This window comes from Aphelocoma coerulescens, chromosome 12 (assembly GCF_041296385.1).
Source record: "Aphelocoma coerulescens isolate FSJ_1873_10779 chromosome 12, UR_Acoe_1.0, whole genome shotgun sequence".
NCBI classification, from domain to species: Eukaryota; Metazoa; Chordata; class Aves; order Passeriformes; family Corvidae; genus Aphelocoma; species Aphelocoma coerulescens.
The window spans coordinates 5,585,262-5,704,901 of NC_091026.1; the positions used below are offsets into that span (position 1 = coordinate 5,585,262).

The 119,640-nt window shown below is 42.3% G+C and overlaps 3 long non-coding RNA genes across 5 annotated transcripts; all 3 read left to right on the forward strand.

Moving 5' to 3' along the window:
- Nucleotides 1-20,699: 20,699 nt before the first annotated feature.
- LOC138117724 (uncharacterized) lies at nucleotides 20,700-61,957 on the forward strand. 2 transcript variants are annotated; one of them, XR_011154828.1, is made up of 4 exons: nucleotides 20,700-20,859; nucleotides 21,090-28,396; nucleotides 58,979-59,204; nucleotides 60,989-61,957. It is a non-coding gene; the product is annotated as an uncharacterized lncRNA (long non-coding RNA). The 2 variants fall into 2 exon arrangements; XR_011154829.1 differs by having other exon boundaries at nucleotides 21,125-28,396.
- An 8,843-nt stretch (nucleotides 61,958-70,800) lies between these two features.
- LOC138117725 (uncharacterized) lies at nucleotides 70,801-79,607 on the forward strand. Its single transcript, XR_011154830.1, has 4 exons — nucleotides 70,801-70,921; nucleotides 77,102-77,244; nucleotides 78,313-78,496; nucleotides 79,473-79,607. It is a non-coding gene; the product is annotated as an uncharacterized lncRNA (long non-coding RNA).
- Nucleotides 79,608-83,892: 4,285 nt separating this feature from the next.
- Nucleotides 83,893-104,941, forward strand: LOC138117570 (uncharacterized). 2 transcript variants are annotated; one of them, XR_011154720.1, is made up of 9 exons: nucleotides 83,893-83,992; nucleotides 84,296-84,371; nucleotides 89,460-89,550; nucleotides 91,810-92,011; nucleotides 92,097-92,272; nucleotides 92,685-92,873; nucleotides 97,289-97,343; nucleotides 100,969-101,131; nucleotides 104,731-104,941. It is a non-coding gene; the product is annotated as an uncharacterized lncRNA (long non-coding RNA). The 2 variants fall into 2 exon arrangements; XR_011154721.1 differs by lacking the exons at nucleotides 97,289-97,343; nucleotides 100,969-101,131; nucleotides 104,731-104,941 and adding an exon at nucleotides 93,293-93,945.
- Nucleotides 104,942-119,640: the final 14,699 nt, after the last annotated feature.

The following is a 119,640-nucleotide window of genomic DNA, read 5'->3' on the forward strand; positions in this document are numbered from 1 at the left end:
TTATTTTATTTAAATATTAAAACATTCTGTCCATACTTCTGTGGCCTCCAGCACAGGTTAAAGGGAGAATTTTGTGCATTTTGTTTGATGTGAGTGCTCACTTTCAACACTTAAATTTTTTTTTCCATAGGTTTTTGGACAAGAGAGCTACAATTTTCCCCAGGGTTTGTTTATTTAGGAATTGAAAGGAGTTGAAGATTTTGTCATGCCAAACATATATTTCCTCTGTTGTACACATTTTAGGCTGGTTGATTTTCTGTTTTGTTTGTTGTTTTTGTTTGGGTTTTGTTTGGTTTCATTGTCATTGTGGGGGTTTGTTTATTGTTTGTTGGTTTTGGGTTTTTTTAGATGTTCAATTGTGATTTTAGAAAAGAGTTAATAAATAATTCTTTAGACTGAGGCAGGTGGCTTGCTCTGTGTTCTTCCAGTAGGTTAGTACTGCTCATTACATTGCAGCATTGGTAAATCCTTTTATAGTACTTGTCATTCTGTAAAAGATTAATTTAAAGACATGACTATAACCTCAGATCCAGCAATATATGCAGTTCAGATTTCTGCAGAATGTTTCTTATGCATTCAGGATGTATTTCAGCCACAATATGCCCAACGTGAGGCTGACAGCAGATTAACCTTGGTGGTTTAGATTGTGTAAGGCAGGGATTACAGCTACATATGTTTGCTGCTCAGGTAGCTGATAGAAAGAGGTTGATGTTCTGAAGCCACAGGATTATGTCTGGTTAATGTTTGATCCTACAGTAAAATGCTTTCCCAGACCCCCCATTCTTCTTGGCTTAAAAATGTCAATATTATTTTCGTGCTGTTAAAGAGCATGAGGAAAAGGTAGTGGAAAGAATTCTGCCTGTTGGGGCTTTCAGCTAAGCTGGTGTTTAGCAATTGCTCACATACAAATGTATATGGTGAGGGTGGAGTGAGTGTTGTGAGCTTCTCCTGGCTCTGCTTTGCTTTGTGGCTTCAGCTTTCTTTTGTGGAGAAAAGGTGGGGAAAATAGGATACTGGGGATATAGTAGAAAATGCAACTGCTATGGAGTAGATTTGTGCCAGAGAGAGTAGTGGAAGCTGCAATTCTTTTGATTTCAGCAGCAGGGCTCGGTTCTGTGGATGCTCAGGAAGGAGCACAGGGATGGCTCCCCTTGGTTACTGTTTCCTTGTGGGCACTTCCAGGCACTCTGTAAATAATTTGCTGGTTCCAGCTGTAGGTGATTTGGAGCAGCTCCTGGTTAACAGTGTCTGGGAGCTTTAGGTGACACCTTGCCTGGGAGGGGATGAGGGGAAGGCGTGCCAAGGGGAAGAGCAGCTTTGCTTAACCAGAAAAATATGACAGAGGAGCTGTACCACCACCAGGTGTCCAAAAGGCCACCTTCAGGAGCTCCTGAACAACACTAGCCTGGTTTGGTTTTGATCCTCTGGGAACTGATAACTAGCCTTGATGTCTGTCAGCCATCCCTCTGTCTGTGTATATACAATTTTGTACTTAGCCAGCAGAGGTAGTTTTGTTTTCATGTTCCTAAAGATTTGCGGCTAAGCAAAAAAGCCAAGCAAGAGAACCTGAACCCTCCCACGTGTAAAGATAACCAGGGGTTCTGATATGTGCCAAGTAACACCAACACATGGATTTCAGGTGGGAGGTTCTGTCAAAAAGTGTTTTTTTGAAAAAGCAGAGCCCCTAGTCAGCATTTCATATGGCCTTGCTATTGCTATGATGTGTGCCAAGAAGGTTACCTGAGACAGTTTGGAAGTTGTAATCTGCCTTTTACTATCAAGTAAATAGAACATGCTCTGAAGTATCAGAAGCTACCTGAGACTCTCTGAATGAGTCCTAGGCAGGCTTAGGGATTCACTAAGCCATGGGGATGCTTCAGGAACTTCTGAATGAGATTTGGGTTTTAACCAGCCCCATGTCCTGTAGGGAGATCTTGAATTTCTACTTTTTCAGGAAGCAAAGCTGAAAATTTTGTGAAATGAAAGAGGAGACATTTAAAGTGAAGTTCAGGAATATACTAGTTGAACAAAAGCTGTAGTTCATGGAATCCTAATGTCAGTAAAGCCATGTGAGGTGCAGCCTGAGATAATTTGCTCTGTGGTGTTTTTCTGTTGCATGGGTGTGACTTTAAATCCTGGTGTGCCTGTAACTCCATGAGATTGTTTGTTGCTATGAATTACTAAATGTATAAGGGTGCTTGAACAGCATCTGTATGTGGGAGTGAAAATGAGCTATTAAAAACATTGAAAATATGAATGTCTGAAATTAGAATTAGTCACACTCTTTTTGGTTAGATTTGCAAGTCTCCCACTCAGAGAACTGTTAAATACTTCTAATTCTTTAGTCGTCCTTTAAATTATGTCTGTTTCAATGTAATTTTTCTAAGCCTTTATTATTCATTAATAATTTTGTTAGGGATTAACATATTTTAGGTATTGGAGTGTTTGAATTGATTTAATACTTTTTTCCTTTACAGCTGTTGGTTCAGGTGACTGGCAACTCTGCAGGTTTGTTTGTTTTGGCTTCTCAGCTCAGCAGTTTCAGTGATGTGAAGATGATGTGTACTCAGCAATTTGAAGATGAGTTCCACTTTTAGTGTCCTCATTTGGATGGCCAGAAATCCCAGTAACTTTATAAATGTAGGCTCAAATGTCTTTGGGTGGTATTTGCCTTATTTAAATTTAGAGGGATTAACACTATGCAAGTTTTTCAGAAGCTTATTCTAGGAAGCCCAAGGAAGTCTCATCTGTTAATATAGGCATATTCTGAGGTTTTTGCCTATTTTTTTCTTTATACCTTTTAAGAGTGTGAGCGGTAAAAGCTTAAAACCCCAATATTCACCCCTCTGCAGCAGATCCAATGGAATGGGATTCTGCAGGGAGGTGCCATGGTAACTGAAGTCACTGAGACAGTTGGTGTCGAGCTGTTTATTGGAGAGTGCTATATTTAGGCTTTGGTTTATACCACTATGAACAGCAAATGGAAAGTTTGTTTGGTGGTCTCATTTCCTACCCTTTAGAACGCAGAAATTTGAGGTGACACAGAACACAGTAGCCTTTGCTACTCTCCACATGGAGAATTGGCCCCTGGAAACCAGGGTTGTCCTTTGGAGCACTTTCCCCGTCTTATCAGAGCCTCTGGCATCCCTGCAGCAGCTGCACTGTCTGTGCTGTCCAGTTAATGATACCCTGCCTGTCTGCAGGAAATTTAGCACCTGGCACAAGTAGAGGAGCCTGTGCTTTGTGACCTTCCAGCTGGGAAAATACCAGGAAGGTCTTTTCCATGGGAATCTCCATGACTGGAATCTGTAAGAAAAGTGGAAGTGGACTGTAGTGGGAAGACATCCAGCCTTTTCTCAGTCATGGTAAACAGAGCCATCATGCAGGCTGTGAAGTCTGGGCAGGACAATAGATCCTGTTAGCAGATTGTCACAAAAACTGGTGGGCTTCTCTTTCTACCTCTGCAAGAACTTTTTAAATGCTGGATTAGGCAGTGAAGTCTCATTACCAAGGTTTCATTTTGTGTGCTTTAATGCAGCTCGTTTATGTGTACACTGATGTATGACCATACATTAAAATGCAGTCCTTGCTCAAATGTGCAGAGGGGCACTGCAAGGCAGTACTTGTTACTTTGCTCGTTTAAAATTCAGCCACTACTGGTCAGACTTCATTGTTAAGACAAGATAGTGCTGCTTTCAGAAGGAAATAATCACTCTTGGAGCACGGTTTGAAACGCTTTATGAATTAAATGAGCAAAGCAGGGCCCATCAGAGCCGTTTTAAACTGCTGGGAAACTTGTGAAGTCACTAAACCAGCACAACTTGGGTAAGAACAGCTCAGGTGTGAGCTAAGCTCAGAGCAGGTGACTGCCATTCTCTCCTGCAGTTAGGGAGACATAAAGAAGCACAGTGAGGAGAACCAGATAAATTGGAAGGAAAGATTAAATCAATAATAGGGGAAAACTTTAGCAAAGTGATTATCTAGATAAAAAGCTGGTCTCAAAAGCCCCAAGGCTTGACACATAAAAAATTAATGGGAGAAAGCAGTAGCAAATAGTTTTCTACGAGTGATCTTGTATTGGAGAGAGGATGGATAAGATATTTACCAAGCATTTAATTAGGTTATGTCCAACAGGATTATGAAGTAGGTGAATGTGTAGATTGATTCATCTGGTTTTGGATTTTGTAAATAAAGAAGAACAAATTCAGCTGAAACAAAGCAGAGTGATTACATAGGAAGATTTCATAACCTGTAAAAAATTATTCTGGACCAGATTATTGGTACTAAATGCACACTTTCTACACTGATATTTATACTTTCCAGTCAAAGTAAAAAAATACTTAAGTTTGCAGTGCAATGCCTTGTCAAAAGAACCCAAAGTCTATTTAATCTCAGAGAAATGGGAAGCTGTATGTAATAGCTGCTTTATTTTCTTCTATTTGGTTTTTTTTTGTGCAAGTTAACATAAACCAGAGTTGTTTATCTGATTATATCTATGGCCTTGAATTTGTTTCTGTGGTGTACTGTATATCTCTGCTTTACAGGTTCCGTTGAACTTTCAGTGGTTTACAGCCTCTTGTCAGTTCTCCAGTCGTCAGAAAATGATGAAAACTTTGTCATAATGGTTTCACGTTGAACTTGCAGACCTTAATAATAAATATTTTGGGTTAATATTGCCTGAAACTACCAGTTAGATCATACCAGTAGTCAGCTGGTTTCCGTGCAGTGGAACTGTAGGATTAAAGCTCACTGAATTTAAAGCTGCAAGGAGCTGGTGAGTGTTTGTACCACTGCAACCTGTAGTTTTCACTTCAGAGCAAGTGTGTTAATTGCTTTACGTGGTGTAAGGAATAAAATGTTTCTCAGATGCAGCTCAGCTGCCGAAGAAAGTATAAAAAGGGACTGCTAATGTTCATACTTTTAGAGGAACAAAGCAGATCAATCCCTCCTGGGATTGACAGGCTACTTTATATAGTGGCACCTGCTACATCAGGAATTGAGGCTGTGGGAGTGAATTAAGCAATAAACAAGTCCATGCATGTGACATTTCATTTTTGGTTTGCTGTGGAAAATAATGTAGAAGCTGCTCAAAAGTGCATTGATTCTGCTTGCTGGCTTGTGGAGTGACCTAGTTCATAGCATCACCAGTAGATAAAGTTTCTGGAACTCATCCTGCATAGCACAGGAAGCAAAACACATGTTTTTTTCCTCTTAATTACTCTAGAAGAAAGTAGATCCCTTTAGCTGGTATGCTGGGTTAAATCTCAGTTGGTTTAGATAATATGTGTAGGTCATTGAGCTTGTGTGTAATACCTGAATGTACAGAACAAACACATTCTCCTTTGCTCTTGCAATAATTGACATTTGTAGCCTTGGGTCTGTGTCTGCCATCCTCCAAGGTGCTTGACATCTTGAATTTAGTTGCTGGTTATTGCTATGTTTTGCTCCCCCTGTGCTGCCCGCCTTAGTCACCTGTGAAGGCTGACATCTGTCCTAGAGACAAAATTCTAGCCAGAGCTGGACAAAATGAAAACGAAGTGGAGAAGAATCTTGAGTCACAAGTGTAAGTTCACGTCAGTAAACAACTGAGCAACCAACATAAAACCATTTTCTTATACAAGTGCACATGCCTGCATTTTTGGCTGTGCCAAGAATCGCTGCTGGGTCTTGGTCCTAATTCCTTGCTGGGACTCTGAGTTTTGGATGTGTGTGGGCTTTGCCAATGTGCTGTTAACAGCTGCTTGAGAACCACAGGATCAACAGGCTTCAGGGTGCTGCAGTGCTCCTGCCTCTGCTTTCATCAGGACCTCTCGTTAGGAGCTGTGTCTGTGCTGGGTCGTTGCTCTGCTTCCAAGTTTGAGAGAGATCCCTGTTTTCTATGGTGCAAGGCTACAGAGGGAAGGGTGCAGAGTTTTTGTGCTTTGAAATGCCACTGGAATTTTGGACCCCAGATGAAAGCTTTTAATATCTCCCAAGATACAAAGATCCTGTTCATGCTATTGAAAAGCCTTCTGCTAACAGCAGCTGTTAGTAATGGGCATCACTTCTCTGCAGTACCTCAAGGCATGTTAGCAAGTAATTAGAAAAATTGTTGCAGTACTCAAGAAAAAAAAGGCTACTGGTACAGTAGTCGGAGATGTGTCACAATAGGAACTCTTTGTGCAACTGCTCAAGTGTGACAGGCAAATGTATTTTAAATAATATGTACTGTGGCAGCACTGGATGTCAAAGTGTTTAAAAACACATTAATGGTCTCTTGGATGTGGCATATTTATCAGGAAATAATAATAATAATAATAATAATAATAATAATAATAATAAAAAAAACTTGGATTTTATTTTTAGACATCATATAAGGTGGCTGAATCAAGCAAGAAAACTCCTTAGGAGATAAGAAGATAAGCTTTCTTTCACTTTTGAATGAGCTTTTTTCCTTTGTTCTCCAGTTTTACCTTTTGTTATCCATTATTGCTGCCTTCTTGAACATATGAGGAGCAGTGAAATCTATCAGGAGTATCAGAAGAGAGGCACAATGCAGCTATCACCAGCCACCACATACATCACCATTTGTCTTCAGTGTTGTGACTGAAGGAAATTCATCCTGTCTCTCTCCAGTACTGGTAAAAATTTTAATACTATTTTACCTTGTAGCTGACTGATCAGTGTCCCATATCTCATTGAGTAATGCAGGCATTCTGTACAATTAAACTGCAGTAGTATTTTGTACTGTGTGGAAAATCCTTATGAATATTCTTTGGTATTTATAACATTAGTCATGGGTTGATTAGATACTAGAAGAAATTTAGCATATGATGCTCAGCTGTGGCAGAAACCACATCTGTATGTGTTAAAATGTGATGTGTATACAGCTACAAAAGCATTTTGTTTCAGGAGGTTCACACACAGAAATGCAGAGTTCTAGCTGCAGTGGACAACATAAATTAACTTCTTGTGACTCGCAGCCCTCGTAGAAGGGGAGCTCTGGCAGTGAAATATTTAATAGGTTTCAGCAGTAGTGGGTCAGAATATTCACAGAGAATACAATCAGAGAATTAATCATGTTAATCTAATCTGTTCTTACACCTCAGCTCCCTGTGGATGCTGGTACTCCAGCAGCTTCTATTGCTGCCTATCCTTGGTAGAGAGAGCACATCCACTTGGAAGAAAGTCTGCTGTGGTTTCATTTTAATTTCTTTACCTTGCCTTGGACATTATTGCCATCTCTCTTCACTAGGTGGATCAATTGAGTGTATCCTTGGGTGCTGTTGCTTGGTTTATGCTTCCTTTGCAGGTGCTTGTGTGGACAATCACAGCTGGATGTGGGCTGGAGTTTTAAACTTGTTGCACATCCTTTGCAGCTCCCTGCAAGCTTACCTGTGTGACTGAATTCACTCTGACCTGGCAGATGGCAATATCTGTCATATACTCAATTACAGGAATAGGTTTGAGGGAAAATAATAGGCTGCTGGTGTAAATTTCCAGGAGACTAAATCTTCAAGGAAGCACTCCAGGAGTGGATATGCAGCACTTACTGCATTGAAAAAAAAAAGAAAAAGGCAAACTCCCAAACTTGATATTTATAAACTTATTTATCTAAGTCTATATTTCACTAGGAAATAGTTCTAGGAGGTAAAAATAACTTTGGCCTATTAGATTGAAGGGCAACATTCCTGTAAGTAAGTTTTCTCTGGAGCAGAAGCTTGCTGGTGTTCATGGCTTTGGGTTGGGCAAGAAGCACAAGTAGACGAGAGCCCCTCCTCAATAGTCAGGGTCATGAGGGGAGTTGTAACACTACAACACATGAGAGAATGATGTCCTTGGAGCTCAGAGGAAGGCTGAAAATGGATTTGAGGGGGAAATTCAAGGCATCCCACCCTGCCCCGTGGACAACCTGCCTGCCCTGAGTGGGTGGATCTGGTAGAGTGCATCTCATTCCCTATGGAGTCAGCATTGGAGGAGGGAATGCACTGCTGGAGATGGGCCAAGGTCTGACTCCAAATGTTTATGCATCTTCTCAGCTTTCATTGTTTCTCTGGTGATTGCTTCTGTATATACAAAATCTGACAAATAATTGCAGTTTGAAGGGCATGCTTAATGGAGGGCCATAAAAGTGATTCACAGGCAACTGTAAACTGAACTATTACACTAAAGGATAAAAAGCTTCCTTAATGAGCTGTACAAGACAGTTATCGATGTATTTATGAAAACATTTCCAAGTACATGTAACCAGGGGAATTAAAAGATAAATATTTAAAGATCGGCTGACAGTTTTCACATGTAGCAAAACTCCAGTTACTCTATTAGGCAGCAAATTTATAAAAAGTATATATTTACATAATTTGTAACAAAAAAGAAACAAAACTTGCATTAAACCCTGATGTTTTTCTCTGTAATTGTGTTTTTCTATTCAGATGAAGAGATGAAGCATGAAGAAAATGGGCAGATGAGATTCAGAATATTAATAAGGTAGACCAACAATTTTTCCATCCAAATAATTTATTAGCATCATGTCATAGAACTGTATTTAAGAGGATGAAACCTAACAACAGTTCAGAGTTTGATTAAGTTTCTTTTCATCCTATCATTGCTGTACACAATTAGGTTATTCAAGTGTGATCCTTAAATGTTCACAATATGATTCATAGCCTTGTTCTTCACACCCCAGAGAGAGAAAAATTGGTCTGTGGCTATGAATCTGATTAATATATGGATCAGTGCATGCCCTTTTAATGTTTATTATACACATGTACTTTTAGTTTGGATAAATGATTATCTCATTGTGTTACTTGCTCTTTTTAGACATGTTGTGTTACTGTCTGAGCAAAACTTTAGAAGCATTTTAAGCATTCAGGGCTGACACTGGATTTGGCATTACCGTGACAGTTGAGATTACTTTTATTCTTGAATGGATTAGTAATTGATAGGTGTTAAACAATATGATTTTCCTTCGGGTTACAGCTGCTGTGTTGTGCAGCTCCTCCTGACATAAAGTATTTTTAGATGTACCAATTTCTTTGGTTTATTACACCACAGGGTTTATGGATGGAGGCCATCCCAGTGGCTGTGACTCCTCGAAAAGAAGGGGTGAATGAGGAAAACAGATGACAAGGTAGCCAGTCTATGCAAAACACTGACACCAGCCTTGATCCTGCTCATGGGGAAAGCTATTGGCTGTGCTAAACTATAGTAACAGAAGAGTTTCAGTCATGGGGCTCTCTTCTACGACATCAAGAAAGTTGTGGTGAAGCTGAATTTAACCCCAGGTGATGATGCTCGCCACATTATCAAGTATAAAAACACTGAGTTCATAATTTGGCTAAAAGCATTAATTAACTTCACAGATGTCAAGGAATCATTTAGTAGCCTCCACTAGGACTTGTGAGTCTTTCAAAGTACAGTACACGTAATCGATTTTAAACTTTTTCCAATTTTCTGATGGGACACTAGGATTTGTTTTCTTCTTTTTTTCTCCTTGACATTATTTGATTTCTTTAAATTTTGCTTTTGTAAGTGACTCCTCTATTCCACTTGATCTATTAAGATGCAGTTGTTCCAGTCCCTGAGAGTCATCGGCCCTAGGATGAAAGGTGATTTGTGTATTAGGGATTCTGTGGACAACTAGTAATGACTGGTTTGTTTCTACATGAGAATGGGAAGGAAGGAGAGTAGAGTCAGAATTCTAAACAATGTGATAGTGCTGGAAGCACAGGAACATGCTCGAGCCTTGGGAAAATTTTCAGTCTGGCTCTGCCCACCACGTGTCTGACTCTTGGGATGGAACAGCCTGTGTTAATTATGTCTTTAATCTCTCTTGCACCAAATTGTCAGTGGCTGAGAGAAAGAAACCCATTGATCAAAGGCAGAGTTTTCAAGCATAATAATAATTTGTAAACCCAGTGTTTCTACACCAAGAGTTGCATTATCTCCATTGCAAGCAGATTGTTGTGCATTTCAGAGCACATGTAAGGCTTCATTTCAGTGGCTATTGTGAAAACACACATTTGATTTCTTGGTACATATACACAATTAAAACTCGAAGATTTTGATTTAAATACAGTTTATGGATGATACACTTCAACCTGGGCAGTGTTTCCTCATGCCCCTCTTTTGATGACACGTCTACTCTGCACTAGGAAACTTCTGCTGCAGCTCTTTGCTCAGCTGAGGTGCCTTTGCTTCCATCTGGGGAACTGAGGCATTTTACATGCAGGAAGTCTCACAGCAAGAAGTTTGCAGGTAAGAAGGGAAGAATTCCTGAATGATTCCCTGAGGCTGCCAAACTGTGTTACGTCCCTGGTATTCACTGCTTTGCCTGGCACCTTTGGCACATTGTTACTGTCAGAGCATGGAGCGCCCTGTGCTTCAGATACCCTGATAGTATTAGACCTTCTTCTGTATTGATTTCAGGAAATATAGTGTGTGCATTTTTTAGCAGTTTCAGGCGCATCCTGACTCAAAATCTGCCCCGTGGGTAGGAGTTTGTTGTCCTACAGCTACTCAAAATGCTGTAGACAACTTTATTTGCCCCACCAATGTCATCCTTGTTTCCTTCCTGCTGGCTGGAGCAATGTGCTGCTCACAGGGACAGAGCTTACATGATGCTGACACTCCAGTTTCTCAAACCTGCACCTTTCCCTGAGCAGCCCTCAGCCAGGTAAGCCTTAGCTGAGGATGCAAACCCATGGAGATGCACTCAGATTTATGCGGTGCCCAAATTACCCAGGGCAACTGTTCTGTTTGCCGAGAGCGCACACAGATCGTTGGCAGACTCCATCTTCCCTCTGGCGGAGTAGTTACCGTGGCAACTATCATTTGGCACGAGATTTTCCTTGCTAGGAACTAACACAGGAGCTAAATCTGACATGTGGTACATCATACTCGGTGAATTCCTTAGATGAGAGCACGTGGTGGCAGGAGAACTGACACCATTTGCAGTGTGAGGGGGTGAGTTCATGCCAACAGCAGTGCCGTGCTCAGAGTTTCGGTTCATTAGTGTTGTAAAACTGGTCTGTGAGGTATTTAATGCATAACCAGCATTTTTCCTGGAGGAGTTCCATGAGGGTGAACATAAATAAAATCCTCTTGCCTACACCCCTTTAGTCAAAGATGCCTTATTGACCTTTATTGGTAGAATAATAAGGCTTTACAGTTCCTGGAGAATCCTCTTAAAACTTGGATGGTGGGGGTTGGATTTGCTCAAGCTGCTGACTTTTTTTAAGACCTCAGATGAATAAAAGAGCATGTGCACATTGTGAGTTTTCAAAACACTCTAAATAGGGTGCAGTAATACCTTGCACTTTTCCCCCCCTCCTTCTCCTCTCCTGTCTGGGGCAGCTGTAACTCCCAGGAGCATGAATAGTGGTTTGAGGTAAGGAAGGACTTGATTGGTGCTGACAGATGGCACAACCACAGCTCCCGGGAGCTGACCTGCTCTGCAAGTGCTTTGTTGGGTGTGCCTGGTCCTTACCACTGCCTCTCAGGCTCCACAGCATAACAAATTCCCCCTCCTGAAGATCTCAGGATTCACAATTCTATTGCTTGGGTGGTGATTTTACAGAACATCAGTAGGGCTTGTTAACAGGTGATCAGTGAGACCTGGGTAGGAGAATCATTAAAAAGATCAATTCTGCAATTAATCTGAAAGGCTTTTTTCTGATGTAGGTATTTTTTAAGCAGCAAAAAGCTCAAAGAATGAATATTTACCAGTACCAGGGGTGTTAAGTCATTCCTCAAGTGCAAGGGTTTGGATGCAGGTGTTCCCATGAGTTCTGGGTGTTCCATGGTCCTTAGAGCTATTAATGACTGTAACTACCTGATACAGATTTCAGAGACCCATGGACATGGCAAAGCTTTTTCTTTCTTTATAGCTTTCATCCTTTTAATATTCTAACCACCTTATTTGTCTTCCTAGCACCTGAATTAATGTCATCCTAATTATTCTGCCTGGATTTCTACCACATTTGACGTTTGTTGTTAGTATGGGTCATTCCATTGTTTTCAGCTGCTCCTGGAGCAGATGGAGAGCTCACCTAGAAATGGCTGCAGAGAGAAGTCAGTGTCTAACAGAGTCAAATTCAGACTTAGGTTTATACCAGTAAGATCAGGAAAGCTGGGCAGTGATGGAGTTTTACCAAGAAATTTGGAAGGTTGAGGCTAAAATCAGAGATGCTCAAAATAGAAAAAGCTCTACATCTTCCATGGGAAGGTAGAGCTAGGAGAGGGATTCTTGGCTGACTTTCTTTGCTGAAGATCTCAGGAGTAGGGTTGCCCATATAAGGAATGCTGATGAGAATAGGACAAGGAATGCTGATGTTGGGTGGTTCTTAGTTGTTTTCTTTTAATAGAAGTTTGAGAAAGGTTCCCTAAAGAAAAAGATTTTAAAGGTATTTATTTTGCCTTGTAGTTATTTTTTATTTAATATATTTATCTTGGAGGTGAGTCTAACTCAGCAAAAGAAAACCCAAGTGATTTTGCATTTTTTGTTTAATGAGCACATCTTCTCATGTGCTTTTAAAGTGGTGTTGGCTTTGTTCTCATTAGGAATCACATCTAGAACCAACAGGGAGATGTGGTCACCTGCTGATGTGAAGTTGTCATATTGTTTGTCTTGTCCTGGCACAAGCTACCCTATCCCAGCTTGGTTAACCCCTGATGAAGAATTCTCATGCTGCTGCTAGAATGGGAGAGGGAAGCTGTCAGGTTGGGTGGATGTTTCTGAAGCTGTGACATCGCTGCCTAGCTAATATGCTGATTTCATTACAAAGCACTGATGATAAGGTCAGAAAGTACCTTTTGCATTGCTGCCTGTGCTTTTACAGCCTGGAGTCTCAAGGAAACCACTGAGGCCAGTCTATAGGCAAAGGAAAGGCAGTGAGGGAAGGCTTCTCATTGTGTAAATTGATAGTTATTAAACAAGGGAAACATGTCAGATGCTTTGCAGAGTATCCCTGGATGTGGATGGGGTGGCTCAAATGCAGCACATGATCACGACTGTTGCTTCCTGCTGTAATGAGCAGACTGAAAACTTCAAAAGGAGATTTTCTGGCTGTGTTGTGCTGTGTGTGCTCACAAGGCCTGTCAGTCTGTCGTTCCCATTTGATTTAGAATGATGAAAGCAGAAGCAAAATCAAACTCAGTGAAGTGAGTGTGGTTTGATGGGTTATAACTCCCAGTGCTCTGGGGAAGGAGTGATGGTGCCTATGGCAAGTGTGATACACCAGAGACAGATCTCACATGGCAATGGATGGGGCCTCAGCACTGCCTGTAAATATGGGCAAGAGCATTGCAACTGCAGCCCAACTTGGAGCTTGCTGCCTTTGGAGCTGTGCAGTTCTTGGATTTTTGGTTTGGTCCACCACAGAGTTGATGTTGAACATGTACACTGCTGCTTTCCCAAAGGTTAGGGTATCTGCAACTCTGGTTTTAGCACTGTGGATGGTTTTAGCTTTCCTCACAGGTTCAGCTCAATCTTTGGGTAAGCAGGTTTTATCCTATGTGTGTTTCTGAGTTTTGTGGAGTTTAAGACTCTCCAGCCTCACACCATGAAATAATTATTGAAAAGAGAAACATTTTCCCATCTTCCAACACCAGAGTATTACAACTTAACAGTAATTTACTCTGTTCTGCCCAGGGCTGTGAGGAACTGCGTGAAGTTGCTAGCATGAGCATGTTAAAATGAAATATATGTTACTTTTTAAAAACCTAATCCTTTATTCTTAGTAAAGTACAGACTGCATCCCAGAAACCTCATTCAGTTTTTCAGCTGGTGGTGGAAGGACCGTTGCACCACAAGGTTTTTTTCCCAGCTATAATGGTTTTATTAGACATGTTTCCTTCTTTGAATGCTTCTCTTATTCCTAAAATGCCAGGCTAAAAGTGCTCCTGCTCCATCACGTTGCACACAGGCACCTGAGTCTGTTTGTGCTGTCATACTGAAGAGAACAATATCCTCTGCTGTGAATCTGTGAAAATGCTGTGAATGCCTTGTGGTGGATAACACACAGAGCATCTTCCACAATTCCTACAACGAGAACAGACCTGACAAGCAGAAATACAGGCAGAAAATAGCACAAAGCATTTGCTCAGTAGGGTGGGATTTTAGTCCTGAGCGCTGAAGAACAATGACAAACAACATGCTTGCTGCTGTATTAATAGCTTTTATTTCAGTACAACTCTTACATCACATTTTTCAGCTTGTCATCCTTTTTCTGTACTAACCCCTGCTGTAAGGTTTTGCTCACATCTTCCCCATGCTCTGTCCTGTCTGACAAATCTCCCAGGAAATGAAACAGGATAGAAATGCTGGGGTGGCACTAACAAGAAAATACAGACTCTTTCAGTGAGGAAAAATTATGTTGTGATTCTTGTCTTATTTGATGCCTAGATGTTGAAATCCTACCAACCACTCTGTAAGAAGTATGTAAAATTTGAAGGTGTTGCATGAAATTTATTAAGGTGTTTTCTGTATTTTAGTCTGAATTTGTGTGTTGTTTGTATTCTATATGCTTCTATGATCTTTATTTTTAACACTTAGTTCATATTTAACTAGCATTTGAAAACTAACCAGACTCAGCTCTACAGATGAGTGTGAACCCTACTACATAGGCACAATCTTTCTTCCTTTAATTTAACCTCATTTTCCCAGTACTTCAAATTATTAACTCTGCTCTCAGTGCCTTTACATGGACAGTTCTGGAAATGTGTGACAGAGTCCAGTTTTCTCTGCAAGGCTGAATGAAGTTAAGTCATTTTAACTTACAGCATTTGATGATCTAAGATTGGTATTAAGGAGGGGAGCCTGAGCAAAGTTTCTTAACTTTGTAGCCCTCTCCTGTATGTAGTTTTCTCCACCAAAATCAGAATATGTCACCAACTTCCTCTACAGGCAGATCTCCAGCAGCACATACACTGTTGATGCTGCAATGCCTGGCTGCTTTAATTTCTACACACAAACAGAAATCTGGTAAGAGAAACTGCGTTTGTTAGATCATCTGATATTCAAATGGAGGCTGATTGAAGCAAAACACTGCGGAAATGTAGCTCAGGAAAACTTTTGTTTCTCCCAGAGCAATGCTTTTTGTCTTTGCATTAGATTATAAAACAGCTGGCTTTTAGGATAGCTTGCTTTCTAAATAATGACACAGCTACCAGGAACATCTTTTCATTTTAAAAAGCTGCAATTATTTACTTATTCTTAATATGTATTAGTTATTTTGGTGGCTTTCTCAGCCTGTTCTGTATTGTAAGTATTTAGTCATGGTTCAATTTTGTGGAAATAAAAAAGATTTCTCTGCCATAAAAACACAGCATTACCTCAGACAACTGGGTTAATTTTCACTTTGGCACAAGCATAATTCCTGAACAGGCACTTAATAAATTCAAAAATACCTGAACATGAAGGCTTAATATTTGGTTTTCAAACAGGTGCTTGAATGCTGAAGCATTCAAATAAAAAGTGAACACAGAACTTTAATAATAGTGCCTGGTCATTAATGTGTTGGCTTTTTTTTTTTTTTTTTTCACTTTACCATAGTTATAACTGGCAGTGATTTCCAATTTCACACTTTTGCTTTAAGAATGACTTTTAAAACAGAAAGTGTCTGTTCCATGGGGACCTTTTCCCTCTGTTTATTCTTGCCCCTTAAATGTATAAAATGGTCTGATGTAAATGACAGCTTTTCAGACTTTGCCCCAAATAACCAGCAGGATAAGCTATTTTAGTTTTCTTCCTGCACTTACCATACGAGCTATAACTCCATATTTTCTTCACACTAGATTCCTTGGACTTCACTTTTTGGTCAAGCAGTATTTCTGTGTTTTTCTGTGGAAGAACAGGTTGTTTTCGTCAAATCATCACTGGGGTTTTTTTGTGTAAGAATGAAAAAATTATTAAAAACTAATTTTAATGAATTGTGGCCAAAGATCTACAAATTACTTGGAAAAATGGCATATTAAGGAGTTACTGTAATTAACTGAGGCCTTGATCCTGTAGGAATTATTGTGTGGGTACTTTGCTTTAAGGAGATACCATTTACATCAATGAAACTCTTCTGGTTGTGTGAACTGAAGCACACGGACTTTTGGAGACTCCACATCAACGTTTTTTAGGTACTGCACGTATCTAAGTTAATCCATTAAACACATTAATGTTTGTGGAGAAGATTTTATATCCATATCCTTAATCCTGGACTGGGCGTGCTGTCGGGGTGTACACATGTCATCCCCGCGGGATTTTGGGATGCTCAGGAGCCGCGATCCCAGTCAGGGTCTGCGGGTTCCGCATCCCTCCCCGGAGCCACGGAGCTCGGCGCTCGTCTCACAGAGCGTGGGGACTCCTGATCAATGCTTGAACACTCATCTGCTCTACAGCTCTCCACTCGACAGAGATAACATCAGTGACTTGAAATTCGGCTGCGTCTACAACAAAATTGATCACGCACTCGTAGGGGAAGCTGGTCCCCAATGGCAGCAGCGCAGGAGCTGCTGACTAATGCATGACCCGGCTGCTCGGAGGCTGCTCTCATTTACGGGGGCCGGCGATGGCTCAGAACAGCACATGTTCCACATTAGTGCCCAGAGGCAATTGCTGTTTACATGATGACAGTGTCAATTATCACCTACAACGCTCCTGCAAGGAGTAAAACGGCACTGACAAAGATGCAATTACTTGGTCATTTGCTTCCCGGTTCTCTGATAGTGCCGGTGTCCGACTGCTTCTCTAGTGATGTTTTGAAGTCTGTGATGTCTTGCAACTGCAATGTGTTGAAAGCTACAGCTTCTCCCACTGCCTGTGGATGTGTTGGCACGGGGAAATGTACTGGTTAAAGAAAAGCTCCCACCACTCTCTCCCCTTTAACTTCAAGCATCCTTGTGATTCTGCCGTGTGGGGTAAATAGATCACAGCCATGCAGTAGCTAAATCAGGGTCTGAGGGAAAGGGTGAACGCACAGGGGAGGGAGTTTGAGCACCTGTAGCTAGCTCACTTTTGCAGTGTTATATTTCAATATTAGATAAATCGATAACAGGCTGTGGCTGCCCGTTTCAACACGGCTGCAGAGTCTGCAGGTAGTGGCTGCTCTGTGGCTCTAGGCCAGCCATGGCCCAGTGTCCTGGGGAGAGGAGGGAGAAGTGTTGGGGTGACTCGGTGTGGTGTCAGCTGGGACACGCCCAGGGGCTGTTTGCCCTCCAGGGAGCAGTGGAGAACAGAGGTGACAATCCTGAGTTCGGTCCCTGGGTCTCTGGGACAGCTGCACTGTCAGGGGCTGGGGAGAGAAGAGTAAATGGACTGACACACTGTGCCACTGGCTCTCCGGGCTGTGGCTCTGCTTCATGGACAAATGCTCTTTCCTCTCAAGCTGACCTTTACATCAGCTCTGCTCCTCAGAGTGTCCCTCTCAATTTCCACAGCTGCTGCTAATTGGTGCCACTTAATCACCTCCTGGAGCAGTGGGCACAGCCACCTCTGCCTGCTGCTGGTTGTGCTGCCCAGCCAGACCTTCCCTCCAGGAGGACAGATATCTGGCACAGCTTTACAACTTTATTTATTTTAGGGAGACAAAAAGAAAGAAGAAAGAAAGAAAAAAAAACTGACAGCTTTATTTCTTGATTAGTTTCCTGTTTAGAGCATGTACTAATGATGTATTTAACAGAAAATATGGAGCAGAACGAGTTCATTGATTAGTTGTTTCCTTACCACTGGTGAGGATTGTTTTCCCCAAGTGCAGCCCATCTTGCCTCTAGGGAGAGCTAGTATAACTTTTTCTGTGATTTTCCACTTGGAAAACCTCTGTTGTGGAAGCATAACCTTTCTTCATGAATCTCTCCCTTTCAGTAGTAGACTGCTAATTTAAGAAAACCTGAAAGAATCTGATGATGAAGCTGAAACATTTTGTTTGATCATTTTCAGGATACCAGATTTGGGGAATTTATTCCAAGAAAAATTTATTCCCTACACTTACACTGTTACACGGTCAAAGAGAGTGGAAATCAGAATGAATTCCCCTGAAGAGCTTTTTAATGTCATTGGACATGTTTTTATTCTTTTGAATTGTAGCAAATTTACAAGATGTAAAACTTGCAGTCTCCTGGAAAATTGCAGGGGTTTCTTATAGCTCCTACCAGTAACAGGGAAGAATGTTACCAAGATGTTTCTTTGTTCCCACAATTAAAATACTGGTTTGGGCTTCTTTGTTTGACCTCTTGGCTTCCCTTTCCAGCAAAGGCAGGTGTAAAGTGAATGTAAGGGATGAATGGGCTAATCTTAACCAGGAATTTTCTTCTGGACTCTGCAGGATAAGCTATCTGTCAACAGGCCATGATCAGCAAAATTGTGCTGCTGGTTGGAAAAGTCAATGCTTATGAAATGCTCTTCAGGACAGAATTCACTCAACTCCATATATATGGAATTCTGAGTCACAAAAAGAAGCAGCCCAGTGTCAATCACATGAATTACTTATTCAACAAAATGTTTGTTGATACTGGCATTTATAAACTACAAGCAAAGTTTTTATCCTTCCCAGTGATTAGGGCCGAAAACCTAATTACAACATGTTCTAACATCAGCTGATGCATTCCTGCAGCTCTTGCTCCCTTTGAGCACAAGTAATTGGCTGCAGAAGCAATCAGAGTTCTTGTTGTAATAGAAAATAGTAACATGCTCTGAGAGCCCCGGTGAAAGAAACCTGAGAGAGCAGCAAACCCCCTTAGTGACCTCAGGGAAGTTTCAGGGGCTGAGGTAATGCAGAACCCACTTTCAGCCATTGTGGTAGAAGAATCTGACATTATTATTTTTGTTTTAAAGCCAAATCTAACAGTGAGACCTGCAATTTACTCCTGGCCATCAGCACACACAGTGAGGTTGTGCTCCCTTTCATCTTGGAGTAACCTAGAACTCGGCTCACTTTGTTGTCTGATGAACCTACCCAGACAATTTACATTAAACAGTGGTAAAACCTGGTCTGTAAGGAAGTCTGTAAGGTGTTCAGGAATGGTTATTGCTGGCATAAGGAGACAAACCCTGAGTTCAGTAACTATGGAGTGTTTGTTGTTAGTGCTAGAGGAGGAGCCCTAGTAAAGAATACAGGGTTACTCTTTTAAGAGAAAGCAGCTCACCTATTTCATTCACATGTTTTAGTGTGTCAGCCAGAGCACAGGTGTTTAATGGAGCAGAAAGGACTTGTTAATTAAATTGTACAGGAACACTTCCTCTAGCCTTGTTCTTCAAAACACTGCCAGGTGGTAATCAGAGGGATGGACTCTACACAGTCGCTGGAGTGATGGGTTGCTCATGTGCCATGGAAGCACAAAGGAAATATTCTGAATGTGTTAGACATTTGTGAAAAATGTTATTTAGTTTTATTGGTGCTCTGCAGGATCTTGGAGATGCCTTCTGAAGGATGTTCAGTTTCCTGAAAGGAATTAGGGCAGAGACACTCTGACATTAGTAAGTAAGAGGGAGTAAATAATAAGTGTTATTTGCACAGGGGAAAATTATCTGAGTATAACATAATAAGATAATAAGGAGAAATTAAGTAGTAAAAAGATTTTGGTTTAACAGCAAAAACTGCATGCTGAAAATTTGCCTATTAATCTAATTTCACTGCAAGTTCCCCGTGGAACTTTTAGTCTCAGGGGGTCATTTGTCAAATCTTCCGTTAATGTTTCATTAAAAGTAATTTAAACTTGTGGAGAACGTAAGTAAAATTTGCAAGTGCACATTATCTCCCCTCAGCTTCAGGCTGTCCTGACCCTTCTGGCTAACTTTGGCTGCTGCTCATCAAATATTGAGCAGCTCTTAATGTAATTGCACTCACTCCACAGCCCCATGAAAGAAAATCAAGTCTGGATGGGCCAGGCAGACCAAGCAAAAAAGAGGAGCTAAAGAAATAAAACACCAATAAACAAAAAAAGAAAGAGAAAATGCAGAAAAAAGTTGTTGCCAACCTATTGCATCCTGAGCTGGGATTAATGAAGGTAACCCTCACTTTTCCCTGTCAGGTGTCACATCCCTCATCCCTGCTGTTCAAAAGGTCACATGGAGGGTGAAAGTTCAGTACCAGCTTTGGAGGTTTTGATGCTGCTACTCCTATTTATCAAGAGGAAAATATTAATTAGAGCATTTAAAAAACTAAGTATAAGCCTAGTTCTTAAAAATATTTAATAATATTTAACTGGAGAGTGGGTCAGAATGAGAGAGACAATGGTGATGATGTTGAGCAGACCCCCAGGTCTATTTGGAGGGCACAGCTGGGAGAAGTGTGCAAGTACAAGGCTGGTCCTCTATTGTGTTTGATGTTAATGAACATTTAAGAGGAAAAAAATGATTTTTAACACACTATTTCTAAGTACTTAGGCTCATATTTTCTAAGACTTAGGTGTAGGTATAACTTTAATTTTAAAGAGCACTGTGCACCAATTGAAATGAAGATCTTTAGTTTTCTGATTAGGTAGGTGAATTATAATCTCTTTCAAGAAGGAAAGACCCTGTCTAAGGTCACCAATGGTCTTTAATGCTATTGCACATAACTTGCAGTTTATATTTATCCCATTACAGATGAGCTTTCCTGGCATACTTGAAAACCATTGTACATGAATTCGGTGGTAATGCATTAGCTTAATTGTAATTAGCCTGATTAACACCAGCTGAACTTAATTTATTAAATCTGTGATTAGGACTGAGATGTGGTGTTGTGTCTGTTTCTTCACCAGTGTGCCTGGGAAGAGTCCAGTCTGGGTTAGGCTGGTGTGTGGCAGAGTTTGCAGGAAAACTGTCGTGCCCACTTAGTGTCCATGAACAGGAAATCCATTCCAGCAGATCAGGGGAAGGAGCTTGCAGGAGTGCTGTGACAATTTCAATTAAAGGTCTGAGAATGGTAATTATGTTTACATACCAGCAGTCTGATTAAGTGTAAACTAATTATGTGACAAGCTTAAACTGTGACCTGAATTACTCTTGTAGCATCGCAGTTGAATTTCAGCAGAGTTTTAGGATAATATATTAGCATTATACAAGCTTTCTTTTTTGTAGATGTGAAATATTATGAATATTACTGGAATAATCTGACCTTCTTTTCCTTACTTTTTCCATCCAGCTTCAAGCATAACCTGTAGCTATTATTTATTTCAGCTGTTCAAACCCCTACTCATAAAGCAAGAGGTATTCACAGAATAGTTCAGGCTGGAAGGATCTCTGGAGATCATCCAGTCCAACCCCCTGCCAAGGCAGGGTCACACAGAGCAGGAACACATCCAGGTGGGTTTGGATGTCTCCAGAGAGGGAGACTCCACCAGCTCCCTGGGCAACTGTTTCAGGGCTCTGTCACCCTCAGTGTAAAGAAGTTACATTGAGAAGAAGAAAATCCTTGTCAAGTAATTCCTCTTTTGAAGCAAATACGAGTTCAGAAGAATTTGCTGACCTGGCTTCAGAGAGTCTCAGGCAGGTGGGATGAGGCCAGTGTCTGTGCCCAGCTCTCTTTGCTGAAGCCTCCTAGTGCTCTCAGGAGGAGGGTGATCCCTGTGGGCTGTTGTGCAAGTTGGTCAGCTGAGGAACAGAGTTTGTGACCCTCTCAGAACCCATGAAGGCAACAGTTGAAAGAAACTGAGGTATTTTAAGGACCAAGTGCACAGCTGGGTACTGTAACCACGGAGGGGTTTTAATCTACTTAACATCATCTACAGCCTACCCTGTACTGGAGCTCAACCAGCAATCTAGAACTAAAACCTTGCAGTGTGTGTGGGTGTGTCATGATCTGACAACAATATGAACTGCAATTCCAAACCACTAATGCACAGCAAAATGGCAGAATTGAAGAACAGGTCAGGCTGGAAGGACCTTGGGTGATGCCAATGCCTGGTCACCTTCTCTGTGCAAAGCAGGGCTGAATTCAATGTTAGGTTAGGTTGCTCAGAATCTGGAAGTCCTGCAAACTATATCCTTTCAGTACTCTGTTGTAGTTCTGGTGTTTCCACATGGGGACAAAGTCCACTGGATTGGAATGGAAAAATCTCTGCATCAAAGTGTTGTCTGGTTCCCAAATCCTTTTGATACAATATAAATCAGTCTCAGAGCCTGATCCACAAGCCTGAATGTAGCGTCCTGTGATCCTTTCAAGGGATTTCAGTATCAAGACCAAAATACATAAAAAACTGAGATGTTTGTCTAACACTGACCATCATCCCAAAACTTCAGATTTGCAAATTCTGTGTCTTTTTAAAATACTCATAAAAATGTGAACTAATGTGGCAACAAAGAAACAAATTCAACTAGAACTGACTAATTTTATGGTATTGTGAGAAGATCATATCAACTGCAATTAGGGATTGCTCTTTTGGTTAAAGGATGACAACACCTCCAGCTCTAAAAATGTATCATTTTAAATTGATCTGTGAATAGGTCTCAGAATAAGTCTGAGTTTTTTGTTCATAGTCCAAAAGGAGCAGAGCCTTCATTACCGGCAGTGGTTTTGCTTCTCTTCTCCAAAAGCTGCTCCAACTGGTTGCTTGCTTCTATGTGCTGTAGATTACAGACAATTCCCATAGCAGAACAGAATCACAGCAAATGATCTTATTTTCTCTTTTCTTCTTTCTTCAGGAATTTATTTCTGGCTTTATTCATTGCCTATATGGAAGATAAGACTGGCAGAAACATTCAGCAGAGATTAAATATAACCACATCTCAGTTTCTTTCCATAGCTTGTTCCCAATATTGTGAGTGTTTAAACATTGGTTTAAATACCTCTGTGTCTTTTCAGGGGTTTTATTCATTCTTTAAAATCAAACTTTTGGAATTAGTTATTTGGTCTCTACATTTTGCATCAGAATTACTGGGATTTTCTGGACTGTTGGAACAGCAATTTATTGTGAGCAGGGGGGGCCCAGAAAAAAGGAGTATGTACTTGGTGTTTTAATATTTAAAGGGATAGCTGGGTTTTACAGAAACATAAGTAAATATTTGCTTCTAAAGTAAACTGACCTTAATACTCTTGAAACAAGTTTATATCAATATTGGGAATGTGGATTATGGCAGCGATATTTATGGGGCCTAATCCTTTAATTATAGGAATCCATGGACTTTAAAGCCATTTGGTAGCAAAGTGCTCAATTTCTAGCATTACTGGCAAACAGCTTCTTCTGTTGCATGGGAGAATGTCTGTTTGTTTTTATGTACTCACTGCTTTTTCGTGAGGGATAATTTAACGCTGCTGGAGATAATTGAGCTTCAGGAATAGCATATGTAGAATTTTGGTCATGCAGAGCATCTTGTGGCTTCTGCTGTGCTAAAGAACTGGCACACACATATACTCTTTCCAGCCTGAGCTAATTTGATGCTCACACCGAGGCCTTGCAAACCTCATGTTTAACCTTGCACAACCAAAACCTGCGTTACTTTATTTTCCCCCCTGTAGCCAAGCAACAATCAGCCCAGGGAGCCTCTCACGGCATCTCTGCTGGCTGTGCTTAGAAAAATTGGGGTGCAGAAGTAGCCCTTCTTTTCCAGTAAGTACTGCTGCCTTTGTCACCAGGCATTTCACACTTTCAGAAATCACAAATAACATCTTTGTAAGATCCTAGAGATCAATGACAATTGCTACATTTCTTCTTGCACATCTCTTCACTGTTCAGGCAAATAACTACAAGGTGCTTCAGTGTTTCAGTTGGAGATGAAAAAATGCCATTTCATTCTTAAAATTCAGAACAGCTCTGGTTTTCTCTGCATCTTAATTAAGTTTTCTCCATATATTTTTTCTGATGCAATTACTTTTTAGCCTTTATAGTTCAGATTTCAGCCCTAGAAATTTAACTGTTGTGCTGACTTTTAGTGTCTCCAGGATTAGGAGTAATCTGTACCCTACAGCTTTGATTTTCTGAAGATTTGATTGATTTGATTAAACAGGTGTTTAACTAGGTACTGTTCATGGGGAATTGGACAAACTCCAACTTTTAAAATTAGTAAGGATTTTGCAACCTTTTAAATTCAAGTTTGTTTTAAAAGCTGAGGAGATTAATCTAAGCAGCAGTACCCTCTTGTACAATTTTTATAACTCTACACTAAAAAGAAAATAGACTGATTTTTTAAAACTGATAGACTAGATTATAATTATTGGGCCTTGGGAAACTTTTTCCTTCCACTTAGTATCAGTGTGATAAATATGTGCATATCACACAACAGATTTAGGCCTTGTCGTCAATCTTTAATGAATCAGAACTTTGTTTTGTGTTGCCAAATATTATGGTCTCCTTTTCACTCATGCTTATCAGAAGATTGCTTTGGTGTGTAATCAGTACTGACAATCTTAGAAACAGTCTTTTTAATTATTTATTGCTTTAGTATCCCTCCCTCTATTAGACTGCAACCTGACTGAAAGGATTGGAGACTTGAGGCGAAGGAAATACTCATTTTTTTAAGAAAAGTAGCAAAAAAAATAAAAAAGGATTAATTCTTGTTGACACTGCAGAGATCAGCAAATCACATCACTTCACTGACTTACTACTTTGGCCCCATCAGTCCAAACCCGGGTTTCTTTCATCCTTTCATTGCTTTTGTGCTGGTTTCTTCTACTTCACCTTAGTGAAGAATTTGACTTTTCCCTGCTGGTAGGGCTTGGGGAGCACTCTTGTGCCTGTCCCTGTTTTAGCCATGGAGCTGTTGAAGTCACAAGCAGGGAGGTTTTATTGTAGCAGTGGTATTTTTATTAGGAATGGGACTAAAAATGTCCTGGTCTTGGCATTTCCTCCTTTGGCTCAAGCTCTCAGGTTAGTTCCTGTGGCTGATACCCAGATGTGATGAAGCACCTGAGCCCTCCCTGAGCACTGCCAGAGGGTGCCTTGTGCTGCTGCACAGCCCTGTGTCCATCCAGGCTGAATCCTGAGGAACAACCCATGGGCTGCTCCAGGAAAATGTGCATAGTATGACTTAGATTGTCCAGCTGCTGCTGCTTCCACCTCTGGCTGGGCTCTGGCTGAGGCAGGTGGCTGGGCTGCCTGCTCTTCTGCCCTTGCACTGCTCTTCCCAGTGGGACTCGCTCTGACCCAGTGGAGCAGGAATCAGAATCTCTTCTTAAAGTATTATGTTGCTGTCAGATTTATCTGAACCATGCTGAGGCAAATTTAACACACTAACTCTTAACACAAGGCTTTAAATTATTTTTCTACTTACAGAGTTTAGCCTGGGAGACAGCAGCGTGTTCTGAAGTTCCCAGATCCATTAAGAGACCTTCTTTTATTTGACTTCAAGTGAAAGCAGTTTTGCTTTAGTTCAATGTTTGAAATGGTGTGACAGCATATGCAACACTAAGCTTTGAAAAGTCTCAGAGCTGGATGTCATCAACCTAGAAATGACAAATCACATCATGCTGATAAACAGCATCACCTGGAGGAAGGGTAGTGTAGTGACGTGACACTGCACTAGACCTGATCAAGAACCCTAAGGGATCCTATAAATAATGTCTGTAGGGGGCTGGAGACGGGTCTCTGATGCAGACAGGCATTGGTTTGTTGTACTAAGGCTTTGGTCCAGGCAAAGCAGTGCCAGTCTGGCCTGTGGAACACTGCAAAGGGCACATGAGGATATCAGACCCTACAGTCAACACTATTAACTGCAGCCCTCTGATAACCACTGCTAAAACGCCACCAGATTGCCTACATTACTAAATCATTAAAAAGCTCTGATGAGCTGTTTGTGTGCTACAACAGCACTGATATCTCACAAGATTTCCCAGTAGGGATGACTCGTCACTACAGAACAGTCTGAATAAGCCTCTGTTCTATCTTTAGTTGCCAACACACAGAGCAAGGATTTAATGACCTGCTCTAATAATGTGGATGGTATAAATATGTATTTAAATATGTTTATTAGGTCCTCTTAGGCTGGTTTTGCATCTTTCTAACGTTTAGTTCCAGGGGAGTGCATTTCCTGAGAGCTATGTAATCACAGCAGGAAATACTAAGGAATTGCTGGGAATACTGACAGGGTTAATGTAAAGCATATCACCTTGAGATCTGGACTGAGGACCCTCTTACAAAGCAGCCTGAGATGATTTGAAATGGCCATAATGAGAAAATAAATTTTAAAAAGGGGGGGGGGAAAGAAAGGAAAAAAGAAATATTAAAAAAGAAAAACTACAAATGAATCAAATATTTCCTCTCGGTGCTCATTTGGTTCTGACAGATGAAATTACCTGTGTTATCATCTCCAATACTTGCATGACTGGCCAGGTAATATATAGAGGAAATAGCAAATGTGGGAGAATTAGTGAGAAGTGGTTGAAGAGTCATCTCAGCAACTAAACGAGGAAGAATTATGCTGAAGGTGTTCAGCATTTTCAGACAGAGGGATGTGTATGTTTAATGAACTTGTTGCTCTGGTATTATTTACAGCTATCTGAGTGCTACCAAATGTTTACATTTATTTGAAATTCTTTCTGCATCCAATAAAGGTGCAGATCTAACATTTTTATGAGCTCTCTCTGGGGCTGACCAATACAACAGAGCAGACAAGGAATAATTATTGTAGACATACTCCAAACAGTGCACTGAGCAGGTTATTACTATGAGATGCCTAAAAATAGAATCCCAGAACTTGCCTGAAGAGCTCTTGTCTATGCTGAAGAAGAATGGATGTGCCACTTAGAGCCTATTATTTAATGAGAAAGGCAATGTTGACACAAACTGAATTGCTTTAAAGTAAGGTCAGTCATTTTTCATAAAGAGAAAGCCTCGTGTTTCTACCAGTCAACAGTTCCCACTGGTGACCTGATTAGGCTGACATAGATACAGGGATGGAAGAAATTATTCCACTATATTTAAACACAGATATGCTTCTGGTTTTCAGTTGAGCTGAGCTGAACAAATATTAGCTTGGAATGATCTGAAACTGAAACATTTCAATAAATTGAATATTTTTTTTTTGGGTTGAATGAAGAAATATATCCAACCATGAGTAAATTGAAATTTCAACTGCTCTTAATAAAAGCAAGAGGCTGTACTCATAAAATGGAAAACGCTGAAGTCAAGCTCTAATTTGGAAGGCAGTTCTGCTTGAAACTATTTTTCTTTTATTTATTATGAATAAACCTTTCATAAGGAAAAATCCTTCAGACCTATATTTCAAAAATAAGTGCATGTATTTTGGGTGGAAAAGCGGAGTCTATGTTGCTCATTCAGTTCTTCCCAGTTGCAAAATGCTGTTCTTGGTGGAGGTGACAGTGAGCTCTTTCTGAACAAGTTTCATTTTGGAGCAGAATGTCTCCTCATGTAACAAATCACCTGCTCCCTTGTTATTTAATCTTTCAGAATTTGTCAAGACTAGAGTCTTGAAGTTGAGAAATAAATTATAAAGTTGAGTGGAGGTGATGTTACTGCTCCTTTCTCATCCTCGCTGCTTGTGGGGCTGTTCCTCATTCTTTTCCTCACCCTCAGCGTCAGGCACCACTTTCCCCTTTCTTAAGTATAGTTTTGGAGGAACAACGTGAAGGGAAAAGTAGTTTGTTACCTGAGCCATGAGAAGGTATTTCCAATGGCTGCCTGGAAGAACAGAAACAGAATCATGGGGGGAGAGAGAAGCAGAGCCTTCTCTACATTGTCAGCGTCAATGGAGAGCCTGTTCTGAATCAGAACTGAGCAGTGTGACCCAAAAAGCTGTTGTTGGAGACTGGAGAGGAGAGCTGTGACAGGACATAACCAGTCTGGTTCAGGAATGAGGAGATGCAGGAAGGAAGATGTGAGGACTGAGGAGATGTTCAAAATGATAAGTGTGTGGTACCTTGGGCTCCCCTGACGAGCCCCCTCAGGTGCACTGCGCCGTGGCCAGGGGTGCACAGCGGGGACAGCACTGGGAAGGAATGAGAATTGTGTGCACCTAGAAAAAATGGAGTTTTGGGAGGATCATTTGAGTCTCCGTCACAACCTACTCAGGTGTCTCTTCTCTGTGGCATCATTACTTCTCATGAGCCTTGGTCTTTCATCGTTTCCTTTTGTTTTGGCAGACTATCAGTTTATGAAGGAAATCTGGCAAATACAATGTGATCCAATGCTGACTGACCTGTGCTCTTTCATCAGATCTGAGAGATGGTGCCAACTTCACCTCCTGTGTGTGCCAAAGCCCTGTGACATCTCTTTATCTGCCCCTGTTACAAACTTACATCTGCAGACTTTTCCAGCAGAAGTCAGGCTATCTGGGGATAATGGACAGAGCACTCACAGTAATTGCCTCTTCTCACTATTCATGGGGGCACAAGAAATCACAGAGCAGCTTTTCAAAAGGGTTTGGACCCTGACATCATCACCTTGGGGCCACATCACTGAAGGATTTTCCTGAAGTAGCCAGAAATATTTCCTGGGGAGCCTGTGGTTTGAAAATTTCCAGTCTGATGAAGTAGAAGAAATTGGAGAACTAGTCATGGTAAGAAAAATTAGTTCCTGCACTTATATTGTTGTTGCCTTAAATTGTTTACATGTATTATATTATTTTTCTATTGCTGGCTACATTGAATATCAACTCTTCTACATTTTTTGGCAAGTCTCTTAATCTGTGGCAAACAATAACTTTTCCATTTTCTCCTTATCTGTAACAATTATCATTGGAAAGTCCTTTTCACTGAGGAAGTAAGAGAGAATTTCATGTTTTCCATATTCTAATTAATAGCTTGATGAATTATCCCAGAGAAGAAATAGTTGCTGTAATTGGTCTAGAACTAATGAAAGAGGAGCTCTGATGAAACATATTGATATTTACCATAGTCTGCCTACAGAAGCAATTTTTTTCCTTCTTTTTTTTTCTTTAAATTCAAATTAATCTGTGGTAGTAAATACTAAATGCTCACCACTTAGAGAGAAGGGGATTTGTCACAGAGCAGTGACATTGTGGCATTTGTAGGGACTTTTCCATCACTAAGGGATAATGGGTTTAATGATGGCGTGAACAGATTGCTAAGTGCTGTGGTGAGCTTTCTGGGCTGGAGGGAGGAAGTTGGAGTCTGGCAATGTCAGCAGGTACCTGGCAAGAAAACACCATTGGTTTCTATACCAAATGTCACGACTTTTTTGTTTTGTCTTCATTTTTCTTGTGGGCTCTTGTTCTGAGCAGCAGTTTTATTGCACAGTGCTGTTGTATCACGCTGGAGCTGTTCATTGTGGCCTGAAAGGCTCTCTGCCCACTCAGGGCTGCAACACAGGGTGGTGTCAGTGCTTTCACACAGCTAAAGTGCACACCACAGCCTCTTAGCTGCTTTATTTTGTGTCTCCTGCTAGATGTGGTGTATCTGTGGATGGCAAAGTGGGCACATTTTATTTTCAAGTCTCCTGTGTATGAATCTAGTGCAATTAAAATTGTTGAACATAATTAACAATTCTGTAGTATCGTTGTCTGATGCTGTGAAACAAACAGCTGGTCCCATTTTTGACCACAAGCTTCAATAAGCCTCAGATAAATAACTCCTTGGCTGACCTGTGAAATGGGAAAGTGTCCAGATCCCCTTACTCTGCCACCTTCTGAGGTGAAGACAGAGACCCAAAATCCAACAAAAGTCCCCAGACAGCTTGTCAGCACTGCAGGAGTTAGGGTGCTTGTGAAATGCAGGTTTTCACAGTACCAGAGATTACTTATACCAAATTTCCACTCGTTTAAAACGCGTGATGGATGAGATTCTGAATTAAAAAACATTTCTGTGAAGTTGTGGCTATTTAGTGGAGCCCTCAGACAATGTCTGTGGCAGAGGGTTTAAAGAGGTCCAAGCACTTCACTAGGACACGATGAGGCACCATCAGGAGAACTGGAAGGCTGATGGGGATTTAACTGAATGCACTTCCTTTTCTTTTAAATTTATGGTATGTAAGACACTTATTAGAATATGCAATTAACCTTGAGTTTCTAAAATTGTGATGTATTTCTTTCCTTGGAATACAATTCCAAATGAACTGCTGGCATAACTTCAGAAATGTCCTTGAGATATTTAATACATATTAATTTAACAGGTGATTTTATATACAGGTGGAGTGCCATATAAATACCCATTCTTGGTTATAAATATTAGATTTAATCTTGGTAAGGACACTTAAAATAAAAGTGAAATATAGGTAGGCGTCAATTCCCAGGTCACCTAATTAAGTGGCATCCTTGCTTTGTAATTTTTATTGTGCTAAACAAGGAATGTGTGTACTAATTAAGATGACTAATAGTTATGTTCAATCTAATTATAGCACTGCCAGGAGGCACTATAAAAATTAAGGGTCTGTCAATGTTTTTACTACAAAATCTTGGCATTAGCGGTGTACAGCTGAGCTATACTGTACTTGCTGCCTTAGGATGTGGTAGAAGATTTCACACTGCATGTGCTGTCTTGATTTGAATTACATTTGTTTACTTGAAAGGCATCTTTTTCTTGGTGTTTGAGATAGAAGGTTCAAAGTAAATATAGTGTTTATTGGTTTTGAAGCACACACAAGCAAACTTCAAAAGTTTACGTCACCACTTGTTCTATTTGCATAAATATCAATATTTGGTTGTTTATTTGAGTGGAATCTCCTGTGTTAGCCAAACTGAACAGGAAATCCAGCAGGAGTAAGATCTGAGCAGAGCTTTGGGTTCAGTATTTTTATCTGAGATGGCTCAGACTGGCATAAGTGGGAGGATGTGCTCTTCATTTTATACGTACAGGAGGCAATGCCCTTGTCTTTCCTGGGGCAGAAATGGGAACAAGGATGTAAAACATACCTGGCGCTCCCCTGGGCCCTGCTGCTCCACTGGGTATAGGTGTAAGGCACAGGATGGGATGTTTTGAAATGGAATTCCTCCAAATCAGTATTTATTGTCATGTTCTATCCTGAATGGAGAAGCTTGTTGTTAGGATTAACTATTTCCCATTAACTTTTTTGGTTGTGGTCTACTGAGGGCTCTAAAAATTGACAGAGATGAAATAGATTTGGTGAAGGATGGTAAATATGGATACAGAGCAATGTATTTAAAAGATAATAGCCTTTTCTTTATTGAGACAGTGATATATCTCATGAGAAATCTGTTTAAAACTATTATTACACATGCTGAAAAAATTATTTTGGTTCTGGCTGCTGTACAACTGGGGAACAGCAGAAATGTACCAAGTCTTCTCAAAAATGAATGTGAGAGAGATGAGTTTCTTTTGGTTGGTTTGTGTCAATTTTGATATGGTGAAAGGCGGGACAGGTTGGACAAATCTCACTTTCAAATAACCTAAACCAATGTTCCTTGGTACACCTGTGGCAGAGCTGTGTTCTCTCTCTAACAAGAATGACATTTTTCACCTGAATTTCCAGTGTAGTCATTGTACAAATGGGTAACAGAAACAATGATTGTCAGGTATGCCCTGGTGTGCATCAGTCCTGCTTATGCTGGAAAAATTATCCACGAGGTAACACTGCTCCAAATGAACAGTGTCTGTAAATACCAGGGGACTCATTAGCAGCCATGTCTGGGCAATCAGCAGTTTAAATCGTGGCAGTGGTGAGGGGTGACGTTTCACAGGATGAAACATCCACAGGATATTTCATGAGCTGCCAGAGCAAGGGAGAGACAGTGGGGTTGAGGCACGAGTGTTCTCCTCTGGGCTGAGACTCTCAGCTCAGCACAGTCACAAGATCAGTAGTAGGGGTTGCTTTTTCTCACTGAAATGCTCACCTGGAGCATTGCCAGTGCCAGAATCAGTGGAGGGGCCAGGTTGGTTTGTTTTGTGCTTCTGGCCTCGCTGGCTGAGGCCGAGCACCTTCACTCAACCTGCAGTGCTCAGAGCGCTCCCTGAGGGGCCTGTCTGCCTCCTGCCCCTTCTCCCAGAGCTCCTCCCAGAGGCCCAGGTTCAGATCTGAGTCCACAGACTCCCCACACAACTCATCCCATCCAGTGAGCATCTCTGGCTGCTGCTCACTTGAAGGAATTGTTTTAAATCATGCTCTCTTTTATAGCTTCCTCCTTCTCCAGATTGAAGCCCCCCTCAAAGAAAGCAAAAGCAGCTCATCAGCCTCAGCTGCTTCCCTGTTCCAGGTGTGGTGGTACCTGGTTATTGGCTGAGCAAATATTCCTGATGCCCAGTGTTTACTTTGCATCATCATACAAACAGACCCTTTTCCTCCACCCTCTCAGAGGTCAAAAAAAAGTTGATAGTTGGTGTTTAATATTATCTTTTGTACGCTGCTTGCTCGCTGGAAGATTTGTCACCCCTGCGAGTGTCAGGTGTTTCATTCAAGAGACCACTGAGACAGTCAATGAAGAGGGAAATAATGCAATATAAGCAAAAGCCTCTTAAAATGAGCTTGGAAATTCACTAACAGTCTGTGTTGCCTTTTGGAGTGTCTGGTGCTGCACAAAGGAAAAACATGCAGTCTTAAGAAAAGGTCTGCTTAAACATGAACTCTGTAACACATTCTGAATGTGGTTTTTTTAATGTAAGAGCGAGAAATTGGAGGGTTTTTTTTACAATACTATCTAAATAAGCAAATGGAATAAAGTCTTCCAGCTCTTCATGGTCAATATTTCACTTCTCAGGTATAGGACTGGATGCATCTCCTAAGTCTTCACTAACTTTGATTTTCTCATATCAGCTGTGTACATTTGCAACCTGATAGACTCATAGATTATGGAATTTTTTTGCGTAAGGGGTTCAAATTCGACTTGAACTTTGTCATACTCACAGGTTTATTTGGTACTGGCAGTGTACCAAAACCACAGCAAAGGAGAGTGGCCAAGTAGCTGAGGGACTGCGCAAGAAGGCTGAGCAGCAGGTGAGGAGCCTTGCTCTGATGTGGCTCCAAAGAAAAATTCAGTCATTGGACATCCTGCTTGGATCTTTCAAAGAGATTATTCTGACGGTTTCTAATGGGAGGCTCAGGAGTTTGAGCAGTAGGAGTTTTCACAGCCTGTCTTGGTGATGATCACTCCTGAATTTCATTTGACATGTCTCACAATTAAGTATAACACAGCTGTGAGAATGTAGGTCAGCGGTCTCTTTATTCTAAGTATGATTTGTTTTCAAGGGGAAGAAAGCCCAAACAACTTTAAAGGAACTGAGAGAGAACAAAGAGCAGAAAAATTACTTCAAAACAAACTTTTAATGAAGCCTTCTGCTACACACTTAAAGAAGAGGGATTGTGTTTCCTGGAGCACTATTTACATAGCTGAATTACCTTTATGTGCTGCCACTTTATCCTGAGCCTCCCCTGGTTATTGTGACTTTGCTATGTGCCACAGCCTCTTAAGAATCTGCTGAGAAAATAGGTCCCCAGGCTGTGAATTAGAGACCACAGGGCTGCAGATTTGGTCTTTTTTAAAGTAGGGGTCTCTGCAGAATTAATAGTCCAGATTTTATAGTAACTCCAGCTGCCAGCCCATCTGCACCACCCATCTTTGATGCCCCTGTAAAATCCTCGTGCCCTGGCACAGCCCTCCCTGGATTCTGTTCTGGGATAGAGCAGGAAGGGTTCTTCTCTACCTGGGGGAGTGTGAGGCTGTGAGAGCAGTGCTGGATTCCCCAGGGCAGCTGCTCATCACACACACACCTGAGTCAGCAGAAATGGCCTGGCTTAGGAGGTGTTGAATTTAAATTTCAGTTTCTTCCTTCTGCTAAGGCAGAATTACCCTGGAGGCACACAGCTGATTGTTTTTCCCTTACAGCAGCACAAGCCAACACAAAATGACCATAATGGAAGACATGAAAATGTTAAACATTAATATTTAGCATGTAGCAGCCTGAATTAAGGACCCTTTATGTAAAACAAGACACAGAACAAAAGCACATTCCTGTGAAAACTCCTGTACTGATGGTGGGAGAAACAAAAGATGGCTGAGGCAGCAGTAAGACAAGGGTTACTCCAATAACCAGCAGCCACAGCTCACCAGCTGCCCAGAATCATAGCAGAAACATTTTTGGGTGGTTTGAGAGCAACTTCCAGCCGTTTGCTTCCCCAAAAAGCCACGTGTTTGCATCTTAATCATTACTTGGTCTGTTCTTTCATTCAAAGGATATCAAGGTATTGAGTGTAGGAATTAACCTGAGTGTGCATTTCCCTGGTGCCTGGCTTGATACCAGAAAGAGATTAGAGATGAATAAGCATGTTGTGAGGGAGAAAAACTAGTGTGAAATTGAATTTCTGTCTTTTGTGGGGTTTACAACACCTCTTCCCCCAAATAAACCATGCTTGTTTTAAAACAAGGTGAGGAATATATGTGTAACTGATAGAAAATAGCATTCAGACAGCTAATTACTTGATTGATTGCAACTGAGATGGATTGGCACTGAGATGGATTAATTGATTTTCCTGCATTTGGCAGGAGCCAGGTCTGTCGGAACAATTCTGACCACTTCACAAACGTTTGCCCTCTTGCTGTCAGGTATAATTTTCCTTCCTATACAGATGGGGAAAACCCAGCAGTCAAGGATGAGTTATTTGCCCCAAGTGAAACATCCTGCCAAAAGCAGAGGTGGGTTATTGCTGCATCTCAGCACAGGAATGCCACAAGGAGCCCTGTGCCTCAGTGGCCTGAGTTTTGATTTCATAGCTTTGTTTTGGGGATGTAGAGCCAGGTTACACTGAGGTGTTTGCAGAGCACAGGGTATAGTTCTAAAAATGCTGTCTTCATAGGAGTGAAGCTTACAGCCATTTTCCTAATTCACAGCAGTCACTGATAAAGTATCATGAATCCCAAAACACAATGAGATGTAGCTAGCCTTTTCAACTTTGAACAAATATGTAACTGGTTTAGAAACCAGAGGTTTCTCCCACCTCTATTTATCATCTTTCATGTCCTCTCCTAACTCTGACAAAAAGATTAAAATAGATGGCCTTATAAAAGCCTTACAACACTAAAGACCTATTGTCCTGGCCAGTAGGGTTTACCTTATTCATCAGACGGGGCCAATGTGAATTATCAGCAACATCAAATACAAATACATCCACTAAGAGTCTCATCTCTGCCTTTCTTTACTCTCCTTCTTCCATTTTGGGCTGAGGTATTAATACAAAAATGACAAGTGGGAAATCAATGCCAGATATAAAAAGTGTTTATTATCCATGAGAAACCGAGTACTGCATTTCCTGCAGTGTCAGCGGTGATTGATGAGGCTGACACAGAGGAACATCATCTTGTTTTGACAAGTTTGATAGAGCCTTTGACTTGATATTTTTTCCTGATGGATATAAAGGAAACAGGTGTGGCAGGCTCAGTGTGTATAGGGGTTTTTTTTGTACGTTTACTGTATGCTGAGAAATCCTGATCTTTGCAAAGAAAAGCCTTTGAGTAGCAAGCTTCTCTCCAGCTTCCCCTGCAATAGCTTTACACAGATTCCCTTCTGCAGCATCATTTCCTATCCTTCCATGCCAATGACACTCTCCCTTCTCTCAGCCAGTACACAGTGGTAAAATCAATTGTTGTTTTACTACTTTTACAATCCCTGATTTTTTTACAAATTTTAATTGAGGACAGCCCCTCATTCATTTATGCTCCATCACATTACCTTCTCTTATAGCCTGTCTCTCCAAGTAAAGTTGTAGGCTGGTCTGCTGGATTCAGGGTTATTAGTGTCAGTAAAAATTAAACAGTGAGCACTTGGTTTCACACACTCCAGCTGTTCCTGGACATCTCTATGTTCTAAGTACTTCTGCATGGTACAAGGAAAAGAAAAACAGTCCAGTTAAATCAGGCTTTGTTTAAAGCAAGGGATAAAATGAGACAGGATTACAGAATTACCTTTTAAATTGAACACTTACCTCTTTTTTTAAAAGCTAGATTTAAATATTAGAAGCACAAGGCCAAGTCCTGCTAAAGCCTGACAACACACAGTGCTTAGGGTGGGGTTGTAAGGGTCTGTGTTTATTAAATGTTTGATGTGCTGCCAGGTTGGTGGGATTAATTCACCCCCAGATGAAAAGACAGTTTACAAACCTGAAAGTTAACATGGTCATTGAAATGCTGAGAGAAAGAGCAGCCATGTCTGGAGACAGGGACAGAGCTACTTCCCATGACTATGCTGTGTTTTAAATGTTAGAAAAGCCAAACCTCTGTGAAGGTTTCTTATGTGTTCTGTGGTTGTGGAAAGGTGTCTGCCTTGAGCTCTGAGTCACTTCTTTTTATGGAATGATCCAGCCAGAGGAAGCCAGGAATTGCCACTTGGAGGCAGCTGTCTTGTCACCAGGACTTTGGGCTACTGGGTCAATGTCTTTGGGATTTTGCTGCAAACCTGTTATAGAGGCGTCCAGCTGCATAATTGGAAAGGGAAATCACCCTTCCCTAACCCAAGACAAGGTGCTTTGGAGCAAGGGCTCCCACAAGAGTTAATGGCACAAAGCACACTGGTGTTCAACAGTGTCTTTAGAAAGCATCTGTATTTCTGAAATGTCACGTTGGCAGCATTAATGTAACAGTTTGAAGGTTCTCTGGATTTCTTTGGTGGTCAAATGACCACAGCCTACTCCATAGGCAGTGCACTGCAGGCTTGTATTCAGGCTTGCTCTGCCTGTCTTTGGAGCTGGGTGATTTCAGAGTTTGTGGTGAGTGCTGTACAGTTCTGAGGAATGGAAGAACTGGGAAGTTGAACCAACCTGGTTCAAAGTAGCATAATGAATTAGAGATTTCTACAAAGATCTGAAACTCCACAATTTAAATTCCTGTCTGGTTTGGTCTGAACAGCTATAAATAAAACTAATTCAGAAGAAGTGTCTTTACTGATTTAAAAAAAACCAAAATAACAATGTAACATCAGATGTATCATTAACTTTTGTCATTTTCTTCTGAAGAAAATAACACATTTTTCCCTGCGATAAATCAATTATTTTATCATGTGTGAACTCTGCCAGAGATAGAGTATCTGTCATATATGTGAATTCATGAAGCACCTCTAGATTTTGTTTGCCAATAACAATGCCTCTGGGCTCTACAAATATCTATTCTTCAAGTCTCTGCAGCTCAGCATGTGTGGCTGTAGCTCCCTGCTACTACTGCATCCAGAATCCAGAAATCTCAGTGCTGACATAGTGATCATTGATACTCTTATCTTTAAAAAAAGGAATACGCAGTGCAAATGAAACAGGAAGGGTGAGTGAGATAATACCGTGTCTCTGTTGTTTCACAATGGGCAAGACAGAGATGTCTGCTCTGTGAGCTCGGGTCAGCAGCTGAAACTTGTTCACAGAATTCAAATGGAAATGTTTGAATTTCTAGGAAGTCAAAAAGTTAAATGGTACAGCTTGGCTTTCAGACTGGGGAGGCAGCTCCAGGCGATGAGGCATAACATCTTTCTTTTTTAATTTAAGAAATGAGTATACTTCATGTTAGCAACTTGTGGTTTTCTCAAGAGTTAATTTTTCTCCCCTCATTTTCCCTTGAGTTTATTCCAAGTTATCTTAATCACAGGCTATAAAGTAATTAAAAAATACAGATCTTTAGATCCATCCCTCAGAATGGCTCAGAAGGGACTATGTGGGTCAGGGGAATGTTGGCACTGGAGCCTCATCAGACTGTGACAAAATAAATTATTCCACCATTTGCGAGAGCAGAATATGAGGTTTGACATCGTGAAAACTGAAGCTCCTTCTGTGCCTGAGATGTTACATATAACAGTGGTTGTGAAACATCCCCCGGAGGTGTTTGTGCAGCTGTTTTATACCACGAGTTTTCTTTATAGACACTTTAACAGGCATGCAGGAGCAGCTGATATAGCTGTGCCACGAGGAAGGTGTCAGGGAGGGAAAACCATGTTTTTGTCCTGCAAATGTTCAGGGACTAAAAGAAAAAAAAAACAAAACAAAAAAAAGACCTATGTGATCTGGAGCCCCTTGGCTGAGGGAGAGGATTTGAGCTAACAGCCTGGCTGAGTGTTTGAGGGTGGAGGCTCTGAGCAGAACCATTGCTCTGCACCAGAAGGGTCTTTTCAAGGTGATCTGTCCAAACTGGTAAATTGGGACAAAACGTGGCAGGTGAGCAATACCCTGTGTGTGTAACAGAAGTCCAGAATGTGGCTTAAAACATTTCAGTTCACTGCTGAGAAGTGCTGGTTAGCAAGAGGAGCACTAATGTGTGTAAGAGGGCAGGGCATTTCAGGATCTCTTAGTTCTGCCTGTTTTGTCATCCACAGATTTGGCTTCTGCTAGTGGGAAATACCTTTTTCTCTGAAAACAGAGCAGATGCTCACCTGTAGCTAGAAGAACACAACAAAACCATGTATGAGTGTATAGACATTGACTCCAGGCTGGCTCAGCAGAGCTGCAGCTCCAAAAGGAGCCCAGCCAGCAGCCAGGTTCCCCCTGGAGAGGGTTATCCTTTGAGCTCTGGATCCCCCATGGCTGTGCACCCATGAGCTGGAGACACAGAAACATCCCCTTCCACCACACTGCTCCCCCTGCCACAGCCCAGCCACTTGTTGAAAATACTCCTTTCTACCATTCTTTCCTCCTGTGACATCACCCTGAGCTGTGAAGACAGGCCAACACAGATTATACATTCAGACTTGGTGCTTATGGATCAGATATCCCAGAAGTGCCCCAGTGTGGCCTGAGGATGTGGCATTTCTGGGGAGATGGTGCCTTCCCATTGTCTTTGGAGAGAGACTTGTGTGGGAGCAACAGCCTTTTATTAGGAACAAAACCCAGATCTGTCTGCCCAGTCCAGCCCAGGAGAAGATGTGTTTGGGAGATACAGTCACTGTGTGGTGGATGGGTTTTCTCCCTCCCCAAGGCAGAATGTCACACTTGCAAGAGCTGCAGTTGTCCCAGAGCCCTGGTAGCTGTGGATTTTGCTGGGCTATGCCAGGAGGCAAGGGTGGCTCCTTGAATCATAGTAAATGTCCCACATGCAAAGCTGCATTACTTGGACTGTACTAGCAGTGGGAAAGATTGTGAAGTTGATGCCCACGAGGATTTTTGAAAGGATAAAGTGAAGCCCATTATAATACCAGTAATATGGATAATGTTTTCCTGTTCTGCAGTTCTGAGCATGATTTAATTTTCCATCGTGGTGGCAATATGACCCAGGGGTTCTGAGATCTTCAGGGATCCTGCACTGGGTATTCTTTGGCAGATGTGGCAGTGGGGGTTCCTGGGACCCCACATTGCCAGCTGCTGGGAGCTGTCTGTGAATCAAAGAGCACAATGCCCGTGTCTCTGGTGTTCTCCTGCAGTCACCTTGTGCCAGTCTTGGCTCCTCCGAGGGTGCAGGGATGGGGCAGAGGGAGAGGCCTCAGCTGTAACCCACCTGGCTCCAAATACTTGCACTCCTCTGCCACCCCCACACAGCAACTGAAGGGTTTTTCAGGATTCCTGACTAAATAACACCCAGGCTCAACTGTAGCTTGTCTAGAAACGACCCCCAAATCATCCTTCCTGTGCAACAGGAAGACAGATCTCAGCACTGCTCTCCTTATTCCATTCTCCATGACCATTTAACTGAGGTAATCTCTAAACACCTGCTCAATGCTTACAGGAAGAGTCATTTAAGTGCTGTCTTTACTTTAAAAAGAAGTTATTTTCTCTCTGCAACCCAGGAATCCTGTGAGGGAATGGTCTGAGCTGGGAAGCTACTGATTCTATTACTGTTCTATTCCTCTACTTTTCCCAGTGACATCTACATAAAAAGTCTCAAGAAATAACATGTACACAGCGCTTTGAATTTGCCTCCTTGGAAAACTCCTTTCAATCATCTATCAAATGAGTAATAATATTTCTACATCTTCAGCAGTTCAGAGGTGTTAATTCAGATTATGATACAGCTGCAGGGCTCTGGATTAGCAGCTTCCCCGGGCAGTGGATTTGCAATTGGACTGTAAAGCTGTATCACGGCTTAACTGGAGAAGGCTGGTCAGACAGCTGACTTAGAGCACTTCCAAAAAAATAAAACAGCTGGGGGAGTGTGGGGGGAGAAAGTTCATCCAGGTGGTGTTGCTGACTCTGTGCTGCAGATCTATAGTTCCCTGGGAAGCAGCAGTATAGTTGGTCAAACTGTAATTACAGCTAGAATGAGGTGTTTTGTTCAAATAAACTAAATGCTTCAGAATAAAACGCCCAAAACCTCTTTCAATTCTCCTGTGCAGATACTCTTTTTTCAAAATGGAGTTTTAGTTCATTAGCACTTTTTTTCAGTGAGCCAAGCTTTCTTACTAGGTGAGATGCTGAACAAGTTACTGGCCTCCAAGGAGCACAGGCTGATAATTATGCTATCTGATCCGAGATATTTCACGTTAAGGCTGTTTCAAATTACTGTTTTCCATATAAACCAAGTGGAAGCTGTCCCTCTTCCTGAGTGACTGGCCTGTGTTGTGACATTGTTTTGTCCTATGGCAGGAAAGAATTCTGTTGGTTGACTATTGGGTAAATGCACAGCACAGTAAAGTGACTTGAGCAACAAAGGTGACAAAAGATAACTGAAATGACACAATGAATAATAAAAACAGATGCTCTCCATGGCTGATGGCCTCAGTGACATAGCTGCCTGCTTTCTCCATGGCATTAAATGATTAATTCTAATTCTAATAGTTTGTAAGTGCCAAAACGAATTAAAGAAGAAAAAGTCCAATTAAAATCCCAAATAAAATAACTGGAATTTTTTTAATTACTGGGATGTTTGTCACAGCCTTCTGACTAGGACTCTGTTCTAGCTGCCCCCAAATTAGCAGGCAGAGAAACTGTTTGGGTTTGGAGCTGGTAACATGCAGAAGGTCTGGCTACCGAGAGGGTGAGGACAGCTCCAGAACAAGTTGTACCTGGGAAGAGAGACAGCTATGACAGTGGGCTCCAGGAAGCCTGGGACTGGGTGAAAATGATCTTTTAGAGTTTTTGTTGTTAAATATAACTGTGAGTAACACAACAATTGCCTTCATAATTTTTCCTGCAGAAATGAGGCATGTTGAACTGCTTCCAGGTAGCAGATGGTAAAGGATCCCACTCTCATGTTGGCTAGATTTGCAACTGGCTGGAAAGCAGCTTTTCTTCTGTGTTGTGGGATCTGTCATGGGAATTCTCAGACAGAAAATAAAAGGTACTGAAATTAAAAGACTGGTAAATATTTTCCATTATTCTTGGATGGGGAGGTGGATCCTGCCTCAGCAAACTGCTGCAGCCCACTGCTGCTCAGAAAAACACTCACTATTTACCTCCACATTTGCTGATTGGAGCTGTGAATTCAAATATCCTTTTCATAACTTTCTGGGTTTTTTTTTTAAATTTGGCTGTTGACAAGAAGTCTTTCTTTACAGGCAGAGTTCAAAGTAAGATAGGAATATATCAGTATTTCCTGTCTGTTATCAAGGGGATCACTTCCAGCTGATGGTCCTTCCACTATTTATCAGTGATTGATCTCAGTGACCCATCTTCTTGAGTCAGCCAAGCTAGAGCCAATGGGAGAGATAAAAATAGTAGCTCCCAGTGTTTCTGCTTGTCTCTATGAAGTGTTTGAAGTCATAATTTGAGCTGTGGCAAAGTAAATGCTGCTGACTGTACTGTGCTTTGTATACTTGATTTTCACTGTCCATGGCCAGTGAGAGCATTTCCCAGTAAAAAATGTGACTGATCCTGCTTTCCTTGGCAGTCAGTTTGTCTAAGAGGTGTTTCAGTTTGGGGTTTGCAGTTCTCTTAACTGCACCTCAGCCGTGGTGCTGGCAACCCTGTGGTGTTGACTGGTACTGGTGATACAGCAAAGGTAACAGCCAAGGCAGTTGGCAGGGTTTTGGGGGTGATGGCAAAGCGCTTATGATTTTAAATGGCAAAATGTGTAAAGTGCCTATGACTCCATAAAGATGCTGAAAGAATAAATAAAATAAATTGGACCATCTGGCACTCACAACTTTCTATGCAGCCTTAGCCAGCAGTTTGTAGGAAATTAAAACATGGTAATATTGTCTCTCTCTCAATGGTTGTTAGGAGTGATCATTGTGAAACACGTGTAAACATTGAACTGGAATTTTTGGAAACAGCAGTGTATGCAGAATTGGCAGAAAATCACAGTGCTCTGGGGATCAGAATAACTGGAAGGAGAGCACCAGCAAGCCTGGAAAGCCTCTTGGATCTGCAGGACGAGTAATGGCTCTTGTGGAATTGCTGGCTGCCCGTGCCAAGACGCTGACAGGCTGAAGGGCTGCTGGAGATATGGCACTGCTCAAAGCCATCTCATTCCTTACAGTCTGTGGGCTCTGATAGGGCTGAGTGACACAAAACTCCGTTTCCAGCTCGCTGGTTGCCATCCTGCCCTCATCCTTCAGAAGGGCCGGTTGTCAGAGGCTTGTAGAGGCTGCTGTGAGGAACAGGCTCTGCTGAGTGTGTTCACAAATTCTTATTGTTTCCTAAGTGCTAATGAGTAAATCATGGAGAGAGCTTGTAGGAACAGGCATCTTATTTAGCAATTTATAACCTATTGACCGCTGGGTTTAGTTGATTTGAAATTACAATGTGCCTCTCCTCCGAGTCTCATATTTTAAATTCTTGGCTTATGTACAATGGATCTCAAATATTTTCTTCTATTTGAACCTTTTAATAACTTTTTTTTTTTTTAATCATAAATGTCAGTTTTAAGATTGAAGAGGAAAACATAGTAATTGGAGATCTTTATTAAGCTCTAGTGCTTGATGTATTCATCTCCTTGTTCAAGTACATGGAACTTAGGAAAAGTGGAAAAGAAAGCTAAAAGAATGCTGTGCTGAATACTTGTAATTTTTTTGTCATCTTCTTCGGGAGTTAATGACACTAAACATACATTGGGGATGAAATGGACAACCCTGAGCTTCTAGTCTGGCTGTGTGTAGCAGATTGTGATAAAAAGCAAACTAAATAATTTTTTAATCTGAACATCAACTTGTGATACAATGCCGACCTCAAAATAGATCAGCTTATTGATGCTGGATTTACCTTTAGCTGAGACTATTTGACTGGGAATATAAAACAAAAGATCCAGCTCTCATTTTAAAGTGGACAGCCATAAGGAGCTCAAGTCACAGGATCAGAGGAAGAGGCTGAGAGACAGAGTAGCTTGAACCCCTGTGGTAGAAATTAGAGGCAAAATTCACTTTGTGCCTATGCATACCAATGGAATGGATTGGTTTTGCTCCCTTGCACTGGAGTTGTGGCACATGCTTGCACATTAGTGGCACGTATAGAGAGAAAGGTTTTGTTTGCTTCCTTTCTTTTATCTTTTTAAAGGTGACAGTTGTGACTGAGACTTGTAAAAGGGCCATATCCCTACCCCGGACCCCTTCTGCACTTTGTGACATGGTGGAAACCTTTCCTCCTCCCAGGCCCTAACAGTGCAGGATCCAGAAATGCTTCTCAGTGCTAATAAACTGTTACTGAATTTCATGTATTCAAGTGTTTCATGTTGCAGTTCTAAAGAAAACCCTTTAAAGTATGATGAAAGTAACACAAGTCAAGCTGATACTGGCAGCTGGAATCCCTGACATCGGGCCATGAGCACAGGCAGAACAGAGGAGAGCCAAGCTTTCATCCTGCAGTTCCTTATCTTGGGAGAAGAAGTGGTCGATATCCAGTGGTTTTAATAAATTAATCTTCAGGTAGGACTAATTTCATCTAGCTACTACTGCCTGGGAGTGAGGTATGTGGTATTAGCCACATTCAGTAGCCACCTGAGAGAGGCAGGGATCTCCAGAGACCCCTTGGTTCCACCTTGTTACACACCTGTTGTTAAGTGAGCTGAGAGGAGTCAATTCATCATCCTGTGTTCTGAAGACTTAAACTGTTGATATCACAAGATTTGACTTAATAAGGCTTGTTTGTAGGCAGAGTTTGAATGAAAACATTTCATTTAACTTGATATAAGTAGATGAACATTATTTTTGGGAGGACTTAAAACTGTAGTTTTTGCACACAAAGTTAATTGAAATACTCATTTTGCTACTCCAAATGAAAATAAAGCCTTGAATGTTTCTCATATGGCAGGTTCTGCTGAAGCTGGATGTGAGAAATTCCTACCTTCAGAAATTGAAGAACCTTTTGAATTTTCAAGTTAATCGTGCTTGATGGTTTCCGTTCCTTTCTCTTTTTGTTTGTTTTTACATTCAGTCTGGTGAGAATTACTGATGGGCAATGTGCTATTGAAAAGCAGTCAGAGCCAAGGGATGTGAGAGCGAGATGTTTTATTCAGTGTCAGCCTCCTGCCTGCTTGGTTGTGTGCAACACAGGACTGTTGACAGTAGTCAAACAAAAGATTGCACTTTGGCCTTAAAATGTAGAGTGCAACTCTTCAGGAAAAAGATCCTGAATCCTTATTTTTGTAGGCACAACCAGCGGAGGTTTTTTTTTCCAAAGCTAGCAAAGTGGCTAAATTTAGGTTGATTTTTGTGGAGATGGTGGGAAGTGGTGTTATTGTGCCAGTAGCTGCCAAAGCTTTGAGTTGTGTTCCCAACTGCAGGGTGGGCAGAGCCAAGTGCGGTGAAGGTTGAAAGCTTTTTATTGTGGGCAAAGCAGCACACTGCCTCCTTCATTTTGATTCAGAAACAGCTGTATTGTTTTAGTTGAAAATTAAAAAAAAGAAGCTGCTCGAGGCATGTGCCCAACGTGTAAACTTTCACCCTAGAGCTTGGCAACAGCATAAATAACTGACAAAGGGCCTTATAATGGAAAGAGCTGTGCAACTTCAGTAATGATGACTCTCATCCTTCAGATACATTTAAATGGAAACATCCAATGTCCATTGTTTTACTGGGTTTCTTGCTTGCAGCTGGCATTGTTTCTTTAATATAGAAAGAAATACTGGAGCATTTTGTTGGGCAGAAAAAAGAAATTTCTCTACACTGAGAATTGTGCAACTTGGCAAATGTTGGCAGAAAAGCAAGAGCAACTGTAAAGTAGCCTTTTAAGTTAACTCTGGTTTCTGCATCTCAAGCACTATTTATTTATTATTGTATATTGAGCCATTCTGGACTTATTTTTGTTTTAACTGCCACATTGCTCCCGTAACTTTCATAGGACATAGATCCTTTACAGCTCCCAGGAAGGGGCCCAGCTTTAGTGGCTGTGTCAGATCTTTCTTTCAGTGAACCAAAACCCAAGTGCTAAAACTGGACCTTCAGTTTCAGCAGCAAAAATGGATCACTGCACATCACCAGAGACACCTTCCCAGAGCAGATCCTTTTCTTCCTGTTCCTCAGTAAGAGTGAGATTGATTGAGGGAGGGTTATCTGTTATATCTGAGAGGAAAGGAAAACAAAGAAGAGCTTGTACATCATTGGCCTGGGTGTGATGGTAACTGCATTTCATGAACAACTTGTTGCTGATATTTTTAATAAGCGTTTTTAAAAAATGCTGGTATGCTATTGAAAACTAGAGCTATTTCTAATTATTAAGATTGCAAGATCAGGTTTCTCATATTTAGCTCTACCTTCTTGCTCTTTCCTGCTTCATTTACAAAAATAAGCTGTACACAGCAAAATTAGAGAGCAAAACACTAATTAATTGTTTGTTTGGGCAAGGCAGGGTTAAAAACCCAGCTCTCTACATGAACAAAGGCAACTGGATTTTTGATTTAGCAATGTCTGATGCAGGGGATGTTCTTACTCCAAATTCAGTCACCATGGAAACAAAACTTCTCTTTAAGCATGCTGTATCTTTGAAGGAGCAAGAGGTTCTTTTTGGCAGACATTTTTCCATCTTCTTTGTGGATGATGAATACTTCTGGAATGAGCCACTTTCTTCTGTCTTCTCTGAAATGCATTGAGTTTCTACTGTGCAGTAGACAGTGTTGCCCTTGAAACAAAGGCACCACTTCTCAACATGTTTCTGAAATCTCAGGAGGTTTAAGATCTCTTTTTTCCTCCAAAAATATAAAAAAACCCAGAAGATTCACATGGTGTGTTGGTAAGAATTTCTATTAAAAGTTGCTTTGACTCTCAGAGGTAGCACAAGCATCAAGTAATGTGAAAATTGCTATGGTAACTACTTTTATTGTACTCTTAAGTAAAAAGTCGCATAAAACCTGTGCAGACACTAGTGAACAAGTGAAAACCTAGGGCAGAGCTCACAAAAATACTCTCCACGTTGTCTATATTATTCCTGGAGTAGGACCTGTGGGTGTCTGGTGCTGTGCACAGAGGATGATGACCCAAATGCTCTTGAGTGGCTCTTGATGCTCCTGCTGAAAGGGCTGACCATGAACCACAAACAGAATAATTGGCACAAAGAAAGCAAATGCCTAATGCTAAAAACTGTGTGGCTGGTAATGTAGGACCTGGAATTTAGCACACCTGCCTTTCCCTCTCCACAGTTCAAACCACTCAGCTGATGTGAAGAGAATATCTTAATTTTTTTCATCTGAAGAGCCACTGATAAACAGAGCCATGTCCTTCCAGCTGTGGTGCTCTAAGGGTAACGTGGAAATGGGGACAGACAGGAATGGGCTGATCCATCTAGACAAGGATTCTCAAAACTTGGCATCAACTTTGAATGTGGAGAAGAGCTTAAAAAGCCCAAAAGAAAAATCCTGAGAAGTGCCTGCCTAAAGGTATTCTTTCATTTCATGAGGCTCACTCAGATGGTTTTTGTTCAACTCATTATCACTGCTCTGTGGAGAGGAACATCTCTGACATTCAAGATATCAAAAGATGTTTGTCTTTTCTAGGATTTGTGTTGCTATTCCTGAGATTTGTTAATGCTCACAGGCAGACTCATGAGGACTTTAGAGCTGATTGTAGTAAATCAGTAGCAAAAAGACTGAATGAAGTCATGGCAGGATTTTAATTGCTTTATGGCAATTGGTAGAATCAGCATTCTTGAACCTCATTATACTAACTACTCTGTGAAAGTTAAAAGGAAAAGATTCAGTTCTTGCTCCAAAGCTTTATAATCCAAACACAGGTTATGCATTCTGGAGTGCAGGGAGGGGGATTGGCTGCTGCAACGTGCATTTGGATTCTCTGATGGTTTTGTGCTGGTGGTAACACAGAAAAGAGAACTGGTAAATTCCAGTGGGCCCTTTATAGCAGGGTCTGGCACAGACGTGCCAGCTTTCAAGTGTCACTTGTGTTTGAAGGATCCAGTCAGGAATTTTTCATATATGGTTGCGACACTGTTTAAAAATAGGAAAAGGCTCTCTTTGAACATACTTGTAAGCCACCACATGTTTGCATGTCTTACCTTGTCCAGAAAATTGTTCATGTCTGTTACCTGCTTAAAGCTCTGTGAACAACCTCTGTTAACAACCTCTGTTAACAAGCTACAGCTGCACACTTTTAATGTGTGACATTTTGGCTTTTTGTACCAGACTTTTTCTTCAGACAATTCTGAAAGCTGCAGAGGACTGGATGTTTCATAAAGGATTATAGATTTTGGTTCACTGACCCCCTCACTGGCTGCACACAGTTTCATCAAACTTATAGCAAGCTGCTTCAGGACTTCAGGTTTAGGCCAGGGGGTCGGTGTCTGCTATGGTTCAGGATAATAACAGTTGTGACAGCGTCTTGCTCTGAACAAGACTCTCCAGGGCTGCCTTAGCAGAGGCCATTAGAAAGAAGCAGATGTGTCTCAGTGCTGCTTGGATTGCTGCAGGTATAAATCCTATTACACAGCCAGAAAGACACCTCCGTGCCTATTTCTGGCATAGTCACATAATGAAGCATTTCAGAAATTTTGTTTATAGAGAGCTCTTCTTTTGTGTCTCTGAATTTACAACACCTAAATCTTTGTCATCTTGCTGCTGCATTATTGATACAAATCATGAACTTATTGTACTCATTGTATTGTATTGTCCCCTGTGTTCCCCAAGGGGGAAATTACTCATTGTCAGCTCAAGTCTTATGTTCCTATTGGAACTTCTTACTACTCATGTTTTGCTCTGTGGAAGACTTTTGCCTACTAGCAGTAAACAATACAAAGAAACTTCAAGGTTGGATGATGTCAGCAAGAGGTCTGTGCCACATTGCTGTTTGGCTTTGTCAAAAAATTTATTTGCTAAAAGAAGCTATGTATGTCATAAAGAATTTGGGGATAATGTTTCAGGTATTGCTGTGTTGGGTGGATTGACTAATTCAGAACAGCCTGTTATTCCTGATAGATACAAAGATGCTACAGTCTTGAAGAAAATACATCAGGGAGTGTGGGAACAGTCAGTAGATGAATGGATATAATTGCCAGTCTGGCAGAATTAAGGAAATGGGCTCAAAAGTATCTGGTTTACAGAACAGACCCTACCTGGAAATACAGGTGATGTAAGCACAAATGAGCAGCTGTGCTTGGGGATATCACTGCAGGAATTGGAGAGGCTTTCAGAAGCTGAAATGTGTCAGGTAAGGAAGAAAAAGGGGCTGTACACATCGCTTTTGTGTGTTCATTTGGATGTATTACTCTTTCCTATAACTAACTAAAAACCTGGTGCTCAGTGAGCTGGGTGGTCCCCAAACACCCCTGGAAGAAGCTGCAGCTGCTGCAGGGATGCCACAGGAAGAATGTCCAGGAAGAATGAGCAGGTAGCTGGAATCCAGATATTTGAGTTTATTCAAGAGCCTAAAGCACAGTAATTCCAGGGTCTAAAACCTTCCACTGAAGGGGTTCATCTGAAAGCAATTTATGTGCAGTTTTACATCTCCTTGTGCTGCCTTGGCTCAGGGTGGCTGCTCAGTGCCTTCTGTGTGCTCCCTGCAAACTGCTGGTGCTAGTCCTGTGGCATTTTAGGAAACTGAGTGAAAATGGGAGGCCAAAGACTAGAAATCCTGCATTTTTTCTTTCAGCTCACCACACAAGTGGTGTTTGGGGATACTACTGGTAGCAGCAGGTTTGGAGGGTATTTCTCTCCCTGGAACTGAACAACTTGAACTTGCAGCATTAAATCCAAAGTACAAACTGTTGTGTTTGCCAGCTTGCAGACACTGAAACGTGTAGGGTAATGGTGAGAGGCGTCAGAGCACATAATGCTGTCACCTTGAGAGTGGAAAGGCTCATGGCACTGAAAATTCATAGAAAGCATCACCCAGAGAGGTGATGCTGCAGTGGAAAAATCATGATATTTCTTTATTTGACCAAGTCATCTATGAAAGGCCATAATGGCATAGCTCAGTGTCATTGACCTCTGCTTTTACAGAGTGTTTTAATCTAGTTATTTCACATGGCCAGAGATGGCTTTAAGATGTTTGACTTGATTTTTTTGAACAATGGGTCTGTCTGAATGTCTGTCCCTTGTTACAGTAAATAATCTAATGTGTAAAGATGCTAAAATCAAATTAGAGGCAGACAGACTTCAGCTCAGCCTTTCTGTCTGCAGGCAGGAGGAACTGTGCTGTATGCCTTAAATCTGAAAGCCAAAGGGGCTTCCAAGAAAGTTACTAGTAGAATAATGTAAAAAAACAGCCTGTGCTCAGCAGCCTCATTGTTTGTGTGTTGAGAATCCCATTCAACATTTAATCCAGCTTTTTGTGCTTGTAGTAGTAAGAAATACTCATTGGGGAATGTTACAGTGGAAACATTTGTAGGACAAATATTTTGTAAGGACAAAAACAAGCTGCAGAGGACAGATGCCAAAGCATTGTGGCTTTTCAAAATTACTGTGCAAACGTAGCAAATGAAGTGATTTTTTAATTTGCATGATACCTTCTGATCAGTATTCCATGCACTGACCCCCAGAACTAGCAGGGTGGCCATCCTGGGCCACATTTTGTCCTCTCCACTGAGAGGGGGTGTCATGATGGGCGTCCCACTCCTGCTGATCTGCCAGAGGGCTGCGTAGTTTGGATGCAGCTCTTTGCTTTTATTCCTCAGTTGCTGTGGGGACTGTTTCTTCACACCCCTCAGCCATCAGCCTCGTGTTTCATGGGCCAAGGGTTACACATGAAATAGGGTCTGAGTGTGTTTTGATGCTCGCAGCAGAGACTCAGAGTTTGCAATGCACTTTCACAATGCTGCGTTTGGCAATAGGAGTAACACAGTGCCACATGGAATTAATTTCCTGAAACAGTGGAAGCACCTACTTTCTCAAGTATTTTTGCCACTATTGAAACATTAAACCACTTGTACAACAGTTGCTGTTTGCTGTAGCTGGTGATTCCCTACTCCAGAGGCGCATAGGCAGCAGCAGCCTGGTACCAAGGGTGTGCTCAGATCTTCAGCCACAGGCTTTGGCATCAGAAAAGATAAAGCAACATTTAGGAGCTGCCTGAATCAGCTGGGCAGTGCTGCCTGGTGTTTTATACAGGGCACAGAAAACCAGGAAGGCAGGAAGGAATCTCACAGGCTGAGGTTGTCATCTTTCCTTTCAATCCAAACCCCCCTTCCTCTCGAGAGTTTAGAGCCTATGGTGACCATAAGCAGGCTTCAATGGGCTCCTTCAGGCACTTCCACACTGAGGAAGAATATAAATTTCCCCCTGATTTCCAGAGGGAATTCAGAGTCTCTGCTGGCCTGAAGTGTTGCTAGAGGCTGTTGACCACGTGCTGTCTGTTATTTGAACTTGGACACTTGGGATTTATGTGCAAATGGTACAACTTGTCACTGGGGTGAGGTCTGGATTTCAAAAATGGATGGGGTGGCTGGTCCTGTGCTAGCTGGTGTTCAGAACATGTCTGTGGCTGGTTGCTGAGGTCCTCTCCAGCCTCTTGGCAGGAAGAACTTCCTCTTGGACAAGTAAATGTGCATGTGGGAGTTCAGTAAATTCAGGCACTCTTTGGAGGTCTCAACTTGTGTGGGTGAGGCCACAGCTGAGAATGATGAAGCTGTGGTCCATCAGATCCTCTCACTGCATCCCCTGCTGAAGGCCAATCAGCCCCAGCAAGGAAGGGAAGGGAAGGACACACTGTTGGGAAGTTTGGCCCAAAGTTTTTTTAATGTCTCCAGCTTTTCTCTAATCCCCAAGCCAAGAAGCTAACTGAACTTTCAGCCTCTTAATATGAGTGGAGAGCATCCTGAAAATAATTGCTGCAAACAAAATTAATCTGGCCCTGCCTGCAGAACACCCCTGAAGGATTGCCTCCAAAGTGCTTGGAGTTAGATAAGAAGTAAGCTCTCTTTAGTGATGCGTGTGCTTTCTAAATAAACTCCTTTTAAACAGACTTGCTGTTTAAATCTGTTTATTTACTGTGGCACATTGTGCAGATTATGTTTTAAGGAGCTCAGCAACCAACATCAGAGCTTTTACATAAGTGAGATCTGAGGAAAAATGGGAGTGAGATTTCAAATATCCCATTAATCTTTTCACTTTAGGTCTGAGCCAGCTTCAAATTGCACCAAGCTGCTGCCAAGCGTGAGTGAGTTTCCATCCAAATAAAGGAGACTTGGCAGGTCTGAGCTGAGTCTTTGTTTTCAGGAGTGTTTCAAGGAGAGGGGGATGGAGTGGTGGTGGTGGAGGCTCTGCCGAAGCAGCACAGGGCTCTGTGACTGCCGTGTGCCAGGCAGCCCCAGCTGCACACGCTGAAGACACTCCTGGTTCTTACATTTCTTTGCCTATGTTTTCAATCTGTGTTTGCAGAGGTGGCTGTTAAATGTTTGTACATGGGAGCCTGGAGTTTGATGTGACTTAATCCTACACATGTGCAATTCAGCATCTGCCAGTCGCTGGGATTTAGGCCTTCACGCCAAGGCTTTACCTCAATGGCAACTGCAGAGTCTTGCAGCTTTTGGATCAAGTTCTGCTCCTGTCCACTTACAGTGGACCTGAGTTCATTATATTGGTCCCATGTAATGTGAAGGCAGAGGGGTTAGAAGGGAATAACTGGAAACACGTGTTGTGAGCAGGGTGCTGGCAGCGCTGCGGCCATCAGTGCCCTGTGAGGAGCCGAGGGGAGGCCTCTGGGCAAGGGGACGGGTGCAGCTGCAATCTCACAGCCTACCCAAAAAACAGAATGGCCTCTCTGGTTTTGCCTTTTATTTCTGGGGTTGTGGATGGAGTCAAGCCTCCCCGCTTCACGGAGGGCAAGCAAGAGCTGTCTGGAGGGACAAGCTCTTGAGATTCTGCTGAGGAAGAGGGAGCTCCCTCCATCCAGCGTGTTACCAGCTCAGGATTTGTGCATGCAATAACCCCGAAAACCCCTCCTGCAGTCTGCCTGCTTTGTGTTCTCCACAATCAGCCGTTTGCAAAGTCTTCCCAAACACTCTTTCCTTGAATTTTCCTTGAAAGAGGGACTTTATGACAGGAGAAGTGAGGAGGCCATGGCTTTTCTTGTCTCCCGCAGACATAAATCAGGGTATCCGCTGCACAGTGTGAGCATTGGCCAGCCTTGCCAGGATTCCAGGTATTAGTCTGGAAGTATTTGGCTGTGATCTGAGTGATGACATCCACCTAAGACCTCATTTGCTGAAAAGCACTTACTGCTTCTGGGGGCTTTGGAGTATTTGTATCACTTCTTGCAGAACCTAAGGATTAAAAACGAAAACTTTTGGAGTTTTACCTGTCCTCATTCTTCCTCCCCTGTCATGCCCTTCCCACTCCAATGAATGTTTTCACTGTGGGTATAGCGAGTGTGGGCAAAGAAAATAATTGAAGAATTCCCTAGAAAAGACTGGTATTTTTGGCAGACACAAATTTTGTTGACATCTTGGAGGCTCTACTGCCTGGAAAGCAGGTCTCAGTGCCTCTGCTTTGTGTTCACACCATGACTGCTGCCCTCAGCCTGACTGCTGACTTTGCTAAGCTAAAGCATTAAAATAAGCTAAATCGTTTGGTGCCCACAGGCTCTTTTCTCTCAATAGCATCTGCTTGATTTTAAGATGGTCCAAACTTCTTCAAAACACAGTAAAATTATGTAGCTGGATAAAACCTTTTCCAGGACAGTTTTTGTGTACTTTTCCAGCCCAGTGACTCACACCTCTTTGTGGGGTTGTGGCACTAGGTACCTGCTGCTTTTACTTCTCTGCCTGGTAATGCTCTTGGATGTCTGTGGACACAGTTTTCTCCCCTTTTTTCCCTCTAATACTTGGCGGAGAAGAGCTGCTGTACTTGGATTTCCCTTCATCCTCAGCATGCATAGAGCAAATGCAACAACAGATTGTGGTACATTCTCCCACCCAGAGCTTTTCCACTTTTTATGGATCTCTGGGGTGCCTAAGGCCTATTTCTGGCATTCCCTCTTTTCCCTTTCTGCTGACCTTAACTCTCCTCACACACACTCAGCTATCCCCTGAAGTCAAGCAGCACATCATCTCTGGTGCCTGTGGTACACACAGGAAGCTGAAGTGCACAGCTTTTCCACACCTACAGAATTAGGTGTTAGCCCCTTTGTATGCCTGTGAAAAGCCAACACTGGAAGGAGGATGGAGACTTCACAGTGTTATCACCTGTCTGGCCACTTAGCTAAAATCCAGTCCAAGTTTTGCTGAGGCAGAAACTTGGCCACTGAAGCAGCAGATGCTGCTGAATTTCTGAATAAAATGTCACTGTGTGTTGGCACAGAGAAAGGCGTGTAGCGTCTTGCAGAGCAGCCAGCAAGGACAATATTCCTGTCTGGGAACTGAGTGAATCAGGAGCAAGCCCATGTTTTCTGCTCCTGGTACCTGGGTCGCCTGTCTGCCTCCTCTGAAGCCGATCTGTCGCTCTGGCAGAGCTGCTTCTGAGGTTAATCTGCTCTCAGAGAAATTGGAAGCCAAGCAGCAACTTAAACAGGCAGCCCAGGGAGGGCTTTTTCCACAAGATTGTCTTCCATTGATGCTACACACTGACACCTGCTGAGGCTTGTGGTCCTTGTGCCACCTTCTCCATAATTAACATGACAGAAAGGACACATTTTATCATCTGAGCGTTTTTTTGGGGAGCTGTACCTTCTTTAGGAACAGCTCAAACAGGTCCTCCTGTGCTAGATAAGAGGCTGCTTCCCAGAACATTCCTTTTGGGAAGAGGATTTGTATGGAGAGGAATTTCATCTTGGGTGGAATGAGGAGCAAACCTCAGGTGTCTCTTTTATCGCTCAGCTCGCTCTTGCAATCAAAGTTTCTTTCTAGTAAATGCTGGTTTGTTCTCAGAGAAACCTTGGATATGATAGATTTTTTTAAAAAAATGATTTTGGGACTTTGGAGAAGTGCAAAGTTTTCTCTACTGCACACCTCTTAATCCCTGGAAATTGAGCTGCCTGTGCAGCAGCACAATGCAGGTGGATCAGGAGGGCTGGTGTCTCTCTGGCTCTTAAAGCTGTGCCAGTGTCACTCATAGCAGCTGCCCTTCCCTTCCCTGGCCATCTCCAGCCCTCCAGGATGGCAGTCAGCCCCTGTGAGAGTGTGTGTGCAACTCATTGCTGTATCAGATCCTGAAAAGAACCCCAGAAGTAGAGTGTAATGTTGCTGGGAGGAGTGAAAATTGCATCAATTTTCAGGGCAAAAGAATGTCAACAACCCCTTCTTGAGCAGAGTGTCTGATGAGGGCCAGACTGGCCCTCTGATTCTTTCTCTCTCTGTCTTGTTCAAATGTGTATTGATAAGCTTTGTTTCTTCCCTCACCTTGGATAAAACCCACCAATCTCTACTGAATGCCTGTTGGGCTGTTGTCCCTTAGCAGTCCCTCACTCAGGAAAAGGTTCTTCCCCCAGGAATGGTGGGGGGCTGAACAGGCTCCCCAGGGAATGGACACGGCCCCAAGCCTTACAAAGCTCAAGAAGTGTTTGGGCAAAGCTCTCAGGCACGTGGGGGGATTTTGGGGTGTCCTGCACAGGGACAGGAGTTGGACTTTGGTGATCCTTGTGAGTCCCTTCCAGCTCAGGATATTTTATGACTTAATTACTTGTATTTTTGGGTGGTCACATGCACTCCTATCCTCTCTGGCTGATGCCCTTGTTGGAGGTGTCATTGCTTCTGTGGAAGGTGGGATTCAGCCAAGTGAAAAGTGCTGCAGCCAGTGAGAAGCACTACAGGAAGTCATCATCTGTACGTTGATTTCTTTATTTTTTCTCACAGCACAACTTGTCTGCTGCTTTTCTGCTGCTTCCTAAAGAAGACAGGTGTATTTGTTTCTTTTTTGAAGTAGGAAATTTTAGGAAATGTGTTTTTGTTTTGCTTGGAGGTACCTAAAAATTGTTACATTAATTTTAAGTCCAGTGTTGAATAATAACTGCCTGGAGGTTTGTTACTTGTGTAGCAGGTTGGTGCCTGATGTGATTTTAAAAATGACCAAGACCCAAGAGCAAGAATTTATAGAGAAGAGATAAGAAGATTTTTATTAAGAGAATGTGCTTGTCTTTCAATTTATTTTTTTTTCCCTCCTTAATATTATCTGGGGCCAAAACCATCCCAGAATTTGGATTGTCCTGAATATTGTCATTCTTGACAGCACTTTCAAGGGCAAATACCTCCTGAAGTGCTGAATAACAGGTCTTGTATCCGTTCTTCAGAGGAAATCCTGTGCAGTGCTCTGAAATTCTTGCTCGTTCCACCATCCCCTAACCTGGAATGTAATTTTCCAAATGAAGTGTCACTGATTCTTCACCCAGCACACAAAAGACTGCAAAATGTGCATCCCTCAGGGTGGGGTTTGGACCCTTTTCTTTGGCTGGGGCTCATTTGGTTGTCCAGGTGCACCTTGGTCCTTGTTGGTACCTCAGGTGATGAGAGTGCCAAAAACAGTCTCCTGACCAAGCCTGTATGAAATTGTGCCCTGTTATGCTTCAAGCTCAAAAGCCTTTTCTATGGCAGCTTCGATGTTTCTGTAGTGTTAACTATTTTAAAATGATTTCTCTGGATGATGTGTGAAGCTGAAGTTTGGAAAGAAATATAAAGGTAGCTGCTAGGAAGTTTGAAGATTAGAATAGTGTAACAGTAGATAAAAAAAACTTTTTTGTTTTAATCTTAGTTGTTCTAAAGTGGATCTGATCTTATGAGATAAGGGAGACTTGCTTTTGAAGCAGAAAGGGAAACAAATATGCAAATAACTAATGATTGAGGAAGCACACACTTAAAAACCACACCACTCCAGCAGTGTGTTCAGGAGATCAACATGCATATCCCTCTGTTAAAGCTCATGGTTTGTTCTGGGGGAAACACAAATCAGCTCAAATGCCATCAGACAAGGACCTCAAATAGTTGCTGTATTTTGAAATCCAGGCCTGCAACTCTTCTGGTTATTGATAAATGTGTATCCTGTACATACTGGGATGTAATGGGAAGACTCTCTGCTGAGCAAGGTGTTCTCTCTGCTTCATCCCTGCAGCCCTTGTTAGCTGGGCTCCTGGGATTCTGCAAACGTTCTGCAATTGTTCCCAATTAAGGGGCATGATATTTGCTTTGGTGTCTTTGATTCTTTAAAAAACACCACCAGCAATTTAGATGTTTATGGCACATTTAATACACTTGAACTGCTGTGCTACTGCTATATCATGTCTGCAAATCCCATGCACTGTATTGTAAACAGCAAATTGTGGTATTGGCATTTCATTTTAACTCTTGTGATAGTCTCTTGCAGTTCTAACAGTAATGGTATCCTGGCTACTTACAATAAATGTTGTAAGTTTAACTAAGAGTCTTTCCAAATAGAACTTGGGGGAATGTGTAGTAAGAGCATGAGAAGCAGAAACAAGCACCATACCTTGGGGGTAGCACAATCTATGCTCTCTGTGAGCAAAAGGATCCTTGCAGCTGTGGTAGATCCAATGAAATGGGATTTGGCTTTTTCAGGATTGGGGGAGAGAATTGTTGCTTGTTTACTGCTGTGATGCTGCTGTTGGTACCCAAAGAAGGTGATGTCTGTACATTGTTCAGAGAGGACTGCACAAGGGCACCTGCAAATGTGGGCATTTTTTGGGATATCAGCAGCAGAGGTGACTCCCCTGCACCCCCTGCAGCGCTGCTTTGGCTGCTCAGGCGGTGCTCATGAGCCCTCCCACAGTTGTTTACAGCAAGTCCTTCTTGAGGGGGTGGTTGCCAAGGGTTTTACAGCTTTGGGGATGTGGCATCTCACCAGCGACTTGCTCTCCAAGGCATTCCTAGTGTTAGATGAGAACATCCAAAAGAAGTTGAAGTAAAGGATAGGGATGTGGGGTATAGGTGACTTCTGTCCTTCAGCCCAAATGAATGCAGTGCCTTGGACTGCTGCCTTGCTCTGCTGCCAAATGTAACTTGGATAAGAATTAGAACCAGGTTCTTGATGGTTTGTAATCACATAAGATCTCATGATGCTTTTGAAAATGTGTAGCTGCTAACCCCAGCATCCTGGCCACTTTCCAGCTCACAGAATTACCGTCTGTCTTTCCTGCTCCCTTCCCTCTACACCCCTGTAGTTTCAGTTAGATAAGTCATTCCTTACTTCTCTCCAGAAAAATGCACAAGCCTGTGTTCTCCCCACAGAGAAAACCTCCAACATCCATGGTATTTTTTTTTTTTTTTATCTAGACATCATTTGCTTTACATTGTTGTTTTGTTATCTAATTAGTATTATCCTGTCAGTGCACCTGATGCGAACTGTCTAGTTCTGGGGCCTGAAGGTTTGCAGGGAGTGCAGCACACACTTAATTTATTAATCTTCTAAACTCTACATGCAGTCAATTATTTAGACTGGGTGTACCAGGCTTCTCAGTGGTGATTTTTGTCCAGAGGATGTTGGTTTACTCATCTGTACAGGGTGATACAAACATCAGAAGTTGGAGTCCTTCATGACTCATTTCTGGCTGCCACGTGGTTTTTGCACAGTGTTTTGAGGAGCACTGTGGGGATGCTGAAACAGGGTTTTCTTACCCTGCTGGCGAGCAAAAGCACATGGCATGGGCTGACCCAGTGTTCTGGAGGTGGTTTGGGATGTGGGGAGTGTTTCAGAGTGGCTGCAGCAGTGCCTGGCACGGTGACACGACACTAAAGGAGCTGACCTTTGTTAGGCTCCAGCCGTGCGTGTGGCAGCCTCAGCCTGGGCTCCAGAGTGGGAGATTTTGAAGTCCTTAAATGGCTGATTTTTCCTGATATGCTGTGACAGTGCCCCTGTAAAACAGTCTGAGCTTCGTGGCTCACTGCATGTGATAGCAGAGGCATTTCTAGTGCTTTTCAAACTCAAACGACTTTTTACACTTCAGCAAAGAAAGCAAGTCCTTTACCCTGGGATGTGAGCTGTGAACAGATGGACAATGATTTTTCACCAGCCATTCTGTTGTCAGAGCAGTGATTCTCATTGACAGAGAAGTTAATAAACATTAGGAGGATATTCCACAATTGACATCTCCAGTCCACTGCCTTAATACTGGTTGTAATTCAACTCAGGACCTTACAGAATCTTGTGTTTCCCAAGCTGTCATTTGAATGTGTTGGATGGAATTAAATCCAGTCTGGTTCAGATGTGGAAAAATTGATCTTTACTTTCTGTACTCAGGCAAGATTTGGCTGGGACTGTAAATTTTTGGAAAGAGCCTGTGCAGCTACAGTATACTAATGGTTTGGTACTTAGGTTTGCTTATGGAATACACAAAAGGTGTGATATAAATAAGAAAAGACTACATACAATAATGGAAGAAAATCAACTGGGAATAAAAAACTGTTCTCAGAATCTCTTAAAAAAACACTGTTTGACTAAGGAGGAGAGTTTAATTAAACTCCAGGGTGAAATGCATCCCTGGGGAGGGGGCTAGCACATGGCTTATGAATCAGTTGCACATTAACCTGTTTCTTCTAGTTTAGAAACAGACGTATGGGGTAAGTGTTTGCTTCTCTGGTTGATTGCACTGAACGAATCAGTGCCCCTTGATGTGTGCAGGGGGATGGTGTTCTTTAGGACTTGGGGTGGTTTCCTTCCTTTTACCCCTCTGTTCTGTTTCTCTTCAGCAAACCCCAGATCAGCTCATTACAAGAGCATGGAGGGACAGGACAAGGGGGAATGACCACATGGAAGAGAGTAGGTTTAGAGTAGATATTAAAGAAAAATCCTTTACTGGGCAGGTGATGAGGCACTTGCCCAGAGAAGCTGTGGCCACCCCATCCTTGGAGGTATTCAAGGCCAGGTTGGATGGCTCTTGGAGCAACCTGGGATGGTGGAAGGTGTGCCTGCCTATGGCAGGGGATTGGAAGGAGATGGTCTTTGAGTTTCTTTCCATCCCAAACCATTCTATGAGTGTTTCTATGATTTCCCACTTGATGTTGATTATATTTATCCTTTCAGCTGATCAGGAGAGCTGTTGACCTCCACTGCTGGCTTGTGGAAGTCTGTGTGTGCCAACAGCCCCGAGGGAGACCCTGAGCAACCTCTGCTTGGAAGGAGGAGGTGCAGAGGCAACACCCAGAAGTGTCTGAGCTCTGCAGAGGATTGGAGAAGGTGACTTGCGTGTCCCAAAACAGCTTTACAGAGGATGTGCCAGTCTGGGGATCAATCTCGGCCTCAGAGGAAGGTAGGAGAAATCATGGTATTTACCCTGTAGAGAGGAGCACCTGCTCAGTGTTGCAGAGTACTCTTTGTTCTGATGAGAGCCCATGGAAACACTGGAATAAAACCATTAGGATGTCGTGGCTGCTTCCTGCCTTACTTTCTTCACAGTCTGTTGCAGGTGTAATGAAAGCAAATGTGGCCCATTGGGCAGCTTTCTACTCAGGGGGATACTGTGAAGGCTGTGATACCTATTAATTTGATAAAAATAAGTATGGGGCAAATCTTGATCTGTTCCAAAGCCACAGGTAGAAAAATGATACATTCTGAGTCAGATCTGCTTTCTGTGGTTTTTTAGAGAAGTGTCTTACCAGGCCTGATGAACACAATTCTTTTACGTCTAGTATCGATGAAAGGACATTATTCTGCTTCAGAATTATGGTTAAGTAAGTGAAGTTGTTAGGAAAAGTCAGTCCTTTACTAGCCCTAAGTAGTCTTGCTGGTAAGACAGACAGTAGCAGGGAACTAGTAAACAGTACAAGCAGAAGTGTGTTGGCAAAAAAATCACACTTTGAGATTGAAGTAATATCAGTGAAAACTTTGAGTATGGAGAGAACAGGCATGTGCCAGAGAACAAAATCTTTCTGGCTAGAAATTGCCTAAGTGAAAAGACAAAAACCAGACCTTGGAATGCTACTGATCAGCCACTGTGTTAGGTAAATAAGCTTGGTAAGGTATTAAAGCAGCTTGAAAGAGCCCTAAAAGTGAGTGATAAGTTTTTTGTGGCAACTGAGTGTTTTCCTGACTCCTATTAACCTGGACTTTTGCAGGAAAAGTGGCTTTATGGAAGTTCAAATAAATCTGTGTGTGTGAGAGCAAAGTGGTTGTACAGTGCAGGTCTGGGAACACCAGGATCACTGATTCCTGTGTGTCCTGTATGGACAGCCTCTGCAGGTGAAGGGAGAGCTCTGGAGCCCTGGGCAGACAAACTGATCAATGACCACATGGAGCCCAACATTCCTAAGACAGATCTGAACAAGTTTATTAAACCTATGCTAATAATATAAATAAGTGATTTTCTGAGCTGAAAAATCACTGCATTCTACAAATCCACATTTAGTTCTCTCTGGGTAAAATTGCATGGTAAACATAAGCAAAAATCCATGTCTATTACTTAGAGCTGATTTAATTTTTCATACAAAATGTTTCAGTAAAAAGGAAATAAATTGGGCAGGACGTTTTCTATGCATGGGGGCTTTGAAGTGCAGCATGTTTGTAAATAAGTGCAGAGTTTGGCATTTCACAGGATCAATAAGGCACATTATAGAAACTCGGAGCCAGGAGTGTTTCCCATCCTTTGTGTGCTGGGAAGTCTGGGAACAGATCAATGAGTTTCTATCAGCATTCAACAATGCCACAACATCTCTCTGAAGTAATTGGGCAATTCACAGAATGAAAGATGCCATCCAAAAGCTCTAATACTCGTTTCTGTAGAAGGAACATTTATCTGGTATTGAGGTGTTCTGGGAGATCAGGCAGTCATCCTTCTTTTTCTTCTTCTTTTTTTTTTTTTTCTTTTGAGGTAATTCACTTCCTTTTAAGGTTACAAGTAAACAGACTTCAAAATGACAGCAGAAAGGAAAATGTCTTCTCATGGCTTCACCACTGATGCACAGAACAGCCTTAGGTTGGGTCACTTCTTTTTGCCCAAGGACTTTGAAAGCAGGTCTGAAGCTTTCATATTGCAGTGCTTGTAATACAGATGGACCAGAGAATGTCTTTATGCTTGTTATTATTTATGTCTTTCAGTGCCTGGAAGTGAGATGTGCTTGGTTACAAGTGTCTCCTGTTTCCCTCCTTTGCTGCTGAACTGTGAACAGCTGTGCTCATAGGGGAAGGAGACAGAACAGGAGGTGTTTGTGCTCAGGACTTCCTCACAGGCAGCACACAAATCCCATCCCTGTGTCTTAGTGAAAATGCTGAGAGCTGCACCTCTGTGGTAATGTGGGGAGCAGAGCATCCCCCAGTGACCGAGGGCTGTTGGGAATGCCCAGCTGCTGGGTTAAGCCCAGCTTGTGATGAGAGGAGGGTCTGCATTATGTTCCTGCTCCGTTAGAAAGTGTCAGGGCTGCTTTGGGCTGAGAATTGCCATCAATGTCAGGAAGGAAGAGTGAGGAATACCAAGCATGAAGGCTCCTGAGACTTGTCACTATCATACCCTGGTCAGAGACCTCAGGAGTTTTGTGGCGTGGCCAGCTGAGAATTGGAAAACTTATGTGCAACATCCCCTTGTTCCTTCAGTTGTACTCCATACTACAGCAGCAGGAGGAACCTCAGGACAACTGTGGGCATCTCTGTGGAATTCAATGACTCTTCCTGGTGCTGTCACCCTCTCTAAACTGAATGTGAAGTTTTGGCCTGAGAAAAATTGTGCCAAATATTGGAGGTTCAGGCTGTGCTCCAGCCCAGTGGCCTCTGGACCTGCTCAGAGCAAGAGCAAATGGAAATGGCTCTTTCAGCCTGAATTCTTGTCTGGGAGGGGTATTAGAATATGTCACACTGGGGACACACTTGAATTCTTAAACACAAATCACATTTGAAGCCACACAGATCTGAAATTATCAGGTAGGTTTAAGATCTAGAAATTGTGTGTGTAAAAATGAAGTGCAAGCAGCAGTGAGTTCATGCAATGGCTTTTGCTAAATGTTGTCTGTTTCTGGAGAAGGGATACCCAGAGGGTGGGTAAAGGGTGTTTGTGGTGCTATGTGAAAATTAAAATCAGAAACTGAATTAATCTCTGGAATAAATTCCTGTTGTGGAATTGTTTCAGGAGCAGCACTGGTTTGGTGTGTAGAACCCCCTCTAGTCTAGTGGTCTTTTCCTTCCTCACCAGTCAGAAACTGCTGGTTTAGTCCTTTTTTCCATTATTTCCACTTGCAAAGGAGCATGTGCCCACCATTGCTTTTCTAGTATGCTCAGGCATCACTTTTAGGAAGTATACAGCACAGAAGGGGAATTACCTTCTCCACCCTTCCTCCCCCAACCCTTGGACCATCCTTTCTCCCCTTTATCTCGATCCATGCCCTGTATCAAATGGCATTTCCTAGCTCAGTGCTCCTATGGCCACGTCTGGGAGGTGCAATGGCAGCGTGGTGGCATCCTTGGTTCCTCTGAACTCAACCTGTGCTAAATGCAATCTGTGCAGAATGTCTGCAATGTGAGCATGTCAAGCACAATCATTATCAGTGGAAACACAGACCTGGAAGAATATTATTCATTGCAACATTGGGGAGATTGGATCAAACCCTGTTTTATTTGTTGAGGTAGGAGGTTTATTCTCATGGTGCCAGCAAATTCTTTATTTGCCTCAGTAAGGTATTCTTCCTAGTGCTAAATTCTGAATGGCTTCAAAATAAAACTCATTTTAACTGTGCCAAATACTTTCTGTCATTTCTTCCTTCTCTTTCAAAAGTGAATCCCTTTATTTTTCTCATAACTTAGTTCTAACTCTTGCAGTTCATAAATTGAAGGGGGGGATTGCTGGATTGCTGCTTTGTTATAACATGAAATTTACTTAGTATGTAAGTGTTTGTTTTGATATCTGCTTCAAAAAGTCAGTCCTGAGCTCAGGAGAATGAACCATTATTTCTTTCAAGCTGATTTAGTCCAAGTGGAAGAAATTGCCTCTCTACTGCTACATGCACTGCAGAACCAAAGAGCTCTTGGATAATTTTGCTGAGGTTGCAACAGGGTCTTGCTTATAGTGCAGAGCTGATATTTATTGTTCAGCATTTTCCAGAGAGCTTAATACATGGTTGCATATTAAAATAGAGATAGGAAAGGATAGTCTGTGACATGCAAGGTAGATTTGACAGGAAAATCCCTTAAATTGCCCAGAGCTAAAGCAGCAGTGATGGAAATGATGCAAACCTGGCTGATGTGCCTCAGCCCCAGGTGACAGAGGGATGATGTGCCAGGCAGTGTCTGCCCATGTTTCATAGAGGTGGCACCATGGGAACCTCCAGCTGGACAGTGATAACAGCAATGCACAGTAGGGCAGGATGTGATGCAGCCTCTCCCAAGACTGCCCTGGCCTTTGCATTTCAGCTCAGGGTAAAACCAGTCTGTGGTTTGCTTTTCTGTCTAATCATTCATCTTCAGGCACAGGTGCAAAAGAGCAGACCACAGAGAGAAGGCATCATTTAACAGTTACATTTTCATAGTTCTTTATTATTATTAACAGTATTTTTATTTCATGTTATTCAGCTAAAATTAGTATTCTGTCTCCTTGATTGCCATTCTCCCACTCCCTGTCTATTTGGCAGTTAGGGTTGGGGGTTTGTTGTTGGTTTTTTACCTTCCTCACTAACTGGGACATCAGTTGTTTGAGCAAGAAGGAATTAGAGTAGGACAGATGGCACCACCTGCTGCTAATGATTTGCTCCTTGAAAGGTTTCCTGTCCACTGAGTCTGTTTTGGGCAAGATGAGGAGGAGACAGTCAGGTTTATCAACTTTCCTTAAATCCAGAGAGTAGTTATTGTTCTGGTTCTCCTTCTCTCTCTCTCTCTCCTGTGAGCAGCACTGCATCCCATCTGCTGGTGGCAGGCAGGATAAGATCCCGTTTTCTTTGAGGCTTTAAGGTCTTCTGGTTCTTCTGCCATTTCTGCTTCTGATTTCCAGCTTCTGCTGCCAGCTCTCTGCCTTTTTGAGAGTCCAGTCCTCCTTGAGAGTCCAGTTCTGGACTGTACTGGCCAGTTAAGGGAGGATGCCAGCTGGGGAGGAGAAGGAGGAAAGAGAAGATGAAAGGAAAAGGTCAGGAATTGCTGTGGTCCCTCCATCCTGTGTGACCTATGTCTGGCAAAGCTGCTGGTCCTGGCAAGATCAGTCTCTCCATGTGATGTTCACTGGGCTCCTTCCCACAGCTTACAGGGAGTTCTTGAGAAAAATGATACCCACAAACTAAACATGAAGAGTTCAGCCTACTCATATCTTTCCAAACCCGTTCCAAGCCCATTTGTCTAGAGTCTTTACTGAACCTGATTATGAGCAAACCACAATAAAAAACCCCTGATTTCTCTTCATAGAAATTAATTCCAATGAAATCAAACAAAAATGGGAAATTTCTACTGGAGATCCTCAGCAATTTTCTTAGCTGAATTGTGCCCAACAGAGTGACTTTGGCTTGAATCTAAGTGAGGATCTAGCTCTTGTATCCAGTTATATGCAAAACACTCACTAATTATGTGTGTCTCTCATCAGGTGCCCTGTCAAAAATCCCAAGCAGACTGGAAGTCAGGAGGCAGCTATGATTAGTCAGGCAATGAATGGCACTATGTCCAAATATACATGGGAGCAATAAGCAGTCAGAGACAAATGAATTTTTAATAATTGCAAGTGATAGCTGACATTTTTTCCCCCCTCACTTGAAAATGGCATCTGCAGCTTCTGAAATGTAGAGAGGCATCTGTTGTTGGGGGAAACATGCTCTGAAGTCTGGTGCTTTCTTTGCAAGGGGCCAGAGCAATGGGTCTTCACAGAGCAGCACTATGTTCCTTGCTTACGGGGCATTGAAGAAAAGGGTGATTTTTCAGAATTATTATGTTAAGAGAACAACACCAGTGCTTTGAGGCAAGGGCTTACTCAAATAAATAACCATGTAAAGAAATACTAATTCTAATGGATTTCCTGTACATGCCATATGGATGCAGGAATATTCAGGAAGTGACTCACCTGATTGTCCTCATCCCAAGTGCCTGCAGAAGAAGAAGTTATTAGAGAAAAGTAACTTTCTTTTAAAACCAAACAAGAAATCCCCATAAGAAACAAAACCATCAGAGGCTATAGTAGGCAATTTAAATACTTTTTTTAATCTTAAAAGCATATACCCATCTTATTCCTGGTGGGCTTTGCTTTAGATGTTTTTCCTAGAACTCTTCCTAATTAGCATACTGGCTGCCATTTCCCACTCTTTAAATTGCAGAAATCATCCACCTTGTGATTTCTGTCGACAACTTAGTAGGGAAATGTTTCTGGAAATCCCAGCTTTTTATCACTACTTTAAAAACATCACATATGTATATTCAGGAAAAAAAAATGCAAACCCATATTTTTTTATGCTGCAGCCTTTTTGAGCTAACTCCTCACTTTTGTCTATGCTAGTGTATCCCAAAAGGGGAGCAGGGACCTGGAAGGGCTGGCTGATGCTGCTAAAGTTGTATTACGATATTACCACTAATCTGTCCCCCAGCTCCAAGTTCTCTGCTTCAAGTCTGGTGTAATAAGAACATGTAGCAATGAAAACTCTTTCTGCTTTCAACGAGATCAGGGTTTTGCTGTGTTTTGGGTTACAGCTGCAGGCTGATTTCCTTCCCTTCATCACTCACAGATCAGGAATCCTTTTTCTTTTTCGTAAATTAACAGGAGATTTAGGAAAATCCTAAGTGCAAACACACTTCTGCCATGAACAGCACCAGGTACCTGTTCAGGTTGTGTTTTTTCAGTCCCAGTAAAGTCCTCTGTAAGCTCTTCTTCTGACAAAGCATTCACTTAATCTTTGCCCTATTAATTTAACCTAACAATCCATGTAGCTTCCTATCTGGAAAACATGTTAAGAAATTGATGCAAAATGACCTCTTTCTGAAGCCTGTGGAAGAAATGCTGCTGACGCTGAATCCTAATCCCATAGTACAATTGTAGTGGAACCGTAAATGGGAAAGCCGGGCAGTCCATCTGGAGGAGGCTGCCCGATGCATTAATTTCCCATTCCACCAGCTTTCCCCACCTGCTAATGATGTGTTTGGCTGTGGGAGGCTGCCCTGCTGCCTCCACTGCTCCCAGGAGAGGGCAGCTCCGCTCCTTGGGATTGTGAGAATTCCTGCGGGAATTGCCAGCGAGTTTCGGGGTCGTTATGACCAAGCCAGGAAGCAAATCCTGAGTTTGCATCCCCATGGCTGTTTGGAAGTGAAGGGTAGTCAGCAAGGGGCTGCAGCTTTGGAGGGAAAGAAGGTATGTTCCCAACTGGAACGTGGATTTTTAATTCCTGGCAGGTTGGTTTGTGGTGATCTGTGCTGTGGCTGAGCTACCTGCCTCCCGACTTGCCTCTGTCTTTAAAAAGGAGATCTCAGTCTCTGTCTTAATCCTTCTCTGTGATGAGGGAACTGCTCATTGCTCTAAAGCCCTTCCTTGTGGCAGGATAAGGGGAATGGCTTCAAACTGAAGGAGAGCAGGTTTAGACTGGATAGTGGGAAGAAATTTTTTACTGTGAGGGTGGGGAGGCCCTGGCACAGGTTGCCCAGAGAAGCTGTGGCTGCCCCATCCCTGGGAGTGTCCCAGGCCAGGTTGGACAGGGCTTGGAGAAGCCTGGGATAGTGGAAGGTGTCCCTGCCCGTGGCAGGGGCTTGGAACTGGATGGTCATTAAGGCCCCTTCCAGGCCAAACCATTCTACAATTCAGAAATACATCTAAATTCTAGATATATACAATAGGCTCATGATTTCTGGGAGAAGGTGGAAGCCACTGGAGGCAGCTGTTGGGGTGGATGGGATTGTTGTAGCTGCTGCAGAGATCACAGGGAAAAGATGCTACCTGTGATTTTTTTTTCCCACATTCATAATACTTTCCAAAAAATGAAAACTGGGGCCTTGGTAATATCAGGACTCAATCTTTCAATACACGCCTGTCTTGAATTTTCAGATGAATAGAGGAACCACTAGTAAGGGCCAATAGAAAATGCTGAATGCTGGAGTAGCCCAGAACAGAGAAATGTATGGCAAAATCTTGATGCAGATCTTGAAAACTCTTCCTTTTCCCACTTGGTCTTTCATTGAATGCAAACTGGAATTTTCTTTAGATTAGAACTGTGATATAACACGTGGTTCTGAGGAACAGATACTTTGTTATAGAAAAAAACCAGGGGGTTTCAATCTGTGAGCTGTCAAAAGAGTGATGATAGTATCTTATGAAGTGTGGTTTGTGCTTCATCTCATGTTTGACTACAGAAAATTGTTGGAGCACTGACAAATGGTGTTAAGGGCAGCATGATCTACAGCATTTGAGTCATGGTTGTGTTCTGCTGTGGGCTTCAGTGTGAGTTACTGGAGAGTGCATCAGTTTCACTCTCTGAGACAAAACATGAATAACACTGAGATCGAAAAGTAGTTTTAAACTGTAAATATTGTTACTGTTATTAAAGCATTTTTCTTTTTCTCCTTTTTGTCTGTAGTCTCAGGAAGTCTGAATTACTGTCATGTGAATCTTTTCCATAGCTGGAAAGAAAAAGTCCATTTTGACTGGATTTTATAAAATACTTCCTTTCATTAAGATTAAAAAAACCCAAATTAATTTGGATCAAATCCTTGATGTAGTCTGGAAAGAAGTCATTCCCATCTTTAAACATATCTTGAACATCAGAGTAGCAAAGGAGTTAAAGAGCTGGATTTATACAGAAGTGTGAGGGTGAGAGATGGGAAGCAGTGAAGGTACTCCTCAGACTGTGCACTTCGGGGTGATGGCCTTTGCTGAGGATTGGACAAAATCCTACCCCAAAGGATCTCAGCAGCCAATGTTCAAGCCACCGTGGGCAGAGGCTGCAGGGGTGTTCTCAGCCTTTCATTAGTGCCCTTTCATTTTGTCTAAAGAACTTGAATATTCATGAAGGAGAACCGACCCCTCGGTGTCCTGCCTGTTAAGTAGATGCTCTAATCAGGCCAAGGAGACTTTCCTTCCTCTGCCAGCTCAGCCACTGTTGGTCTGTGTTACAAACTAGATGAGCTCCAGGCAGAGAGGCTTGGAAGAGAGGCCCTGGAGTTTGCTTTCCTGCTTCCCTAGGCTGCAGAGTGGTGAAGAAGTCACTTTTTGGGGCTTCTCTAGAGGCATTTCATGCTCACCAAGAGGATGTGCTTGGTGGCTTGCACAGCCTCGGGACACACTCCTGTTCCATGGGAAAGCACTTCCTGGAAAAGGGAAGACTTATTTTAAATCCCTGCTGTGAAATAGAGAATAGATGGATTTTCCATATTCTATGTAAATGTCCTCGTTGTGTTGGGTACAAGGCTGGGAGTCTAGCCTGAAAATAAAATCATTTAGCTGCAAACCATGGGAGAACTCAGGCCCCTTTTAAAATATCACCACATAACCTCCTTCCCTGGATGCCTCTTCTCAGCATTAGGAAGAAATGTCAGTCCCTGGCTAGGCTAGCTGATATTTCGGGTAAGAGTTGAGTCATTATGTTCCCAAGCTTCTGTTTCTGCCTTTCCTATTTCTAGATAACCCTCTGAAGCCGTGTTAGCAGGACTGAACTTTGAGCTGTTTTGTGCATTGCCTTCAAATATCAGTGTTTTATCCTGGGCTAACTTGCCAACTGGTTGTCTTTCAGTAATTTGCATCTCTCATGTTATTTTTTTCCCTAAATATTAATTTAGCTCAGAAAATAGAACACATTGTGGGTAATCTCAGAGAGCTGAGCTCTTCTAGAAGCTGATATGAGATAAGCTGGTTCTCATTCTGTTGCAGAGGGAGAGCAGAGGACCACACACGTTCATTTGACATCAGGAGCAATAATCTGGGTTGCACACTAAGAATTAACAAAGTTGAAGGCATCTGAGCACAGCAGGGATTTTTGCTTTCCATTTGAGATTTTGAAAAAGCAATGATATACTGTTTAAGGTGATGAACTTAGATACTAATTTAGGTATCGCTTCAACAAGCCCTTAGCTTGGGTATTATAGTAAAGTGTGTTCAAATGGAAGTAGTCTCATATCCTAACAAAACAATAAAATTAGGAAACCACTTCTTGATCATTTGGATAATAATAGCTTCTGATCTGTCCAGACCTTATCTATTGGAGAAGTCAGGTAGAAATCCAGTTGCATACATTTCCTCTTGCACCTAGAATTATGTGGGAACAGAAGGAAACACAGAAAAGTGAGGAGCTTAGATCTTGGGTAAAGTTTTTAGTGAGGCTTTTTTGGGAGGGGGAGGGGGTTGTTAAAAAAACTTTTTTTTTGAGAAAGCCATGCTGTTGTTCATGTGCTGCTTGTGCAGTGGGACATGTAGGTGGCAGCAGGCCATTGTAAGAGCTCCTGCTTGTTGTAACAAGTCTCAGATTACAAGGGGAAACTGAGGAACCTGTTGGAATATTTCTGTCTGGCACTCTTCATGCAGCCATTTGAAGACCTGAGTTCTCACCTCAATAGTGGAGTGCAAGCATCGTGATCCCAAAGATGACCCTCATTAGAGCTGCCAACAAAACCCTGGCAGCCTGGCACAGTGTTGTGCTATGGGTATCAAGTGACAGATGAAGTGGGCAATAAACTTTATTCAGAGATTTAAACTGTCACAGTCCCATCCAGGTAAGACCCCAGAAATTTATGATGATAATTATGTTCTTAAAGTAGTAAACTTCATCAAATGCTGAAACATCTCCAGCAACTAAGACTCCAGACTCTTCCCCAAGGCCATGTAACTCTTAGTTACTTGACACTTGACTTAAATTACTCCAGTTAATATATCTTTGTCCTCTAACCTTTGCCAGAAAGGTCAAAATCATTTGCTAGCAAATGATAAACTCATTTCCTGCCCAAGGACTCTCAGGAGTATAATGATTTCTTCAACTTACAAATATATTTCTGACCAGTGTGGGCAAACCTGGTAAAGGATTTTACTTTCTACCACCTGCTGTGCCCCATGTACTAATCCACTTCTACAGGGGCTGCTCATGAGCTGAAGAGAGTAAGTCCTGTCACTATTTAAAAATAAATAAGTAAATAAATTCAGTACAGTTAGATGCATTTCCATCTCCTTCCCTTTAGATGTGCTACGTGCCCTGTCAAATTACACCATGTGAAAGGCCAAGATAAGCAGGTTTCAGTCCTGCACCAGTGACAGGTTTTCCATGCATAAACCCCACAGCTTTGAAGTCCATTATCTTGCTGTTCTGGGTTAGAAACTTCTTTTCTCTTGGAGAGGGGACTCCCTGCATTCCACATCAGCTGGGCGTTCTCTCTCAGCCACAGGAAGGCTCCTCGGCACCAAAGCCAACTCAGTTTCAGGTCATTTGTGAGGGTACAATGTGTTTTATGAGTCAGGCTCAGGATCACTAAAGGATGTGGCTTCACTTATGAAAAGTCATGCAGGAGCAATGACAGAGCAGAGCAGCAGTGCTGGAGTGAGCAGCAGGCTGAGGGGGAGAGGTGGGAATCCTCCCCTGGCGCTGGCCCCGTGGATGCTGCAGAGGTTGTTCCCCTTGTGGACTCTCCTCTTGTAACCCACAGAGGAGCCTGCCTGTGATTTCAGAGGTCAAGGTTAGGATCTTGCACACTTGGCTCACATCTGGGTATCAGACTGGCAGCTTCCCAGGGCAGGTGTTCTGTGCAAGGAGGAGGTTCAGCACCTGCCAGCAGTCTGGACTTTGAGGTGCCAACTTGGCTGGTTTTTGTTGGCAATCCTGCTTGTGTGTGGAAATACTGTTGTGCCCTGAGGTGTGAGCAGTGCATGGCTCTGGCTATAGCTCTGCTGGAGTCATGCACTCTCGTATATTGAATGTGTAATGTATTGATACACTCAGACGTGTCCTATGCAGGACACATTTATTTTGTTTTATTTGTTTTTCAGCTCTTGCCTCAGTAACTTTCTGAAGACATGCACATTCTCCACATAAAGGAAAGAAGAAAATATATTTAATTTGGTTTCCTCTAGAAGCTACACCCTTTTGGCACAGCTTTCATTTACAACTGCAGTGATAAGTAAGTAATTCATCTTTCAGTGCAAATCAATAGGAGAATCTTGTTTCATCTCCGTTTCCTTTCATTTTGTTTTTCTTTGCTACACTGCTTTTCTCCTGCCTGTCTAATCCCTCTGATGGGAAGTTCAGCCCTGCCAAGAGCTGCCTTTGGGTAATTGAGTCACTCACTCTTTCTCCTGCAATCTCTGTCCAGCTTGAGAAGGGTTGGAGCACTCAACTGCTGTTAATGTGTGCTTAAATTTAGCTGAGTGTAGTTGTGTGTACGAACAGTTATGTGAAAAGCTGCGTCTTATTTCCTAAACAGCACCGAGCTGGCACATGGAGATCATCCTCTGGTAGCCCTGTTCTACAATCTCTGCTGTTTCCTCCATGGGATCTCTGCTCCTTTGCTGCATGTGTCAGATGAATTGGGGAAATAAATCCTGGTTGGTCTCCATGAGATCTCTGCCTCCACTTTAGAGCCTCTGTGTATATGTGAGGATGAATGAGAGGGATTTTTTTCTATGTTCTAATTTACAGCAGAACACGCAGTAACTTTCAGGGGGTTTGTGGTAGATACTGGTGATTTGAAATCTTCTGGTCAAAAAGTGTCCTTTCCTGCATGTTTCAGTGGGATTTCATTGGGGTTTTTTTCTTCTGTTTTCATCAAAAACTTGCAAACTTTTTATTTGGATATACTGGCAAAGCAGAAGAGAACATCCTGAGACATCAGTGGGGAGTCTCTCTGTCTTCAGTTTCTTGCCTGAGCAAGTGTCCCTGCCCAAACTGTGCATCCTGTGGTAAACTGTTATATGGAGCTCGCTAAATACTCTGCAGTGGCCAACAGAGGGGAACTATTACCTGTTTTACTACCTAAAATACACAGCTTGGTCATAAAGGAGAATAGTGACATGAAGTCCAGAACTGCAAAGCCACCAGGATGGCAGCATGAGCCAGAAGAGTTGTGAACAAAATTTCAAGTGATCTGTTCAAGATGTTCTGCTTCTGGTTGAAATTTTCTTAGTCTAAAATATTCATGTCAGTCTTTTCCTAATGGAATCCCATCGTGGAACCAGCTATAAACAGGGTTTGCTTTGCATTTCCTTGTGTTAGTGTTCTCCTGTGCATCATTCAAATGAACTTTTGAACTGATGAGCAGAGCTGCTGCTTCTTCTCTTGTGTGGGAAGCACTTCTGGTGGGCAGCCAAAAGAATGGATTCTCCTTTCAGCTTAAATTAACAGCTGTTTTAATGAAGTAACTGAGCCGCAGTCAAACCTGCCACTTGTTAGCCTCATGTCATTTCAGTTGCTGCTGACATGTAGCACAGGTATAAATTTTATTAGTGTGCTTCCAGATGTAGAAACTGTCCCGTGCAGAGAACATCTCCATATCAGTCACATCAGCACTGATAATTGTTTATTAATTGTTTATTTATTAATCGTTTAGCTCTTCACTCAGTGGAGGCAATGCTGTAAGTATCTATTGAGCCTTTTATCTGTGGGTTTGGGGTGTGCTGTACTGAGAGAAGGGCCACCTATGTAGTAAAATATGGGTGTGTTTTAGTAGTTTGTTTGCAATAAAAGGAAAAAAAAAAACCCAAATCATTCAATATTAGTCATAGTCCAGCACAGAACAGGGTGTAGATTTGGCCTATCACTGCATGGGATTCAAATGTTCCGTGTGTGCAGTTTTTGCCAGGGAAGATGGATGCATTGTTTGCTATTTTTAACTCATGGATGTGTGTCAGATTGTTAAGAAAACAATCAAACCCCACTCTGAACCAAAGAGCATAACCAAGAGGGGATGAACAACCTCTCACTTTTGAAGTTTCATGTTGCTGGGACTAGCAAAAATCTAAAGATACTATGCTGCTTCTACTGATTGCTGTTTCAGCTTGTCCAGCCTCTGGGTAAGGTCCCCACAGGTACCTTTTGAGGGGCACCTGAGCTTGCTTTATGGACATCTAGGCAAGCCCACTAACCTTTAAACACTTCTAAAACAATGTGTGTGAGAAAAGGGAGGTGGCACTGAATGTGATGCACAGCAAGGAGCTGGTGGGGCCTTTAAAGTCGTCTTATGGGCTTCGAGCACTGGCAATGCAGTTTTTATTCTGTGTTGCACTTCAGAGCTTTCCCCCACAACTCTGAGCCTTAATAATAGTTTTAAAACACTCTCCTGATGATTCTTATATAAATGCAGGGCCTCTAGAAAAAAAATCCAGGCATGAAACTTGAGATAAATTGTTGACAATGGGCACTGCTGTTCTTTGTGGGAATACCTGTCACCCGGTGTGGAGGTCTTACATTGTCACTTTTCCCTGTTTGAGACCAATTACTGCTGGGCAGGGAAGAAAGAATATGCAAGAAATCTGTCTAATAACCACTTTTGAGGTGCTTTTATAGTAACTTTTTGTAGCTAGCAGTCTGCTAAACTGTTTACCTCCTATAGAGCATTGCTGATGAAAGGCCTAATGTAGCTTTAGCTATAGCTTTTTGCAAATTCCCCTCAAAAAGACCCTTCTCTTCTCATTGTCACCCCTTTTGTTACCTCTTTCTTGCTCATTTTAATGGAGATAACCTGAATTTTTACTGGAGCAACTGAGGTCAAATTCAGCCTTACCATCTCTGCTGTGATTTGGGAACTGCTTTTGTGTTCAGGGAGCCATTGTTCTCCAGCCTCAGCTTGGAGAGTTCTCACAAGGATAACACTATCTCATACAATTAAAATCCATGCAGTCAATTACTGGGGTTTTTTTGGTTAGTAATTAACTATTTTGACTGACATTCTGTCCAGGTTTTTGGAGAAGGATTTTGCTCTAAGGAAATCAGTCTACACATTTAATAGTTTGGCACTGAGAAAACCTTGAAATATTAAGAGGATTTTTTAATATAGGCTGTAGCATGGCTCGAGGCATCAGAAGTTTTAAAAAAAGTTTAATGTTTGGTTTTGTGGTCAGAAACTGAGATGTAGTCAGCCCATATAGATGGAGCTCTTCCAAAATCTGTTTACAATTAGGAATACCAGCTCTTTTGCAATCTGACCTTCAGTCTTTTGGTTTAGACTTCAATATCATTTTCCTTAGGCTGAAAGGGCCACTACAGAAATCTCTTTTGCTGTCAAACACATCCTTTGCTGGACTTGGTTGCCAGCAGCAGTGACAGGAACTCTTGTTCACCCTCTGTCTCTGTACAGTAAAGCACATCCTTGTAAAAAATCTTATAAAACCTGGGATTTTTCTAACATGCCAGGTCCCCCATAACTGAGGCTATATTGGATTAAAGTAAATACCAGGTCCAGACTGCAAGGCCTCTCAGGTGGCTGTCCTGGCAGCCTGACCCCAGTGCCCATCCTCCCTTGGTTTTGTGTAAGGAAAAGGCACCAGGAGTGGGTTACTGTGACTGCACTGGAATTTTCTGCTGTTTCCTGACAGTGGCCATTTCCTCTTAACAAGCTGCAGCTACAGAGTGGTACTGAGCACATCACATTTGAGAAATGCAAATGGGGGTGATGCAATACTCCCACAGTCACAAGCACAAAATTCAGGCTAATATAGAACACCCTCTTCTTAAAAATTCCTAAAGGTTTGTACCAGGGAAATTCACCTCATTTTTTAAATTCTAACCAAGTGCTTTTTAAGTGCTAAGTGATTCCAGAACCATAACCCAAAAAACCCCAAGCCATTAAGGGAAATTTTTAGACATTCATCCATATTTGTCAAGAAGCAACCTAAAATTTTGACAGTGGTGGCAGAGAGAAATGTTGGAAAGTGCTGTTGTGGGGTCAGGTCATTGTTTAATGAAGATATGTTTTGTAGTCAACTTCCATTAAGATGCTCTCCAGATCTGACCTTAACCATTGCCTCTAATCACACTTACTATGATTAGAAAGCAGTTACATTCACTGCCCAGCCATACCTGAGCTGGTTTTTCTTTCACTGTTTTGAAGAGGATGTGTAGGAGTTACCACTGGGTTGTGACAAGTGCCCTTTAGGGAGCAGAGAGTGCTCAGAACTCACCTAAAGTAGGTATTACAAGAAAAAGATCAGTTTGCTTATTTCCTTGAGGAAGATTTCTGAATGCTACAGAAGATTTAGTAAATGGAATATAAAGGAGTTAATAATCTGAAACTGACTCAGTGTTTATCCTGAGAAAATGCAGCTTTTCAAGGTGTGTCAAGGTGAGCAGTGGGAGTGGAATCCCCTGCTCCTTCTTTAAAGTGTTTAGAGTTGTTGATGTTGTTTTATTTTATTTTATTTGGTTTTTTTTTAAAGACAGCTTGTGATGTTTGTGCGTTCACAGTGGTGGATGGTTGAACTCAGCAGCCAATGAGTCTGGTCTTCAGATGCCCATAGTCTTTGTCTTGTATAAAGAGTAAGGACATCTTTAAACATTCAGTGAGTGGCTGGGCTGGGATTGCTGGAGTGTAAAAAGAAAGACCCTTTCAAAAGCTTTATTTAGGTACAAGGCTCAAGGAAGGAACATCAGTCTCTAACAGAAAACTCATCATCCAAAGCCGGGGTGTGGTGCTTTAACGTATCAGACCAACTTCACAATGCAGAGAACAGTCAGCCCTAACAATCAAAGCATCAGTGCTTTACACATTCCCAGTTTTCTGCAAAGAATTGAGATGTCAAATCAAACAAATACACAATGTTCAGTCTATGAATGCTGATTTTCTTTTAAGATGCAATTACCTGCAGATGGCTTTCATTGCCTTCTCATTTGCCAGCTTGAGTCTCAGCAAAAATACATGCCTTGAGCTGGATAGGTGCTTTAGCTGGGCAAGGAAAGCACATCTTTTCTGCTAGGGAATTTTAGAGATATGAAGGGTAAAGTGGGCATCACCTTACTGGAACTTGGGCAAGCAACTGAGTGCAGACTTCTGATGGGTGCTCAAGGGTCCATGGTGACTGCATGTGGTCACTGAAGATTTTGCCTCTATATTTATAAAAGGCATAAAAATTGGGTACATGTAATATAAATATATACAAGGTACTTGTTTGCAATATACAGTATATGTATAAAAGACAGCACACTGTCATTCTCCAAGGGGAAGTGATTTCCTTAAACAATGAAGAAATATTTTTGATTATTTTTAAACAAAAGAAAGAAAGTTTTCCTGAGTAATTCCAGCATGCCAAACCCACAGCAAGTGTACACTTAGTGCTGAGAAAGGTGTATGTTGAAAAGGCTGAATGACTGAGTGTCAGCATCAAGGGAAAACAGTGGCTGACAGTGAGTGAGTGGGAGATTGGGCTGTCACATCAAGGGGGAAATCAATGCATGGAAACAAAAATGAAGTAACATTTTACCAGCTAGTTGGATAACTTATAATGATGTTCAGCTTTTGGACACAATGCCTTAGGCAGAGTGCTGATGTGTGAGGAGCCCCAGCAAAGATCTGCCAAGTCATATGTATTTTTAGGTGTTCACACAGATTTCAGTAGGTGCAGGGAGAAAGAAAAGGTGGAAAAAAGAGGTTACAGTAAAAAGTGCTAGTGCTCTGACACTGTGATCTCTGGGAAATTATGCCCCTTAGAGGGGAACAGGACCCAGGAAATACAGATGGTTCCTTGACAGGACAACCACAATTGCATCTGTACTCAGTCACTGCTCTTGTATAAAATGATTGCTGGCAAAAAGTGAGTGGCTTAAAACAAAATCTGAATTCTAGCGATTTTCATCCTCTTATTAGTTTGCTTCCCAAGGACCCAATTATCTGGCTCACAAAAACAGATGCTTATACATTCCCCACCATCAATTGGTGTCTTTGTAGGTGCTAAGCCCCCTTCTCCTGCCATGACTTTCACCTGCTGGAAAGGCGAGTGCTTTGTGACCTCTCCAAAGGACAGCTCTGCCAGCCTGGTGCTCTTATTTGCTTTATTTAACAGCTACATGTGTACCTGCAGGAAAGTCAGCTCATGACTTATTAGCAGAACAGAGGAGTGCTTCCTCTCTGTGCCCCAACATTGCTGCAGTCTGGTCATTCCTTTTAATTGTGGAGGACTGGGGCAGGGGCAGCCTGGGCAGCACCTTCCCTTACAGCATTTCAGTTGTATAAAATAATAGAATGCCTTAGGTTGGGCTCTAAAATAGATGTGGGTCCAGTGTGAAACAGAGGTTTGGGTTTAGGTTTAATTAATTTCCTGAATTTCTGAAGAGTTCACATAATTATGGCTGGTTGTTTCTCTTATTCTTCCAGGCTTTGGAGGGAGGTGAAAGCCCTGCAGCTCACTGGTGCTGCTTTTGCTGCTTGGGCACCTCCCTGTGCCTTCAGGCTGGGCAGGAGCTGGCAGCCCCAGTTTCCTCCATCCATCCAAGGAACACGGGTTGTCTGTTGGGAAGGTTCGCTGCAAAATTTGTAAACTTTTAAAACAAACTGCTCTCATTAAAATTCCTAATTTAAAATACCTTTGTGCTCCATGTGGGTCATAAGTGGAAATAAAACACCATGTGGGCTTGCTTGCCCTCACCCTCACAATATTTGGGGAGGTTTCTGTATGGATTTTTTGGTATTTTTTTTCCCTTGTGTGTTTTTTTCCAAATTTTAAAAACTGTCATTGTGTCCAAAAGCCTTATCTCTGACATGAGTTCAGGTTTGTAGGCTAACAGGTTACTGTAGTCAGTGATGCCTACACGAGTGTGATGTTAATTAAAGAAAATATTTTGAAGTTATGGTGAAATGATTCAAGCAATAATGTTACCCACCTGAGATTTTTGTGCCTCAAAGGTATCACTACAGACAGAAAGAAAAGTGTAAAGCAGCTGCTTAGGCTGATGTTTTCATACTGTTGTCCTTGGATGTTCGAAGTAAATGCATGTGAGCACTGAGCTGTATAAAATTGAGCTATATTTTATCATTTGAGTCCATATTTCATTTCCAATTAGTTTTCTCTGTGTGCTTATTTTGATTGACCTCTTCTCATTTGCATTAAAAGCTCATGAGTAATTTCCATTTCTGAGGACCTTTGCTCATGTGCCTCTTGCTGTGGTCTCACCAGGGTGAGTGCACTAACCAGGCTCCAGGCAGAAGGAGTGCCTTGGTCAGGAGCTTCCAAATGAAACACAGGAGCTGCTGATGAAATAATGAAGTTGCTCAGCAGACAATACTCATTTGCCTCAGTGCTGACTGAAGTGGAAGTTGCATTTGGTATTAAAGATCACCATCCTGATGATAGATGAAATAGGGGAGGGATAAGAAGTGTTGTGTCTTCTAATCTTGCCCTTCAAAATATCTGCATGCATAAAAATGATCACTTTGGAAAAATGCATGTTTGAAAGCCAGAATGTACTAATGTGGTGCTTTTCAAACCAAATGACTTGGTTTGCTTTTACAAAACATTGATGAAGTGTCTCTGACATGAGGGAGAATGCAATGGTTCTAAAAGAGTCTGTTTCCTTTTTATCCTACAGAAATATTCTGCATTGATTCCCTGCTGTTGGCTCCTTGTGAAGTAGCAGTTCAGGCTGAGAGGACCTTTATTCCCATGGTGCTGGAGCCTTTAGTCAGTGCAGGTGGGAAATGATTGTCCAAAAAAGCTCCTTCAGCTTGTTTGGTGTCCTCCTGCACATGCCCTCAGCTCTCAAACGTGGCCAGGTCAGTGTGGCTTGTGAAACCCCTCTGCTTCCTCTGGTGTCAGGCTGCAGCTCTCTGCAGCTTCTCGTTGTTTTTATAAACAGACCCGTGAAACAACAGACTTTGGTGTCACATTTAGAAAGTTTGAATCATTTCCACAAAAGCACTTTAAGAGCCTGTGAAGTAAAATTAATATGTATGTGTTCTGGACAAAAAAGAAAGGGATATACTGAACAAAAAAGGGGGGAGTTGGCCAGTGGGATGGCTGGGCATTGGCCAGCGGGTGGTGAGCAATTGCATTGGGCACCACTTGTTTGGTATATTCTTTTATCACTATTATTGGTATTCCTTCCTTTTCTGACCTATTAAACTAGAAAACTATTTCACCTTTTTCCCAATTCTCTCCCCATCCTGTGGTGGGGAGCAAAGGACTCTGTGGTGTTTGGCTGCTGCCAGGTTAAACCACAACACTAATTAGTGCTGTTGGTGAAAAGGCTCCTTCTTAACAACCCTAAAAGTGGTGTGGGACAAAATGCAGAACAGAAAGTTTCTTTTGGAGAAAAGATCAAAAAGTGAATTTTTCTTATGAAACTCATTATTTTTTCTTCTGTTTTTTTCATTTTTTATATGATTTCACAGCCTGCTAATACCAGCAGAGTGGGCTGTTACATGTCAAATCACGCCAGCATTCCCAATCATCTCCCATGGTGTAATCCCAATAGAGTCGTTCATTTTTATTTACTTTAAACCTTGTAGGCAGATGAACATTACTTTTTGTTTTCAGCTCAGAAGAACTGTTATACATTACCAAGAAATATTTTTATTCTGTGATTAATGCTGTTATTAGAAAGCAATGCTGTTCCTGCTGTGTCATCCAGTCAGGTCAAATAAGAAACATAAACAATTATATAAAAAACTGTTTCAAATTACCTCAATATTAATCTAGGGGGATTTTTTTTTTTTTACCATTTTATTTCAATGTCTTCTCCTTTACAAGGAATTTTGAAAATGAACTGGGTTTTAATTCCAACCAGCAAGACACACTTTGGACTGAAATCAAATCTGGAAAACCCGTCAGGAAAAGCCGAAACCTCAGGCTCTGTGTGAGATCATAAAACTTTTTGCTGCAGCTTCTAATCAGGTGAGACTCCAACTAAAATTGATAGAAATTCTGCCTGTGGAGTTTTGGCCTTGAGAGTGAGCTGTGAACCAAAAAAGAAAGAAAAAAAAAAAATCAGGGAATCAACGCCAGGAAATCAATGCCAGGAAAATATTAATGATGGAGTACAACTCATGTCTTAAAAGAGGTAATACAATATTGAATGAAATAAAAGCTTAAATAGCATACTTTTACACAAGTAGATGTTGAAATTCTGATGTTTAAGGGTGTTAAGAAAGAGTAACACTGTGGCAACTAAGAGTCCAACCTGCAAGTATCTTTCAAGGATACTTTCAAGGACCAGTTGTTGAGTTTCTGCATTCTGGGATCTTTTTAGAAAGAACTGCATGATCAGGTGGATGGAAGTGTTTTGGGAACTGATGCTAGCGAAGCTGTATTGCAGCATAAATTACAATCAGTGGTAATTACATGCTTAGGATATTTATCTAATATTACATCCTGCAACCTGATATTCTCCTCTGTGCAAAAATACCCACTGTTCATTGATCAAGGAGCTCTTTGTGTCTTTTGAATGTTCCAAGGAGAGTTGTCTCTGGAACATTTTGAAATCTATCCATCATGTAGAGATGAGCTTCATGTCCAACCACTTGTTTCAACTACAGCTATCAAAAAAGAGTTAAAACCCCCTTCCCTGCTCTGGGACAGTAATGCTCTTCTAGCGTAGTTAATTCAATCAAGTGTCAACAGACAAATGACCTCATGAATCAAAGGAACCTATGGAGACATCAGTGTGGAAATTGCAAGAAGATTTATCAGTGATAAAAGTCTTCTTAGTGTGCAAGTCAGTGTTCCCTCTGGGAGTCTGGGAGGAGTTTAGAACGTGTGGAGTTAAACCCTCTGCTCTTCTCTTGCCCCTATGACTCACACCAAGGTTCTCTCTCTATGATAGGGCTGCCCTAAAACACCACAAGGTGACTTGGGATAAAAGGAGTCCAGTGAACTCCATTTTCAAAGCCACTGGAGGAAATTGGTCAATGCAAGCTGTGTCCCAAATGACTGTTTGTCTAATTTATGTCTGAATTAAGAAAATTTTAAGTAAACGTAAGTTATTAAAAAACAAGGAGGATAAAGCAAAAAGCAAAATATGCATCTGCAAAAGCTATTCCACTTGTGTGTATAAATCAGGAGACTGTGTGCTCTAGTGGAGAATTAGGCTGAGTTGCCTGCTGTTATGCATTTAAATTAAGCAGGAGTCTAATAGTTTTTTTTAAATCTGGCCCTAAGTGTGTTTAGGGTTTTTTTTGTCTCAGGGAAGAGATCACCTAATCAAAATAGTGCTTTGGAAGGAAGAACAATTCAATACCGAACACAAGCGAAGAGCTCTAAGTACTGATAAAAACTGCACTGCTCAGGGAAGATTTGTTGCTGTTGGTAAAAGCCTGAAGAGGCTCTTTGCAGCCAAGCTGCTGGTGGAGCTGGGAGCGGAGAGGAACGATTCCACAGTGCTAATGGAATGAGTGGTGTCTCTGTCCTTGGGGCAGGTGCTGATGGAAGAGCTGCTTTAAGTTTACGTGCTCTCTCTGCCTTCCCTTCTGCTGCTGCAGAGCTGTGCCGAGGTTTTGTTCCAGGTAAGCCCCTGGCTGTCAGCTCAGCACTGCTCAGGCACAGGATTTCTTCCCGTTAATGCCTCACTTCCACACGAGGTTGCACACGGGTTTCTATAGAATTCCTCTCCTTTGATCTTTTGAACTGCCTTCTGAAACAGGCAGCAGAAATTTCCTAGAAAGTTTTGACCTAATTTCTTGTCCTATGAAAAGAAAGGCTGGTGTTCCAATCAGCTGCTTCGAGGCAGGGCAAGGAAAGCAAGCTTTCCCCCATCGCTGGTGCAGGGAGGTCGTGCTCCAAGCACAGCACCGCGGCTCTGGGGGCTCAGCTCTCTCATCTCCCCGGGTTTCCAGCAGTGTTTCTCTACCTGCAACAGATCATTCTGGCTCTTTATCAAAACATCTTTCTCTAAACATAGGATTTCTGTGTGAGCTGGACACGACAGCGCATGGGCAAAGTATTTCTGGTACAAAGCACCCGAGCCTTTCACCTGCTATTGTTGTACCCTACAAATACCTGAAAATCAGAGGGAAATACTGCACTTGTCCTGCAGAGATCAGTTGCTAGTGGGGACTTTAAAAGTGAGTTCAGTCTAATTGCTGCATTTTTGAGCTTTACAGAATAGCTAATTTCACTTGACTATCGGGAGGTGAGGTTAGGGTTTTTAGGTCTGCAATTAGGAGACCTGAAGGTGCCTGCACTGTCTCTGGGAAGGATGAGGCTAAAAAGCAAGTCCAAAATTCCAACTGTATTCCCTTTGCCTGGCCCTGGTCCTAGCTTTTACTGCCTGTGTCTGCTGCAGCTGGAGATGCCCTGGCAGCTGGAGAGGCAGAGGATAAAGGGGAGTCAGAGGTGCTGAGCCCCTGCTGTCTGCATGTTTCTGTGTGCACTTGGAGAAAAGCAGGAATCGAAAAGGAAGAGCTGGCCTGGACGCTTTGGGTGGTGACTGAAGTGCTGGGCCATGTGGGACACAAAGGGGATGCAGCAGACATAGGGTGGGAGGCAGTCCTGGGAGTCAGAACAACTCTCCTAGAGGCCATTGGTGTTTTAGAAAGGGATGCAATGTGTCCAGGTATTCCTGGCTGGATACTCTGAGCAAATCAGCTCCTGAACAATCTTCTGCAGTTTATGTCCTGAGCTAAACTAATCTACAGCACAACTGTATTGTCTATAGCACAGAGCACCAGCTGGTAAATCAAACCATTATTTCAACTTCCCTTTATTATTTTTCCTCTTCATTCCTGCTTTTTTTCCCAGTGCAGAGCTGGGAATCTGTGGCCAGGCAAACAGAGCCTTCTACACCCCTCTGCTATGGAAGTATCTCTTGGAGCCTGGATTTGTGATGCTGCTCCCTGGTCAGCATCTTCAGCCTTTCTCAGCCTCCTGTGTGGCTACACCTATTTATACCCTGTTAGCAGCTTTATATCCTTTATATGAGGAGCTCAAGGCCTGCTAATCTTGCATCATTTGTAGTCCTGTCTAAATTCTGATCTTTACAGCCGCTGCTCTAGAAATGAAAAGATTAATCAAATGCCAGAAGATTACTAGAGCTTCAAACCAGTCAGAATCTGACTGGGAAAACATGTTAATCACTTCTCACTTAACCTGAGCACATACTCCACCCTGTGTTTTTCCTCTTGTTCTTGTCCCTGATGTTCTGCATAATGAGCAGCTCTGGTTGACAGATGCAGAAGAAATTAGTGCTTTTTGCCTTCTTTTTTAACAGATATGTCTGTGTTGATGCTCTAGGTACTCTTCAGACATCCTGATCAAGCCTATATACAGACAGGCAAGATCTCCCCACGAAAATTCACATGTAGAAATATGATTGCAGAGAGTTATAGAATTATTTGTAAGGTTTAGAAAGTACTGCAGAAAAATAGTAAATAAGTCAAGGAATAAGGATAAACTACACTATTCAATAACTCATTTATCATATTTCTGTAATTTGAACATAAAGCTGTTTCAGCAGTAAGCAAAATTTGTTTCAAGTCTTTTAGTACAAATGCATTTACTTTAACAGAAGATGAATAAAAATCCTTGACCTTTATTGCTATTTTGAGCATGTGAATAATAATAAAAAAAAGCAGCACTTTTCAAACACTTGAGTTTTTCATCAGCACCTAGTAAATTAGTCCTGCTGGTACAGCTGGAGTTGACAGGATTGCTGCAAAACTGTCCTTGTATGTAGCTGAACTTAGAGCAAATCCTGATATGCTCTTTGGGCAGCAGAGCCACACCAGAGAAGGACATAAAGAAACAGAAGTTTGGGGAGGGTTTGTTCTTCAGGAACTTGTCCATGTCCCACCCTACCACACACCAGTCCATGCACAGTACCTGACACTGATATCTGACTGTCCTGGGTTGAGGGGTATTCTATTACCATCCTCATGAGCTGTTGAAATCAGGTGGGGCAGTGTTTCCTTGCCTCCTCCCCCCAGACTATCTTTCTGTTAATGGCCCATCATTGTCCTGCTGCATGACTCAGAGATAACTCCCTCCAGACTATCTTCTGTTAACGAGCCTAATCAACACTTGGCCTCATGACTCATTACCCCATTGTGAGATGCTCCACCCAGAGGGAGGAACCAAGCATCCCATCATGGATATAACTGGGACTCTGAGCACCAAAGAGGGGACTCCACTGGATTTCCAGAGGACAGGAGCTACACAGCCACCGCTGGATTTTCTGAGGAAGAGCAGACCCCTTCTACTACAGGATCACCACTTCAGAGGATTGCAGCCACCATTCCACCAGACTGCTACCACTACCCTGCCTAATAGGGACTCAGGTTGTATCTTGACTCTGTCAGTATTTTCTTTTACTTTCTTTTCCTTTTCTTTAATTTCCATTAAATTGTTATTCTGACTTGGTGCCTCTCACTGGTTTGTTTTCAAACTAGCACACTGACTGTATCCCAAAACACCCACAGTGTACAGATAGACCCTCTCTTCTGAATTGTGCCTACAGACACAATTGGCAGGAGGTAAAGGAAGAAAAGATATTAGTTTGTTTTGCTGTTGTTTCCATCAAGTTAATTACTGATGCAGTCTGTGTTGGGTTTTACAATCTTCATCTGATTTTAATTTTATAGAATGACTCCATTCCCCAGCATACCTTGTTGATTGGGTCTGGAAAGAGAGCTCACACACAGCTCACACACAGCTCAGGTGAGTTTAATGGGCTTCATTTTCTTCTTAAGTTTTGGAGTGATTTTCTAATGGGAGTTGTTCCTTCTTGTGGTCCTCTAAGACTATTGATATTTAACTATTGTGGACCAGAGGAGTGTCCACAACTCTGTGGCTGCAGCTCCTGTAAAACCTGCAGGTTTATACTGTGTGGTGGCTGGACTTGGGAAAATACTCATTTTGTGATGGAACTGTGTCTAACACCTCTGGATAAAATGGTACTGCCCAAAACTCTCAAAAAGACTTGGGCTGATCATTTTTATAAATGCATAATAGGGATTACTGTGATTATGTTATCCAAGTAAGGATATCCAAGGAGAGGCATTAGAAGGTAGAACACAGAAAAGTGATAAAAAACCATTTTATTATAATGAAAACAGTTTCTCATGCTGCTTCTGTCTGTTGCAAGAAGGGCAGGACTGTGCATGCATAAATCACAGCCTTACAAGTATAAAGGAAGAGTGTGAAGAAAACCTAAGATCATCCAGACTTTTTTCACATGGAAAAGAATCTGTAGGATGGGAAAAATATTCATTGACTTACAGGAAACAATAAAATGTCCCAAAGAAAATATAGGAGCCAACTGATTTTATGTGCCACCATCTGCAATCTATAAATACCCCCGTGGCAAACTCAAAAGATCTCAGTTTATTTGTGACTGGGAAATGGAGACCAAAAGCAGGCTCATATATAAATACAATGGATTTCACAGCCCCAGGATTTATTGTGTCTCCTTCAGCAATGGGGGTTACACACTGAAACAAAGCTGAGCCATAATGGGAAAACTGTCCTACTTGGGATTTATGAATTTATAAAGGATATAGGCAGTTCTGTTGTGTGATTCAGCAGTAAATCACTGCCTGTGGGTGCCAGAGCTTGCCTCAGGTGGGAAGGTGCTCATGGAAGGACACAGCACAATTCCCAATGCAGCCACTGGGCACCAAATGGGGATAAAGGGAAGAAGGGTGAGCAGAGAACCTACCCCAAATCCAAAGTGCTCACTGAAGCACAGCAGTAGCCAGCACTGAAAAGATAAAACTTCACAGCCAATATTTGGAGGGGTTTTTAAATTAGGAAATATATTCTGTCAGGCTTGTATTTAACTTTGTTTGCCTCACCCTTTCCTCACCTTTTGCTCACTGTCTGCCTGTGAGTAGGTTAGGACAGGTCATGGTTACATGCAGGTTTCATTTACCTGCAAATTTAAGTTTCCATTGCTTTATCCCTGCTTTATATGACATAAAGTGTTTGATGATGTGCTGCAGCATCTATGAAATGTTTCTCTTTTCATAATTGCAGCTGCTATATTCAATTTTATAAGGGGTGGGGAGTGTGTGGTGATGGAAAGAGAGGTTTCCATCCCCAGTCTGATTGTGGCAGGAAGGTTCTGCTCTCATCCTTGCAGAGGATGTGCATGTTGAGAGACAAGTTTCTGAACAGCAGGCACAGTGCTGTCGAGGCTCAGATGGGATCAGGCTGTGTATCAGACTTCAAATGGGGCATAATCAGGCGTTTCAGACCCCTGCTCACGCTCCTGGAGGATTGGCCTGATTTTCAAAAGTACCAGGCAATCAACAGCCCCTTACTGATTTCAGTGGGAACTAGTCAGCCCTCAGTGCATCAGAAAAATTGGGCTGGTTACCTAGAAACCTGCATATGGTTTTCAAATCTTTACTCTGGGGGTGTTTTATTTTGACTTTTTTTTATCTCTGGAACTAGCCTCTGTTTTTCTCTGCTACATATGCTCTTCATATGCTTTTGCTTACTCTGCAAATAGTGGTTTTTTTGGCACACTCAGCCCTGGGATTTCTGTTGATTAATACATTTTGTCTTTTCTAGATCTGCCTTGGAGGAGTTAAGGAGTTTGGTTTTGGTAATCAAAGGGTGGTTTTCCCTCTCCTCTGTTTCTCCAAAGTTTTCCAATTAATTTTGCTGAATTGGGAGTCTCATTTTTGGTCTCTGCCATTGACATGATTTATAATCACTGAAGTCCACAGGTGACTATTCCTTCTCCCCTTTTGGTACAGTAGGTCCTCTGTATGTTGTGATTCAGCCAAATGTCTGCTGTCCCCTCTCATCCCAGGGAAAATGACCAGTAGTAAGAAAGAGGAGGGGTCAGAAACAATGATCTGTGAGCAAGAGCAGAGTTTCAGCAGAGGAAAGAAAAGTCTCTGCTCTGACAACACAATCCCAGAGGTGATGGGGCTGTATCCCTGTTGTCCCCTGCCTCCTTCTCCATAAGAGCAAGATAAAAGGGTGTTAATTTTGCAGCAAAGAAAATGCAAGGTGGGTATTAGGGATGTTTCTTTCCTGTTGGGGGTTGACAGAATGCAGAGGGCTGGATAGGCAGGTTGTGGAGCTTTTGGAGGAGCAATTAAACAAGCAGGTTTTGGGAGCATAGGGTGTTGTTTGAGTCATTACAGACTGAGGAAAGTTCCATCCAGGGAACTGCAGATGCAGGAGATCCACAGAGGGCTGCAGCTCCCATGGGTGGACATGTGGATGGTCCTGAGCAGAAAAGAGGCTGAGAAATGCAGCTCTGGAAGCAGGTCCCTAGAGGAAGGATGGCAAAAGGCGATGACCCTTCCCTTACTGGTGTGACTGGAGCTGTCAATGACTGTCACAGCCAGGTGCTGGTTTCCTTCCATCTGACACTGGGAATCTCCTGCTCCTTTGACTGACATGTGTCAAATAACACACAGGCTGGGAGCATCCAGGGATGTTTGTCCTGCCTCTGCAGCAAGGGGTCTTTGCCTAATTTCACAGGTTCTTTCCCAGTTCTCAGCGCAGAAGAGGCATCAAGGCAGTAGAGTGCCACTGAAACTGGAAAAAAAGCTGGAGTTTGCAGATATTCTTTCAAACCAAAGATCCAAACAGAGCCCTTATTCCCACATTAGCTTGGTACATGTTTTTGTAATCAAAACAGTGGAACAGGCTCACAAACAGCCCTTCCTGAGGGCTTGGGAGGGTCAGAGGTTCTGTCCTTCTTCTCTCAGTCTTACAGCTCTCCACACCTTCCATCAGAGACTGGGGCAGAGTGTCTTTTTGGATAAAATTCCCTATTCCTTATTCCTTTAGCAGCTTCCTGTGCTGCCAGGCAGCAGCATGGGGCATGCCCAGGAGCAGAGCACAAAAGGAATCTCAGCCAGGTCCCCATGTCCCCAGGGCACCTCAGCTAGTTAGAAACCTCTGTGCAAAGCACTGAGCAGAGGTTTTGTGTAGCCATCGTGACAGTAATGTTATGAAAGATGCTGCTGATGTCAGTCTGAGACAGGAAACATGTAAGGAATTAGAAACAGACTCCCTTGAAAGAAGCAAGACAACAGGATATATTACAATATCAAAATTTGCTTGACAGGTGGGATTTATATATCACACAGTGAAAGAAGCTGTTTGGTGAGTGATACATTTCATATTAAAATATATAAATCATTCACTTGGAGAAGAATTGGACTCTGTGGGCAAGTAGCTTTGCTACTGCATCTGACATGCTGCCTGTTAAAACAGATATATTCATTTATGAATCTGATAATCATTACCTACTTTTTGTGTTTATTCCATGGTAAAATTCAGAATTAGATGCATCAGTCACAGCATCTGACGATACTCTGTGTCTGTTACTGGCCTGATTGTGTTATTCCAGTGTTGCAGATAGTTAATAATCCCTAGTTAATCAGTGTATCTATTGATTAATATATATTCCCATTAAAGTAAATATAAATCATAATAAATTAGATAACATAACCATAATAAACCTGCTGTATCCAGTATGTAACACACTAAATCAAAATTAGCAATTACTAATTGAAATTATACCCCCTAGTATAGCATTATATAAATCAAAGGCATTTCTCTAAAATCCATGCATCATTCAGAAGATTAATCCTCTGGCAACTGTAAATGTTTTTCTACTACATTCATTTGGCTAAGCTGGATAATGGTAATAGCCTTGAGGTTAAGTACACAACACTGTGCTAGAGCTGATGGGGTGGTTGTTGCCAGGGTGTCCCTCTTGCCCATCTCACTGCACCTACCCCTGTGCCTGGGGCGTGCTCAGGGCACTGCACCCACCTTCAGCTCACAGAGCTGAGGGGAGATTGTCTCTGCAACGTGCTGGGAAGGCTTTTACCCTGTGCACTTGGACACAAAACATTGGGGCACGAAAATAAAAGTGCACATCTGAAAGAAACATTGGGGCTTTGGATGATCCCAAACCCACTGGGGCTTTCCTCTTCCTTACTTCCTGCTTGGAACTCAAAAGACTTGAGAGGAATGTTCTGAATTTCACTCTCCATCGTCCCAGGGAGTGGATGGGAACACCCAGAGGAACTGCTGTCCCATGAGAGGACAGGACAGTGACTGAGTAACTCTGCATTGACCCAACAGCCTGGCATGGACAGCATCAGGCCAGAGGGAGGGGATGCTGCCGGGGTCCATGGAGGGTATCTGGAGAGAAATACCCTTTATTAATGATTTTGGAGTGCATTTCTGTAGGGATCTGTCAGCAAGGGTCTGGAGAATCTCCGCTTTGCAGCCCATGCAGTGGGGGGAAATGCTGATTGCTCTGGGGTAAGGAGAAACAGGTGAGGCAGCCTGAGCTCCCTTCTCTTGCAGCAGCCTCACAAAATGTCCTCATCATGCCCAGAAACCCAAGTGGAGGTTACACAAACGTCTCCTGCTTGCTTTGCATTTTCAAAGCAGAGGACTGGGCACCAGTCCAAACCCATAATCTGTGTGAGGGCATGTCACAACAAATAGGAAAGGGATAATTAGAATTTTATGAAGTGGCTCTCTATAATGCTACCTACTGTTTACTTACCAACAATTTTAAATTTAGCAACTGATGCATTTTTAAGACCAATTAAAAGAAACCCTCTAAGAAGCTCATATTTGCTCGTAGTTATGTGGGTTTTTTAAAACAACCTCATTTCCCCAGTGGGACCAATGTGTGTGCATGTGTGTGTGTGTGTCTGCTCATAAAATGGTACTGAAATGTATGAGAGCATAGGAATGTGGCTTAACAGATAATAACTCTTGATTTCATTGTTTCAAGTGTTGTGTTTTTTCTAGAAGTCAAGGAAAGTCCAGTTCACTGAAGAGAACAGAAGAGAATGAACCATTCCTGGGCTTTCAGCAGTTTGGGAGAAGATTCATGTAACAGGTAAATCTAAAAGCAACCTGAGATGGAATGATTTCTTCATTGTCGTTGATCACAGCTGTGTAACTAAGCTAAAGTGGTTTTCTTTTACCCCAGGCAGGGCTCTATTTCAGTGGTATCTCACACCTCTACATTGTGTCCAGATACAGTAATTTGACATATTGTTTGGGAAAAAGAAGGTGCTTTGGCAAGACACTGCATTTTACGTTATTGATTTGTTGTAGCTAATAGAGCTGCATGGATATTCTTATCCATGGGCAAATCTGAGAGTATTAATCTACCCACACAAAGGTTTGTTTTAAAAGCCAACACAGAGAATTTAGCTCAGCTCTTGACCAATTTTTGATATCTGATCACCACTGAGGCTCCCAGTGCACAAACAGAACCACAATGCAGGGGCAGGGCAGCCTCTGCTGTGTCCTGCCAGGAAATTACCCCCCTCTTCCAGCCTTAACACGGCTGGACCTGGGCACTGCTCTCTCCTTCTTACAGCACTTGGAGGGCCATGGTTTGAGGAGGAAGACAGGGAAATCCTGTGTCAGACAGAAGGGCTGTAAGTCATGGGGTAAATTATCCTTGAGCATAACCTGACAGGGATATGGGCCAACTCAACCTCACTCCCTGTCTGACTTAGATTCAGGTATTTAAATCCAGTTCTCCCACCCATGAGAACACTGCCCTGGAAAATGTTTGCCCTGCTCTCAGCAAGAATTTCTCTGTGCTTCCTCCCTGCTATGGCAGCATTGTGCTGCCCAGCTCTGGATCTCTGTGTGTGCATCTCTGGCATGCCAGAGTTAAGGCTGGGTGGTTTAAGGAGTTGACTTGTGCTTATAAAGGCAACCCCATTAGACATCGTCAAGGTCCAATCTGTTCATGTAAAAGGCCACACGTTTAAACACTGAGCTACATCCAAAATCTGAAAGTGTTGCTCCATGGTGCTCATGATTAATATGTGTAATAAGTTTTCATGATGTGGACAGGGTGAATGGTGAAATGGATTCAGGTCTTTTTATTTTCTTTTTAGCTTGTTATTATCTAGAGAAAAAAACCACTAATTACTAGAAGCTAATAGCTAGTGTGTTACTTATCCTCTTAATTAGAACCCTAATTATTAAGTGTGGTGATAACCACTAGTCAGAACATATTTGCTTTTTTAAGACTTTGTTTATCTGTCTTCCCATTCCCTCTTTTTAATGACACTGATACCAGCAGAGTTGCTGGAAAGGGAATACCAATAATTTCCCTGTGGGAAATGAGTCATTTTGAGTCTCCTGAACACTGTTATGATTTTCATTCTGTTGTAAAATGCTTTTCACCTTTGAACTGCTGGCTTGTGTTAGATTCTGATATTAAAGTGCTAACATTCGAACCTGTGAGGATGAACTCAGGGCAGCAGAAAAGGTCACCTCAGCAGCACAGGAGCTCACTCAGCTTCTGCCATGTGGGAGGCTGGAATGCTCCTGAACAACACGGTCTTCAGCTGCCCATCCCAAAATCCTGAGGGGTTCAGTGAAGGATTGCTCATCATGCCTGCCTAAAGTTATCATGTCAGGTTGGGATGTAGCTCCACTGACAATCTCCTGCTCTTCATCCTTTGGAGTGGGAGGCTGGGATTTCTGGGTGCTTCCATCCCCTGTGTCTGCTCTGAGCCCAGCACCCACTGCCACAGGAGATGTCTGTTCCAAGTTCATCCTTGCTCAAGGGAAATGCCAAGCAACTACATGTGGACTGTTAATAAAATGGCTGTTTAAGTAGAGAATTAAGTGTAAATACCTGCCAAAAATCCTGTATTGAGGTGATTGGTATAGATGGGCCACTGCCAGAAGTTGTAATATTACAGCATTTTTATGGAGTCTTATTAACTTTTGCCAGGGAGTGGCACATTGGAAGTGACTGAAGTCAGTGATTTAAGATGTGTGGCAGAGGGGAAGAAAGATTTCTTGATTACAGAGCGCGGTGTACGGCTGGGCATGAGCTGGATGTGCTGCAGCACACCAGAAAAAGTACTCTGTTAGCTGTAAAATCTAATGGCAGGAGCAAGACACCCCTGCTCCTCCTGCCCTTGATTCTTGGCAGTTTGGATTACAAAGTGCTTAAAGGATGTGGCTCAGAAGAGATGTGTTAACTGTGTGTACAGTCGGTGTTTCTGTGGCCTCATTAGCATTCACAATACTGCACACTGATTTGACATTGTTTCTGCCCCGAGGAGCTTGAAATCTAAAGGCAAAACCCTGTGACCATCTGAAATCTGAACATTTCTAGGAAAGCTCTGAAGAAAGGATTCATGAGACTGTGAACAAATACGTTTTAGTTGCCATGTCAAAAGCAGGGAGCAGGCGGGGAACAAACAACTGGAGCGGAGGAGAAAAATAGCGAGAGAGTCCTAATTGTTGTCAGCTTGATTCCAGCCTTGTTCACCCCGACAGACTCTTTGTCAGAGGAGGCTTTGCTGATTTACACTGATGTAAGCAAGAACATTCTCCATGCTTTTATCCAACACAGCTGCTGCTGCAGTGGTTTTAACCCCCTGGTCTTTCTGCCTTGTTCAGTCTTTACAGGTGCATGGGGAGGAACAAGCAGCAGCGCAGCCAGGCAGGATGGGCAGGCAGCTGGTGGTGCTTCTTCATGCAGGGACACACTTGGAAGAGCTGCAGGGGTTGATCTGTACTCCTGCACACCACCTGAAGCTGGCCCCAGTTTTTCCTGAAAAGTGATGACCTTCCATGTAGGTATCTTTTCCTTTGGGGTGTTCAGAGCTACCGAGAGCACTTGGTCTGGGTGAAGTGCAGGCTGTCCATCACATGACCAAAAAACCTTTTCTCTTGTTCCCTTCTGATTTTCAGACGTAAGCTCCGTTACTGGCAGGAGAAAATTTTGGTTTCCTTGTGTCACAGGTTAGCAAGCATAGTCCCAGAAGGGATGTCCCTACACCTTGAAAGACACTCAGCCCAAGGCAGGTGGGGGTTTCTTTGTGGAAATAAATATGGTCAGCCCTTTCTGATTCCAATTCTTGGCAATGCTGCAAGAGACAACAGGCTTCAAAAGCAGCTCCCTTTTCTGTGCTGGTTTATAAATGTCTCTGTAGCTACACTAATAGCATAACATATTCTCTTTTTTTTCTTTTTTTTTTTTTCCAGCTCTCTTCTGCTGGAGGGGTGCTGCAGCAAGAGATGGAGAGGAAAGAAAACTCTTTGTCTTGAGGATTTGGCACATGCTGTCAAGATGCCACCACTTAGATGGGACCCAGCTCCCTGAGCACCGGTCACTTGAGGCTCACCAACACTCAGCAGAGTGTTCTGTAAGGTCACAACATGTCCCACTGCCAGGTAAATTCCATTTGTCCATCTTGCCTGGGAGGCTGGGCTGTCCTGGTGTCTCCCACACCTCTCTACTATGAAGTCTTACAGGCTTCTCCAGTCCTGCCTGCAGCAGTTAAGCTTTGGCTTTCAACTGTGGTTTTTTGCATCCATGCAAGTGTTTCTGTGCAGTGATCAGGGGAGCTTTCAGCACCATTTATTTATTATCATGCTCTAATATCACACTTTCTTAAAACATTTATGTACATTGCTAGGAAAATGTGTGATCACTTAAAATTGAAAGCTGCCTGTTGCTGTTGGAGCATTTTAAAGAAGTTAATGACTACTGGGGTGGGGACTAATAGCACAGTGCTTTCTAATTTTTGTGCTCATTTTATGCTTTTTAGCACAAAAAATGGTACATAACTGTAATATGTTTGCTCACACAGAATTACATGTGCTGAAGGTGCCACCTGATGTTTCCTGATGTTGCCACACTTGAGGCCTCTGGGTGACATTTGTCTCTGAACGTTTCTGGTCCCTGTACTAATAGTATCATTCATAGAATATAAGGGATAGAGAGTCCTTCCAGGCGTGATCTGCTTAGAGATGCCTCAAATTTCATAATTATTCACGATAATGGCCCACGGACAGGAGAGAGCTCCTCTGTGGAAATGACAGGAAAGTAATTTCTGAAACTGTGTGGGTCTGTGCATTCAGCATTCCCTGGGAAGGAGCCTGTACTGGCACAATTCCCTTGCACAGGGTTCTTGTCCTTACTGGCCACTGGCAGAACTGAGTTCACAGGTCTCTGTATGTTGCACTGGGTTTCTTTCCCTCTGAGCTGGAGATGTGCAAGGGAATAAAATCATTAAATTGTTCCAGCAGCAGGAGTCCAGTGAATGGGTAATTGTCACACAATGTAAAGGTGTTTTGAAAGAGTGGAGGAAAAAATAATCTAAATGTTCTCCTTTTACTGGGAAGATGTATTATTATTTATGAATAATTTTTGCTGTTGAAGGGAAGTGGAAGATACAATCAGAGAGACCATAAAAATGAAATGTATAAAGTGTTATTTACATTATATTGGAGAAGAAGGAACCACTGGTAGGGGGAACACTGGTTTATTTAAACACAAAATCAGGTTATTCAGAATTGTATTCTTAGATTAACTGCTGTACAAAATGTAGTCCATAATTCTTCCTGCAGTAGAAATATGAACCCTGGTGAGCACTGCTAAGGCTCTGTAAGTTTTGTTTGTATCTCCAGACCATGCTGGTGTCTGGGGTTGGGGCTATATTCTGCTGCAGCAGGAGCTGAGCAAACCCAGAGCTGAGTGAGAGGCAGTTTTCTGAAAAGTTTCCTGTCCCTACAAAGAGTGAGAGAACCAGTGAGACCACAGCACCCAGCACTGGAACCAGCACTGCTGGTGTGGAGCATCCACAGCCCGACCGCCTGGGGCAGGAGCTGTCACTGTCCTTCTTCCTATTCTTAAAGAATAGACCAATTTTTAATGAGGTTTGCTACTAATTGTCAGCATTCAAAGGTTCATCACTACATCAAGACATGAAATTATCCCTACAGATCCTCTTTGGCTGTCAAGTCTATGGAACCAGGGTTATATTTGGGATGCTTCCTGCTCTCTTTATCCATCCATTGCTTGTTACAGTGCTAGAAGCAAGATCTGGAGAGATCTTGGAAGACAAAGATAGCACAGAAAGGAGAAGAAGACCACATTTCTTAGTTCCCAAGATGCATTTGGAGACTGGTGTTGCTGGACTTTGTAGGTAGATGTCGCACCTGATTTGTAGGATGTGTGATCTGTAAAGAAAGTTTTTTGCATTTGCTGTTTCAGTCTGTCAGTAGTGGAGCATGAACAGGCATGAAATTTCATAATCTCAGATATTTGCACTTCTGTATTTTACCATAAAATTGACTGCTTTCTCAGATTGGAGAGATTGGACTGTGCTGAACAGATTAGGGTCTGTTAGCACAGGGCAATCCTGCTCATCCATTAAACAGATGAGCACTCAAAAGGGGATTGTAGTGCTGGAAATTCTACCCAGAAGGTGATAACTATGGCCATGAAGAACATTTTCTCATCTCTTCCTACTGACAGAAAACCAGCTCAAGTAATGTAGGTTTATAGCATATCAGATGCCTGCCAAGGGAAGAGCGTTGCTTAAAATCAGCTCAAACCTGCTCTTTCCGCTGGGAAAGGGATTTCCTACAGAACTGCAGACTGTGGTGGCTGCTTTCTGCTTTGCATGAGAAATGACAGTTCCTGAGAAAAGGAAAAAGCCTTGGATTGAAAGTTTGGGGTTTGATAAAGATTCCGAAGTTTTGGTGAGAGCTGGAGGAAGTTTTATGTTCTGACCCAGCAGGACAGAAGTGCAAGGTGCAAAAAAGGACGGTGCAGAGTGAGATACTGCTTTAGAAATGTCCAAGGCATTTCTTTCCCTTGACAATCTCCTCCACTTGCTGTCATGATCAGCTGCTTCCTCAATCCCTGCTTTGATGTGTTCAGGGGGAAATTCTAACCACTGCTCTGGGTTGTCTGCAACCCTCTGTGTGTGTGTATAACCAGGCTTGGGAAAAGAATAAAGGAAAAGCACTTTTGCTTTCTTTTTAAGGAGGAGTTCTTCCTTTTGAATTCTGAAATAAAGCTGATGGATGAAACACAATTCCAGGTCACCACCTCTTGAGCACTAGGCTGGTGGTTCTTGATGCTTGGACCCTCTGGATGTCCAATTTCTGCATCTGCATGTGAGGCTGAACACCACAGTCTGCAAATATCTTAAAGAAAGGTCTGGAAAGATAAGGAAGCCTGGATTTTATTGACACAAGGCACAAGATTCCGAGTGGCCCATGCATAAAGCTGCCTATAATGAAATGTCTGCACAAAGCAAATAAAACAGTACAACTCCTTTTTACCATTACGACACCCCACACAAAGCACAGACTTTGTGAATAATTGGCACAGTGATATATCCTCAAATTTATGGTATTGCACCAAGTTTTTCACTGTGAGAGTAAACACAGGGGATGTGTTATCTGTCAGGGGTAAGAGGGGACAGGCAGGCTCAGAAGCTGGAGATCTGGAACAGTCCCTTGTGAGCAATGTCCACAATCCAGGGAGAAAATGAAACACTGCCAAGTGTTTAAAAATCATTCATTTTATTCCAGTATTACTCAGTGCCTGTAGCTTGGTGAAATATTGTTTGGAAAGCTGATTGTTCAAATGGGTGTGGATATAAAACCGAAGAAAATGCTGCCCTTGGAGGCAAGGCCATAGTCCTTAGTTACAGTTAGAAGCAAATAAATAGTAACTATTACTCTGCAGCCTTTTGAGAGCTTTGTGTGCTCTTAAATCCATGAATGACTGTGTAGGGGAATAAAGAACTAAAAGCTAACCTGCTTAAGATAAAACCAAGTTCTAGGAGTTTTCTCTGCTAATTTTGGCTCAAGACTCCTGCTGAGCCTAAAGTAAACACTGTGAAATTGGAAGAAACCAAATAGGCTGTTTAGGGGGTTTTATTACACTCATTATTTTTATTTTTCCTTTTGTCTTTTTTGGATTTTCCTGGCAGCACCTGCTAGTCCCTGCCTATATGGCCTATGGGATTTCTCCTTCTTTCTTTAAGCTCATTCTTTCAAGAGTTAAAGGGTTCTGGTTACTTCAGAGACAGAAGTGAGACCATGCCATGTATTGTTCACAGAATGCATCCAGAACTCCTCAGGTTCCAAAGTTACAGGACACTCAATAAAGTTCCTTAGAGGAGGTTTGATGATGGCAGGATGCACAGGAATTACAGGAGAAAAGTTCTGGGTGATTTGTATGGTTTGAAAAATGGTGTTGGCTTACAACCTCTGGACTTAGTCTTGAAAAACATCCTTTAAAAATCAAGACAGAATTTGGGGATTTCAATTTTAATCAACCTGAGAAACCATAACTTGAATCATCAGTACTGAAACATGAGTCACTTGTTTGCCAAAACATGCAAAAATGTCTGTTCTTTGTTAGAACACTGATTAACCAACATCAGCTTTGAAAAACTGGCAGGTCTCATCAATACTTCCAGATAGCACAAGTGGAGATCAATACTTACACTGAGATCTAAAAGGAGGAAGGTGAGGCTGCTCCTCATTTTCCCCACGGACCATTGCTTTACCTGCTCTCGAATATAATCCTTTTCAGCACAACCAAACTTTTCAAGTTTTCATTTTTAACATTCAATCCACTCTGAAATTTTTCGAGATGGACTTCAAATTTAATTTGGTTTTGGTATTCTGAGAGCAGCACAAGGAGTTCATATAATAATACTATATAAAATGATTGCCAACTTTTTACTTTGGAGGCTTTTACAAAAATTCCAAATCACTACTTATAAGTGCAAATATTTACATATACAGACGAAAATCTGGCTATAATTTTTATTTTGCAGACCACATTTCAGAGCCAAGACATGAAAGAAGTGGATTCCTGGGCTGCAGAGTCAGGTTGGTTTATTTCTTGCTAATAAATTTCTAACAGTGTACATGTTTACTGAGATCTTCAAAATTAGCCTTTTCTGGGAAGGTTTGGAACATCAGTTGTCAGGCTGTACTTTAGAAATACAGTTCTGTATTCTATTTACCCTCAGTCCAAGCAGATGCTCTGGGTGGCATCTCTGCCCATGGCAGAGGGATTGGAACTAGATGGTCTTTAAGGTCCCTTCCAACCCAAATCATTCTGTGATTCTATTTTGAGCTCACAAAATGGCAAATTCTTAATCTTTGGGAATTTTTGAGGGTCACATAGTTAATTTGTCACTATTTCTATCCAGTTAAGTCCAAACTTACCTGCAGAATGGAATTATAGGGAGGTTCCTTTGTCTTTAATTTTTGGCAACAATGGTGTGTGTGTGTGATAGCTCAGATTGGAGAGTGAGTATCTGAGTTTTCTTATCAGATAGCTGAGTAAGCAAACCTGTCTGTCCTCTTCCTTTTTATAAAATTTCCACCCATCTGATCATTTTTATCTTGGAGAGAATGGGAAGAAAAAGCAACTTTCCCCACTGAGCTTTAAAGACTGCTGGTGAAATAAACAGTCCCACTCAGCAGAAAGTTATCCTCAGTGAGTGGGTACATTGGAAAGGTTACGAACTAAAAGAAAAAAGCAAAGGCCTAAATTGGATTGCTGGCAGCAGCTCCTCATGTTTCACTTAAGCTACTTTAGTTAAAATGACTTTCCTTTTTGTTTGCCAGGAAAAACAAGATGCTTTGTTTAAGTTCATTACCTCTAATATTTTATGAGTAGGTGAGTACTGAGCTATGCTCTGTTTTCTATGACCTGGACTCTGAGATGAGAGCCTTGCTGTCTGGGAAGTTGCCATTCTGTGTCTATTGGGATGCAGAGCATCCACCATTGTGCACAGACTCTCTCTGAGTTTCCATTTGTACCCCTTCTGTGCTTGGGTTTGCAGCCTCAGCAGCTGTGCTGCATTAGTAGGGGGGAAGTGCTTTTTTCTCCCACTTACTTTTATTCTTTGCTTCTCAATGTTGGGCACAACTGAGATGTTTCTCTCTTGGGTCATGAATAAGGTCAGACTTAAAGCACAAACATGGTCTGTGCTCACCATCCCAGGTTCCCTGGTGCCTGTAGAGGTGTAGGAGATGGTTTTGCTGGGAAGCACCTTTCCTGCTGGCCACAATGGACAAAATTCCCAGTGTTCTCACCTTCCTGGACTGATGTGTCCACAGCACACAAATATTCTGCATCAGGCTCTGGCCCATTTGTCCTCTGCCTGAGGCTGGCTGGCTGCTCACTGCCATGTAGGAGACCAGATTCTTTGGGACGCTCTTTCACAAGAATTTACTACACACAAGAATAAGGACCTTTCCCTGTAGGCAGGTTGAACTCAGATGTTACTAAAGATCTGGGACTTGTCCCAAATTGTCACTAAATCATGGCTCTTCTGAGGAATAAAAACATTTTTAACTCTGCTCCTGGTTTCCTTGGCCACATCTGGTTTAGTCTGGGTGCAGCCACACTGGAGGTGTTGCTGTGGGTCCCTGCAGGGCTGTTCTGGGAGAAACAGTGCCAGAGGCACCTCACTGATGCCAAGGAATCTTCAGTACACAAAGGGGGTCCTGCTATTATGCATTAATCTCATTTCAGAGCAAAATAATTGAGAAGACAGAGTATCACAAGGAATGATGGAGGGTTAAAGAGCAACCTCTGTAAAAAGGGTATGAATAACTTGAGGAAGGCACATCAAAGTGCTCTCTTGGGCTAAGAAGCAGTCCAGCCTCATCCAGAGACTGTAAATAATATTGCCCCCAGGGTTCTGCTGCTCAAGTAACAGTACAATAAAATTCTTTCTGCAGACCATGGGCTCGATTTGGATGCTGGTGTTACTGCAATTTCCAGAAAGTTTAAGTACTGCAAAGACAGTGGAAACTCAGCAGTTTGGCTTCTTCCTGGTGCCTGCCCCGAGCCCCCCACAAACACAGAAATTGCAGCTACACAGGACTGGGATTGTGGGCCAGAACAGCCCCAAGCCCTCCCCAGTTTACATAGGGGCCAGTTTCTTTATTTGAAAACCAGAATGAAACAAAACCTCACAAAACAAAACAAGTAAAGCTGCTGCTTTAAGGACTCTTTCTTCAGTTTTAGCATCCTCTAAACGACTCCAATGGACTTTGTAGGCAGATACATGAGGCACGCTGTGGGTGAGGATTAAGCAAGCCCAGTTTAATCCTACAAGGAGTAATCAAATGTGGAAACACCCTATCCTTTCCCCTTGGGGGACGTTCAGTGAGTGGCCGTGTTCAGAGCAAGCTTTGTTGCTGGCTGGAGCCACCTCCTTGCTGGTTTCCTAATACTGCAAGAGTTGATGCAACCCTGCCTATTAACTTTTTATTTTATGTTCTGTATATTTTTATTATGAAAGAGAGTAGGGAAACCAGTGTGCTTGGCTGATCAGGTTTATTTATATCCAGCCTTGGTGTTTCCATTATGACTGGAACACACACAGTAAAGAACTGAGATCTTTTGCCTTTTTTTGAGAGAAATACCAGATATTCAAGGCAAGTTGTTAGGGGACATGGTGAGCAAGTTTTATTTTAGAAATGTCACTCTGTGCTACCTGGAAATCGAAAACATCCATTCCAGGTGTCTTTGAGCATTTGGAAATGATGGTTACCTGAAAGCTTTGACCCAAGTTTCACACAGAAGGCAAAATGAGTAACAGTAACTAAGTGAAAAGGAAAAATTAATTGTCTTTTTCTCCCTGGAGAAGAGATCCATTCTGCTGGAGCTGGATAATACTTGGAAGCTACAGAGCTCCTTTTCATTAGAGAAATGAAAGGCTCATCATCCCTAGAGCTCTTAATTAGGCACCTTTTGCCATTCACAAAATTCTCTGTCTCTGCTGTCAAGTCCTATTTGTTTTAAAAATTGATTCATTCTCTTCAGTTCTTTTGTTGGGCAGCAGAAATGGATAGACCAAATGAGTCCAAACACTTTGTAAATTGTAAGAGGTTTAATATAATCAGCGTGGCCACGCCAAGCTCAGAGAACAAGTGTACAGCAGTGCTTTGGTGCCAAACGCTCACAGAGCAATAACAAAAACCACGTTCAAAGTGGAGAGGGCTACAGAGGAGAGGGAAAAAAGTACATATGGAGTATTAGCTCCCTGCAGACCTATATGCTACTCTTTCATTTATGGTGGCTATTAATCCACAGGAATGATATATCAGTTAGGTGGGGGGGATCAAAATGAAAGTGCTTGGTTTTAAAAATACTCAGGCTGAATGTTTTTAGTGTAGGTTTTCTGATGAAAAAGGTTTAAACCTTTCATTTAAAGGAGGTGGAACTTCTTTTTCAGCACCACCTGAAGAATAATGTCTTTTGGGTGTTGAATATAAACTGAGATCAACTGAGATGTGTTTGTGAGCCTTCCTTTGAAGCATTTCCCCATATGATAATATTCAGTGTCTGTTTACAAGGCTTTGATTTCATGCAGGAAACAACTGCTTTTGTACAAACATGTAAATGTATATATGAATGCGAGTATTTGCATATAAATGTTTCCTCTTCATTGTTTTCTTGTTTTAAAAATCTCAACCAACCTTGAAACAGGAACAGAACAATAACCATCGCTAGTGGGACCTGACTGACTGGAGCTCATCAGTGAACCCAAGCAAAGCTGCTGCAAGTTGCACCCTGCAGGAGGCTGAGCCTTCCAAGTGTGTGCTTGCTGCTTTCCAGGCTGAGAAGGTTCTCCAGTTACCTGCATTTTCAGGTTTGCATGATCTGTTCAAGAGGTAGCACTAAATATACAGGTTTTTCTGCAAATTTTGTGTGAACATTCTAGGTTTTTTCCAAAACCTATCTTTTAGGTTTAAAGCTACTTTGAAATTGTTTTTTTGCATGGTTAGAGGGGCAAATGGCCCATTATTAATCAGTGTGCTGCATTTTGGAAGGTGCAGACAGGGAAAGGTAAGTATTTAACTTGTGTAGAAGCTGTACATTCTGAGGAGAAAGAGTTTTAGATAAAGGCCAGCATGATTAGAGGGAAAGGGTAGATATAACTGATTGAAAGTCTTACAGGAGTACTTTTCACACTGATTATCTGATTGTCTTTTCAGTACATACATCTTTCTCTTTAAAAGTGGTGCCAGTTTGAGTCAGTGCTTCCTGTGTTGTGTGGCTGCACAGGTGAGCTGTGCTGGGAGAAAGCCCCAAAGCCTTTCCTCACATGCACACGAAGGGTTACAGACCATGTGTTAGATGCATGAGGTATCCCTGCGAGCTCCATCAGCCAAATTGTGCCAACACTGGTGTCTCAGCTGTCAGTGTGGGGTTTCAGTCATCTTTTTTCTCAGCCTGTTAGAGAAGTTGTCAGAAAAAGTATCAGTGTATTAGAAACAGCTTAAGAAATTATAAAAAATGCTCACCTCTTGTATTTCTGTGCCCATTTGTTTTTGCTGGTGGCTTTTCATGAGATCCAACACAAATACCTTTATTTAGTTGAGTACAGTGTGATTTGCTTTTTAGTTCCTTCTTTTACAAAGATAAGGAGGTCTTACTCCTACTTTATTGATTGAAAGTTGAAATTTCCATAAGCACACTGAGAGTCTTGCTGACAAAGCAGTGTAAGCAAATTGTCTGAGAGGTACTCCCTTCCCAGAGGATGGAATCGAAGAGGATTTATGGAAGAGCTTCACACAAGAAGGAGTTCTGCTTTTTCCCACATGTAGAAAGTGCTCACAATGCCCAGCTCAGATTGCTGAGTTAGATCATGGACATTGCCAACAAGGCCTTCTCAAAGGCAAGTGCAGCATTTCATGCACACATTTTTTACCCAAGGTTACAAAAGTCCCTGCAGTCTGTATTTTGCTTACAGACATGAGAGATGATCCATGCACCTACTCTGCATTTGCACTGGATTATCTGTAATTTGCAGCACAAGTTCTTTTGGGTAATGAAAGTGAAAGCATTAAACATCAGGGCCTGCTGGAGCTGTGCAAAACCCATCAGAGGCACCCTGTAGACTCTTAACTTATTTGCACTGTAAAAATATCCTTGGGTCACCACCTGTGGAAATTCAGAGTGAAACCCTACTCAGAAAAACTGTTTCATCTGGTGGGGTATCAGGGCCAGGCATCTGGTGGTGTCAGAATGAAAATGTGACATGTTGTGTTCAGCCAGACCTGAGATGAATTCTGAAAATTGCTCAAGCTTGGAAAGCTTTACATGATCTGGGAGGAGGATGAGCTGCTGAAATGCTCAGCAACCACTGCAGATCCCTCATATGTGTTGAGCAACACAGGATTAATAAATCTCAGGCCCAAGAGAGAAAAGTTATTGGGGGAGAATGAGAACCATGCAAAGCCTCATGTTTGTTTCTGGAGATTGGACAGCTCCAGTAAACCACTGAGTACCTGGCAAAACAGTATGAAAATCTGCAGCTGTTTCCTTTGCCAGCAGGTTTGTTTAACCCCTGACAGAATCACTCCAGTAAAGGTGAAGGGTCTGGCCACGGCTTCAGTTTTTGAGTTTTAATCAATCTTTGAGCAGTTAGCTCAAAGCTGTCTTTCAGATCACAATAAATCATGATTTGGACCTGTTTTTACCTTTCCATCTGAAATTAGGACGCTCAGGTTAGCCCTGCTGGTGACTGGGAGAGCCATGGTTAGAGGACACATGAAAAGAATCTGAATTCCAGTTTTCCCTCCTGTGTGCAGCATTTCCAGAGCTCCAGCACTTGCAAACAGCTGTGTTAACACATCTGGAACTGCTCCCATGAGGATCCATCATGCTAGGAGCCCTCCATAGCTCTGGGAGCACACCCTGGGGCTCAGCCAGGCATGAAACCAAGTGAAAGAGCTAATTCCTGACAGGAGAGCACTGCCACTCGTGTTGCTTTGCTGTGACAATCAGAGGAGGTGGTTACAAACCTATGTTTACATCTTCCCATTTTACTCAGCTCCAGTAATTATTTACAGGTCTAATTGCCATCAGATGGCTGTATTTTAGTGCAGGACAGTATCAAAGACCCCAAAAGCTTCTGTGAATATGTGGGTTTTACCTGGAGCCTTTGGAAGACAGAGGACAGTACTGATTGAAAAATTGCAGAAATCACAGAATCACTTAGGTTGGAAAAGTCCTCTGAGATCACTGAGTCCAACCTGTGACCCAACACCACCATGTCAACCAGACCAAATAATGATTTCTGAAACCAGTGGGAGTTTTGCTGACAGATACCAGATATTTCAACGTTCTAAAACCAGCTATAAATAAAACTGGCAGCACTCAACTAAATGGGAGCAGGAAGGAAAATGTGTTAGGGAAGGGAAAACAAATGCTCCATTTACATAACAATAAAACTTTATATAAAAAAAGAGGCAACCTGACAGTGTGAAATACCTTTCAGTACTGCCTGCTCAGGACAGCATAGTAATGCCTGACTGAGTAATCTCAGCTGAGAGATGCAATGTGGTGGGAGATGCAGAGGATGTGTTTAATCACCCTGTTCTTTGCTAAGTGAGTCAGATAAAAGACTGTGTGAGGACCATAGTCGGAGGAAGGAAGTTACTGTCAGTCCTGGGCATTAAAACTGAATGAGTGTACATTTTAAAAGTTTCACATATTACAGCCTTCTGAAAGATTCGTTGATTCAGGGATCCTAAAACAACAAACAACCCAATGGTAAAGGACAGCCTTAGCAAGGGACGTACTGTCAAACTCTGCAGCTGTGGGAATGTGGCCACAAGATACTGATTTTGTAGAGTCCTGAAATTATTTGGGCCCACTACTATCTCCATTACTGCTTTAAAACAGAGTCTGAAAATGCCTGTGATTGGAAGAAGCAATTCTGTGCTGAATTTCCCTGGCAAATCCTATCATTCACTCTAAGAGAGGAGAAGTTGCTGAACTTGCACATGTAGGGAAAGACAGTGAATTACAGAGGTTTGCAGCCTCATGTGGAGAGAAAATTGCAGGATTCATAAAGCAGTAGCTGGAGGAAGTGTGTACAGATGCTTCAGAGACCTCTTGTGCAAACAGACAACACCTTAACTCACAGATTTAGAAGCAGAATTAACTTTGTTCTTCAGCTCTGGTTCTCTTAACTGCTTCACTGCTGTCACAAATTGTTCTGGAACATGCTCTGGGCTGCCTTTTTTCGTAGAATTGAGTCTGTAATATCTCCCCCCAAACTAATCACCTTCAGCAGCTCTCACTGGATTTGGTGGCTGGGCCCTGGTAGCATGTTCATCTTTTAACTTCCAGTATCTGACAATTTACTGTTTTCTTAATATTTCACCCTGGACATAGAGGGTAGTACCTAACAAACCTGACTGTATGCACTTGATTTTACGCCCTTGTTTTTCAATTTAGACACAGCTGACTCTAGATGGGATTCATTACAGCATGAAATACCTGATTCAGCAGATGTAACATCACACGGCACCATCCTCATTAGCAGAAGTTTCCTGAATCCATTTTGAAGTTTATAAAAAACATCAAGTATCAGTATGGTCAGTTTTACATACCATGAAGCAGTCAGGGCTACTCATGGAGCTTACCACATGTTTTCTCTTTATTAAATTGATGCAGAATTCATTATATTTCAGAGGGGAATTTGATTTTGTACTAGATAAATAAATATACATGACTCTATAGATGATAACTCCTATATGTATTTTTTTAAAGTTCCTGTCTGTATTAGGGGTGTTCACATACCCACCAGAGCCTTGCCAAACTAGCTCACTCTTATTTCCCTGTCATGCATGCCTTGTGGGCTATTAATGAATAAATAGATTTTTTCTTCCTTTCTTTTTTTCCTTTCTTTTATTTCTATAATCACCTGACCATTTGTCCTGGAAGTGAATGCCTGCCCCTGTGCTTCCTTCACAGAAAATGCACTTTGTTAGGCATGCGCTGTGTGTCCCTGTGGAAGTCCCTGGAACCTGATGAGGCAATCCCTCAGCAAGAAAGTGCTGTCAGCAGGATCTCCAGATCCCATTAGCAAACCTCTGTGGAGCAGGGCACTTAAACAGCCAGCTCTGGATGTGTCTGTGAGAGCTTTCCAAACAGCAGAGTCTGCTGGAAGCATTTCTGGGCTCTGCATGGAAAGCTGCCCTAACTAGGCCCATGTTACAAAATGTCCCGTGTGAGCTGGGCAGAAGCTGAGGGGTTTGGAGGAGAATTCTTTTGAGGAGAATGGTTTCAGACTGCTGGGGTTTGAAGTTTGTTAGAGACCTACTGAGCAGCACTGCCTCGTGTTCCCCTGGAGCTGCTGCCCTGCCAACGCAAGGAGTGACTGGGCCAAGGCCCTGCTGGGCACCCCAGGCCCACATCCCACGGACGCTGGGCTCGTTCATGGGCTCTTCTCTCGCCAACTTCAGCCACGCTCATCTTGGGGCTACCTCTGCTGGGTGCTTTCCCCAGCTCACCCACCACCTCCTCCAAGTGCCCCATCAGCCTGTCCTTGCTTGAAGAGCTGCTCTGAACAAATCCTGTGTGTACAGGGTCTTGTAAAACTCAGCAATGGAGCACCAGACTCCCTCCAAGGAGAGCAGTGATGGGAGCACTCCACAGAAGCTGCTGTAAGCAGGGGTTTGAAGAGCAGGATGAGAAGGTAGAAGAGATGAGTCAGATGTGCAGCAGGCTGAGTGTGCACAGTGTAAGAAAGCTTGTGGCACTCTGAATGCATCTTTCGGTTTTCTGAACATGCTTTTGATTTGTACAAACTAAATCAAAGAGCTGGGTGAGCTAGGTGATCATTCTCAGAAGGAGGAGGCAGCTGTATTCAAGCTCTTCCCCTGACCTGAATTCCTGGCTGAAAAGCAAACCAGTTTCTTAGCTGAAAAGTAAATGTCAAAAGATACTAGAATTAAATTATTTTTTATTTCCACCTATCAAAGAAAATTAAGTGAGAGAGATTAAGTGGATAAATGTATCAAGTAAACCAGCAGTGAAAAAAATATACTCCCTTTCTACAACTGTAAACAATTACTACCATGTGATTTGGAAAGTGTCAATTAGCTCTAAGCACAGTGAATCAGAGCTGCTTTCTGGTGTAATGAAAATAGAGCATCTCCCCGTCACATCAGTATAGATTGCATTAACCTTAATGACTCCTGTAAGGCTAAACCTTGTCTTGCTGGCAGATTGAACACTGTGCCTTGTAAGCTTTGCCTTTAACTTATCTTTGTAAAACTTGCATTGATTCTACTCTAATTTAAACTAGAAATACAGAAATTGTCAGGTCTGAACAGACCACTGGTGCAACTAATTTGATTTTTTTGTTGCTAACTGCAACCAGTGATGGATGGACTCAGGGAAAAGAAGAATGATTCATTCCCTGTCCCCTCCCCTTTCCTCTTTCCACTTGTACCCTCTTCCTAATTTGTTTAATTAAGTGTGGTGTGATTTCTTTACCCCAGTTGATGACAAGTTTGTGTACTAAAATGGAAATATTAACAGATCTTGTGTCTTCAAACTCCCCAGTATTATTAGAGATATTATTCTTGCTAGTGTAAATGTCAAATCCCAGTTTGGAAATAATTCTTCTGTATCTCCTGTATTAAATGGATTATTCTAAGAAGTTTCCAAATCCATTGTCAGGAGCCTTCTTTTTTAAAATTGTTGAATGCTTCCTTTCAGTGGGAGAAAATGTAAATAGGACCAAGTTCCTCCATGAGCACCACCATCTGCCACATCTCCTGTTTCATTATTAATCTCTGGCTAAAGTTTATTTGGTGAATTCGAGAGGAGTTCCTCTTAGACTTATCCCAGTGTAACAAAATCCAACCCTCTTTCCTCCAGTTACAGGGAGTTTCTGTCTTCATGATGCACTTAAACAAAATTGCTAACTCTTCATGGGGAGAAAGACATAAGTTGATGTCTCAGCTAGAATAATGTCTTCTTGGTCTAATGGCTGGCATATCTTTATTGATTAGCTTCTCTAAAATATCTCTTAAGTTCCCAACCTATGACACAATGAAGTGATTTTTCTATGGGTCGTTGCTCAGCACTTCAAAATTGGGCCCACAGGGGTTCCAAACTCAGGATTTGAAAATGAAGGTACCAGGAGTTAATTACTTTTTGTAAAAAAATAGGATGTGATTTCAATTTCTGAGATATGTGAGCTCCAGTTAGCTCATGCCATTTCAGGCTTTCTCTTAACTGAATTTCTACCACATATCAGAACAGTTCACCTACGAACACAGCAAAGCCACTGCTCCTGTCAACCTTATTGCTGCACAGATTATTTCCAAAGCTCTGGTGCTGTGGTTTAGAGAATGTATATTATCAGCTTTATATGTTCCTCACATTAAAAAAAAATCTGCTTATGAATTAGGAAAAAATCCAGGAATATTTTGTGATGACTACAAATACCAAAACCTGCTCCAGTGCAGACTAGAAGGCTGTACTTGAATTAAAGAAGGAAAGAGTCCTTCAAGCTGGGAATGTAGCTGGGCATCTCTGAGCAAAGCATTTTCCTGCTCAGGTGTGAAGCTGGAGCACCTGCTGGCATCTTGCCACCCAGCTTTGCAAACCCAGCTATGTTTGAACAGCAGCTCCACTGCAGGCAGTGTACCATGATATTTTTAAAAATTCAAGTATAACTACTTTTCCTGTCTTTATTCCTTGCATTGCTATGTGCAAAAGCTTCTCATTCAAGTGGGAAATTAAAAGATAAGCAAGTAAGAATGAAGCTGTCAGGAGGTTAACCTGCCAACTCCCAGACCAAGCAGGGAAAATATTTAAAAGCTCAACACCTTCAGTATCGTGACAGAAGGGAGAAACATCACAAAGACCACGTTTGTGGGAACCTGTGCAAGATTTATGGAGTTTCAGAGTGTGTGGTAACTTCAGGGCTGAGTGAATCTGAATAAGAAGTGAATTTAGGGAAAAACAAAAGATAAAATATTAAAGGCCCAAATTGCTGGTTAAGCTTTCCTCACTGACAACTATTAAAAATGATTAAAATAAATCAGGAGGTAAAGGCAGAGGATTTCACTAACTACAGAACCTTGTATTTGAAACCGAGCCTGTATTTCCAGCAGAGGTGTGGGCATACACAGGATTGTATGTCCTAGGTGGTTCCCAATCCAGTTCTCAAACAGCGGCAGAAAGCCTTTTCCTGCAGAATTCTCCTTTGCAGCTCTGCACTGTCAGGGCCCACCCTCCAGATCAGGTGCAGGGAGCACTTCTGAGTTGGTGTCTTGTTTGTAACAGGGCCACCATTGCCACACATTTGTTGTGCTGAATCACGGCAGAGGCCAGGATCCAGAAATTTGGATGTGGCATTTAATGCACATGGATGATTCTGTGCAGTAAAGGAGCTGCTTGGTTTTTGTATATCAGCCAAGAAATGCTGAGCAGTGTTGGCCTACGTAGCTTGGAGAAAAAGAGAGAGGAGGTGCTAATGAATACAAAATTTATAATAATCTCATTGCTTTAGAGCCACCGGAGCTGCTCAGACGCAGTGTTAACAGCAGAACTTTGCAGTTGTCAAGTTTGATCCATGTATTTGTTTCCAGTCTCCCAGTCCTGATCCTCTTCCCTTCATGCAGTAAATCAAACAGGACATATCTGAACTTCTAAAGGTTGCTAGATGTTTTTTTTATTAGGTTATTGGGAGGCAATAACTTTCAAAGGGCAGAAGAGTTTTGGCTATCTGGTGAATTTAATCAGAGCAGATGGGAATGGAATCGTGGGGCTGTGTGAGGACTGGTGCCATCAGCTGGGCACTGGGGAGCAGGAGAGCAGCACAGCTGGGTCAGGGGTCCCCTTCTGCAGGGACTGTCTGGGGCTTGGGCATCTGCACTGCCCAAATGCAGATCAAAACCATGTGACAGGGAAGTTGTTTTGGTTATCAGAGATTAGGCCAGAAATTTGTAGAGTTCAGTTACTACCGCCATATCCTGTGTCCTGTGTGCACCACTGGGATTCCTTCTTGCTTTTTTTTCCCAATAAGTCAGGTCTCAGTCCTCTAAAATTTCATTGTTGTCAAAACCAAGTGCACGATGACTTAACTGCCACTTGAACAAGCCAAAAAGGCCTGTTGTTTAAAGAGATCTCTTTCCTAGCGTACCTCCAGGCCTGTTTGCCTCTTCCATTGACCATCTAGTGAAGAAATCTAAATGAAGAAAATCTAAATAAAGAAAAGCATTTCACACTCTTCCAACTCCATTTTTGTCCAAAACTCAGTGTTTGTTCCTCTCAAGATCACGTTTTTAAGCTTATAAACTGTCTGTATTAAGTAGCCTATCCAACTGGCAGATTTCTGAGGGCATTAGAAAGCTGAGAAGGACAGAAACAGCTGCATTCAGTAACTCCAAAACTCCTAATTCTGCATGAACGCCATGGGTTTTACAAAGAATAAAGCTTTGTGTTTAGAGAAAGGGTATAACAAAGAAAACATGCCAAGGGGTCTACACCTTACATTCCCATTGTACGTAATGCCATTTGCAAATTGTCTCCAAAAACCAGAAACTTCCAGACTAAGGAATGTTCCACTGGTGACACAGGAGTGACAGCATGGACTGCTCATCGCTCCTGGCTGCATCTGCATCCATACCCTGGTGCCAGAGGGGGACCCTTCTTCCAGAGAACCCAGGAGGGACACTGCAAACCTCCTGCCTTCAACGAAGAGAACAAGAGATGGAACAAGAGCTGTGCCTTAGTGTCTGCCAGAAGGAAATCCCTGCTGAGCTGCTCACCTGACCTTGTACCAGCTCCGTGCCTTCCCGAGGTGCTGCAGGTCCAACCTGCTGGCCACAAGCCCAGGACATCCTCGTGCTGCAGCCAGGTATTGCTGATGCCACATGGGCTGTTTTCCTATTTTCCTTAGTTAATCTGCTTCTCACTTTTGCAACCTCACTACAAAAGTACTCACTGAATATCACAGTGGTCACAGTTCACTGAGTATCACAGTCTGGTCAACTGCAGTTTGTTTGAGCTCATATTTTCTGTTTGAAATGCCTGATTGGTTACCTAAAATAACAAAATATTGTTCTCATTTGTGAAGGCTGAGACTGCTTAAGCAGAGGCTTGAATTACTACTGAAAACTGTGTAACAGACTTTTGTGTAGAGTTTGTGTCATGTGCTGTAAATTATTAGTCTCCCAAGGTATGCAAAATTGTTCTGTGACTATTCAGTAGCCATAAAATATATGAAGAAATGCAACTACCCCAAATTTCTGAGATTTCTTTTGTGTATAAATGTATTGCCATTTCTAAAATGTTTATGTGGCTCTAGGACATTCATTTGCAAGACACAGACTGCTTTAGTAGTACCCAGAGTACCTTAACCTTGGCTGGACTTGACTCTAGGTGCTTCTGTAACACAAAACTACAATCAAATTAAGCTCTATCTTCAGTAATTGAATTTTAGTAGCCAAATTTTATGAAGGAAACAAATTTCAGTTACACCTGTGTATTTGTAAAAGATGAATTTTCGGTTGTTTAATGTAAGTGTTCATAGACAAGCTTGTGCACTCAACCAAAGAGAGAAGAGAATCAATATCACCCCTGAGCAGCAGCTCAAATTTCAAATATTCACAGCTTGTAAAGTCGAACTTGTGAAGTTTAATTGACCAGGAATAATTTGAGGACAGTGATCTGTATGAGCTTCATAGGCAGAATGCAACCGAGTTATTCACTGGAAATTATTTATTCCACTTTAGGAATAATGGGGCCCTTGCAATGGGGCTGTGCATTTGCTAAAATCTGAACTTTAATTTGCCCATGAACACTGCATGATCCTCAGCAGAAAAGGAACAGCAATTAGGAGCTTGTTTTCATGTAATTCCCTCCCACCACTGCTCCTCTGAGTAACCTGGCTATCAATAAGCACATCCCTCCTGTCACAGCCTCACAGCATTGTAGCTGTAAAGGAGAAGATTAACAAGGGATCCGTGATCTCTTTTGCTTCTGTGACTTTCAAGTTCAGAGCAGAATTAACCTGTGATTCTTCCCTCTGCTTCTCTGCAGTGACCAGTGAACTAAATGCCCATTTTTCTTCCTCAAATGCCAGTGAATATTTACTGTAATTTTTCCTGTAAAGCCTTGTCCCTTTTGCAGACCTGAGAGTTTTGCTCATCCAATTTCAGTGCCTCTTTTGTAACCCATGGCAATGCTTTCTCCTTTTTGCTGTGGTTTAATATTACATGTGTGAAAATGCCAGGCAGGAACCAGGGGCTGGTGGAGAAAGTGCTTCTGGGGAAATGGGACAATCTTCAGCCTCCCAAATATTGTGAATAGTGTACTCATGGACATAAAAGCCCACCTAATGAGTTTTGAGAGTAAGAAAGGTAAAAGTAAAGTGAACAGAATTTGGAACATAAGTAACACTTCAGTTATTTTGATAAACTTAAATCTTGGCCTAATTCTGAAATTGCATTGTTTAGGAATATTACTGTTGGCAGAAATGAAGTCATTTGGAGGAGCCTGACTTAGAGATCCCATATGAAATACTGTGATATTTCGTGCATGTAATCGATCCTCCTCTCCTGGTGTCCAGTTTACCACTTCTGTAAACCTCAGAAATTAATCCCCAGTCAGGTCCCTTCAGGAGCCAACGCACCAGGCTGGGCTGGAGAGCCCATCCAGCCACAGAGCTGTTGTGTTTGCAAATCTGGCATCCCAAATTACACAATGTCTGTACCCTTAAGCTGCAGGTACCAGGCAGCTGGTGAGGCTGATACCCTGTAAGGCATCTGTGAACTGGTTAGTGAGCCCAAAGTACAAAAAAGCATGAAATGGAGCCCATTTGGATGAGCCCTCACCTCACACCCAAGTATAGGTACAGTTAATAAATAGATACATACTGGCTAGAGAACAGATACAGAGGGCAGTGACACTGCTTGAAAAACTGTCACATCCAGACTTCAGGATTTAGATTTTTCAGGTGGGCAGTGGTGGCAGAGATCTTTCCTTTTCAAAGGTAAAAATGAAAACTGAGCACGTAGCAGTTTCGTTCTTATGTTTTGATCTTTAGGTACCCATTAAAACGGTGAACTCAGGGGTCCCTAATTAGGAGCTACAATGCAGGGGTTCCCTGCCAAGGACATGGCATCCCCACCACGGTGTTCAGCTTCCACATGATGGATGTTAAGAACCTCTTCATGTTAGAAATCTTAATTGCTGTGTTTGAGAGCAGGTGCTGCAGGCTGTGGGGTGGGAGTGCTGAGCCCAGCTGCCTGCGCTGGGCTGACCCTCGAGCTGGCTCCCTGCTCACCTCTCTGCTCACCCAGCAGCATTTCAGTGTGCATCACCCCTGGTCAGACAACTTTTTGTGTCAGCCAAGCAACTGCTGGAAATTATCAGGAATCTTTTGTGCTTTGCCCTATTTTTAAGCCCCTTTGTCACTTAACTGTACACAGCTTCAGTATTTAAGCAATACATGTTGGGGGCTTTTTTGCTTTACTCCAGCTTGCTTGAAGGGTTATCTGTGTTTGTTCCCTGTTGAAATTCTTATCCAGACTGTAAAGCTCAAGTTCCTTGGTGTAAACCACCCTGAGAAGTCACCATCTCTGTTTTCAGGTCTGCCTCAAACCCCGAGGGAGGGCAGCCTTTGGCCAGACTGACCTGATCTGTGCAACTTTAAAATCCTAAGCAGCACAGCCGGCTCAAACCAAAACACCTGGTGAGTCTGGAGAGAATTATAACTCTGGCCTCAATAGCAGTGGTTAAGCAAAAGGTTTGCAGAGTGATCTACAGAGAACTTGTCTGAAAGAAATAATGTTTGCTTTTTTTTTGGTTAATTTTACAGGATGAGCCTCCCTAGTTTGCAGTTCTTTACAGCTTTATGCTGCACATTGAATGAGAGTCCTTCACCTGCTTCTGGACACTTCTTTCACAAGAAAATTGACTGGCAGGGGCATATTTTTTCCTTGTCACTCCAGGTGAGATGACTCCATTGACTTCTGTAGTTCACTGACTGAGAAACAATCAAACCCCAAACTTTTAGGGGTATTGAGATTGCTAGCAATGTGAAGGGAGAAAAAATAAGCCAGGTTTCTATCCTTTTTGTACAGCTCACCAGGGAGCATTTCTTCCCAGACATTCCTTGTTTTTCTTTTCTTCTGGAGTGGACAGGGTTGTCTTCCTTGCCACTGGCCTTGCCTTCCAGCAGGTATCCTCCCCCCTGGTCCCAGCAGAACAGCTGCTGTGGTCTGGTACCTATTTAGCCTGGTGTAGACCCAGTGGCCACAACCAACCTGCGATTACCCAGATATCCTGTTTGCCCTTGCTGGCGAGAAGTGCTGAGTGATGCACGCTCAGTGGTGGCAACAGCGTTCACACATGTGCTTCATTGTGCTCCAGTACCTCAGTTTCCATGGCTACCACAGAAATTGCAGGTTTGCTGTACAAATTGGTAGGAGAGATTCAGAACCCGAGCCCATATGCTGCAGCTGCCTGAACCTCATTCCCCTCTGCTGGGCTCAGACGTGCTGCTCTCTGTCAGGGGCTGGAATGCTGGGCTCCAGCAGGTGCAGCAGGCACTGCTGGGCTCTTCTGGAGAAATTGGGTGCCTACACCAGCCTGCCCCTCGTGTGGCTCTGGGCTGTCAGGTTTTTGAGCAGGGAAGAGGATCAGCAATTTGATGTACAGCCAAGGGGGAACTTTCCTCCCTGGTGGTTGGGTTTTGTGCCACTCCCCAGGTGTAAAGCAACTGAGTAAAGGCATATTTTAGCATGTGATCATGGAGCTGTATGCAGAAGGGCTGCAGGGAGAACATAAAACTAGACAGAATAGGTAAAAGAAAGCCCATCCAGACCAGTACCTGTCACAACTGGAGACTGACAGCAGGGTCCACAGAGAGGATTACAGGGTTGCAGAAGCATTGGAAATACTCTCCCTGTGCCCAGGTAGCTGCAGCTCTGCTTTCCTGAGTCAGAGATGGTGTCTGTGTCTTTATTTGCTGAACCACCACACTAGTGAATTTTTTTCCTATTTATTTGCCTAGTTGTGTTTGAGCTCACATCCAATTTAACCTCTGCAACAGCTCAGCAACAGGCTCCACAGCTGAGCTGTGCATTGGGTGACAAAATCCCCTGCAGTCATATCCTTCCCAGCATTAGCAGTCCTAGGTCAATTATTTGAAGTCATTTAACAAGCAGAAGCCATTCCATAACTGTGATTATTGCCCATCTTCATGTGTTCTCCACTTCTAATAAATCCTTTCTGAGAGGGTTGGTGACCAGAATAGCTCATGGCTGTCAAGATTCAGATGCATTGTGGATTCCCTGTTCCTTTCCTGGTACATCCCAGTATCTGGATTGTTCCTGAGCACTGAGCTGGTACACTCTGTCAGGATACAAATATTTCTTTCTTCACTGGTAGCTGTAAAAGCACAGCCCAAGACTCTGTGCTGACACAGCTGTCTGCTTGGAGGACTCTGCCAAACTTCTTCCTTGGGACCAGCCCACCCTGGCATCCCCTGGTCAGTGGGGTTAAGAATGCAGCTGCTTTTGAAGGCTAAACCAGACTTTTGACTTGTCAGGCAGAAGTTTTGGTTCACACTTAGTCTAAGGTTCCTCTTCATGAAGTCTTTGTATCAGCATCATCTTTCTTGAAGGCCTTGTCTTTCACCAGCTGTGGAGAGCAGGACTGCAGGATTCTGGAGCAGAAATGAGTTACCTGCCTGTCATGGGGTGTTTCTAGTGGGTACTTCTGCACTGGACTTTAGTGGTCCTCCAGCTCTCCCATCCCACAATACTTTGCCTACCTGACTACTGCATGAGAGATCCTCAAACCAGAAATTCAATCCTCTACCACGATGTAGCCCAGCTTGAATTTTAGGCGGTTTATTGACCAGCATTTATTTGAAGTGAAAGGTATCCTTAATGGGGCAGTTCTGGCACTCATACAAAGTTGTCCTGTTGTTGCTACTCGTAAAAGATTCCAGAGGGAGGTAATTTTGGCAATCACAGAAGGAGACTTGTCCCATTACAGTCTCTGAGGTAAAGTGGTCACAAAGAGCACTCAGACCAAGTTCCCTGCAGTGTGTGTGTTCTGCCTGGCACATTCAGCCAGCCAAGGAGTGTGTTTATCTGGTGATAATCAGATCAATGTGGTGTGTTATTACATTTCAGTGCATTATTGCAGTTATTAAATAGTTTTCCCAAGGATTGTAGAATAGCTATTTTTCAGTAATATGTTCCATGATACCACCTTGAGAAAGAGTTCATGAGGATTTTTAAAAGGTCTGTTAGCAACATTCCAATTTAGGTAAGTATTGTGGTTGAACTCAAATCATGAATAAAATATGAAATAGATTAAGAAAGATGAATGGAGTGTTGAAAGAAGATCCAAAATCTGTTTTGGCTAATGCTCATAGCATTAATTTTCTAGAACTGCTTTCTTCACACACTACTGACTGAAACTGCTTCATCCATTCAAATATCTACAGTGCCATAGAAAAGTTTCTTCCACATTTTTATCTTTTACCAACTTGAAATTGAAGGGAAGTGACCATATAGGATGGCTTCTCAGATACATAATTCTAACACTTAAAGAAATTTAACCCTGCCCTGTGAAGTCACACAGCACGTGTTTAAGATGGTTGAAGATTTTGACTCCAGATTAGAATAAATTACATTAGCCATGTGGAAATTTTAATGTTTTCTTCTTTTCATGGTAGGTCTAAGTGTGTCTTTGCAATATTTCATACTTAAAGATTTCTTTTGACTGAAATTCTGACTTAATCACTTGCATTAACCTGTAAGTAACATGATTTCAGTTTTATTGTCAGGAATATTTCCTTTTAGCCCTTATGATAGCGTTCTTTAGGGATATACTTAATTTTGTATATTCTGACTAAATCTGCTGAAACAATACCATGGACTATTTCTGGCAGTTTGACAATATGTAGCACTGACCTTGCTAAGAAGCAAGAATATCCTTTCTTTGTTTTCCAAGATTAAGAGCATCACCAGATTCACTCACTAACATTACTGCTGCCTCCCCTAATAATGTATTTTGTGAATTTGTCCTCCAGGTTTAATGGAGGACAGTGCAAGCAATCTGGAAAATTTGGCAACATTACTTATTGTAAAAAGCCTATTTACATATATTAAAGATGCCTTGCTAAAGTTTAACAACTAGACCTCCCTGAACAGCCCAGCAGCACTGAACCTCTCAGGTACCCACACAGCACTCAACTTGTCTTTGCTGCCTGGGGAGGTTAATTTATGCAGCTGAGTCAGCTAATCATCACTGCAAGGAAAACACATCCACATGTTAACTGCAAAGCACCGAGATCTTTGGACAGGGACATTTACCATCACTGTAGAAAATAATAAGATATCAAGTCAGGAAAAGACCCATTTACTCCAATAATCTGTGTCTGGCCTGCAGCAAATGCTGTGAACAGCATAAAGACAGGGAAAGCATACAGTGATACTACCCAAAATACCCTCCCAGTCTGCAGTCTTCTGCAGCATAATTCCTGAACCAGTGATTGTGCCTGTTTCAAAGAACCTTTTTCCCATTAATCTGCCCAGTAAGCTGTGTATCCCTATACATTTGCATTTCCAGCCTCTTGTGGCAAGGAGGCCCAGTGGTGGCAAGGATCTTCTTCCAGTTTGTCCTACTTGCCTGCCTGATGCATCAGTTCCAGGAGAGGGTTTGCCTGGTGGAAGGTGTAGAGCAACTCTTATGGAACACCTTGGGCTGGTTTCAGGGGACATAAAGGGGATGTCCAAACAGCAAGCTTTGCAAGCAGGAGTAACTTACATTCAGTGAGCAAACAGTAGCTGGGAAGCAAAAACTAAGGTTTTGGATGAGTTCTAGTGTCACATTTTCTCTCTGCTGTGTGTTTGCAGCTTAGTCTGCTTTAAAAAATGTAGGTGCAGTTATGGTCCTGTTTGAAACAACTCGGCCTCCTTTGAGAAATGATGTGACTGTTTGGGTAGGAGTGGACAGAGTATGATACATTCAGAGCAATTTTAAAATCCAGGTGTGCTTCCACTGGTTATTCTGTGGGACTGACCCACAGCCATATGCAAAGTCCTTTTCAGACACTTGTAGTTTCTCCTGCAGCTGTCAATCTCCAAGGCAAGTCCTACCTGCACTGCTCTTGCATGTTGATCCCTGTTATAATTTATCAGTGTTACATCTGCTCCATTCTGTACTCTGATTAAATTAGAATCCCATTAAGCACAGTTGGCTGTGAGGCAAAGGAAATGTCTGATCTTATTTTCAATATAAGGCATGCCCTCTGCACTCCTGCATGTCAGAGAATTTCCAAGGACTGATAAGGCTGCAGTTTTGATAGGATTCCTGCATTTCTCCAAGGACTTGTTGAAAATGTGGCAGCTTAGTAGTTGAATACTAGATTGTTAAGTGGCACAGTGCAATGTATTGTGTATAAAGGACTTCCTGAAGAGCTGCCCACTCCTCAAGGGTGATCTTTCATGGCATCAGCCACTCTCCAGTGATGCCACAGCAGCAGGACCTGGGCAAAGACACCCCTTCAATCCATTAAAACAATCACACAGATGGAAGCTGTGTCCCATCTCATGATACATAACAAACCTAGTTTGGCATTCCTTGGAGAAGTACTGACAAAACCTGAATTTGAGGGGCTTTGTGTTTTTCTCTTTTCATTGGAAAAGCAGGATATCAGTAGAGCATTTGTGTCAAGGGCCACATGCTGAATATTCCCTTTGACATTTCTAACAGGCCCCACCAGACTTGCCACAGTGTTCAAGGGATTCCTGACACATGTCACCCCTACCTGTGTTTCTGGTCCTGCTGCTGTAGGGATTACAAGTCCTTATTCATCAAGTGTTACTTTGAGTGCAACATGAGCTGTTGTTTCAGCAGCCTGGTCCAGTGAAAGGTGTCCCTGCCTGTGACATGGCATCAGAACTGGGTGATCTTAAAAGGTCCCTTCCAACTCAGGCCATTCTGGGATTCATATTGAGAATATTTGGCAAATCATCAAAATTTCATCTTGCTCGCTACTGTGTTAATATTTGGTATTTTCCTTTAAAAGGCAGCCTGTCTTCTGCAATCTTCCCTTGAAATCAGGTTGCTTAACAGCTTAAAGTCTTTAAAACAGTGTGTGCCCATTTTCTTCTCTTGGATCATTCTATGCCTTCTCCTAAGCAGTAATAAAACAAAACTAAAATACAAGATTTTGTTTTAAATATTCACTCCTTAACTGTACATCCTACGGGCTGGGCTCAGCTAATCTCTGGATTTCAGTGTAAAATATTATGGCATTTATCTGTAAAACTCATTTGTACCACACAACACTCTCACTTGAGAAAATCCCCAAACCACCCCTTTTTTATACCCGGTACGTTCGTTTTCTGCTACCGGAGAGAAAAAAAAAGCTTGAGACCACTAAGCAGCTGCAACCTTTTCTGTAGACCTTGTTTATCTGATATTAACTGAACTGTGTATCCCACTTCATAGAAACAGAAGGAAATCCCTGTTCCAAAGCAGGTGTCTGTGCTGCTTGTAAATGTCAGTCAGCCCTTCCACATCAGAAATTAATTGTGCCCCCACCACGAGAAAGCGAGCAGGTCAAAGCACTTCTGATGCTGTGCTCTGGCAGGTTATTAGGTTTTCACCTCAGGAAATCCAGCTTCAAATGCCGTGTAACCTACCTTAGCTGGTCACTCAGGAACATGTATGCAACAGACACAGAAAGTTAATAAAAATACATCAGGCACCCCCCACTGACAGCTGTTTAATTACCCATCATTTGCTGCTCACACAGAGGAGTAGCATGTTGTCCTCTTGGGTGCTTCATTAGTACCATCCAATTTTGGCTATGTCAAGGTTTATTTTGTGGTCAGTCCTATAAGAATAGAAAAATCAAATATAATAAAAATACAACCTATTACATTGTAACTGTCAGGGTAGCAACTATTGCTTTACTGGAATCAGAGCTTCCAGCCTGGTTTTCACATGTTTATAGTTTCTTTTGCTGTTTCAAACTATTTTGATGACAAGAAGGAAGTTTTTAAAAAAGAAAAATCAGATTGTGTTGTTCTTCAACAGAGTGTGGTGCCCAGGGCTTTGGGCCACTCTGTCACAACAGACCTGCAGGGAATCCCAGTCCTGCTCAAAGGATTAATACCTCTCCTTTCAGCCACAGCACAGCTCACCAATTTTTGTGGTCCCTCAGTCAGTCCAAAGGTTAGTGAGTACTGAGGATCATTACAGAAATAGTGTTTGCAGCTGATTTAAGATGGGAGGGCATCAACTGTGCTGCCTTCTCCTCCCTTAATTTAAGGTTCCATTCTGGCCAGTGGAGTTTAAATAACCAGAAAC